At 51.2% G+C, this 121,936-nt stretch overlaps 6 protein-coding genes and 1 long non-coding RNA gene across 11 annotated transcripts; 1 reads left to right on the top strand and 6 right to left on the bottom strand.

Annotated features, from left to right (window-relative positions):
* The first annotated feature begins 22,852 nt into the window (after positions 1 to 22,852).
* SLC6A9 (solute carrier family 6 member 9) lies at positions 22,853 to 59,092 on the top strand. Of its 4 annotated transcripts, none has more exons than XM_049774750.1 (14): positions 22,853 to 23,078; positions 32,827 to 32,940; positions 46,655 to 46,811; positions 47,286 to 47,417; positions 47,779 to 48,049; positions 53,243 to 53,375; positions 53,542 to 53,676; positions 53,759 to 53,862; positions 54,339 to 54,576; positions 54,653 to 54,787; positions 54,868 to 54,967; positions 55,099 to 55,199; positions 57,612 to 57,782; positions 57,874 to 59,092. In XM_049774750.1, exons 2-14 carry the CDS (start codon positions 32,911 to 32,913, stop codon positions 58,066 to 58,068), a joined length of 1,902 nt encoding a protein of 633 aa, XP_049630707.1. In that variant the 5' UTR covers positions 22,853 to 23,078; positions 32,827 to 32,910; the 3' UTR covers positions 58,069 to 59,092. The 4 variants fall into 4 exon arrangements, with proteins under 4 accessions (XP_049630707.1, XP_049630708.1, XP_049630705.1 ...); XM_049774751.1 differs by lacking the exon at positions 22,853 to 23,078 and adding an exon at positions 23,324 to 23,349; XM_049774748.1 differs by lacking the exons at positions 22,853 to 23,078; positions 32,827 to 32,940 and adding an exon at positions 40,039 to 40,175.
* On the bottom strand, positions 59,053 to 62,512 carry CCDC24 (coiled-coil domain containing 24). The gene is made up of 8 exons (XM_049775503.1): positions 62,221 to 62,512; positions 61,663 to 61,838; positions 61,437 to 61,553; positions 60,781 to 60,858; positions 60,216 to 60,335; positions 59,835 to 60,088; positions 59,663 to 59,741; positions 59,053 to 59,583 (listed from the first exon to the last, which is right to left on the bottom strand). The coding sequence occupies exons 1-8, from the start codon at positions 62,344 to 62,346 to the stop codon at positions 59,349 to 59,351; spliced, it is 1,185 nt and encodes a 394-aa protein (XP_049631460.1). The 5' UTR covers positions 62,347 to 62,512; the 3' UTR covers positions 59,053 to 59,348.
* A 750-nt stretch (positions 62,513 to 63,262) lies between these two features.
* B4GALT2 (beta-1,4-galactosyltransferase 2) lies at positions 63,263 to 75,800 on the bottom strand. Its single transcript, XM_049774911.1, has 7 exons — positions 75,751 to 75,800; positions 73,612 to 73,967; positions 73,051 to 73,286; positions 67,579 to 67,769; positions 67,318 to 67,440; positions 67,107 to 67,211; positions 63,263 to 64,139 (listed from the first exon to the last, which is right to left on the bottom strand). The coding sequence occupies exons 2-7, from the start codon at positions 73,913 to 73,915 to the stop codon at positions 63,989 to 63,991; spliced, it is 1,110 nt and encodes a 369-aa protein (XP_049630868.1). The 5' UTR covers positions 73,916 to 73,967; positions 75,751 to 75,800; the 3' UTR covers positions 63,263 to 63,988.
* A 1,223-nt stretch (positions 75,801 to 77,023) lies between these two features.
* ATP6V0B (ATPase H+ transporting V0 subunit b) lies at positions 77,024 to 80,167 on the bottom strand. The gene is made up of 8 exons (XM_049775017.1): positions 80,003 to 80,167; positions 79,262 to 79,310; positions 78,893 to 78,976; positions 78,691 to 78,768; positions 78,491 to 78,560; positions 78,322 to 78,373; positions 77,922 to 78,112; positions 77,024 to 77,318 (listed from the first exon to the last, which is right to left on the bottom strand). The coding sequence occupies exons 1-8, from the start codon at positions 80,067 to 80,069 to the stop codon at positions 77,292 to 77,294; spliced, it is 618 nt and encodes a 205-aa protein (XP_049630974.1). The 5' UTR covers positions 80,070 to 80,167; the 3' UTR covers positions 77,024 to 77,291.
* A 3,005-nt stretch (positions 80,168 to 83,172) lies between these two features.
* On the bottom strand, positions 83,173 to 86,567 carry DPH2 (diphthamide biosynthesis 2). Its single transcript, XM_049774872.1, has 6 exons — positions 86,348 to 86,567; positions 86,043 to 86,155; positions 85,550 to 85,773; positions 84,353 to 85,036; positions 84,095 to 84,271; positions 83,173 to 84,014 (listed from the first exon to the last, which is right to left on the bottom strand). The coding sequence occupies exons 1-6, from the start codon at positions 86,492 to 86,494 to the stop codon at positions 83,887 to 83,889; spliced, it is 1,473 nt and encodes a 490-aa protein (XP_049630829.1). The 5' UTR covers positions 86,495 to 86,567; the 3' UTR covers positions 83,173 to 83,886.
* Positions 86,568 to 88,057: 1,490 nt separating this feature from the next.
* IPO13 (importin 13) lies at positions 88,058 to 113,887 on the bottom strand. 2 transcript variants are annotated; one of them, XM_049774668.1, is made up of 20 exons: positions 113,604 to 113,887; positions 110,892 to 111,628; positions 101,026 to 101,166; positions 100,779 to 100,920; positions 100,503 to 100,669; positions 99,989 to 100,109; positions 99,758 to 99,905; positions 99,198 to 99,379; positions 99,091 to 99,117; positions 98,780 to 98,914; positions 98,522 to 98,665; positions 96,528 to 96,608; positions 94,984 to 95,121; positions 94,712 to 94,808; positions 91,311 to 91,363; positions 89,167 to 89,233; positions 89,020 to 89,078; positions 88,820 to 88,909; positions 88,349 to 88,530; positions 88,058 to 88,228 (listed from the first exon to the last, which is right to left on the bottom strand). In XM_049774668.1, exons 1-20 carry the CDS (start codon positions 113,685 to 113,687, stop codon positions 88,132 to 88,134), a joined length of 2,892 nt encoding a protein of 963 aa, XP_049630625.1. In that variant the 5' UTR covers positions 113,688 to 113,887; the 3' UTR covers positions 88,058 to 88,131. The 2 variants fall into 2 exon arrangements, 1 of the variants encoding a protein (XP_049630625.1); XR_007496745.1 differs by lacking the exons at positions 88,058 to 88,228; positions 88,349 to 88,530; positions 91,311 to 91,363 and having other exon boundaries at positions 88,830 to 88,909.
* On the bottom strand, positions 89,895 to 91,289 carry LOC126011450 (uncharacterized). Its single transcript, XR_007496762.1, has 2 exons — positions 90,621 to 91,289; positions 89,895 to 90,094 (listed from the first exon to the last, which is right to left on the bottom strand). It is a non-coding gene; the product is annotated as an uncharacterized LOC126011450 (long non-coding RNA).
* Positions 113,888 to 121,936: the final 8,049 nt, after the last annotated feature.

Genomic DNA, 121,936 nt, shown 5'->3' on the forward strand with positions numbered 1-121,936 from the left:
AGGAGGAAGATCAGATTGGAAATGAAATGACAGCTGCAATGAGAATCATGACTAACTCCAAAGAAGGCTTCACTGAAGGAAGCATTTTAAGATTAATGAGAAGAGCTTGTCAGAAGATCCCAGAAAAGTTTTTTCATTAGCAGTTAAAGCTATTCATTCTGAGACCAGAGTGATAGCTCAGTAGTAAGGCATTTGCCTTGCAGATGGATGACCCAGTACTGACCTAACTTCAATCCCCAGCACCCCATATGGTTCCCCAAAGCCAGGAGCTATTTCTGAATGCATACCTAGGAGTACTCCCTGAACATCACCAGGTGTGGCCCAAAAATAAACAAACAAACAAAAATGCTATTCATGCAGAAGTATATACAACAGAGCACTGCTCTTTTTTATTTTGTTTGCACTTTCTGGCCTGGAATATAGGATTTAAATGGACATAGTCTGTACCAGCTTCATTAAAATAAACAAAATATTTGTAAAAAAAAAAAATTAAAGTTTAGAACCAGAGAGATAGCACAGCTGTAGGGCGTTTGCCTTGCATGCTGAAGGATGGTGGTTCGAATCTCGGCATCCCATATGGTCCCCCGAGCTGCCGGGGGAGATTTCTGAGTGTAGAGCCAGGAGTGGATCCGGAGCTCTGCCGGGTGTGACAAAAAAAAAAAATTAAAGTTTAATGAAACATATATGTGTGTGAAACATATATAGAGATCCATGAAACATATATATATGGATCCATGAAACATATATATAGATATAGATATAGATATAGATATAGATATAGATATAACTGCATTATTTAGAACTCAGCGGTGTCTTTGGGAAAGACACAATAAACAAAAATAGGGCCAGAGTGATTTCACAGAAGGTAGGGCATTTGCCTTGCATATGGCCAACCTAAGTTCTATCCCCCTGGCGTCCCATATGGTCCCCCAAGTAAGGAGCAATTTCTGAGCACATAGCCAGAAGTAACTCTTAAGCATCACTGGATGTGGCCCAAACACCAAAAAAATAAAATAAAGAAAGAAAGGAAGAAATAAAAAGTAGGGGCCAGAGAGATAGAATGGAGGTAAGATGTTTGCCTATCATGCAGAAGGTCATTGGTTTGAATCCCAGCATCCCATATGATCCCCCAAGCCTGCCAAGAGAGATTTCTGAGCATGGATCCAAGAGTTATCCCTGAGTGCTGCCAGGTGTGACCCAAAACCAAAAAACAAAGTTAAAAATAAATAAAAAGTAGAACTACGTCAAACTAAAAAGGGTTTGAATAGCAAAAGAAGCACAAATTAAAATGAGACTCCCTACTGAATGAGAGAAAACAGTTGCACAATATAAATCAGATAAAGGTTTAATTATCCAATATACCAAAAGTACTCACAAAACTCAACAACAACAATAAATGTTAACCACATCAAAAGATGGGAACAGCAGAGCAGAGTGATAGCACAGCAGTAGGGGATTTGCCTTGCACTCAGCTGACCCAGACTTGATGCCTGGCACCACTTATGATCTCCCCAAGTTCTGCCAGGAGTGATCCCTGTGTACGCTGGATACGCTCCCCACAACAGTGAAATAAAACAAACACACACATATAAAGAGGCTAGAGAGATAGCACAGTGGTAGGGCATTTGCCTTGCACAAGGCAGACCCGGACAGCCCCAGTCTCTATCCTCCAGCATCTCATATGGTCCCCTGAGCCTGCCAGGAGCAATTTCTGAGTGCAGAGACATGAGTAATTCCTGAGCACTTTCTGGTGTAACCCAAAAACAAACAAAACAAAACAACAAAAATGTATAGAGTTTAGAGCGTCCATATAAGCCAGTGATCCCAGTTCTTGGCATCGATCCCAAGAACACAAAAACATTAATTTGAAAAGATATAAGCATACCTATCTTCATTGCAGCATTAATTACAATAGTCAGAATATAGAGACAACTGAAATGCCCAATGACAGGTGAAGAGAAAGAAATTGCTATATATAGACACAAAAGAACATTTCAGAATTCTAAGAAAGGGTGGAAATTCTGCAGCTTACTGAAACTTAAGTGTTTTACTAAGTGAAATAAATCCAAGAGAGAAATAAGAATAACAGATAATCTCAGTCATTCACAGTACATGGGAGAAGAAACCAAGGATCAAACAAATAAAAGGAAATAATGTTTGGTCTTTGATTGCAAAACTAAGTACCAAGTAGTGGAGAAAGGGACAAGGGAAGAGAGAGCTGGACTAGAGATGCCATAAGAACAGGTAGAAAGTCTTGGGCACTTTGATGGTGGTGTAGATGCCATTGTGCTACCTAAACTGCAATTTAAAAATAGGGACCAGAGCAATGGCACAGCAGTAGGACATTTGTCTTGCACGTGGTTGACCCAGGACAGACTGTGGTTCGATCTCCTGCGTCCCATTTGGTCCCCCAAGCCAGGAGCAATTTCTGAGCACAGAGCCAGGAGTAACCCTGAGCGTCGCTGGGTGTGGCCCAAAATCCTAAATAAATAAAATAAAATAAAAGCCTACAACAGAAAAACAACTAATTTAGGGCAAGGGGGATGGCTCAAAGAGTTAGAGCACAATACGCAGGATCCCTGGGTTTACTTCTCAGCACCACTTGATCCCCTTGCATGACCAGACGTAGTCCAGAGCACTGTTCTAGGAGAAATACCCTTCAGCAATGCTGGATGTGGCCTAAAAACCAATCAAGAAATAAGTGCTAAGTCTCTAATTCACCTCCTCTTATCCCTCCTTTTCTCAAATGCTTTTAACACCCTACTCTGATCCCCCTGTGGGTATGAAGGCCTCTTGTTCTGGGTAAATAGAAGAATCCAGGGAATCAAAATTTCTAGCTCAAGAGGACATGCAGAATCCTCTGGGCAAGCATCCAGGTCTGCTGGGAAAGTTACAGCCATGCCTTCTTTTCTGATGTAAATCCCTGAATTTAGCCTTCAAGAGGGAGACAGTTCTTATCTCCAGACCCCTTGCTCCCTTGCTTCCCTCTCTGTCTCTCTCTTTCTATCCCCCTCCCTTTTTCTTTCCCTTCCCCAGCTCAGGGATTATTCCTGCCTCTGTGATCAGGGATCACTTCTGGCAGTGTTCAGGGGACCATATGTGATGCATGTGATCCAAATCCTGTTTGCTGTGTGAAAGGCAAGACCCTTAACCTCTGTACTCTCTTGACCACATTTTAACCTCTCTTGACCACATTTTTACAAAATCTTTGTACCATTGACATCATTTCCTCCTATATTTTGCCTTTTTTTTTTTTTTTTGGTTTTTGGACCACACCCGGTGGTGCTCAGAGGTTACTCCTGGCTGTCTGCTCAGAAATAGATCCTGGCAGGCACGGGGGACCACATGGGACACTGGGATTCGAACCAACCACCTTAGGTCCTGGATCGGCTGCTTGCAAGGCAAACGCCGCTGTGCTATCTCTCCAGGCCCTATATATATATATATATATATATATATATATATATATATATATATATATATATATATATATATTTTATAATTTTTTATTATGAATTATGAGAACAAAAGATGCAAAGAAAGAGGATATGGTAAAGTTACAGTGGAAGGACAATCACCCATAACATAATTATCAGAAGAAGTCCCCTTGCTGATATCTTAACTTTGAACTTTCACCAAAGAAAGTTAAAATAAATAAAACAGAATCCATGTGCAGTTACTTTGTCCCTCAAGTCCCCAGATTGTAGCACATTATAATATTTCTTAACAGCACACAAGGCAATCTAAAGCCATCAAACTTACGTAACTCCTTAAACATTAGAGGCATAGTATTTTTTTACATTTCCATGTACATGCATATTAGCTTAAGTTAACCTCAAATTTTAAGTGGGTGCGTTTTAAGGATTAGAGTCAAAGGAGCACAGTAAAAACGGTGTTAGAGTGGCAATTGTTGTTTGCATAGGCCCACCAAAATATGAGAGGCATGGAAAGGAATAACCTTGGCCTAAATACAAAGAGATCCTACCCCTGAAGTTTCCTGGCATAAGACCAGCTCTAGGCCTCAGGAAAGTTATTGTTCGCTCCAAGACATTGTCCGTAGCGCCAACACACTTATCACACAGTCTCTGTTGTTGGTCTCATGTTTCTGTATTAAAGATTCTGGAATCTGCATGTCCTACATTGAAGTCATGATGTGGAGTGCCTTCTCGTTTCACCTCACCATGAAAGGGCAATGCAGGAAGCCCTGTCCTGTAAGCAGGTTGTTGTTGTTAAGTCTTCTCAGTGTTAAGGGAAGTCTCTTTTGAGCAGGACGATGTCTGAGCAGTGGTAGGGTCTTCCGTGGTAGAGGATTGCTTCCAGGTGATGTTATAGACAAACCTCACCATAAAGGGGCAATACAGCAAGCCCTGTCCAGTAAGCAGGTCATTGTTCTTGTTGTCTTCTCAGTGTTAAGGGGTGTCTCTTTTGAGTAGATTGATGTCAGAGCAGCTGTAGGATCGTCCCTGGTACAGGAATGGCTCCGGGTGATGTTATATACAACCTTGGATGTTTTGTAAATGTCTTCTGTAGATCAAGGGGTAAATGGAGAATGCCCATTCTTCTGAGGCCTGTGCCAGGACTTTATGTCAATGTTCAGGGTATAAGGTCTCATTGCACTACAAGATTTGTGTGTTCCCATTTCTATTAGATAAGAATTTATTGGTATGTATAGTATTTTCCCATGTTAGTGTGCCTACGCAAACAAGATATAAAGCCACGTGGTGCTATCAGATATATGGGGGCATAAGAACATTTCCAACAAGACCCATGACTTGGTTCAAACATAAGTATTAAACTGAGGGATTCTTTCACACCAAATTCCATATTGAGCAGTTCACAAAGAGAAGATAAAAAACATGGGGGGGGATCATCACTGTATAAGAAAGTATTTAGTAAAAGTTATAGCCGTCAAAGAAAACACCCATAAAATGTTGAAAAGATATGTGTCCTTTTTGTGCCTTTTAAAATAGTTGGGTGGGTGTTAACTCTAGGGCACCACTTTGGTCTGTGACTTAGGACTCAACAGTACTTAAGTTAGAAAGGGTAAAAAAGGAGTAATGATGATAGGAGTTAAAGAAGTTAAAGAGAAATATGAACTTATGAAGGGGTATGCAAAAGGGCAGAGTACAAAATGGACATTCTGCATACATAAAAACATAATTCAATGATAGTGAGTACTATTAATGTTTCTTGTGAGAGTACGATTAATGTTTCTTGAGAGAGTACTATTAATGTTTCTTTTTGAAAATGTAGACTGGACAGAGATTACCAGTGCCAGCCAAAACTCCTCCTGCTAGACTCCCGGCTCCCAGGAAGGAGAGATCCTTCAAGAAGCTGGGAGACCAGAAGTTCAGAGCCCCGCCCAGACCCTCCCTAAGGAGCTGCATGGATAGTGGGGGAAGGCCTAGGGTACCTTCAAGCTCCACAAGGGACCCAACTCACTGGCTTGCCCAGGCGTGTGGCCCGGGGAAGCCCTGGAGATCTGGAGCAAGGCGGCAGAGGGGTGCTGGGGTTACCCAAGTCCCGCACCCCCACTAGGCCTGGCCAAGCAGGCCTCCGGCATGGCGGGGTAGGCCCTATATTTTGCTTTTATAACCATTTCCATGACTTTTGTATGGAGAAGTTAAAAGAAGCCTCATAACTGTCTTAATGGCCTTCTATCCAAAAGTTCTGGAAGATATTGCTGGGCCAAATAGTTTTACTTTTGGTGGATCCAGCCTGCCTTACACTGCCATACCCAGAAGCTGAGATTGGTGCTTTATATTGTGTCACAGTAGGCAGGAGGTCAAGATTGTGATCCCTGGTATCACCCCACATTGCTAAATGCAAATCAATCCTCATGCCCCATAGTTGGATCCTCAGCACCACAACTAAATGTGGGAATTCCAATGCACTGTGATCAAGTGTTGTGAACTTTGTAATTAAAAGCGTGAGACTTAATTGAGATAGTATGAGGGCTAGTACTCTGGGTAGAATGCTTACATTGAATACAGTCACCAAGGCTTGATCACCAGCACCTCACCAGCCCAGTTGTCCGATAATTACTGGTGGGTGTCTTTTGACCCCTCTGGCATTTACTTGGAGGCCTCCCTGAAATATTGCTGTATGAGAGCATCACAACCAAGTGTGTGTAACAAACAACTCACCCACACCCCAATCTATTCCAACAAGGGATGCCTGATTGTGGCGTAAATTTCAGGAGTGTCCACTAGAGGGCACTACAACCCCACTTCTGATCACATTTGGGTCCTGAGCATGGTCTGAGGATTCCTTAGGGGAATCTGCTTCCTACTTGACCTATCCAGTTTCCATCTAGTTATTCCATAATAACATAATAACATCTAGTTATTCCATAATAACATAATAAGCTCCTAGGAAGAAACGAGGTAACCAGAAGATAGAAGAAAGTATCCCTTCTACTTCCTAGCTCCTAACTGAGAGACTAGTCATCCCTCTAATCTCTCAAGCGAGCCTGGTCTCAGAGCAGGGCACTCGCAGTCCCAGCATTCTTTTCTTCAAGATGTCTGTGACATAAGGCAGATGTGGCGTCAATGAGTGGCTTTGACTTGCTGGATCCCTGCCAATGAGCCAGGAAACTTCAAAGGGTTAGTTGAGGCTTGGGTCATCATCCAAATAGATTTGTCAACCATGTTAGAAGCAGGCATGTTCTTTTCTAGACCTGCTCTTGGTAGCCACCATCTCTTCCCCCTTCCCTTTCTCTACCCCCAGAGATAACCTCTCCCTCTGTCTCTCTATCTCTGTGAGCCTCTTTGTCTATCTTTGTCTCTCTCCCTCCCTCTCTCCCTCTTCTCCTCATCTCTACTCTTTCTTCCCACACCCAAGTACTATATCAAAAGTCAGGACCAATCTATCATTAGCCCTCTCAGAGGGGTAGTGGAGTAATACTATCTTCTCTTATATCTTCAAACTACAAAAATGCAAGCCAGAGCAATAGTACAGAGGGTCGGGGCACTTGCCTTGCACACTGCCAACCTAAGTTCTATCTCTGGCAACCCATATGTTCCTCTGAACCTGCCAGGAGTAATTCCTGAGTGCAGCGTCAGGAGCAAGCCATAAGTACCACTGAGTATGGCTTAAAATGCAAAAATGAATGCTGAGAGGTAGTACAAGGGCAAGGGGTTGCCTTGCATGGAACCAACCCAAGTTCCATTCCTGGCACCACATGGTTCTTCAAACACTGCCAGGAATAGCTCCTGAGCACTGTTGGTATGGCCTAAACTCCCTCCCCTAAAAGAGAAATCTTTCATATTAAAAGCATTTTTATAGTGAGTCTAGCTGGATAATAAAACATTAATTCTCATTGGACACTTTATTATTTTAACTTTATTGATTGATTGATTGATTGATTGGTTGTTGGGTCACACTCAGTGGTGCTCAGGGGTGACTCCTGGATCTGCACTCAGAAATCGCCCCTGGCAGAATGGGGAATCATATGGGTGCCAGGAATCGAACCAGGGCCCTCCCAGGTCAACTGCATGCAGGGCAAAGGCCCTACTGCTGTGCTATCTCTCGGCCCCTCATTGGACACTTTAAATAGAACTGTATGGTGACCACTGGGGACAAGAGAGATAGTACAGGGGTTAAGGCGCTTGCTAGTCAACACTATTTTGATCCTCAGCACCACTGATTGTCCCCCAAGCATCACCAGAAGTGACAGGCCTGTGTGTGTGTGTGTGTGTGTGTGTGTGTGTGTGTGTGTGTGTGTGTGTGTGTGTGTGTAGTGGCTACCAAGAGGCCTGTTTGTAAGCCAGGGAGACTTAGGCAAATTATCCAATCTCTGTACTTTTACATTTTAGCTCTTCAAAGAAAAAAGCAAGCGTATCCATTCCATCATGCTGTGATGAGGAGCTGGTATTCATTCACAGTATGCTGACAAAGGATTTAGGCCCGAGCTGGTACCGGAACACTCTCTGTGAATGCTCATCTCTTTCATCCTTCCCTAAACCTTGTAGAAATACCACGCCCACATCCACAAGTTTATTTCAGCTTTTTCCTTTGCTTATATTTCAAGCGCAAGAGTGGTTGTATGTTGCTGACAACAGTGCATGGCCAATACATGGTCTGGATAGAACAGGTTCAGAGTGAGAGCACTGTTAGGAGGGCAATAGACTGATGCTGGTCAGAGCTAAGGACTTGCAGGACATAGGTTGGAGGTGAGAGGTCTGGGAGAATCTGTTTTCTTGCAATAGTGTTGGACAGCAGCAGGGTGCATAGCTCACACAGGGCCCTGCCAGGAAATATCTGGTTTGCAGCAGCTCCTTATTCTATCAGGAGTCTAAGAGAGGAGTAATTGCTCACATTACACAAGAGATGGACAAACATAACCATCCTCATCCAATTGCCATACACTGCCTCATCCACCAACAAGCACTGTGTTGTAAATCACTGAAGTGGGACTCTATTATGAAAATTATGGTATCTTGTGTTAATTACATTAGAACTCATGCACTAAACCACAGACAATTTCAGGAATTTCTATCTGAGGTAAATGTTGCCCATGAAGATGTTCTGTACCACACAGAAGTCCATTGGCTGAGTAGAGGGAGAGTTTTGAAACGTTTCTATGACTTACTTCCGCAGATTACAGCTTTTCTACTTTCAAAAAACCAAGAAGTACCAGAGCTCAATGATGCAGAATGGAAATGGCACCTTGCCTTTCTGACAGATATAACACAGCTACTCAACAGTTTCAATCTGCAACTTCAAGGCAAGGGGAAGCTCATCTGTGATATGGCATTGCATGTGAAAGCATTTGAAATAAAATTAGGCCTTCTCATCAAACAAGTACAGGAGGAAAACTTCAGTCATCTCCCAACAGCTCAAAACCTGTCAGCGGACAAACCATTGGTTGCATTCCCAAAGGAAACATGTCTGGCTTCACTAGAATTGTTGCAAAAGGAGTTTCAATTTAGAGTCAAAGAGCTTCATCTCCATGAACAGGACATACAGCTTTTTCGTAACCCATTTTCTGTTGAGATTGAAAATGTCCTTACAATTTACCAAATGGAACTGGCTGAACTGCAGAATTGTGACTCTCTGAAAGACGCATTTAAGTCAAGTAACCTTTTGAATTTCTATGCATCTCTCCCCTCTGAGACATATCCAAATATCAGGAACCATGCACTCAAAATGGTAACCATCTCTGGTAGCACTTATGCCTGTGAACAGACTTTTTCAAGAATGAAACATCTGAAATCTCCAACCAGATCAAGATTAACTGATGCCCACTTGCATCACTTGTTACGGCTGGCAGTGACAAATATGGAACCGGACATTGACCATCTCATTAGCCAAAAGCAGGCCCACAGTTCCCATTGAAATACTGGTGCGTGATCTGTTTATTTATAAATGGTTTTCATTTTATTTATATAAGATATGTGCAGTGTGAGTAGGAATTAGTAGCTCATATAGTCCGGCCCTCCAGCTCTCTAAGGGACCGTAATCCGGCCCCCACTTTAAAAAGTTTGAAGACCCCTGCCTTAACTGATGAAGTTTCACATTCTCTAGGAGATTGGTTAAGGTTTGATGCCCACCGAGCTCCCAGACAGGAAAGGCAGTTCCCATTCCCCTGTCTGATTAGGTCAGGGAGACAGTTCCAGTTGTAGAGATTCACAGAAAATAATTCACACAGTGAAAAAGTACAAGAATGGATTCACAAAATCCAGTGATCAAGCAAGGAATTCAAACCACAAAAGCTTTCTGCTCCTAAGATGAAGTGCAGCTCAGTGGAAGAAGACTGAAGAATGAGGGGCCAGAGAGATGGCATGGAGGTAGGGCATTTGCCTTGCATGCAGAAGGTCGGTGGTTCAAATCCCTGCATCCCATATAGTCCCCCGAGCCTGCCAGGAGCGATTTCTGAGCATAGAGCTAGGAGTAACTCCTGAGCGCTGCCAGGTGTGACCCCCCCCCAAAAAAAAGGACCGAATAATGAACCCCAGCCTTTCTCAGACCCTAGCTTTTATTGGCAAGAATCAGGTACCACCCTCGGGTGGGGGCAGAATACCAAGTAAGGAATAATCCAATATACTATCACCAGGTCACACCCTAGGGTGGGGTACAATAATTGATTAGGGTAGGATCAGTAACCCAACAACTATGTGTGAATTATTTCCTGCATCACCATTTGCTTTTAGACCTGCGTCTCTCCAATGCCCTGAACTTGGGCCATGAAGCTTCTGCTATCAGAATCTTCCATATGGGCCATTTTGGGCCACCAAGATGCATAGCACACTGCTGAAAAAGTGACTGGAGGAAAGCACAAATGTGTGGGATTGGGTCCAGGCACCTTCCACATTTCCAGGCTGGGCAGGAGAGAAGGTTGCTAAGGACATAGAGACACTGCTGCCAGAGGAGGAGGAAGCCATGGAGACATGGTAGGAAGAGGTGGCAGGTGGCAAAGTTGAAGGTTTCTGGTGTGTTTATTCATTTTGTTTGGGGACCACACCCAGCAATGCTCAGGCCATTTATTCTCCAGAGGGCCCCATCACTGCATTTCCAGGAGTCAGAGCAGCAGAGTTCTTCCCAAGAGCTTGGGTGCTTGCAGGTGCTTGGGATAAGGGCATACACCTGCATAAAAGTTATGGGGAGGAGCAGACACCCACAGAGCAGAGACAGTAAAACCCAAGCCCCCAGGCCACACCTGGCTATGCCAAACATAACTAAGCAGATCTCAGGTGCCCACCCGAAGGGTGACCAGCTGCCTCTAGACTGTCCCCCACCTGGGATTAGAGTGTGGATTGAGGGAGAGGTAAGGCGCTTAGGCTGACCTGGTCTATGATCATTAGGCCTCTCTCAGGTCACCTCGGCCCTTGCAATTCCTCCTTTATTCCTCATTGGGTGTTCCAACGACAAAGCTCCTGAGAGCTCAGCTCCCAGCAACAGGGGGAGAGATATTTCTGGGGTGCATGTGGGCGTGGGATACAGAGCACAGAGCCTCAGTTTCCTAGGATGTTGCATCTGAAGAAGGGCAGAGAGACATCCCCTCTATTATTTGGGAAACGGAATATCTCGGCCTCTGGAAGCTCGCACACCCACAGAGTATCCCCTGGGCTTTCCCAAGGTAAGAGGAGTTACAGGCCCATAGTTGGGGCAATAAGATTTGGAGCTCCCCATCGCTGCTGGCCTGGTCTGGTTGCCACGGTGATGCCCCAGTTGCCCCAGAGGTGGCTGCAGGATTCTTGAAGCGGGGGCAGTGATTCCGAGCTGAGGCGGTTGAGAGGTCAGTGGGGTCTGGGAACATTTCAGATGGCATCTAGGGCTGAGTCTGAGGCTCCTGCATCTCTCAGCTCACACCCTGCATTCTCACACTCACCCTAACCTCTGCTTTGAGGGGCCGACTCCGATCTGTCTCAGTCCACTGGGCCTTCTGTGGCTCGAGGTGGGGGCGCATCTGTGAACTCAGGTATGTGGGCTCAGGTGAGGGACTCAGTATGTGCCCCAAGTAAGGCCTTGCTGACATGCACTGTGAGCTGGGAGAAATAAGAGGCCAAAGGGGTGGAAGTTGAAATATTGGCATCAAGGTTCTATGGAAAAGGGGCCAGAGCGATCATAGGGCAGGTAGATGCTTGCCTTGCAGGTGACAGATTCCCCACCTGGTCTCCCATATAATCCCCCAAACTCACCAGAAGTTAGCCCTAAATACAGAGCCAGGACTAAGCCCTGAGCACCACCAAGTGTGGCCCCAGAACAAGACCATTTTCACCAGGATTGCATGCCTCAATACAACCTGGGTTTCAGTGGGGAACTCTGAGAATAAAGACCTACATGTGAGGTTCAGGTAAGGCCATGTGGTATATTCCATTAGGGTGATTTGTACTTGACTTGAATTGCACAACTCCTACAATGTACAAATCATCAGGGGCTTTGAGCCAGTAATATTCCTCCAAGTTTCTTCTCCTCTAAGGAGGAACTTTCTTGTCTATAAAATGAGGTGAAGAATAGCATCAAGCTTGTAAAGGCATTGAGAATAAAGTGAGAAAAAAAAAGATAAAAGTTCTTAACACAAGGGTCTCAATAAACAAAAGCTTTTAAAAGGGAAAGAGGGAGGAAAGTGCTTAGAAACAGAAGAGATGAGGGTGAGTGAGCAAGGGGTGATGGGCCGAGGCTGTGGCTGGACCTAATAGGTCCTGGAGGCAGAAACTGTTGACTTGCGGTGTCCTCTCCCTAGGAAAGAGCTAGCTGCTGTGACATGGGAACTAACCACCAAGACAGGGAAGGCTAGCCAGCATTCGGGGAACAGGTTGAAAAACCTGTAACTCTCTGAATTATAATAGCAGAAGCCAATGAAGCCGCTTATTCAATAATGCACAAATATTAACAAAGGTCTAGGTAGGACAACAAAACAAGGCCAATTTGTTTGGCCACGCCTGTAGGTACTGGGAAGGGGCCAGCAGTACTTGGATCCAAAAGGTTCCTTCCTGCATTTGTTCTACTCTTTGAGCTAGCAGATCTACCCACAAGGCTTTCTTTCTTTCTTTTTCTTTCTTTCTTTCTTTCTTTCTTTCTTTCTTTCTTTCTTTCTTTCTTTCTCTTTCTTTCTTTCTTTTTTCTTTTTTCTTCCTTTCTTCCTTCCTTCCTTTTTTCCTTTCTTTCTCCTTTCTTTTTTCCCACAGGCTTTCTTTTCTTTTCTTTCTTTTTTCTCTTTCTTCCTTTTTTCTTCTTTCTTTTCTTCTTTCTGTCTTTTCTTCTTTCTTTTTATTTTCTTTTATTTTGGGGGTGAAGAGGGTTATACTCAGGACCCACTTAAGGTGATGCTCAAAGAATCATATGCAATGCTGGGAATTGAACCAGACTGACCATGTGAAAGGCAAGTACCTTAACCCTTGAAATAACTCTCCGACTCTCAGAAAGTCTATGTTGTTGTTTATTGTTTGGGGGCCCACAAGCAGCAGTGCTTAGGGCTTATTCACAATTCTGTTCTCAGACTTACTCCCAATAGTGCTCAGGGGAGTATTCCATGCATGGGATTAAACCTGAGTCAACTGCAGAGTCAAGTAGGGGCAAGTGCCCTAACCTCTGTACTATCACTCCAGCTCCAGGAATAAAAAAATGTTTTTTTTTTAAATAACTGAATCCTAATTAATGTACAACATCATATAGCATTAACATGAACACGTTTTTTTGGCAACAGGAACACTTTTATATTGCAATATATCTGTCATTGTAACCTCAGCTGACACCTAGATTTTATCATCACATATTTATCATTCCTTCTTCTTCTTCTTCTTCTTCTTCTTCTTCTTCTTCTTCTTCTTCTTCTTCTTCTTCTTCTTCTTTTTGTTTTTTTTGGGTCACACCCAACAGTGCTCAGGAGTTACTTCTGGCTCTACGCTCAGAAATCGTTACTGGCAGGCTCTGGGGACCATATGGGATGCCAGGATTCGAACCACCATCTTTCTGCATGCAAGGCAAAGGCCTTACCTCCATGCTATCTTTCTGGCCCTTATCATTTCTTCTTGTGGTAGAAACCATTTGAATCTAGCCTCTTATTAATTTTAATAGCTATATATGCCATCTGTTTCCTTTACAAATAAAACTTTTTTTTGTTTGTTTTTTGTTTTTTGTTTTTTGTTGGTTTTTTTTTTTTTTTTTTTTTTTTTTTGTTTTTGTTTTTGGGCCACACTCGGCAATGCTCAGGGGTTACTCCTGGCTGTCTGCTCAGAAGTAGTTCCTGGCAGGCACGGGGGACCATATGGGACACGGGGATTCGAACCAACCACCTTTGGTCCTGGATCGGCTGCTTGCAAGGCAAACGTCGCTGTGCTATCTCTCCGGGCCCTACAAATAAAACTTTTATTTTGTTTTGTTGGGGTCCTTGGTTGTTGGTCTTCTGTTTGAGACAACCCCAGATGTGCTCAGGGCTACTCCTGGGTTTGATATCTTTGGGTCCTCCCTGTAGAGCTCAAAGACACAGCAGATCTGTGGATCACATTGAGAACCTCACACAGGAAGCAAGTGCCCAATCACTGAGTCTCTCTCATTCCAGCGTCTAAATAAAACAAGAGCTGGAGAGACAGCACAGCAGATAGGTCCAGCCCTGGTCCAATCTGATACTGCCACTAAGCCTCCCAAGAAGAGACCCTTGAGCACAGAACTAAGAATAAACAAACAAACAAACAAACAAAATCCTAAGCAAACAAAAAAGAAGAAACTCTTCATTCAAATGTTCTGATTTCTCTTTTAGCATCTCTTTATATTCTTAAAAATAATTAAGGAAGCAGTAGGGCATTTGCCTTTGCAAGCAGCCAATCCAGGATGGACAATGGTTCAAATCCCAGCATCATATAGGGACCCCCAAGCCTTCCAGGAGTAACTTCTGAGCGCAGAGCCAGGAGTTACACCTGAGCACTGCTGGGTGTAAAAAACCCTGCAAAAAAAAAAAAATTAAATATCCAGTGCTTTAAGTTGGTTTCAAATGTTTATGTTAATTATATATTTAATGTTTATGTTAATTATATATTTGGTTTTGGGGTCACATTCATTGTTTGATGGGGGCTTGAGGGTTAGTCATTGTTTGGTGCCTTAGGAAGTTTTCAAACTCACAGTAGCAAATAGAAGTTTTCTAAATTCTAGTTTTCACTTAAAAGTCTTACATTTTCGCCAGAGAGATAGCACAGCGGTGTTTGCCTTGCAAGCAGCCAACCCAGGACCTAAGGTGGTTGGTTCGAATTCCGGTGTCCCATATGGTCCCCCGTGCCTGCCAGGAGCTATTTCTGAGCAGACAGCCAGGAGTAGCCCCTGAGCAATGCTGGGTGTGGCCCGAAAACCAAACCAAAAAAAAAAAAAAAGAAAGAAAAAAGAAATTCAACATCTTGGGCCTGGAGAGATAGCATAGCGGCGTTTGCCTTGCAAGTAGCCGATCCAGGACCTAAGGTGGTTGGTTCGAATCCCGGTGTCCCATATGGTCCCCCGTGCCTGCCAGGAGCTATTTCCGAGCAGACAGCCAGGAGTAACCCCTGAGCACCGCTGGGTGTGCCCTCCCCCCAAAAAAAAGTCTTACATTTTCAAAAAAAAAAAAATGTCTTACATTTTCTAGGCTGGAAGGAGTATGGGGGAGCTCCCAAATAGTTCTCTGGGATGTCTAGGGGAAAATCCTGATGATGTCAGACAACTGAGCCAAGTGATTCATAAGTGGTGTCTAGAGATATGGTGTTCCTTGGGCCTCGTGATGCTGGGGAACACCAGGGTCACCCCCCAAATGGTGCCTTAGATCATGCAGAACTAGAGATCAAACTCAAGGTCTGTTCATGCAAGACCCACTCTCTGGCCCTTTGAGCTATTATCCAAGCCCTAAAAGTTCTAATTTTATCATTATCAACAAACACTAAAAGATGGGTGGGGAACTGGGAAACTCTCGAGCAGTTTAGGGGTTCTGGGGTTACTCCCACTGAGACTGAGCCAACCAGGCCAGATGATTCAATGTCCCTGCTTGAGACCAGCATTGCTGGATAGTTCTTGTGAAGGAGGATGGAGGGGGGGAGCATGAAGCCACAAAGATCAAACTCTGAGCTCTGAGCAAGCAAGTGAGCTTTCCAAGCTCTCTTCTTCTTAGTCCCTGAATGATTTCCCCTGATGCAATAGGCTCCTTTCATTCACTTTTGAGGAAATGTGTGTCAAATACCTAAGTCTGAAATTTTATTTTTGGGTCATTTGTTCTTTTAAGTGAAATTCGTGTTCAGGAACCATGTGATAGCTCCAAAGAGTTGGGCACGTATGGAACATGACCCAGGCCCTGATTTCCAGTCCTGCATAGCCCCTAAGCATCCATGGATATGTCTTCGGGGCCCCAGTATCATTGGAAAGTTTCCCCATTGAAGACCAAAAGACCAGCGAGTGGCCAATGAGAAAAGGGACTTTTAGCTCAAGACTCTCAACAGAGCTTTTCCTTGAGACGTCCCTCTTCCAGTAAGCAGCAGGCATTCTGAAAGAAATTTCCACATGTGGTCACAAAAATATTGAAAAGACTCACTCAAGGACTGAATTAATAAAATTGATCATTTGACGGCTTTGTGGAGAACATCTGAAAAGGAAATTGGCCCTTTTCTGTTTTGCTGTGCAGGCATCACAGCTGTGAAGAATACAGATTGTTAACACAGTTGGGAGCTCCACGAGGATCCATTTGGAGTTTTTACCCACTGCCACTCTGGCCACATCTGCACCAACAGCAACAAAGTGAAACCAGAAAATAACAATTTAGTGTTTCTGTGAACATTGTTTTGTTGTTGCTTTTCTCAAATGAATCGCCCTAAGGTACACAGTTATAAAGTAGTTGATGGTAGTTGATGGTTGAGTTTCAGTCATACAATGTTCCGGCACCCTGCCTCTTTTCTATCTTCTCTGTCCCGTCCCCCCCTCATTTTCTCTGCCCTCTTTTTCCCTTTTAGGTACTGTGGTTTTCAGTACTGTTACTGACAGGGTATCCTGCTTTTCACTTTATTTCCTTTCAGCACCCATGAATATTGTTTTAGCCTCCTCGATCATTCAGAAATCTGCAAACACTGCAAACACAGACTGGAGAATGGAGGAAAACATATTCAAAGTCCAATCAAAGTATTTGCGTGCTCATATTATATCTGTGTGTATGTGTGGCAATGGGTGATGATGAAGATGGAACCTATGTACTATATAGGAAAAGTGACGCTATAGAGCTGAGCCACTCCCCATACCCTTTTTAAAAAAAATAGGGGTGGGGCAAAGCAATAGCACATCGATGGAGCATTTGCCTTGCACACAGCTGACCCAGGATGGACCTGGGTTCTAACCCCGGCATCCCATATGGTCCCCTAAGCCAGGAGCAATTTCTGAGCGCAGAGGCAAGATTAACCTCTGAGCGTCACCGGGTGTGACCCATAAAAAAAGGTAAACAAAAACACTACTTGGGGGGATGGAATAATAACACAGAAACTAGTGCTGGCCTTGCACAAGACTGACCCAGTTTGATCCTCGGCACTCCATAGGATCCCCGAACACAGAACCAGGAGTATGCCCTGTGCACCCCTGAAAATAAAGTAATAAAATTATGCTTATGGTGTTATTTTTTATTAATAATTTTTATTTTGACCAAAGTGGATTACAAATCTTTCACAGTAGTATTTTAAGTACATAGCGACATTGAATCAGGGGCATTCCTACCACCAATGTTGTCTTCCCTCCACCCCTGTTCCCAGAATGCATCCCATATCACCCCTCCTTTGCCCCCCGGGCTGCTAGTATAAGTGGTCCCTTCTATGTCGAGTTTGTTGTTGATTGGATATCGATTCTGTTGTAGTTGGCTTTGGATCTGGTGTTTAAGTCTGATCATTTTTTATTTCCACTCAATGTTCATACGACTGCTTGGTCTTGGTACCCTCCATTATTTCCCCCTCAATTTGTGAGGCACAACAAGACGGTTCAAGTTATGTGGTTCTGTTTGAAGGTAAGAAAAAAAGAAAAGAAAAAAAGGGGGGGGGACAAAAATTCAAACAAGCAAAAAATGGGAGGAGTCCTTCTAGAGACTATAAAAATAAATTTAAGAAAAGAAAGGGGAAAAGGAAGGGAAACATAAAAATAATACAAAAAAAATCAGACCCCCACAAAAAATTACTTAAAGTTCTATAACATGCTTTCACAAAATCTGCATGAACAAAAATAAATACAACTCTGTGGCCCTGTTCATTCTACTTCCTGAAAAGGAGGAGGAAGGACCAGAATGGGAGTAGGAGGGGCCTGAGATTGGCCTGGGAGTGGCCCAGCACCAGTGTCATGGGGACAAACAGTGCTGGACCAGAAGAAAGAATGCTGTGGATTCAAGCCCCTCATTCCTCTCCTCATAAAGTCTTTCTAGCCCCACCCTCCACATTACAACCATAATCCTCCACACCTCCTGCCACATCATGTGACATGGTGACTTTCCACAACCCACTTGACATGCCTTGTCCTTGTCACACAGAACCAACATGTCATCATACCAAAGATCCAGCTCCCAAATACTGCTTAGAATTGACATTGGAGAGTCCCAATAGCCAGAGACACAATCATAGATACGCTCAGATCTCTTTATGGTGCAGGAACCTGTGCTTTGATTGGATCACTGGGCCACAGGCTCAGCCCTCTATGGCCTGTGCGATGAGATTGTGGGACTCAGAGTCAGGCCCATCTGGGTTCAAGTTCAAGTTCTCCCACTAATGAGGTCTATCAGCCTTGGGTAAATTGTTTGACCTTGTTCAACCTTTTTTCTAGGAAGCCAATGTCATTTCTATGTTGTGAAGGAGACATGAGGGTGGTGAGATGTTTACCAGCTCAGTAAGGGTCCCTTGTCTGGCCATATGTGGAAAGCTTTTGTCACTAGAGGGCACTAGGGATCAGACTAGAGGTGTCTGTGGGGTCTGTTCAAGGACCCCCATTGGAAGGCTGGGAATCCTGGGGAGTCTGGAGGTGAGGGCTCACTGGGAAAATCTGGGACTGTTCAGGGCTGCCAAGCACCCAGGAATCCCAGCCAGGCCTACTGCTGGGGACAGAGGAGACCCAGATCTCATCAGGAAGAGGCCCTCCCATGCCATCTACACTCATGCACTCTGCTGCTATCAAGGAGGGTCTCCGTTGCCCCACTAGTGAGAAGCAGGCCTGGAGCAGGCATGTGGATGGTCAGGCCTCAGAGCCCCCTAATCTCTACCCCGCATTGCTCTCCCACACCCCCAACTCCCTCCTGGAGCAAAATGACCACGGATGTCTTCCCTGAAACTCAGCCAGCCCAGCTGACGCCCCTTCTGCAATCTGCTCCTGGCCAGCGCCCTCAGCAGGCCCCTGGAAAGAGACTAATCAGACATGTGGAGGGCATAGATAACACAGGGACCCCCCAGCAACAGCCTTATCCAGCCCTGCCTTCTGTAGCTGCTGGGAGCCCTGGGGAGCTGCCAGCAGATGAAGCCCCACCCGCCCCACAGCTGTACCCCACCCAAATCCAGCACCTGTGATGTCATGACCCTGTGACATCACCACTTGCAGGGTGCATCTCAGCTCTGTCCGTCCATCGAGGTTGCAGGATTTCTCCACTTAGTGCAGACGTGCAGACAGGCAGGAGCCCTCCCCTGAGGTTCCAGGGCAGCAAACGGGCGAGCGGGCTGGACTGGGGGGGGGGGGGTGTTACTGGACTCTCCCCAGGGTGAGAGCTATTTTTGGTGCCGGCTGCTCCACTTATAGCCACCCCTCTTCCTGTCTTCCCCGTCCAAAGAGGCCCTTGGTTCAGTGGGGCAGGACAGTGCCAGGACTCTCCACTCAGGGGGGCCTTTGGGAGAAGCCCCTACTACCCACAGTGAGGCCTGATCTTCAACATGGGAGCAACTGAGGGAGGAGGGCACTGGCTGCCACCCTCTGGAAGGGCAGTGAGGAGGGGAGGAAGTAACAGCAGCCAGATCCAAAGCCACATGGACTGGGTCACTTGGCCTGTCAGTGCCGCATCAACCCCTGTGGTGACCTACCACTGATCATCCATCATCCAGGTCAGGGGTGGTCCTTCCCCCAAACACATCGGACTGTGGGTTCAGGCCTCAGGGCAGGCCTGGGAAGGCAGAGAGATGGGCACAGGTCCAGGCACATGAAGAGGGACAGGCAGGCTGGCAGGCAGATCAAGAAGCAGTGCTGGAAAGGGGCATGGGAAAAACCTGCTCTCCTCTACGGGGCTTCTCTCTGTGACCCCAGGTGGAAACATCCAGAAAGAAAATCTTCTACCCAGTTTTCCCCCACTTTATCCAGGAAAAAGAACCAGCCTCAGCAGCACTGGGGTCTCCAGATGCTTTGCCACTGGGAATTGAACACTGGGGGCTCTGGAAACTAGGCATTTTGATTTTGGGGTTCTATATGCTCTGGGCAGCTCTGGAAGCCCTGAGCTGTGATTCTGGACTTTGGAAGCACGAAGATATGGAGGAGACTGGGTGCTGAATGTCCTGTACATACGTGCTGTTCCCTCTGTGGTGCATTGTACCTGGGGTCACTGTGGGACAGCCTGGAGCCCTGCTTGGCATTTCATGGTTAGTTCCTTCTGCCCTCTGGACTTGTGGCCAGAGAAAGCCCAACAGAAATGGTTCAAGAGACACATGGAACCTCTAAATCAATTGTTGGAGCCGAAACCAATCACACTGGATCCTTTGCCTGGAGCAAAGCAGGGAGGGTGCTGGCACCTACAGCTGGCCTCAAGCTCAAGGGAGGTACATACAGCCTCACCAGCAATCCCCAGAATGCTCCTGGGCTCTTGAGACAGCTCCGAGGAAGTGAGACCACTGGCCAGTCCAGACCACAAAGCCACGGCCACCCTCCCCCAGTTTTTTGGCAGGGCCTCTCAGCACCCTGGTGCTCAGGGCTCTTACAACCTCCTTCAGACGTGGCGTGAATTTGGCCTTGCCCACATGGCCAGCAGACACAAGCACACCTAACCTGACTGCCTCGCAGAGAGGCTTTGATCCTGAAGGCTGGGAACAGCAAAGGAGGAAGCTCTGCTCGCACTGGGGGTTCAGCCCTCTCAGGAAACAGCCCTGTAACTGGAGGCTCCTGAGACCCGCCCTCGTCCACGGGTGGGTGGGGCCGCTGGCAGCCTGCCCTCCGCTGCCCTGCTCCAGGAAGAGGCAGAACGCAGTGGGGATGCCTGACCCCGAGGTCCTCTTGTCTGTCCCCACACCTGACCCTCCTCCGGCTCTCACAGCGACCTGACCAGACTGGCCATGCCCTTTTCCTGCCAGGAGCTAGCTGCCTAGGACCAGGCGCTCCCTGCCAGCTACGAAGGCCATTGCCCACGTTGACCTGGGCTAGGCCCAGACCTGTCTCCCTTGGGGCTTCATTCTGGCTGGAAAAGAGCAGCTGCTTCAGTTCAGAGTCTTTCTCCTGGTTCCTCCTCAGATCCGGCTGGCTGTGACTCAATTTGGAAGGTGGGTAAGGCATGCCCTCCATACTTTGGCTCCCTGCACAAAACAGACCATGCTGGCAAACCCCATCCGGATGTCTCTTCATCCCAGGTGAAATCTATGGGCTACAGGGCTCGGCTACCTTTGCACCCCCAGGCTAGTCCCAAACTCTCTTCCTGGTAGGATCTCAAAGGGTGAAGAAGCCTGAGCATCCTTCCCACTTTTGGAAACCCTGCCCCTACCTCCATCCCTAAGGCCTCAGCTAGCCTCCTTCCAAAAGACTGAATCTACTGGAAGGCAGGGAGCCCCACTTTCTGGGCCATGACAGTTCTCAGTTGTCCCCTCACACCCAATACCCTCTTCTCATCTACTGCTTCAAGACTAAGGAGGCTGGGATTCCACCCTCTCTCCCCCACATAACCTCCCCGCTTGGCCTCCTGCCATCCCAGCTGGTGGTCCTGTATGGTGGATAGGGGAGAAGGGGGAGGAGGACAGATCAGGCCTCCAGGCCTGAGAGGAAAGGTGGGCTGGGACAGTCATGTTGGTCTCCTCACTCACAGCGCAATACACACATACAATCACACACACAGACAAACACACATAAACGCACACTTACATACATACACTCACATCCACACACACCGACACATGCAACATAATACACACTTAAACTCACACCCACACATTCACAAATCACTCACCACTCACACTCACATCCACCCACACTCACATCCCCACACATTCACACAGCCTGCAGTTTGTTCATGGGAAACATGCGGAAGCAAAGTGAAAGGCCAATGGACTTGCCTATATAACCACGGTGTCTTCCCAGACCCAGGCCCCTCCCTCGGGTCACAATCTGTGGTCCGGTCCTGAGACAAGTTTCTGGGATGTGAGGGAGGGCCGGCCGGCCAGTGGTGTGCAGCCACATGCTCTTCTGAGAGTGAGAAGTGTGGTGCCTCGGATGGTAGATTGTGGACAGCAGAGGTGAAACGGCACGTGCTTCAGCTCGGGGAGGCTAGCTGTCATCAAGGACAAATCACACTGGTTTCCTGTCCAGACTACAGCAGCAGCAGCAGCAGCAGAGAGGAAAGGACTTGGGTGCAGAGGCCAGGAGCACTCTTCCCAGGAGAACCTTCCACTCAGGGTAGGGCCACCAGGTTTCCCTGACGGGCATGGGGGTCTCCTTGAAAAGGGGCTGCTCTCGCATGGGGAGCACAAGTGAGCTGCACTTTCCCTGGAGGCTGTCTGGAGCACTATAGCTGCCCCCCACCCCACTGGAGGAGGCTCAATATTCATTGCTTCTTCCATCGCCTCTCCTTCAGTGGAATGGGATCCCAGGTCTGTCTCCCAAAGAGGAGACCGGGCCCAGCCTCTGAAATCTAGGGCCTGTGGTCACCAGGCTAGTGGTCAAAGACGGACCCCTGAGAAAGCCTCTCCCCTGTCCTCCAGCTGGGAGGTATAGAACCCAGGCCTTGGCCAGCTGTGCCCACAGTCAGTCCCTCACGGTGCAGCTCCGATGGGAATGGAATTTGCTCTGACTGCTCTCCAGGGGGAAAAGGGGGAACGCAGGCGCAGAAAGAAGGCCGGGGGCTTGGCGGGCTAGCTTCAGCCCCAGCCCCTCAAAGTGTCCCCCTCCACCCCACCCCCTGCCTGCTGGCTCCAATCCAGCTCAGCCAGCCCAAAGGGACCTGGATCTGCTTTCTTCGAGACCCCAGCTGGAGAGCTGGAAGGAGGGGGACGAAGAAAGGGGGTGTCTTTTGTGGAGCCCACTCCCAGGGGTTCTCGGGGATCCATCATCCGAAAGCTGGAGCGACTTGTAATTTTATTCCCTGGGAGGAGGAGGAGGAGCCAGAGAAGTCGGCCAGCGGGGTGGGGATGAGACGACGGGGAAAGAGGGGAGGAGGGTGGCCGGCCTGGGGGAGCAGCGCGGGGAGGGGAGAGGAGGGACTTGGCGAGGACTCCCGGAGCCGTCTCCACTCTCCAAAACTTTCACCAAACTCTGGCCCCCGCCTCCCCGAAACCAAAACACCACCGGCTCCGGCGGAGCGGCGAGAGGCGCGGCGGGGCGGGCGGCTTCTGCGCGGCGGGGAGCCTCGGGAGGCTGATGCAACTCGCCCTTTAAGAGAGCCACCTGGGCGCACCGCGGTGCGGACCCCGCACGCCCGGGCCGGGGGCTGCAGCATGGTAAGGGGAGGGGGGACGACTGGCCGCTTGTGGGGAAAGGAGGCGCCGCGGCCCACGCGGGTTTGTCTGTCCTGCCGTCCGTCGGTCTGTCCGCCCGCCCGGTGGCTCGGCGGCTCCGTGGGGCTGAGCCCCGGGACCGGCGTGCGTGCGTGTGTTGTGCGTGTGTGAGTGTGTGTGTGTGTGTGGATGCGATCGCGCATGCATGCGGGCATCGGTGGGGAAAGAGTGTGGGTGCCCGCACCGGGATGCCCGTCTCGCCGCGAAGGTCGGGGTAAGGTGCGCGCGTCTGGGGGGCGGGGGATCGCATCTGTCACCCGGGAACTGCAGCGGGCTGTGAGGTGAGACACTCTTGCAGGGGGGTGTGCGGAGGTCTTGCAGAGGGGTGTGCAGAGGTTCTGCGTGCAGCAAGCTAGCTCGATCGGGGGCGGGTGGCCCCGACACCTCAGCGTGCCACGGTCCGTCTGGGTCGCCCGTGGGTCTGGATGCTTTTTTTTTGGGGGGGGGGCCTGCAGAGGCCGGGAGCTGCCGGCTTGGCTGGCAGCGTCTGCGCTCCATCGCCTCGCTCCTCCGCTCGGCCTGGCCGCCTATCTGGCCCCGACAGCCGGCGGCCTCCCCATATCTGGCTGCCCAGGAGCGGGTTCCCGCGCGTCCGGGAGTCCCGGGGAGCCGCGCCGGGGAGTCCCCGGAGCTTGGGGGGGCTCTCTTTGTCCGCGCGCGAGGGCCCCTTTGCCTCTGGTTTTGGGATGCGGGAAGGGGGGCTCTTTTTTTTTGGGGGGGTGCTGCAACCCCGGGAAGAATTTTCTCCCTCCCGGGAAAGCTTTCATTCCTGGTGGCCGCAGGTGAGGGCAAGAGGCCTAACACCCCGCAGCCTGCGCCCCGCACCCCGCAGCCACAGCGGGGCCGGGGCCCGGGCTGCCGGGCGGCCGGGAGGGGGCTTACCCGGAGGCCGGGAGGGGCCGGAGCCGAACCGGGGGCGGGGCAAGGAGGCGGGGTCCCTGGCACCCCGGTACTTTTCCACCGCAGGGGCCCGGGGGCGGGCCCGCCGCCTCCACACCAGCTGAGAGGCCCACACGTGGCGGCTGATGTAACGCCCGTCGCCCTCCCCGCACACACGCACACACACACACACACACACACACATAACGCACCCCCGATGAAAGCGGACGCGCCCCGCTCCAAAGAATCGGGGTGCTCGGGGCGGTGCCCCTGCCCGCCCGCCCGATCTCCAAGGCCTCCTCGCTCCTTCTTAAAGCAACCGCGCCTCCCTTTCGGGCCTGCTCCCCGCAATCCACGCCCCTAGCCGGGCACTCTTAAAGGAGCCTCCTTCCCAGCTCTCTTGACAGCTCTCTCTTAAAGGTGGGGTGGGGGCTCCTATGCCTTTGCAGAAATATCTGATGCTAAGGACGCTGGAGGTGAAGGAGGAGGAGAAAGGACACACACACGAGAGGTTCAAGACCTTGTCTAGACTCCCTAAGTCCTCATGAGAGAAGAGGAGGAGAGGTGCTAGCCTAGCGGATGAAGGGATTGATTGGTTCTTAGAAGCAGCTAGGGGGGCTACGCAGAGCATGCCCAAATGTTTACAGGCACCGCAGAGAAAAAACGCCCTCTTTTACTCGGCCTCCACGGAGACTGCGGTGGTAACCCCTCAGTGCCCAGCTGCAGAAAACTGAACAATCACCCCTCTGGCTCCAAGAGCTTGCCAGCCAGCGGGTGGGGAGCCAGACACAAGTAGCCTTGCCGCAGTGCTACATGTGAGGAGCGTGCTAACTAGCTGGCCACTGGATGCTTCAGGGGTTCCATAGAAAAAGATTGATGGCAACTGGGCTGGCATCTTCAAGGACGGTGTCTTGAAGATAACGGCTTCAGGACAAGATTTGAAGATGGGTAGGGTAGAAGCAAGTGGAAATGAGGACAAAATTTCTCAAGGTACAGAGAATCAAAGCTCTGAGCAAAGACATGAAGACAGAACCCTCTGGGCATGCTGAATAGTCCCTTAAAACTACAGGGGGCCACAGGTGGCCATAGAAGGCCACAGGTGGCTGCAGGTAGCCACAGGTAGTCCACCTGATTTTCAGGCTGAGCTAAGGACCGTCCCCTCCTCCCATAGTGTCCGGTGTGAAGAAACTGTACTCTTTCCTCGACCTCTACTGAATTATGGGGACTTTGAAGGTAGAAAAAGAACCTGTCACTCCATTCCCAGGGATCAGCACCCCAAGACTTAGTCCCTGATGAACCTGGGCCAGAGATAGTACAGGGACTAAAGTAACTATCTTGCATTAGCTGACCTGTGTTCAATCCCCAGCACCACAGTGTCCCCCTCAACACTATCAGTTTTGGCCCACTCACCCCTATCCTACTCTCCTAAAAAAGATTGGTCTGACAATCCCATTTAGGGGCAAAGAAAAACAAAAATAAGACTATCCTATGGGGATTTACAGACAACTTCCTCCACTCATTTCTTCCACTCCAGATCTGTAGCAGCCCCAACTTTCTAGGCTCTGGATCTGAGAGACCTCCACCCTCATCTCCCATCCGTCTAGTCCAGTATATCACCCAGTGCTGCCAGCATTGCCTTTCATGTTATCCTCACATCTGTGTGCCTCTCTGGTCTGGTCCAAGCTTTCACATTTCTGACTGCTCTATCAGAATCCATGTCCTTTCTTCTACCCGCACTCAATCTGGTCCTTTCTTCACACTCAGAATAAAGAAAACCACAATCAGGCTTGGGAGGTTTTTGTGCCTAGCACCATGTAGTCCCCTGGGCAACAAGCTGGGAGTAGCCCTTATCACCATATGATGAGTGTTTCCTGCACTACTTCTGGTTGTGTCTCCTAAACAAAACACAGCCAACCTTAAGGTTCCAAAGGTTCCAACCCTGCTTGTTCTCACCCCCTTAGACTCCAACCACTCTCAATGGCTAGAGCTTAGGTTGGGGTCTTGACTTAGGATTTTATTTATTTATTTATTTATTTATTTATTTATTTTTGGTTTTTGGGTCACACCCAGCAGTGCTTAGGGGTTACTCCTGGCTCTAAGCTCAAAAATCGCTCCTGGCAGGCTCAGGGGGCCATATGGGATGCCGAGATTCGAACCACCATCCTTCTGCATGCAGGGCAAGCAGCTTACCTCTATGCTATCTCTCTGGCACCAACTTAGGGTTTTATTGATGTGAACCTCTCCCTGCTGTTGCCATGCAGACTGATGAACTCCCAGAAACCCGAAGCTCCTGTCTCAGAGATGTCCTCCTGATTGCCCAGGCAAGGGTGTGGGGCTGCAGGAGAATTTCCTCCCTTGCACATTAGTTCTAGCTTAATGATGAGTAGTGTTTTTTTTTTCGTTTGCTTTTTGTTTTTTGGGTCACACCCGGCAGCACTCAGGGGTTACTCCTGGCTCTAGCCTCAGAAATTGCCCCCAGGGGCCAAAGAGATAACTTGGAGGTAAGGCGTTTGCCTTTCATGAAGGACAGTGGTTCGAATCCCAGCATCCCCTATGGTCCCCTGTACCTGCCAGGGGCGATTTCTGAGCATAGAGCCAGGAGTAACCCCTGAGCACTGCTGGGTGTAACCCAAAAACCAAAATAAGTAAATAAATAAATAAAAATAAAAAGAAATTGCCCTCAGCAGGCTGGGGGCACCATTGGGATGCCAGGATTCGAACCAACGTTCTTCTGCATGCAAGGCAAACACCTTACTGCTATACTATCTCTCTGGCCCCACGATGAGCAATCTTTACTCTTTAACTCAGTATACAAGCTTTACGGAACAGAGCCCCATGTGTTCTAGGTGTCTCACATGGATCTGACACAGAGTAAGACAACAATAAATATTTGTAGAATAAATGAATAGACTTGGGCCATTCTTACCTGCCTGCTAAGCAAGTTAGATCTTATCCTGTTGGCTGTGGAGAATCAATTTTTTATTATTTGGGTTTGGTTTTGTTTTCTTTCCTTTGATGTGTTTTGGTTTTGTTTTGTTTTGTTTTTGCGGTGCTAGGGACTGAACCTAAGGCCTCGCCCATGCCCATCAAGCCCTGCCTTAGGGCTCTAGGCAAATTAATGCACTGGAGGGCAGGAAAATGTGGTAGACTTGTAGAGTTGAAAATAAAGCAGAGGGCCAGAGAGATAGCAATGAGGTACTGCATTTGCCTTGCATGCAGAAGGACAGTGGTTCGAATTCTGGCATCCCATATGGTCCCCCGAGCCTGCCAGGAATGATTTCTGAGTGTAGAGCCAGGAGTAACCCCTGAGCGCTGCCAGGTGTGATCCAAAAACCAAAAGAAAAAAATAGCAGTTGTAGGTAATATCTTCCTCCCGGAAGCCATTCTCTGCTTTTTTATCTACTCGGGAGATCTCTCTCTCTCTCTCTCTCTCTCTCTCTCTCTCTCTCTCTCTCTCTCTCTCTCTTTCTTCTTCTTCTTCTTCTTCTTCTTCTTCTTCTTCTTCTTCTTCTTCTTCTTCTTCTTCTCCCCCCCATGTGAGTATGTGTATGTGATTCTTCATTTCTAGAAATAAATTTCTTTCTTTTTTTTTTTTTTTTGGTTTTTTTTCGGGCCACACCCATTAGATGCTCAGGGGTTACTCCTGGCTAAGAGCTCAGAAATTGCCCCTGGCTTGGGGGGACCATATGGGATGCCGGGGGATCAAACCGCGGTCCTTCCTTGGCTAGCACTTGCAAGGTAGACACCTTACCTCTAGCACCACCTCGCCGGCTCCAAATAAATTTATTTCAATAAAACTATGTTTCAGGGCTGGAGTGCTAGTACAGCAGGTAGGGCATTTGCCCGCCAATTCAGGTTTGATTCCCAGCATCCTATATGTTCCCCCAAGCCTGCTAGGAGTGATTTCTGAGCGAAAAGCCAGGAGTAACTCAAGTGCCACTGAGTGTGGCCAAAAACAAAAACTAAGGAATAAAACTATATTTCAGGGTTGGAGAGATAGTACAACAGATAGGACACTTACTTTACACCAGTTTCTACCCAGATTCTATCTCTGGAACCTCATATAGGGGGAAGGAGTGATAGCACAGCAGTAGGGCCTTTGCATTGTACCCTACCGACCCGGTACCAACCCAAGTTCAATCCCTGGCATCCCATATGGTCCCCGGAGCCCACCAGGAGTGATTTCTGATTGAAGAGCCAGGAATAACACCTGAGCACCACCAGGTGTGCCCACTGCAAAAAAAAAAACAAAAAACTGGGGCCGGGCGGTGGCGCTAGAGGTAAGGTGCCTGCCTTGCCAGCGCTAGCCTTGGACGGACCGCGGTTCGATCCCCCGGTGTCCCATATGGTCCCCCAAGCCAGGAGTGACTTCTGAGCGCATAGCCAGGAGTAACCCCTGAGCATCACTGGGTGTGGCCCAAAAACCAAAAACCAAAAAAAAAAAAACAACAAAAAACAAAAAACAAAAAACAACTACCAACATTCCACCAGGAGTATTCCCTGAGCTCAGTACCAGGAGTAAAACCTGAGAATATCTGGGTGTAGCCCCTCAAAAAAGAAACTTTTGTATCACTTAAAAAAAATCAAATAAGGGGCCGGAGAGATAGCACAGTAGTAGGGTGTTTGCCTTGCACACAGCCAACCCGGGATAGACCCAGGTTCGATTCCCAGCACCCCATATGGTCCCCCGAGCCTGTCAGGAGTGATTCTTAGTGCAGAGCTGGGAGTAACTCCTGAATGCTGCCAGGTGTGCCCCCCCCCAAAATAGAAAAATCAAATAAGCAGAAGATCAGGGCTCAAAGGGCTAAAGCACATACTTAGTTAAGTTTGATCCCAGGCTCCACCACAGTAGCCCCAGATCAAAGCCAATGCAGATACCTCCAAGAGGAGTTAATGATAGTACTTAGTGATAGAGAATATGTTTCTGAATTTGATTCTTAGTACACACACACACACACACACACACACACACACCTTAAAAACACACTAATAGGGCGGGAGAGAGCACAGTGGTAGGGCGTTTGCCTTGCATGCAGCCGATCCAGGACAGACAGTGGTTCGAATCCCGGCATCCCATATGGTCCCCCATGCCTCCCAGGAGCAATTTCTGAGCACAGAGCAGGAATAAACTCTAAGTGCCTGCTGAGTGTGACCCCAAAACAAAACAAACAAAACACATCAATAAAATTGGAATTCTGGAATTTCAGAACCAATAAAAGAAGTATTCTTAATCCCATTTTCCAGGATGAGAAAACCAAGGCTCAAAGAGATTAACTCATCTCCTTGAATCACACATGTGGTGACAGAATCAAAGTCCTGGCCCAGCCCAAGATCTCAGGGCCCAAGCTCAACCCCACATGCTGACCTATTTGTCAACACTCATGCATGTTCCGGGGCCCATCTGATGCCTGATGACGTGGATCCCAGCACTTTAAAGAGGGCCTGACGTCTTGTAGATATTCAGTAGCTCCTTTTTTTTTTTAATTTATTTACCTTTCACCCAGTTCTGTAGACACACTTCTGTAATCAAGTTTTGTTGCCTTTGGCCATTTTTTGTTCCCTTCTTATGTTTTTTTAAGTAGCTCCTCTTTTTATTTTTATTTATTTATTTATTTATTTTTGGTTTTTAGTTTTTGGGTCACACTCAGCTGGCACTCAGGGGTTACTCCTGTCTCTGCGCTCAAAAATTGCTCCTATGGGGCCGGAGAGATAGCATGGAGATAAGGCATTTGCCTTGTATGCAGAAGGATGGTGGTTCGAATTCTGGCATCCCATATGGTCCCCTAAGTCTGCCAGGAGCGATTTCTGAGTGTAGAGCTAGGTGTAAGCCTTGAAAGCTGCCAGGTGTGACCCAAAAACCAGAAGAAGAAAAAAAGAAAAGAAAAAAAAATTGTTCCTGGCAGGTACAGGGGACCATATGGGATGCCAGGATCCAAACCACCATCCATCCTGAATCGGCTGCTTGCAAGGCAAACACCTAACTGCTATGCTATCTCTCCGGACCAAATAGCTCCTTTTTTGAAAGGAACCACTCAACAGAAATGGCTGAGGCTGCAAGGAGATCTTAGAGGGCAAGGGCATATGCTTTGCATGTGGGAGGCTTGGGTTTAGCACCCTCTGTACTGCATAGTCCCCTGAGCATCTCTGGGGAGCAACCTCTTAATACTAAACCAGAAGTAGCACTGTCAGCACTACTGAGGGTAGTCCCCAAACCAAGTAAGTATCTAGCAAATATATACTTCCCAATAGTGGGGCACGTCCCCCAGGGGGGCACTAGGCTCCATAAAGGGGGGCGTGTTTGACCTCAGCAAACACTGTCGTAACAAGCTAAGTCCTGTGTTTATGTCTCTGTATATCTCTGGAGCTGAGTTGCTGTGTCCCGCTTGAAACCCCGCTTCGGAAAACTATGCATTGCAAAACGTGCTCTTTGTAGCCATTAATCCAGACATCACCTCTGATTAAAAAATCAGCTCAAATTATTTTATATATTTTTGTTTTGCAGGTTAAGGTTTTTTAAATAAAGATACTATTTACAGTCGCGTGGGGGAGCACAGAAAATGTTTTCTTCTTCCTAGGGAGGTATGACCGAAAATAATTGAGAAGCACTAGTAAATAGAAATGGTAAGGCAGAAGAAGTGGCTGAGCTAGCTCTTCTGTCTCCTTTAAGCTTCTGTATAGTCTTTGCCCCACCCTACAATCTCCCTGAAGGCAAGGACTGATTTTCACTGGGTGTTTACCTGGCAGGAGCATCCTGAAGCAAAGATTTCTGAACTTCCCACACTTGGTTTACTTGTCTGGACCATTTGCCTATTGTTTTCCATCTCAATGCCCTGCAGTAATGCCCTCATCCTCCTCTGACTGTCTTAAGTGAGTAAGATCAAATTGGAGTTCATAGCTCAGAGGGAGAGGTGCAATGAGTGAAGGGTATTATTACCTTCCTAGGGAGCACAGTCCCTCTCTGGCTGCCCCCCAGAAGACCAAAACCAGGATCAGAGTGCTCATTCCAAGGACATTCAGGGGCAGAGAGGCTATAGGGTGATAGGCAAAGGGAAATGGTTCTAAGTCCCTACCCAGCAAAGAGTACCCTACCAGAGGCCAGGGGGCCTGGGCAAAGGCCTGCAGAAGTCAGAATGATTTGCATAAACCAGGTGTTCCCTTCTAGACTTCCAGTGATCAGCTTCCTGGACCTGTGGTTGAGAGGTGACCCATGATGGTGGCTGTGGATGACACGGAACAGACTTTGAAATGGTTGGCTCCTTGGGAGGGAAGGACAGCTGAAGTAGAGTTGAATCCTTCCTGGTTGCATAGCCCCCAACCCTTGGCGCTGTCTCTTTCCAAGAGAATTCCCTGAGATTCCCTGAAGCTTGATTTCTTCCCTGCATACCCCTCAGGAGAAACCCCTATCAGGAAGGCATTTTTGCACTGGGTAAACCTTACCGGCTACGCTCTGCATGTGCCCACTTGATGAGTCCCCCAAATGCAAGAAATGCTACATCCTTTGTGACTGTGATGGGTGCTTAAAGGGAAAAAATACAGGGGATTGGGGAAGTAATACACTGGATACAGTTTGATTCCCCCACCCCTTATGGTTCCCAAATGCCAGATGTAGCTTTGAAATTTTCCCACCTCCATCCCAGCACTTCTGGGCAGGCAGCCCTGCTGGGTCAAAGCCACCTGGGGCATGCATTCAGCCACCAGCCCATACAGGGTTGCAGAATCTCACCAGAATGTCCCCCATGCCCACTGAGCACTGCCTGGGAGGCCACAAAAAAAAAAAAAAAAGAGAGATGAAATAAAACAAACAAACAAAAAGCCTACAAAGGGCCAGTTACCCATGTGAAGTTCTTGGTTTAGACCCCACACTGCAAAAATAAAAGTCCCCATTTCCCTTTGACATGAACCCACAGAGCCCAGCATGGCTCTGTGAGAGGCTCCACTCTCAGTTCAGCACACTAGCCCCACACTGTATCTTAGCTTTTCCTACCATATTTCAGCCTGGCCTGGCCTCTGAAATGGTGGGTTTCTCTCTACCTACCCACCCATGTTTCTTCCATTCAGTTCAGCACACAATCTTGTCATAGGGTTCTGCTGAGCCAGAGGGTTGAGGCACACAGACCCAAGGCTGAAGGTGTTCATTGGCAACTGGTAGACAGTTTCCATGGAACTGAGAAGATTTCAGGAGCTATGCAAACCAGGAGAAAGCCCTGGTCCTTTCTGGTGAAAGACCCTGAGAAAAGGTGATGACACATAAGTGACACATAGACTCAGCCCAAGGCTTTCCACTTGGGACCAGAAGGAGGTGCTATGGCTGGCAAGGGCAAGAAGCTGCCTGCACCAGTGTCCAGGGCCGAAGCTCTCTGGACCACTTCTTGGAGCCCAATTGAGTAGCACTAGGATGAGGGAGGCAGTTGGGGAGCCCAGCTTGAGGCAAACTGACAGGCCTTGAGGGGAAAGGTTGAAGTCATTCACCCAGGCACTGAAGGAGGCAGACCCTGTCCCAGTTCTGGGCTTATGTTTTTATTTTATTTTCTTTGTATAGAATTGGGCATCTGAAGAGTCAAAAATAGGCCTTTGCCCATGGGGACAGGAAGCCTGGAGCCCCAGGGATGCTGGGGAAGGGTTGGGAGAGTTGCTAGGGAAGAGCATCAAAGAGGTCACTCTGAAAGCAGCAAGTTGGGGAAAGGGCTGAGGAGTGGGGGAAGGGGTATGACAGAGCTTGCAGCCCTCCCCCATTCTGGACTGCCTGTGGGAAGGCATGTTCCCACATATCCCACTTCCAGGGCCTCACTTCATCACTCTGTTCTCTCCTCAGCCCTTGAAGTCTGTGGTCTAGAAGGTGCCAGAAGCCAAGGCTGTGTGAGTGCTCCCAGACTCCAGAGCTCACCTCACTGCCGCCATGGTCGGAAAAGGTGCCAAAGGGATGCTGGTAAGTAATGGGTAGGTTGGAGAAGACAGGAGGCTGCTCCCTTAGAGTCTTCGCCACTTCTGGTAGATCTGGGAGGCTCCTCTCACTGGTAGTGCTGAGGGTGACCCCTAAGCTCCCAGTGAGGCAGATCCTGCCTGAACCTACAGGGCCCATCTGAGGCAAAAGCCCATCCCTAGAGAAAAAGAAACTGAGTCTCAAATTCCCAAAGTTATCCTTGCAGCTGGCTGGGAACACCCTCACCCCCATCCCACTTCTATCTGAACATGAGAGGAGAGGGCTTAGACCCTGGTTTTTTGCCTTCCAAGTCTTTTTCACTCTGAAAGGTGACTCAGAAAGAACCTAACTTGTGGCATCTCCCTTGAGGTTTCTGAGAAAGTCTCCCTTTCCCCTTGGTCATCTCTGGCCCGGAGGTGTGGTGGTGGGCACCCTGAGAAGCTGAGGCAAAAGCAGGGCCTGGGCAGGGCTGGCAGGAAGAGCTCCTATTGGGGGACTGAGCAGCTTGGCAATGGAAAACCTGGAACCAGGAGATGAAGACCAGACTTTTTTTTTTTTTTTTTGGGCCATACCCGGTGATGCTTAGGGGTTACTCCTGGCTATGCACTCAGAAGTCCCTCCTGGCTTGGGGGATCATAAGGGACACCGGGGGATCGAACCGCGGTCCGCCCAAGGGTAGCGCAGGCAAGGCAGGCACCTTACTTCTAGCGCCACTGCCCAGCCCCCCTTTTTTTTTCCTTAAGGTGGTTAGGGCACTTGCCTTGCATGAGGCTAACCTGGGTTCAATCCCTGTCACTCCATATGGTGCCCCAGACCTGCCATGAGTCCTCAGCGCAGAGCCAGGAGTAAACCCCTGAGCACTTCTAGGTGTGGTTCAAAAACAATTTTTTTATATTTGTTCATTGTGAATCTATATAAATACCTTGTAATTTTATATGTCTATTATGTATTCCATAATCTTGAAGTCACTTATTAGTTTTGGGTGATCTTTTAATAAGTCCCAGGAAAATTTCTAGGCATACAAGTATATCACCTGTAAATATACTTTTATTTCTTTTATATTTATTAGTATGATTTTTTAAAAAGACCAGACCTTTAAGGCAGCGATTGTGCTTCTTTTGGTTATTGCCTGAAGGACATGCCCACTGAGGTGATTCTGGGGAGGAAACCAGTGACTGAATGGAGCTTTCCTTCTCTTCCAACCCCTGTATGTTACACTTTGTCATTCATTGATGTTCTGTTCTGGTGGCTCTGTTTCTTACCAACACTTTTCTGGTCTTGAGGGACCTGCTCCAAAAGCATGGTTTGGGGAGACAAGGTGGTTCTGCTCCAGTGGCCAAGACCCTCCCTCAGTGTCCCCTCAGTGCCCCACCTCTGGTCTGGCCCCTCTGGGTAGGAACAAGTCCACATGAAAGAAGTTTCTGGGGGCCGGAGAGATAGCATGGAGGTAAGGTGTTTGCCTTGCATGCAGAAGGTCAGTGGTTTGAGTCTGGCATCCCATATGGTCCCCTGAGCCTGACAGGAGCGATTTCTAAGCGTAAGCCAGAAGTAACCCTTGAGCACTGCCGGGTGTGACCCAAAAACAAAAAACAAAAAAACAAAAAAAAAGGAAAAAGAAAGAAGTTTCTGAAAGTCCCACCTGCACTCTGGGGGTTCAGCTGCAGGGATGACATCTAGAACACTTTCTGAAGGGTGGTCTGGGGGGTACTGGGATAATATAGAATATGGGTTCACTCTCCTGGGGGGAAGTCTTGGCATTGGCACAGGACTGAAGTGGAGAAGGTGGCTCTGTCCCTAGAAACCTAAAGAATGTATCTGCAGTCTCTTTCTTGGGAACCATCCTGAAAGCTGAAAGGCCTGTGTGGGGGCAGGCGAGGCCATGGCCACCTCATGGGCATGTGGAGAGCCTCACAGTCTTCAGACCCTGATGGAAAAGAGCATTCCTGCCCTTGGGTACTGCAGGACCAGAGAAGGGGAGGAAGGAGCCTGGGGACCCCCGTTCCCAGCACCAGGATGTGCCTAAAGATAGCTGGGGCTCCGTTTCTCCGAGCCCTCTGCCCTTCGGTCCTGACCTCCACAGCCGCTGCGTTTGAGGCTCATAGCATTTGTCCCCTGGGCACCCCCAGTGGCTGCTGGAGATTCTATTCCTGCCTCTTTTCCAGTTCGACTGTTGACCTTGGGCTACTCTATTCACGGGCCCAGTTTGGAACTGAAACTGCCTCCATTCAGCGCTGGTCTCTAGGATACGGCCCGAGGAGCCCCATCTCTCTGCCAGCCAGAGCAGCAAAACCACCCCTTGACTGGGTGCGGTGTCCTCTCTGGGCCGATGACTGAGGACTCTTCTTATGTATACATTAGGGTGGGGCAGGAAAGGGGGTGTTGAGAGCCACACATGCCAACCAGTGACCCTCCAATCATCCCAGGTCTGTAGTTCTGATGCCACTTGGATCTTGAGACATGCCACAAGCATGCAGCCCCTGCCATGGAGTCCTCATGCCCAAGCCCCTTCACCCCAAGAATGGGTACAAGGATATGGACAGATAGTCTCCCCAGACAGGCAGTATTGTCCTGCACGTGCCCAGGCCCACATGCCTGCCACACATGTCTCTTCCCCCCATCCCTGCCCAGATGGTCTCTGCCAGGCTCAGCTGTCTCACTCATGCCTCAATGCCTCCTAGAACAGAGTCTTGTAAGAGCCCAGCTGGCCAGGGCATGGGGAGCAGCTGGGACGCTTAGGGGCATGGTGGGGTCCACTAAGCAACAGCAGCACTGCCTGGGGCTTTGAGATCAGGGAGCTGGAGGAGGGGAGCTAGGACAGGGAGCAAGAGAGTCCCATGGCTCAACTTTAGCTCTATGGCCTTGAGCTAAGTGCCCAGGTCAGCTCATTCAGCCCCCTGCACTGTGTCCACACTCCCCTCTCAGAGTTCTTCAGGTACCCTCTTCTGGGTACTTCCATACCCAGAAATCTGCTGGAATAAGAGGAGTCAGCAAGTCAGTGACCTGATGCAGAGCATCTCCATCATCCCACAAGGCTTTGTGTAAGCCCCAGGCCACACAGTCACTCCACCCCTATCCCTTTGGTTGGCTTATGCAGGAGGGCTTGGCCTCTTCTTATCTGGTCCATTCATCTCAGGACCTATCTGGCACATAGTAGGTACTTTCCCACCCCAGTCCTGACTTGTGGAAAATGCCTAACACGTATAGGCTTGGCTTACATTGGCCCCTCACCAAGCACGGGCCTGGCCCACGTGGGACACTCCCTTGTAGAGCCTACTCATCACTCACCTGGTGATGAGTCCCAGCATGTGGCCACACTCCCTGATGGATATCAGCACAGGTCAACACTCAGGGGGCATAGCCCACTTAGGGCTGGTATGCATGGGCTCCACCCAGGGCTAGCAGACATCAGCATCCCTGAGGAATTCACAAGAGCAGAGTCACACTCTGCAGAGTCTTGCTGGCCTGAGCTGACATCTTTAGGAGCTTCTTTTTTGTTGTTGTTTGTTGTTTGTTTTTTCGGCCACACTCAGTGACACTCAGGGGTTACTCCTTGCTATGTGCTCAGAAATTGCTTCTGGCTTGGGGGGACCATATGAGACACCGCGGATCAAACCGTAATCTGTCCTAGGTTAACATGTGAAAGGCAAATGCCTTACCTCTAGCACTAACACTCGGCTCCTTTAGGAGCTTCTTATTTGTTTTTTGATTTAGTTGTTTTTTTTCTTGATTGACTCAGGCCAACTGTGTCTAAGACAAGTTCCTCTGTAGTATCTCTTTGGCCTTTGGTGAGAACTTCTTTGTAGGGATGGGATTTGGAGACCACACCCAGAAGTACTGAAAGGTTACTTCTGGCTCTGCACTCAAGAATTACTCCTGGGGCTGGAGAGATGGCACAGAGGTAAGGCATTTGCCTTTCATGCAGAAGGACGGTGGTTCGAATCCCAGCATCCCATATGATCCCCTGTGCCTGCCAGGAGCGATTTCTGAGTAGAGAGCCAGGAGAACCCTTGAGTGCTGCCGGTTATGACCCCAAAACCAAAAACCAAAAAAAAAAAAAAAAGAATTACTCCTGGGTTGCTCAGGAGACCATATTACTGGGAATCAAACCCAGGTCAGCTACATGCAAGACAAGAACTCAACCCACTGTAGTGTATCTCCAGGCACTAGTGGGAACATCTTAACTCAGGTCCTAGCATCCAGTGAGAATCCTTGGCATAGTTCCTCATGCCTAGGAGTCACTTGGGGTGCGAGACAGCCAGCTATGCTTAGGGGTGGTTCCTGGCTCTGCACTCAGAAATTACTCCTGGCAGTGCTCTAGGGACTATATGAGTTACTGGGTAGGGATCAAACCTGAGTGGGTCATGTAGAAGACAGTTACCCTACCCAATACTATCTTTCTGGCTTTCTGGGAGACATTTTCTAACCCAGGACTGGACACATACTTGGTACTTTCTTGACTCAGGCACAGTCACACAGGGCCATTCTCTGTACCAAAGGCCTCACACCCATGAGTGTTCTCACCAAGACAGCTCAACTCCTCAGTTTCTGTGGTTTTGGGTTTGGGGGGGGGGGTCACACCTGGCTGAGCTCAGGGGTTACTCCTGGCTCTGCGCTCAGAGATTGCTCCTGGCAGGCACAGGGGATGCCGGGGTTCAAACTACCATCCATCCTGGATCCGCTGCATGCAAGGCAAATGCCCTACTACTGTGCTATCTCTTTGGCCCCATCCATCCTGGATCCGCTGCATGCAAGGCAAATGCCCTACTACTGTGCTATCTCTTTGGCCCTAGCTCCTCAGTTTCTGACCCAGAGGCTCCACTGAATGATCTTGGGTCCCCCTAACTGTCCCTGGACCCCAAGCAAAGTAGATCTCTAGAGCCAGAGGAAAGGCCCCTTCGTCAGGCTTCCTCTCAGCATGTCCTCCCTTGTTTAGGTCACCCCCTCAGCTCATGTTCATGGAGCCCATGAACACTAGGCTGAGCCCACCCCTCCATGCACATCCTTCCCTGCAGCACCTCCCCCAGCTCTTCTCAGCCCCAGAACCCACACAGACCCTCGACTCCTTGCCCCTCTGGAAGCACGCCTGCACCTATTAAGGGAAGTCAGAGCTGGGGCCGGGGGAGTCGGTCTCCCTAAGTGGGGCCCGAGCAGCTGGATCCCACTAATGAGGCCTCATTACGGCCAGGGCCCAGCTGGGCTGCTGCCGCCTCCCGTCCCTGCAGCCAGAGCCAGAGAAAGCCTCCAGCCAGGGCTGCCTGTTCTGGGCACCCGGCCCAGGCCAGGGCAGCCAGAGCCCAGAGCCCACCCTGGGTGGAAGGGAGCCCTTAGCCATCATGGGTGACTGGACCTTCCTGGAGCCAGAGTCTGGCCGAGCCTCGGTCCTTAGTCTGTGCCCGCAGGAAGTCAGCAGAGTGAGTCTGGGAACTCAAAGGCATGTCCCACCCAGTGAGCCTGAGTTGTCAGCCTCTGGGGCCCTTGTGAGGTGACTTGTCTGAGGCCCTTCATCAAGGGGCTTTTGGGAGAATTTGATGAGTGCACACCCGCACACAGCAGCAGCACACATACACGCATGCACACACATAATCCATGCACATCACCTAGCCACAGGAAGGTATTTTGTTGTTTTTTGTTTGTTTGTTGTGGGTGCACATCAGTGATGCTCAGAGGTTACTCCTGGCTCTGCACTAAGGAATAACTCCTAATGGTGCTCAGGGGACCATATGGGATGCTGAGGATTGAGTCCAGGTCAAATACTTGCAGGGCTAGCTCCCTCCTTGATGTACTATCACGTTCTGGTTCTATGTGATGGTCTTTGGACAGTATCCATTTCTCAGGCTTCCTCATTACCAGAAGTACTTAGCACTATTCTCTCTAAGTCTCCACAGTCTCCCTTCCCTGGGTTCAGAGGTAGGCAAGAAGGATTCTCCCCCTTGTAGATACCTGGGAAACTGGCTGAAGCTGGATGTGGTGAGATCTGCCTGTCTGAGTGGGGTTTGCACTCATACCGCTTGGCTCTACAACCTGTACATTTTGGTCAAAGCCAAGTCTCCCCACTTGGCTTCCTGTGGGCTTATCAGCCACCTATGGGACAGTCACTTTTATACCATGGTCATGACCCCTTCCACCCTGTAAATCCTCCAGCAACTTCCCAGCTGTTGCTGGGGGCCTCAGTATCCTCAGGAGTTTAGTCAGAGAAGGGGCATCAGAGAGGCAAGCCGAGGGAGACACTGGCTAGAGTGAACTCAGGTCCTTGGGCTCCCTGGGGAAGCCCTTCAGTGCTGGAAAGTATGGTAGGTCCCCACTGGATTTTGTCTGTACTCTGTGGACTCTTTCCTTAGTAAAGTGGACACATAGGCCACAGACCAGTGAGCTGTCTTGCAGTCACTTCTACTATTACTATGAGACACCCAGTAGGTTGGCTGACTGTGTCCCTCCACCTGGGGAGGACAGACCCAAGGCGAAACATTCCCTGACCACTCCACTCAAGCAATGCAAGAGGCTGAAGTAATGCTGAGTGGACTATATCCCCTGCCCCATACTAGTTTCCAATGATGCCCGTGCCCCACCTGCCCCTCTCTTTTTTTTTGGGGGGGGGGGCCCACACCTGGTGGTGCTAGGGGTTATTCCTATCTGCTCAGAAATAGCTCCTGGCAGGCACAGGGGACCATATGGGACACCGGGATTCGAACCAACCACCTTAGGTCCTGGATCAGCTGCTTGCAAGGGCAACACTGCTGTGCTGTCTCTCCAGCCCCAACACCTGCCCCTCTCTAATGTCCAATGACACCTGTGTTCTTCCTCCCTCTCTAATGCCCAGTGGGATCCTGAGGCCCCTCTGTCCATCCTTGGGAGGAAGGAAATATCACCCGCTCTCCTGCACTCCTGTCGCCTCATTCAATGTCTGTAAACGAGTATATGCATGTTTGGTTCCAACAACTTGCTGGGAACAAGGAAAAGTCATGAGCAGCCCATGCCTCACTCTGGACCCCGAGCAGGCAGCATGGGCACCCGCCGGAGGGGCAGGGCCAGGGAGGGGAGGCCGAGCCTCGGGAGGAGATGAGGTGAAAGTAATCGCGCTGGCCAGCGGGCACCGGGAGACGCAGGGGATGGTCAGTGCTGCCTGGAGCTGGCAGAGGTGTGAATGAGCAGCGGGGACACGCGGGTGCCCCGGCTCCCCTCCGAGTGCCCACCCTGGGATGGCTGTAGCTTGTGGACCAGCAGCCCCCGCCTCCCCAGAGCAGGTCAGTCACTTTCCAGAGGTCAAGCCCCCTCCTGGGGTCTGGCAGGCTGGGAGGTTGGGCTGGGGGTGGGGAGAGGACCTAGAGCTTGGTCTGTGCCAGCGAGCGAGACAGACACCAGCAAAAGTGACCCAGAAAGTTGTTGTAACTGTGCAAAGGAGTGCAGGAAGAGCTGGTGGGGGGGTGAGGGGTAAATGAGATGGTGGGGGTAGGGGCCCCCCAGCCTAAGGACCTGATGAGAATCTGCTCTGTGTATCAAAGCTGCATTGTCCTGGCTCCCGGGGAGACGGGCCGGAGGTGCCCAGGAATTGTACTGATCAATACAGCCCCATTGTCTATGCCACGGCAGCTACTCCTATGGGGAGAGGGGGTGAGGGGGCAGTGGTACAGGGGCTCACGGCAAGGGTGGGGGATATAGACAGAGAGAAGCAAGGGGGCCGATGCCCGTGTACCCTCACCCCAGCAAGGACTGGAGGAAGAAAGTGAGGGGACCTGGAAAGCCATGCTCCTCGGACCCTGAGGTGTCTGACCTGGTGTTTAGAAGTGAGAGAACCAGTCCCCAGAGTTGGGTTTGGGAGAAGTGGGGAGGGGGTTTCCCCTCAAATTTTAGGCCACAGCCTCTTTCCAGAGAACAGCTCGCTGCCCACCATCTAGAGCAGAGACTACCAGGCAGTGCAGTGCTAGGCAGGGATCCTGGGCATCTCCAGGGCAGAGGCAGGGCCCCGTCAGGCCCCCGTCCTATTGCCCCAGTTTGTCTGCTTGCTGCACGTCCTGCCATCTGCAGACCCTGCCTTCCCCCACTCTTAAGGCTGTATTCCCAAGCACCTAAAGATGGGAGCATCAGCCAATGTCCCGCTGGAACCTGGGGCCATTTCCGCACTCCTGCCCCTCCAGCTCTGGCCCAAGTCCAGTTGGGCACAGTCAGAGGAAGGACAGTGGCTCTGTCTGGGTGGGACAGGTGGTCCCTGTGGGCAGCCGGGCCGATGGGAGAGAACTTGTGGGGACAATTCTGGGGGATGTGGCGGGGGCGTGGGATCTCCTGGGGCAGTGACTGCCTGAATCCCCCTCTGGGGCTCACAGAAAGTCAGCATCGTCATCCGGGTTTGGCTGCAGATCAGTCTGGGAGGTAGGTCTCAGGCTTCTCCAGAAAGTTTGTCTTGGACGGAACCCCAGCCCATGAGTAAACCCCAGGGCTGATGCGTCCCAGGGGGCCCTGCCCGCCCACTCCACTCAGGACTCCTCACTGTGCGCCAGGGCTCCGACCTCACCAAAATAGCCAGGAGATGTGACTGTAGGCAGACAGGAGGCAGGCGCAGGGCAGTTAGAGGTGGGGTGGAAATAGAAGTCAGGGGGATTAGGACCAAAGAGGAGGGAGAAGTTCAGCCCCGGCAGGCTGGTTGCTGCTGCTGTGGACTCTCCAGCCATGGCCGCTGTCCCGAGTTGCTGTCCTTTCCATGCCTGTGATAAATTCCTGCTGCTTTGTAATCAGGGGAGGGAGGATGCAAGAACATTTTTCAAAGGTAACATAGAAATCTTAGGAAATCATGGGAAGAAAGGGTCAGAACTAGCTTCGTTCAGGCACCTGGTTCCAACAGAGGCACTGGAGTGTGCTTGGTGGATCACTCTGGGGTGATCTAGTTTGTTCATCTGTTAGGGATTTCTGATCTGTTTCTAATTTCAGAGATTAGGAGACTGAGCAGTGAGTGGGTGAGCAATGACCTGCCCAGTCGCTGGAGCTGGGGCTTTGCAATCCCATGCACCGGGTCTCACCTGCCAATCCAGGGCCTGGGGCAGCACCCATGGAGCTGAACAGTCGTAATTCTGGGAGTTACTGTGAAGCAGTGACTAAGCCAGCAGATCCCTGGAAAGGATTTATGGACAGTGCCTGCTCCATGGGGCGCACCCAACTAGCAGAGAGCGTGAAGGGGGGAGATAGTTAACCTAGAAAGGTCACCAGTCCTCTTGAACAGGGTGTGCTCTATTGACTCAGCAGTTGCTTCTCGGGAGAGGGGTGTCAGCTGAGGGTTTGTGAAAGGTTGGGGTCATAGGGAGGCTCAAGAGGCCCCCTGAATTCAATCCTGGAAGATGACTCTTCATCCTCCATGCAGCTAGCCTGGGGACTTCCTGCCATGTTGCTAATGAGGGGGTCTGAGGAGAGAGTGGGGCCATCCAAGCAACCAGGGCTGAGTGAAAACCCCAGAAAGGCACCAGGCCACATGGTCAGCACCAAGGACTGTGAAGGACGAAGAGCAGGGAGGGACCAATGGTAGGCAAAGAGCAAGGGAAGTCCAGAGCCCTAATCAGGGGTCAGTAAGGGAAAACTGCCCTTAGTTTGAGTTAAACCATGACTACAAAAGGGTTCCTTTGTTGGATACTGCAGCAACTTCCTACTAATGAATAGCATATTAAGAAAATGAAAGCAGGGCCCGGAGAGATAGCACAGCGGCGTTTGCCTTGCAAGCAGCCGCTCCAGGACCAAAGGTGGTTGGTTCGAATCCCGGTGTCCCATATGGTCCCCCGTGCCTGCCAGGAGCTATTTCTGAGCAGACAGCCAGGAGTGACCCCTGAGCATCGCCGGGTGTGGCCCAAAAACCAAAAAAAAAAAAAAAAAAAAAAAGAAAATGAAAGCAGGGTCTGGAGAGATAGCACAGTGATAGGGCGTTTGCCTTGCACGCAGCTAATCGAACAGATGGTGATTTGAATCCCAGTATCCCATATGGTCTCCCGTGCCTGCCAGGAGTGGCTTCTGAGCACAGAGCCAGGAGTAACCCCTGAGCATCACCGATAGGTGTAACCCGAAAAGCAAAAACAAAAAAAAAAAAAGAAAATGAAAGAGGGTAGGGGGCAGAGTTATAATACAGTTTGTTTCTTTTCTTTCTTTCTTTTTTTTTTTTGTTTGGTTTTGGGCCACACCCATTTGACTCTCAGGGTCAAATGCACTCAGAAATCACTCCTGGCTTGGGGGGACCATATGGGACGCCGGGGATCGAACCGCAGTCCATCCTATGCTAGCGCTTGCAAGGCAGACACCTTACCTCTAGTGCCACCTTCCCGGCCCCGATAACACAATTTGTAAAGCACTTGCCTTGCACTCAGCCAAACCAGGTTCTATTCCTGGCACCCCATATGGTCCCCCAAGCACTGCCAGGTGTTGATCCCTGTGTACAGAATCAGGAGCAGTCTCTGAGCATTGTGGGGTGTGGTCCATAAAAGCAACATTAGGAAAAGAAATAGAAAGAGAGAAGGAAGGAAGGAAGGAAGGAAGGAAGGAAGGAAGGAAGGAAGGAAGGAAGGAAGGAAGGAAGGAAGGAAGGAAGGAAGGAAGGAAGGAAGGAAGGAAGGAAGGAAGGAAGGAAGGAAAGAGAGGGGGGCTAGGCTGGATCATTTGATTTGTGATGGAGCCCCCAGGGCCAATGGTATGACTCAGTAGTAAAGCAAAGGTATGCTCTACATGTACAGGGCCATAAAGTAGGAAAGATATTTTTTTTGGTTTTGGGGCCACACCCAGCAATGCTCAGGGGTTACTCCTGGCTCTGCACTCAGAAATTACTCCTGGCAGGCTCCAGGGACCACATGGAATTTTGAGGATCAAACCCAGGTGGGTCAAGTGCAAAGCCAATACCCTCCCCACTGTGCTCTCACTCCAGCCCCAAGCAGGGAAGATTTTGCAAGGAAGGAAAGTGGCCACATGATATTGAAAGAGACTCAGCTACTGAAAAGTTAGTGGAGGGGAAGCTCCAGCTTCTTCCCATGGAGATGGGAGAGAAGCAGACCCCAAGCCCGCACAGAGATTCTCCCTGTCCTTGAGAAAGTGGGTTTGCTTACCAGCCACGTTGTCAACACAGCTCACCAAATGCCCAGGAATCATCTTGTCACCACTCCATCAGCCAGGAGCAAGTGCATAGCCTCCTAATCTGCAGTCACTGGGCCCAGCCTTGGGCTTGCTTTAGAAGCTGGGACCTCCTTGCTGCCACCTGAATGGCTGAACTGCCCAATGTTGATTACTCATGATTGGAGCCAGAGGTTGGCTGCCTTTGGCATGTGGAGGGTATCACCTATCTCTGCCTGCTTTGTGCCAGGGAAGGGGCAGACCCCAGAAGTCTGGGGGTAGGGGAATACTGCTGCTCTGTTGGGAATCTGGGCATAGGATTCACACTGGAGCAGAGAGAGACTCAAGCCAGAATGGAAAGCATGGTTCTATGTTTGATGGTGGGCAATAGACAGGGGAGCCCAGAGTGGCTGATCAGGGTTCACTGCGGGAATCAGAGACATTCTCAAGCCAGAGAAAGACTTGGGGACCTTGGTCTCTGCAAGATGCCTAGCCTGGTCCATCCTGGACCCTTTGTCATCCCTTTTTGCATTTCTAACCACTGCCATGTGCCCCTACCCACATTCCATGCGGCTACACAATCCCCCATTGTGCCCCTAAGTAAACAAGCCTGGGGCAGAATAAAACTGCTATTGTGGCCGGACATATAGGAGCCCTCTTTGGCGGAGATTTGTTTGGGAATGGATAAACTCCTAAAGCAGGCCTTCTGCCTTGGGAAAACACCCCCCTGGCCCACAGGGTCCCTGTCCATCCAGCAGACAGGACAGGGGTAGGGGTGCTAAGGGAGGTGTTGGGGATGATACAATGGCACCCTCAGGCTGTTAGCTCAGGGAACTTTCAAGGCCCTTCACCAGCGAGACCCTCCCAGACCTCACCCATTCCCATCCCTACTGCTGTCTTTACTGTCATCCTAAAGATATTTTAGGGCTTCATAGTGTCTGTGTGGTTGGTGGCTTATGTCTCCACTAGGCTTCTAGCTCCTGGGGCAGGCAGGGCTGTCTGCTCTCCTGATATCCCCCTGTGGACAGGCTGTGGGACAGTGGGTGAGACAGTGAATGAATGAACCCCATTTCTTAGGTCTGCCAGTTTGCTCCAGATGCTGTTTGAATAGGGGTGGGGGAGCCCTTACAGTTCCAATTGCTGTGGCCCCCAAGTCTCCTCTTTCAGGTGCTTCTGGGCAAAGGTTGTGTGGATATAGGGTGCAGCGTGATTGTTTTGTGGGAGGTTAATATTCAGCTGCCTCCCATATACTGGCCTCATGGAGGCAAAAAGGGTACCTATAGGGACCTAACGTACATAGCTGGGGCCTCTGCCAGACGCTGAGGCCTCCTGTGTCTTCATTCTCAAATCTGTCCTTCAGTAAAGTTGCTGGTGCTGTCACAGATCTGGCTGCCCTATGTCCTGGCCAGCATTGCTGCTGTCCTTGAGTCTTGTCTCCTCTGTGCCAGCTCGCATCACCATGTGTGTCCTTCAGCCTGTGAGGTGACCCTGGGTGCCCTCAGTACAGCTGTCCAGCTCTCCCCAAACACCCCCAAGGCCATTTCTGCACCATACACCCCAGTTTGTTGCAGGGAGACTCTGAGGGTGTTGCTATCCCACTAAAATCTTGCTGACACCATGCTCTCACTGACTTGGTCCCCTGCTCATTCAGGATGGACAGAAAGGACAGGGACACTTTCTAAAGAGTTGATGAGGGGCCAGAAAAATAGCTCACTGCCTTGTACACAGCCCACACCAGTTCCATTCTGGGCACTACATGATCTTCTGAGCACCTCAGGCTATCCCTGAGCATAGAGCCAGGGATACCCCTGAGCACTGCTGGGTGGGGCCCAACCACCCCCCTGCCAAACAGAAGCTTGCTGAACCAGTATCATCTGTAGACTGGAGGTGTGGCAGCCCCACTGCAACCTCAAGCTCCCTAACTGACCCTGCTCTCCTCCCTTGGGTCAGTCAAGAGCCTCTCTTGCCAGTGCTGATAGCTTGGGCTCTCCCCAGCTCACGGCTGCCCCCTCAAGTCCAGGTGGCCTGTCCCAGACAGAGCAGCAGAGATGGTTCCCTGGAGCCCTTCCACACTGGCCCTGCCCTGTGGCTCCCCACTTCCTCTACCCATCCTGTGCCCCCAGGAAGGAGCCTTGGGCTGGGGGAGAGGTCCAGCTCCCCTCCCCCACACTGCCTGCCCGCAGGCCGCCGCCGTGCTCAGCCTGGCGATGCGGTAGGCGGCGGGTGGGGGGACGGCCTGGACACAGGCCCCTTTGTGCCCAGCCTGACTTGGCTGCCTGGTATGAGTCTCAGCTGCTCCCAGATCTCACCCAGAGGGAAGAGGAGAATCTCTAGAGGGGCTGGGGGCTCTCGATTCTGTCTCCCTGGGCATGTCCCACCTCTGGGAGGCTGACGGTCATGCTGCAGGTGGGCTGATGGCCCTGGCATAGGATGCTGGGGGAATGGGTGCTGGTAGGACCCTCCTTGGTGGCTACTGGCAGCCACCTTCGCCTTCCCCTCCCCGTGGCCTACCCGCAGCCCCTGCCAGCTGAGGGGAGACCCAAGGGAAGGAGGGAGTCTCAGCCACCCCATGGTGATCCTCCTGAGGGAGATGCCAGGGTCCCACGAGAGCACGAGTGCCTCGCTGATGGCCACTTTTCTCTTGTCCCCACAGAATGGTGCTGTGCCCAGCGAGGCCACCAAGAGAGACCAGAACCTCAAACGGGGCAACTGGGGCAACCAGATCGAGTTTGTACTGACGAGCGTGGGCTATGCCGTGGGCCTGGGCAATGTCTGGCGCTTCCCATACCTCTGCTATCGCAACGGGGGAGGTACCCAGTGGGCAGTGGGCAGGGGCCACCCCCTCCCTGTCATATACCCCATTCTAGATAGGCTGACCTCAGCCTGAGCCCCCTGGGCCTGGCCTGATTCACAGACTGTGGCCTTGGTGGCCGTAGCAGCCCATTTGTTTGTGATGAGGAGAGGGTGGAAGCACTCCATCTCTTGAACTTCCACACCTTGTCCCCCAATGTGTCAGTCCCACCCTAGTGTTTTAGAGACACTGGAGGATCCCAGTGGCTTTGGTGTCTGAAGGGGCTCAATGTAACCTTCAAGTCCCATCCAAAAAATGATTGTGGATCAGAGCTCCCCAGGACAGGCTGTGGGTGGATGCCTCAGACCAGGCTCCTGCTCCGTGCATGGCACGTCCCTCGGGTCGTTGCACAGGTCTTGCTGTTGGGTTCTGAGCATAGAAAGGGTGGGGCTCCCTAGCCTGCCCCTCAGCCAGACCCCTCTCTGCCTGCCAGGAGCCTTCATGTTCCCCTACTTCATCATGCTAATATTCTGTGGGATCCCCCTCTTCTTCATGGAACTCTCCTTCGGCCAGTTTGCAAGCCAGGGCTGTCTGGGTGTGTGGAGGATCAGCCCCATGTTCAAAGGTGAGGAGGCCTGCGAGAGATGCATGAACACACACACACACACACACACACACACACACACACTCACTGTCAGACTCACATCTGCACAAACACAGCTCACCCCTGGGGCACCCTGGTGCTGACCCCCCACCCAACATCAATGGCCGAAGCCTTGGGACACACGCTGGGACCTATGTTTACTCACTCTCCTCCTGCCCCCATTCCCACCCACCACGTGTTGACACAAATGCCTTTTGCTCCCCAGCTTGGTCCTGAGCAAAGAAAACCTTGACTGGTTTCTTCTATGGGTATTCCCAGGGCCCAAGGGGGTTACATTCCCCTCCTTGGACCAGATGTGTGAGGTTGTGCCCCTGCTCCTCAGGTGTGGGTTATGGCATGATGGTGGTGTCCACCTACATTGGCATCTACTACAACGTGGTCATCTGCATTGCCTTCTACTACTTCTTCTCGTCCATGACACACGTGCTGCCCTGGGCATACTGCAACAACCCCTGGAATACGCCCGACTGTGCCAGCGTGTTGGACGCCTCCAACCACACCAATGGCTCCCAGACTGCCGGCCTGCCCGGTAACCTCTCCCATCTACTCAACCACACGCTGCAGAGGACAAGCCCCAGCGAGGAATATTGGAGGTGAGCATGGAGAGGGGAGATGGGCATGAGGAGATTAAGTGAGGCACAGCCTGGTTCTGGAAAAGAGGTGGCTACCCTCTATCCAGAACTGGGGAGACTGGATTTTGAGTTGGGAAAGTCCCTCAATAGTCTCTATTGGTCTTCTTGCTTCCATAGGAAATCAGACAGGGCTGGGGTGCCTGGAAGATGGCCCTAGGCCTAGAGGTGGGGCCAGGACAGAGAGAAAACCTGTGCGGTTGGGAGGAACAGGCATGGAGATGCTTATGGGACACAAAGGAGATAGTACCAGAACTTGATCTAGACTCCTGCCACAGTGCTCAGAAGACCTGGAAGCTTTCTGCACTGTCAGCCTCCAGCTGTGCTAGAAACCATTCTAGTCTCAAATGGGTAGATTCAGGACTGGCCGAATCCTGGAGGCCATCTGGGCACATTTTGTCAGCTCTGTCAGGCTCCAGAGCCTAGGAAGAAAACAGAACTCATCTGAGAGGCAAGAGCCTGTGTGCAGGGCCTGTGTTCAAGGAAGGGGAACAGCAGGGGTGCTTCTGAGAGGAGCTACAGAAAAAGAGAGAGGGAAAGTGTGAGCTCATGGCCAGTCAGTGGCCTTCATGCTGCGTCCCAGGACGCACCCCTGCAGGGCAGCTTCCGTGAGCCAGCTCCCCTGCAAGATGAGGTGTGGACTCTCCCCTGAGGGCCCATGGGTAGACATGGAGCTGCTGCTTCAGTGAGGAATATGTCAGGTGACCTCAGGGTTCCAGGCTCTGTACTCACAGGAAAGTGGCAATGGGAACTGGGTACCAGACATTGCCCATACACCACCTCCCAGGGCTCTTATTCAAAGCTCACAAGGGCTCAGATAGAATTTTGCCATATTCATGGGCCAGAGAGAATACAGTGGGCAGGATGCTTGCCTTGCATGCAGCTAACCCAGGTTCATTCTTTGGTACCACATAGTCCCCCAAGCTCAGCCAACAGTGATCCCTGAGTGCAGAGCCAGAAATAAGCCCTGAGAACAACTGGGTGTGGCCCCAAAACAATAACAAACAACAAAAATAATTTTGCATTCCTTACATAATGTGCATTGAGTAACTGGACCTCTTAGGTATGTACCTTCCTATAAGCTCCCAGCATCCAGCACCACCTTACCCCATAACCCTCCACTACCACAACCAATTTTCAGGAAGCTGCTTCTTCTGAGCTTGTTTTATTCAATGCTGCTTGATGAAGCAGCCCTCAAAGAAGACTGGCCATGGGTGAAGGTAGCCAGTCCAATAACTCATTCAGAGGTCTGTCACCAGTGCTGGTCCAGACCTGATGTTGCAGATGGCTCCCTGCTGCCCCCTACTGGAGAGCTTGGGAAATGACCTAGAGAAGACTTCATCAAGGAAGCGCCCTTCCCCCCAGGCACCTAATGAGTTTGGCATGTTATCTTATATATTCATCTTTCTAGCTTTATGACTTAGGACCTGAGTTTCAGTCCTTAGGAATAAGACAGCAATTCTGTATAAACGAGACCTATGAAAATCTTGGTGTTCTCGCACTACCATTTTTTACTGTCACTTTGGAAAGTTCACGAACTTGTCTGAGCTTGCAACAGCCCTATTGATTAGCTTTTGGGGAGATAAGAAAAAGCTTTGTAAAGCTTGAGCTTTACAAAAGAAGGGAGAGGTCAAAAGCTTGGTGGAGTGATTCCTTGAATGAACGAGCACCGAGGGTAGATGTTCATCCCAATGGGGCCTGCAGCATCTTCTCGCATTCCCCTTGGCAATCCTCTTTTATAGCCTCTATGTGTTCCTCCATTCCTGTCAGGGATTCAGGGCTCAGGGCTGTGTCCCCTTACTTCTTATTTCCGTGGGGTACCTAACGCCCCTGAATACGTGGTACTGGTCTCTCAGAATCCTCATGGCAGAGCCTCTGAGTCAATTAGACCTCACTTACCTCCTGGCTGCGCCACTGAGCAGCTGTGGGCCCTTGAGGACCCCAAGCCTCTCCCAGATACATTAGGAGAGGGAATTACCACCCATTATTGTTACTGAGATGAAATGAAATAATGCAGCATAAATCTGCAGGGCCCTTGGTGCCACTCCCTCCACTGACAGGCAGATTAGGGTAACCTGTTCCCAAGAAATTCACCCTCTGATTGGGGGAGTTTAAAACATAATACAAAATAGAAGGCTGGAGTGATAGCACAGCAGTAGGGTGTTTGTCTTGCACGCTGCCAACCTGGGATGGACCTGGGTTCCATCCCCGGTATCCCATAAGGTCCTCTGAGCCTACCAGGAGTGATTTATGAGCACAGAGCCAGAAGTAACCCCTGAGTGCCACAGGGTGTGGCCAAAAAAATTTGGGTGGAAAAACAATACAAAATAATTCCAGAGTGGGGGCCGGCGAGGTGGCGCTAGAGGTAAGGTGTCTGCCTTGCAAGCGCTAGCCAAGGAAAGGACCACGGTTCGATCCCCTGGCGTCCCATATGGTCCCCCCAAGCCAGGGGCAATTTCTGAGCGGGTAGCCAGGAGTAACCCCTGAGCATCTAATGGGTGTGGCCCGAAAAAAAAATAATTCCAGAGAAAGTATGTGTCAATAATGAACTTGTAAATATGTTGGGTTCCAAAAATTCTCTAGTTGTTTGATCTCCAAAGCTCATGGTCCATGGATTCAGAGCGATAGCATAGCAGGTAGCATTTGCCTGTACATGGCTAACCCAGGTTCGATCCCCAGAATCCCATATGGTTCCTCAAGTCAGGATAACCCCTGAGCACCTCTGGGTATGACCCCAAAACAAAAACAAAACCAAAAAGCTTATGGTCCAAAACCACACCAAAAGGACGAGGTAAATATGACACCATAAAAAGAGAAAAAGGGGCAAGTTCTTTATTTGGTGGCCAGACAGACCTTCTCCACTTGAATCCTGATGTCCTTGAGCTGTAGCCTCATAGGGAAAAATCCACCTAAGACAATACTATCTGACATACAGATTTAATCACAATGTTAAAGAAGATTTGGCCAGAGATGAATTAGGATTAAGGTACATGCCTTCCTTGCACATAGCAATCCTAAGCACTACATACGGTAGGTATCCTGAGCCCCATCAGGAGTGATCCCTATAAAGAATTCCAGACAGAGGTCATATGTGGGCATGTTTCAAAAACCACAGGATGGGGGCTGGAGAGATAGCATAGAGGTAGGGCATTTGCTTTGCATGTAGGAGGACAGTGGTTCGAACCTCGACATCCCATATGGTCCCCCAAGCCTGCCAGGAACAATTTCTGAGTGTAGAGCCAGGAGTAACCCCTGAGTGCTGCCAGGTGTGACCCAGAAACCAAAAAAAAAAAAAAAAAAAGTGCAGGAAGGGCCAGAAGATAGCACTGCAGATAGGATGCTTGCATTGCACGCAAAGAACCTGGGTTTAATCCTCAGTATACCATATGGTCCCCTGAGCATGGCAAAAGTAATTCCTGAGTGCAGTGCCAGGAATAATCTTAAGCATTACTGGGTGTACCCCCCAAAAAAAAGTCACAAGGAACCCAGGGCAGCAGGACGGATAAGTAAGTGAAAGAGACAGAGAGGCCATTGAGAGATGGTGCAGAGGAACATAATCCCCTTAGGGCCTTCTAGACTTCCTAGATGAGTGGTGGAAAGTTTGGGAGTTCATAGAGCTACCTGTAAGACTGATCCAACACTGAGCTCATGTGGGAGACCAGGTTCTATTCCCTTGAGGATAGCCTGGAGAAACAAACCCCCTAATTCTGGACCTGGAGTAGTACCTGAGCATTACTGTGAGTATAGCTCCAAAACAACTATCGGATGAAAAGCCAAGTGTCTGCCTCTAGTTCCATTTACTCTGCTGTTCCTCTTTCTCTCCTATCTCTTTCTGCCTGCCCTTCTGAGTTGCCCAGTGGACCTGCTGCCACCATCTCCTCCTCCTCCTTTAGCCTCAGTATGGGTTCTCCTCTTCCAGTCCTGTGTTTCCTGCCAGACAGAGCTTTTTGTACCAAACTCAGGTCTATTCACCCAGCACCCATGAGGGCCTAGCACACAAATGTCCAACTGTTTGTAAAAAACATTGCTAACAGGGAATTGGAGGCATGTGCACAGGTGCATGTATATGCAGGAGGAATTCTGGGTCAGACCTTCTATCTTTCCAAAGTACCCCTCTCTCTCCTCAGGTTCTTTAAAGAAGGGACTAGTGCAGGGCTGGCGAACAAGTTTGACACAAAAGAGCCAAAATTTTAAACTGTGAGAGTCAGAGAGCCACACCACGCAGTGACCTGCCAAAATAGACAAACGCTCATACAAAAGCATCTAATTTTTTTTTTTTTTGGTTTATGGATCACACCTGGCAGTGCTCAGGGGTTTCTCCTGGCTCCATGTTCAGAAATCGCTCCTGGCAGGCTCGGGGACCATATGAGATGCCAGGATTCGAACCACTGTCCTTCTGCATGAAAGGCAAACACCTTACCTCCATGCTATCTCTCCTGCCCCAAAAGCATCTAATTTTAACAATAATATATTAAACAAATATTGCATTTTGCCATTTTGAGTAAGGGTAAAAATCCTGCGGTGATGGTGAGGGTGTGCTGCGTCCTCCACACTAAGAACAAACGGCAAGATGTGACTCAACATGTGACACATGGGTCCCCCGCTCAGTGGCCCGTGCAGTTGTTTCTAAGGGATGGGAGATGGGACTACATGCTCGGAGATCTCTCCTCAGAGGTCCCTCCTCAGAAGCAGCAGAACAAAATTCAAACTTGGCAAAGAGCCACAGTACACAAAATAATGATAAGAGGCAAAGAGCCACATTCATTTTGGTCAGGAGCCGCATGTGGCTCGAGAGCCGTGTGTTCGCCACCCCTGGACTAGTGTGATGAAAATCTCACAGATGTCTTGGAGAAGGGGACACTTGATGATCTGTGTCCAGTGGTGGGGCAAGGGTTTCTCACAAGGAGAAATATATCAGCCTTAGCAGGGACTAGGAGACCTCCTCCTTCCAGAGAGTATGACCTCCAAATGTCCTTGAAGGTCTTGGGAGAGGCAGGGCAGCAAACAGTGGGCTTCTGGGGTACAGTAGCACAGAGAAGTCCACAGAGGAGACCCCTTATTCAAGTCAGTGGGGGGGGGTGCTAAGATCTAATAAGAGAAAAGGAAGTTGTCAATACTTTGCTCCTAGCTAAGAGGTCTTGGCTCTTTCCTCACCAGACTCTACGTGCTAAAGCTATCAGATGACATCGGGAACTTCGGGGAAGTGAGGCTGCCCCTACTTGGCTGTCTTGGAGTCTCCTGGGTGGTCGTCTTCCTCTGCCTCATCCGAGGGGTCAAGTCTTCAGGAAAAGTAAGACCCCCACCCTTGGTAGAATTTGTGCCCACCCAGAAAGAGCCTGTCTACCCTGGGGGTGGTTCGAGGGAAGGTGAGACCAGAGGGCCAGTGTTGGCCAAGGGTCCCACAAAATGGCACCCAAGAGACCCAGAGGCTCAGTTGGCCACTGCCCCCCCCCCAGGTGGTGTACTTCACGGCCACCTTTCCCTACGTGGTGCTCACCATCCTTTTCATCCGTGGCGTGAGCCTGGACGGCGCCTTCACAGGCATCATGTACTACCTGACCCCGCAGTGGGATAAAATCCTGGAGGCCAAGGTAGGATATGGGGGCTGCTGGCAGGGATGAGGATGGGAAAAGAAGTGGTTTCTCTGACCCTGCTCCTCACTGTGCCCCACAGGTGTGGGGTGATGCTGCCTCCCAGATCTTCTACTCATTGGGTTGTGCTTGGGGTGGCCTCATCACCATGGCCTCCTACAACAAGTTCCATAATAACTGCTACCGGTGAGCCTTTCCCTACTGCCCACACCCTATCCTGGGCTCTCCCAGCCTGCTATCACTTCTTTGCCAGACTAGGGGTCTTGGGGGATCCCTCACAGCCTTGAGATCCTGGCTCTGGATGGAGTCTTTAGAGAAGGGGAGATACTTTGGCAGCAGAGAGAAGAGGGGTGTGCCAGAGAGTAAAGTCTCAGGAGCCTGAGATTCTCTTCTCAAAGTCCAGTATACCAAGAAAAGAATCAGGGGCACCTCAGAATCTAGAGCACACTCGTCCTGTCTGCTCTAGGCTCAGACTGAGAGGGGAAAGTGTTCAAAGGGCTGAGCCTGAGTTTTTGCCTGCAGGAGCCCAGAGTTCAAATCCCCACTTTTGCATGATCCCTTAACACCAGCAGAAATGATCCCAACACAAGCAAATGAATCAGAATCAGCCAAGGCAGGCATTTGCACACCCTGACCCTTGCCTCTCTCTTCGACCCCTTCAGGGACAGTGTCATCATCAGTATCACTAACTGTGCCACCAGCGTGTACGCGGGCTTCGTCATCTTCTCCATCCTTGGCTTCATGGCCAAGCACTTGGGTGTGGACGTGTCCCGGGTGGCAGACCATGGCCCTGGCCTGGCCTTTGTGGCTTACCCCGAGGCCCTCACTCTGCTGCCCATCTCCCCAGTCTGGTCGCTGCTCTTCTTCTTCATGCTCATCCTGCTGGGGCTGGGCACTCAGGTAGGAGCTCTGGGCTGAGAAGCCCTGGTTTGAGAGGGAAGTGGCTGGGCAGGGCTCTGATGGCCATCCCCTGCAGTTCTGCCTCCTGGAGACGCTGGTCACAGCCATCGTGGACGAGGTGGGGAATGAGTGGATCCTGCAGAAGAAGACCTATGTGACCCTGGGCGTGGCAGTGGCTGGCTTCCTGCTGGGCATCCCCCTCACCAGCCAGGTAAGCTCCTATGGAAAGATGGGGTGCGGTGGGGAGCCTCACCTGGTGGGACCCTGACTCAGTCGACTGCTGACCTGTAGGCAGGCATCTACTGGCTGTTGCTGATGGATAACTATGCCGCCAGCTTCTCCCTGGTGGTCATTTCGTGTATCATGTGTGTATCCATCATGTACATCTACGGTGAGTGCCCCACTCTCTGCTCTGAAGCCCCAACTTTATGCTTAAGCCACGCCCGTGCCCCTAAGCCATGCCCACTCTTCTGCTCCCTCTCCCTGGCTTGTTTGATTCCCAGCTAAACTTCTTTTCTCCAGGGCACCGCAGCTACTTTCAGGACATTCAGATGATGCTGGGGTTCCCACCGCCCCTCTTCTTCCAGATCTGCTGGCGCTTTGTCTCCCCAGCAATCATCTTCGTGAGTTCCTTGGCAGGCCCTTTCCCTGGTTGCTCCACACAAACTCACACACCCCTCTTTCCTCCTGTTGGAAACTCATGGGGGAGGGTTGAGCAAGAATTCCCCATTTGGCCAGAGTTCCCAGGTCCCCTCCTCATGCACTGCTCTGGCCTGCAGGGTGTTGCAGGATTTGAGGTATTTAGAGACACCTGCCTAACCTCCTCTAAGCTAGTGACACTGAGCTGCCTTTATATCCTTAAAGTCTGGAGTGTGATACTAGGGGGTTTTCATGAGGGGGACCTAAGGTTAGTTCTGGGGCAACAAGCTTTAGAAACCACGAGCCTAGAGTGGTCCACTTGCTGCCCACTAGCTCGTGACATTGGGGGTCTCCATCAAGGTGCTGATCTGGGGGTACCCCCACAACAATAAATCAGATGTATTCACCCTACTTTCCAGAGAGGGAAACTGAGGCTTATACAAGTTAGGTCAGCAGCAGAGACCTTCACTGTGTGCATAGAAAGTGGCCACAGATCAGACTCTGGCTTTGCTCCTCTGCATCAGTGTAAAGTGCTGGAGGAATTGTGTCCTATTCCCAGAGGAGGACCATAGTCACCTTGGTAGGACAGCAGACTACACAGCTGCAGGGTCACTCCAAGACCCTGAAAGTCCAGTCCTGTCCTGAATGCTACTTTACTTGTTTCTGGAAAAGAGATTCCTGAGGGCTGAGGTTCCCAACACATGGGATGTGGGATTTTCCTGAGTTTGGCATAGCCTAGCCACAGAGTTGACCACTGGCTTGGCTTTGATTCAGGAGTAGCAGAAGTTGCAGGAGACACTCTGAAGTGTCACTGCACCCCATCCCTCACCTGGGAGAGTCAGGGGGAAAGGAGGCAAGCCTGGGGCAGGAGACTGGGATGAGTGGGGGTCAGCAGATAACCAGGGTGGTGTTCCAGGAGGTTGGGGCAGAGCAGCAAGACCTGCTGTGCACCCAGAAAGCCTGAAGTAGGGATCTGGGCTCTCTGTGGGCACCACTTCCTGGGTGATTATGTTTTGGGTTTTTATTATTATTATTTTGATATTTATTTCACACTCATTAGTGCTCAGGGTCTATTCTAGTTCAGTGCTAAGGAGTCCCTCCTAGTGATGCTTGAGGAACCATGAGGGGCTGAGGGTTGAACCCAGACTTCCTACAGGCAAGATATGTTGGAGCCAGATAATTTAGCAGGTAGGCATTTGCCTTATACATGGCTGACCCAGGTTTGATCCCTGGCACCCATATGGTTCTCCCAAACTCCTCAAGGAGAGATTCATGAGCACAGGTAAAGACTTGAACACCACCTGGGATAATACAAGAAGAACAAACAAAAGGGACATGAGCTATCTCCCCAGCCTTTCTTTCTGTTTCCTGACATATTACATATGTTTTACTATATTTTGTTTTTACAAAAAAAAAATTAGAGAATAACCCCAGCATTGCTCAGCTGTTATTCTCTGGTTCTGCACTCAGGAATTACTCCTGGAGGCTTGGGGGACCATACAGGGTGCCGGGGATCAAACCTGATCAGCCACTTGCAAGGCAAAGATCCTGCCTGCTGTACTATTACTCTATCCTCACTCTATTTTTTTGTTACATGTTTCTCTTTCCAAAAAGCTCTTCTGACAAAGCCATCATTCTTCTAGCTCTAGAAGGGTTTGTCTGAGCAGCGAGCAGACCCTAACTCCATTCATGAAGCTTGTAATAAGCTCCCCACTCAGCATTGTATACCAATATGTGTATCTTGCTCTCCAGGAGTGGGTCAGCAGGCAGGTTGGAGGAGCCTGAGTTCAGGGATTCAGCTAATGGCTCCAAAGTGGCTCCTAACTTTTGTGACACAGAGAGTAAAGACCCTGAATAGCCCTTTGGGAGGAGATGCGCAATCTGGAGTGGTTTCTTGGAGGTGGTGACGTTTTTATAGCGTTTGACAGTATAAGAGGAGTTTCCAAAATAAATGAAGTGGGTAGGAAGTGCTGAGGTAGCTTAGCTGACTGGCAGGATGAATGTCACCAGAAAGGTAAGCTCAGGTGCCTGAATGCAGCAGTGAAAACCTCAGGACTTGGCCTTACTTACAGGGACAATGGAGAACCAGTGAAAGTCTTGGGGGTGGAACTAACTTCTGAAGGTGTCCAAGGAACAGTTCCTGTAGCTGTGCTGGATAAAGCAGGCATAGAAAGCAGACAGATGTGCCCTTCTACCATGCGTTGCAAGCATGCCCATCCAACCTGAACTTTCAAAGTACCACACACACACACACACACACACACACACACACACACACACACCCCAAATCCTCTCTAGAGTTGGGAAAATGGGGAGTAGGTCCTGCTAGCAGGGATAGCCTGATGCCTGGGCGAAGTTGGGTTGGTCTCACCCCATTTCCCACCCCACCTCTGCAGTTCATCCTCATCTTCACTGTGATCCAGTACCGGCCAATCACCTACAACCACTACCAATACCCAGGCTGGGCAGTGGCCATCGGCTTCCTCATGGCTCTGTCATCAGTCATCTGCATCCCCCTCTATGCCCTGTTCCAGCTCTGTCGCACAGATGGGGACACTCTCCTCCAGGTAAGAGCAGGGGGATAGGCCCTGATGCGGGGTTGGCTGGAACTAAGGGGCTCCCAGCTGATATGCCTCACCCACCCTTCCTTTCCTGCAGCGTTTGAAAAATGCCACAAGGCCAAGCAGAGACTGGGGTCCTGCACTCCTGGAGCACCGGACGGGGCGCTACGCCCCCACCATGCCACCTTCTCCCGACGACGGGCTTGAGGTGCAGCCACTGCACCCGGACAAGGCCCAGATCCCTGTCGTGGGCAGTCATGGCTCCGGTCGCCTGCAGGACTCCCGGATATGAGCCCTGCTGCCTGAGCACCACTGTGAGGTGCGCTCTGCCCCATGCTGTGCTCACACAGAGACTGGGGCGGCAGTGGACGGGCAGGGCGCTGCCACCCCTCAGTCACCACTGTTGGTGCGGCTGTTCGGGCTCGCGTCCCCAGTGTTTACAGGTCCTTTGGGTGCCAAGATGGCAGTTGTGGGGAGACAGGGAGGGAAGAGAAGGGTTCCTAAGGGGCCCAAAAGCACTTTGGAGGGGACTCTGGCCAGGTTTGCAGAGGGCTGAGGGGCTTGATATGGCCTCTGATGTCCCCATTCTGACCTGAGCTGAGGTCTGGGTGGTCCCCCACCTGTCCCCCTCTGTGGGCTTCCAGCCTCCTGACCAGTGTTGCTGCCCTTTGAGCACATCCCAGCCTCTGCCCAGGCCAGTTCACACTGTCCCCCTGGCCCAGAGAGTGCTGGGCGGCTGCAGTGTTACCGTTCAGGCTGTGTGGCCATCGGCCCTGTCTGTCTGTGTCCTCCTTTTTTGTCAAAGTTGTACTCTTTGTCGTTGCCACTCCTCTTCCCCAAACTCAGCCCAACCTGTCTTCCAAGCCTGCCTGCACCTTACTTCATGGCTCTGGGGTCTCTGCCCCTCATTTAAACCCTGCTGTCAGGCCCAGCCAGCCGAGGCCCTGGACCCAGGGACCTGCCCAAAGCACGACTTTCCGGGGGTCAGGGCCGGGGTGCTGCTCAGTGGGAGGTTTGCGTGCAGAGCCCTGGAGAAGGGGCTCCTGCACCACTCCCTGCCCTCCCTCCACCAGGCTAACAGCCCAGGTTTCCCCACCTGGGCTGCCCTGTTTATGTGCCAAATGGCCCCAGCCCACCTTCCCCTCCCTCCAACCCTGCAGTATCTGTTTGTCCATCCCTTATGCCGTTCTGTGCAGTGACAGCCTGACCAGCGTCTCTAACCCTCTGTAGCAATAACGGTGCACTGCCCAGCCCAGCCCACTGTGCGCCACTAGGATTTCAAAGTCCATAGATTTTAATGAAATTTCTATTCCTGACTCCGAGCTGCTGCTGTGCTTTGTCTGGGTCTCCTGGGGGAGCAGGAGTCAGGGCAGAGAGACCTCTAACAGAAGGGCTGGCTACAGAGTGAGGGGAGAAAAACCAAAGGCTTAGACCTAAGAGGGTGGGAGACACATACTGAGAGCTGGGGGGTCCTGGTTGTGAGGGCCCATCGGAGCCCAGATCTGCAGCTGAGATGCCACCAGGGTAGTTTCAGCAGAATTGAAAGTGGAACCCTGCTTTGTGGCCAGCCCTTCAGGTAGGAGCCTGGGGTGCTCTGTTGGACAATGTTGGGGGTGCTGGGTTAGTCCTGGGGTTATACTGAAGCTTCCGGCCCCAGCGGTAGATGAAGGCCAGGCCTTGAGGGTGGGGACAGCTCTCCAGAGGAGGAGCAGGGAGACAGCACTGCAGAGTCTGAGGCCAAACTCCAGCGATACCCGGGAGGCAAGACAAGGATGGAAAGACCTGGCTGGAATCAGAGGGCTGTTGCCTGGACAGGAAAAGAGTGGCTGTGAGGGAACTGCCCTTGGGCCATCCCAATGCAGCCTCTCCCCGAACCACTGCTTTACCAGGAACTGCAGGGGACACAGGAGGGTATGGGGGGTGTATGCAGCTCCCGCAGCATAGCCACCTTCTGCTCCTTCAGCTCTGGAAAGAGGCAGAGCAGAGACATAGTCCCTAGCTCTGCTAAGGGCTGTGCCATTGGGAATGGGGTGCTTGGAGCCTGCTCAGCCTCCTCACCTGTCAAGGTGAGGTCTGGGGTGGCCTTTGAAGATGGGGGTGGCCCTGCGTACTTCTCCTCCAGACATCGCTGCAAGGAGAGCTGGCTCACACAGCAGCCTGGCCCACTCCGAGCTGGGTGCCATGACTGATCCCTGAGACAGGGCCCATCCTCATGCTGCTCCCTCATCCAACCCACCTGAGCACCCCTGGCCAAGGGAAGACCAGTTCCCATAGCTCTAAAAATAAACTGAGCAAATCTGGCAGGGCGGTGGCTAGCCACGACCCAGATTCAGAGGAGGCGGCAGAAGATAGGTCAAACCAGCTGGTTCCCCTGGCTTGAGGGGTTCCACAAACATGAAGTGTGCACAAAAGAAAATGACCCTAAGGCATATAGTTTACCTCCCACGTCTACATATATCTGGGGGGGGGTGTCTCATTCCACGTGGGGCCGAGGCCTTGCTCACCTGCAGACGGCTGATCTCCTTCTCCAAGCTGCAACATTCCTCCTTCAGGAGGCCCCTGGGACACGAGTGTGTGAAGAAGCAGCACCCAAGGAAAGTCTCAGCAGAGCCTCTCCCCATGATCCCTCAAGCAACCCAACCTCCAGCCTCACCGCCAACACGCCCATGCTGTCTTCTGCTGCTGAGGGACCACCCCTCCCCCCTTGCACTACTGGCCTTGTTCTAGGCTGACATGGTAGTGGTTGCTCATGAGCACCCTGTCCTTCTCTGTATATTTTTTGGGGGGCCACACTCGGTGATGCTCAGGGGTTACTCCTGGCTATGCGCTCATAAATTGCTCCTGGCTTGGGACGCCAGGGAACAAACCACGATTAGTCCTAGGTTAGCCGTGTGCAAGCCAATTGCACCACTGCTCCCACACCCCCTTCTCTGTAGTTTTGAGGGTTTCCCTGACCAGCCCCCAACACACACATATATAAACACTGTGTTCTCAAGAGGCTCACCGCAGGTGTTGGGCAACCTGGTCAATGTTGGACACATTCAGCTGATCCTTAATGACACTGAGGTCCTTAGGCTGGCTGCTAGCAGACGGAGAAAATGTCATTCTCCCCATCCTCCTTCACCCCCGGGGGCCATCAGATCCACTTCTCTGAGAAAAGTCTGTGTGCCCTTTTCTGGGACAGTAGCAGATTTGCTGGGTTCGGAGTCTGGGCTGGATCTGGCCCCTGCGTCCCTACCCATGACCTTCTCAGTCAATAAATTCTACTTCTGCTGCTAAGGGAGCCCCTGCTGCAAAACGGGACAAAGACCCCTCCTCCGAGGAACCTTAAAAGCCACTGACATCCACCCAGGAGCTTGCTTTGCTCCCAGACCTCTGAGAAGTGCCCTCTCCCCGTAGTTCAGCCCTCCAGCAGGCTCTCTAGGCCAGAGGACTCACAGCTTCCTTCCCCATCCTTATCAGGCTCCTTCTTCCTGCAAAACTCTTGCATCTGCCCAGAATTCCTTTCTCCTATTCCAAGACACAGCTGGAGCCACTTTCTCCGGGACACCTCACCTGTCCCCCCCAGGTCAGAGATTAATCCCTACACAAGCAAATAAAGAAGCCTCCAGGCCAGACCAAAAGCAGACAGACCCCCCTTCTCTCCTGCTCTGGGGTTACCTGGCTTTACCAGTTCTCATCCCGGACACATGGTGTTCTGGCAGGTCACACTTGGGCTCCTCCAAGGCAAAGTGCAGGACCCTGGGGCTGTACTGGACCCATGCCTGGGTCTGGTCCCTGGAGCAGAGCCGGGAAGAAGAAACTCAGGTGCTCCTGGGAAGCGCAGGAAGTGACCCTGGCCCCTCATTAGGTGCAGAACCAGAACTGAGCAAGCCGAGGCTCCCACCTGCCCTCGCGGATGGCCTTCTGCCGGAGAGCCTGGAGCAGCTGCCGGAGCTCCTGTCGTAGGACGTCCCTTAGGAGGGGGGACGGTGCCAGGAGGGAAGAAGGGTCAGCGGCGGGGCGGGGGCCAGGAGCCGGGGTGGACGAAGCCTCGAGGAGCAGTGAGCGCAGCAGCACCATCTACAAGAACTGGGACACTTCGCGACAGGGGAGGCGGTGACGAGGAGCGGGAGCAGGAGACTCCACCAGAAAGAAAAAAAATAAACACGAACAGGGGCCAGAGCGGTGGCACAAGCGATAGAGGGTTTGCCTTGCACGCGCTAGCTTAGGACGGACCGCGGTTCGATTCCCCGGAGCGATTTCTGAGCGCAGAGCCAGGAGGAACCCCTGAGCGTCATCGGGTGTGGCCCAAATACCAAACCAAACCAAACAAACAAACAAAAAAAAAAAACCCACGCACACAAAAAAGAAACCACCCTCAAGTTACTGGGCAGGCCCAGGGACCCCGAAACCCTGCGAGTGTCGACAGACCCGGGGTGCGACGCCCCTTCCCGCTGCCCACCTCAGCCCGCAGCTCCAGGCTCAGCTCCACCATGGTCTCCCCCAGAATCCGCTTCACTTCGGGCCGCTCCGGGAGCGGAACATGCTCCTTCACCAGCTCCCACAAAGATGGGGGGACCAGGGGCATGGTTGGCACCGTCCCGCACCGCACCGCACCGCACCGATGGGCCCGGACCTGCGGGGCAGCGGGTCGCACCCGTCTCCCGGGGACCGCGCCCCGACTGCGACTCCCGGCCCTGCCTCTCGGGCGCTGGCTCCAGCGGGCCTGTCGGGCAGACGCCGGGGGCCCTCGGTTCCCGGTCTCGGCCGCCGGCAGCCCCGGCGGGAACTAGGGCCCCCACCCCACGCGACCGTTGCTGGGGAGACGCCGCCGCCAGGCCCGGCCCCTGCAGGCCGGGAGGGAGGACGCCCGGCTCGCGCGGAATCCCAACTATCTCAGCCCTGACCTCCGCACCTGGAGCGCGGCCCGGGGACCTTTTTCTTCGCGTTTCAGCTGAAGATTGAGTCCCCAGGAGTTAGGACTTCATTGCATTTTTTGGAGGGGGGGGGGGTTGGTGTTTGGACCACACCTGCCAGGGCTCAGGGGTTGCTCCAGGCTCTACGCTCAGAAATCATTCCTGGCAGGCTTGGGGAGACCCTACTGGAATCCAACCTGGTTAGGGGCATAAAAGTAAACAAACGCCCCCCCCAAGTGCTATCGCTCCAGCCCCTCCCCCTTTTATTGCCTTTTTAGTTCGAGAGCTATGGTATTAGAACTCTTTTTTTTTTTTGGTTTTTGGGCCACACCCGGCTGTGCTCAGGGGTTACTCCTGGCTGTCTGCTCAGAAATAGCTCCTGGCAGGCACGGGGGACCATATGGGACACCGGGATTCGAACCAACCACTTTTGGTCCTGGATCAGCTGCTTGCAAGGCAAACACCGCTGTGCTATCTCTCTGGGCCCCGGTATTAGAAATCTTGCCATGGGCAAGGCTGACACACACATACCCCCAACTGATCAAAGCGTTCTCCCATCACAAAGGTTCAAGGACCCAGAGCCCCATCCCCAGATCTGGAGGCCAGCTCCATTCACGTTTTTTACTAAAGCACCCACACAAGTTTCTGTGCAATGTACAAACACAAGCTGGGCCCTGGGGCTACTTACTGCCTTCTCGGAGCAGGGAGATGTAACCAGACTGACCAATCTCCAGATCCACACCCCGCAGGCTTCCCATGCAATGCCTAACCCCAAGATCCTAGGCAGTGACTCAGCACCCCCTCTGGTCCCCTCCTGGGCAGTAGGGGTGCACCAGTTTGCCCCCTACAATGTTGAATGGAAAAGGTTTCCCCTCCCCTGGGAGCACGGGGAACCCCCAGGCCTGAAAATCCCCCTAGACGAGACACTGCCCCTGGTCATACGTCCAGGCCCTCGGGGACTCAAGAAGGGTAGGGGGAACTGAGGCACAGAGAGGTGGAGTGACCTGGCCCGGCCACTCAGCGAGGCAGTGCAGGGGCTGGCCCGACCCTGACAGTCAGGGAGGCTGGGCTGGGAATGGAGGGGCACGAAGGATGGTCCACTCCAGAGAGGGCCACACTTGAGGGGCCTACCCAGGATGGAAGCCCCGCAAAGTAGGTTTGGAAACTTCCTGCTGCAGTGGGGTGACCCATTGAAGATCCTTGGGAAACAGAGCCCACAGTCTGAGTCCTGGGGGCCCCACGACAGTCACCACCAGGCCATAAGGCAGGCCTCTGGTGGGTAGTCCATGGCAACAGGAGCCTTTGTCCATTTGGTCAGCCCCATGGGGGCCTGGATGGGGGCCGCCCAATGTCCACTGTGATATTGGTGAAGAGAGGCTGCCGGGACACCTCCAGGACCCGGTACCGCACTGATGCAATGCCATCCTGCTTCATGGTCAACTTGGTGTTTTGGATCTTGGTAAACCTAGAGAAGAGAATTGGGTCCAGATCAGGGCTGGCCACAGGACCCAGCTCAGGATCTTTTGGGCTAAGCTTCCAGCCATCCCAGCTTTCTCCCAGGGGTGATTATGTGCTCTTGGACACTCCTTCACCTACCCAGACTGCTTTTATACTCTCTCCCTTGCCTTCCATCAAAGACCTCATCCTCGTCAGTACAAAAACAACCACATTTTCATGATCTTTCAGCTCAGACCTCCCTGTACTGCCTCAGACTAAGAGGGCACACCAAATACCACTGCCCATGTTAGGTGCATTGCCCATACCGACTGAACCTATCACCAACACCCATGCCTCAGCCTGGAGTTACTCCCTGAGCAGTCCCCAGGCTGGGCTTTATGCTTTAAGCACTAAAGATAAGCAGGAGCAGACAGTGAGGCTTGTCCTCCTGGGGCGAGTCTTCCCCTGAGGATGACCAAGACATCAACATTCTAAGGCATAACGAAGAGAGGAGCCAAGATGGCTACCTTGGAAAGAGAGGCTGGAGCCTCACAAGGATGGCAGGAGGGGGACCCTCCAGGTAGAGAGGGAAGGTCTTGATCTGGGAACTTCTTTGCACAGTAAGCAACCAAGAGCCTAATGTGCCAGGGCAGAAGATGCCCAGCCTGGACATTAGAGCATGTGCAGGCAGAGCTCTAAGTTTGAAGGAGAGTTCTTAGTTTAATCTTCTAGTGAAAAAAACACTGGGGAATTTCCTCATCTTGGGCAGAGGGAACAAACAGGGGGGAGCTGAGCTGTCACAGGGGAAGGGGAAGGATGCAGGGGAAACCCAGGTGATGTGACACAAAAGAGGCAGAGATAGGGGCTGGAGAGATAGCATGGAGGTAGGGCATTTGCTTTGCATGCAGAAGGACGGTGGTTCGAATCCCGGCATCCCATATAGTCCCCCAAGACTGCCAGGAGTGATTTCTGAGCGTAGAGCCAGGAGTAACCACTGAGCACTGCCATGTGACCCCAAAACAAAAACAAAACAAAAAAAGAGGCAGAGATAGAAAGTTAGATAGACTTCAATGTTTTGAGAGTGGCGAAAAAAGTACAAAGAGAGTATAGTGGGTAGGGCTCTTGTCTTGCATGTGACCGACCCAGATCTAATGCCCACTACCTCATATGATCCTCTAAATTCTGCCAGGGGTAAACCCTGAGTGCAGAGTAAGGAGTAAATCCTGAGCACTGCTGGGTGTGGCCCAAAAACAAACAAAAAAAAGGTAGGAACACAGAACTAGTTTTAAGTTTGGTTTAGTTTGGTTTGGGGGACACACATGGTGATGCTCAGGTGTTACTCCTGGCTCTGCATTTAGAAATCACTCCTGATGGTACATTGGGAATCATACGTTGTGTTGGGAATTAAAGCTAGGTTGGCTGCAATCAAGGCAAATGCCTTATCCACTCTACTACAACTCTGGTTCCAGAACTAGCTTCGAGGCAAAAGCAAGTAGATGGATGAATGACAGTTCACAGACAGCTCTTTCATGGCAAAGGTTTCTGGTTATCTTGCTACTTCCTGCAAGAAAGACAGACTTGACTTGTTGCTGATGGCTTCTAGATTCTGTCTTCCTCTCCTGGCCCTTGACTCTCCAGCATTTCTCCTTTTTTTCTTATTTTTGAGGGAGGGGTAGGGCCATACTTGGAAGTTCTCAGTGTTTCCTCCTGACTCTGCACTCGTAATTCCTAGTACTTGAGGGACTATGTGGAATGGCAGAGATAGAACCTAGGTCAACCTCATGAAAGGCAAGTATCCTGCACACTGTACTGTCTCTCTGGTCCTACATTTTCTTTTTCTTTTTTTTGGATTTTGGGTCACACCCAGCGGTGCTCAGGGGTTACTCCTGGCTCTATGCTCAGAAATCGCTCCTGGCAGGCTCAGGGGACCATAGGGATGCTGGGATTCAAACCACCATCCTTCTGCATGCAAGGCAAATGCTCTACCTCCATGCTATCTCTCCAGTACATTCTCTTTTATTTGTTGCTTGTTTGAGGGTAGGGAGTGCTAAACAGAAGCTGCTCATGTGGTGTTCTGAGGATGGGGAGACTATGCAGTTATAGGGATCAAATCTGGGGCTTCTGCAGGCTAAGTGTGAGTCGGTTCTATGAGCAACCTCCCAAGACACCAGAATTTCTCAAAAAACCTTTGCATCTCCTCTCTGGATGTTCATAGCTTGAGGCTTCTGTTGAGCATCAACCGACTTTTGTGCTGCAACCCCATCCGTTCACACCCTATGCAAAACAGGAAGCCTTTCCGTTCTTCTGTCCATGCTGTGGACAACATTGGATGCTGGGATTAAACCCAAGTTGACTGTGTGCAAAGTAAGTGCCTTACTGATTGTCCTATCTCTCCCACTAGCTTCCTCTGTTAGCCTGATGAACTCAGCTCTCTGCTCAAGAGGGTACGGGTCCCATATGTGTGGGCTGAGTAACTCTATGCACCTCATTCTCTTCTGGGAAACTTCTGGGGCCCATTCCCTCTTCCAACAGGGATATAGTTGCCTAGGTGCTCCACCGAAGTGCAGGAGCAGGATACCTGGGTGTCATTTCAGAAGCCCCTGGCACTGGCATGACTCAGAGAAAAACTGTCTACTCAGATCTCAGAGAAGTCAGCACTATATCCTCTCGCTGCCCTATTGTTTGGGCTACCAGATGGGAGTAGCCAGATGCAGAAGCTGTGCCAGCACCCGCTCTGTCCTCACTGACTTGGCATCAGTGAGGTCTGGGAACAACAATGAGAAGGTATCTGCACAGGCATGACTTGAGCCACACCCTTTGATTGCAGTCACCCTAGAATTTAGGAGAATTTTGGTTACCCAGAGTCCTTTCCAAAAGCAGGGATTAGGGGTCTTGGGACCATCTCTGTCTCTGAGGACCAGTGATCCTGAAAAGTCCCCTGGAAGGAATCAGGGGTCAGTAAGGGATCTTCGGGGTCAGGGGTGCTGAGGGTCACCTCTGAGGGTTGGGCTCGTTATGCTTGTCCCGGTCGTGCTTGATCATGCGGTAGCGGCCTATTCGGATGTCTGGGCGCGAGATCTTCATCCCAGTCAGGGAGATCCTGGGGGTGGGGACAGACGAACTGCAGCAGGCACCAGGGGGGCAAGGAACCCAACCAGTCTATGTCCCCCACACCCCTAGGACTCCGCCACTCCCGTCCTACTCACCGGTTGAAGATGTCGTCGTCCTCGCCACCCCAGCCCCAGTACTCATTGGGGAAGCCATTGATTCTCAGAAACTGGGATTTACTCAGGCCCGACACTCCTCCAAAGTAGCCGGCATAGGGCAGCCTAGGGTACGGAGGGTAGACATCCACGAGGGTCTGTGGGGGACCCCAGAGGGAGGACAGAGAAGTGCTGGGCAAAGGGTGAGGGCGGGGGTGCGGTGGGAGTGTGAGGCCCAGGTGCCCTTGAGAAGGGAGCCCTCACCTAAAGCCAAATTTGTCCATAGCTATGGCAAAGTGGCGGGGCTGGTCACCACAGCGGTACAGGTTCCGGTCATCCATTGGAACTAAGTCAACATCGCTGAAGATGAAGCAATTGTAGGCCTCGTCCTCCTTCAGCGCCTCGAGGAAGCCCACATTGAGCAGCTTGGCCCGGTTGAAGGTGTCCTCGCCATGCTAGGGGGCAGGGGTAGGTTTTGGCCTCCAGTCAGCAGATACAACCCTCCTCTGACCAACATCCACAGTAGTATCCAGGGTTTCTCCCACCCTGTCAGCATGCCTCCCGCCCTTCCTTATGTTTCCCTCAGATCCTCAAGACCAAATCCAAATGCTGACCCTGGACTCGCCTTTAGGTCTTCATGATCCTCAGAGCATGAGCTCAATCTCCACCCCAGTGGCTCCTTCTTGCCAGGTCCCTCATTGGCAGGAGCCCTACCTGGAACGCTTGTCACATCTGGCCCAATGCCCACTACAGCATGGTGCTTCCTTCCCTCCTGGTCCCTCCCAACTGGCATTCAGCATCAACTCACTTTCTCACATATACCAGCAGCGCTCTCCTTTACTGGTTCTCTTTCCTTTTTGGGGGTGGGGGTGGGGGTAGGTGGGCTTATTGGGACCTTCTTTTTTTTTTTTTTGGTTTTTGGTTTTTGGTTTTTGGGTCACACCCAGCGGTGCTCAGGGGTTACTCCTGGCTGTCTGCTCAGAAATAACTCCTGGCAGGCATGGAGGACCATATGGGACACCAGGATTCGAACCAACCACCTTAGGTCCTGCATCGGCTGCTTGCAAGGCAAACACCGCTGTGCTATCTCTCCGGGCCCATTATTGGGACCTTCTGCAGCTCAGATCCCTTCAGTTTATTCCCTCATTTTTTTTTTTAGAACCATAACCAGCTGTGCTCAGGGGTTGGTTATTCCTGGCTCTGTGCTCAGGAGACCATATGTGGTGCTAAGAACTAAACCTAGTTGTCATGTATATGTACATGTAAGGCTGCTGTACATACCTGCTGTACTCACTGCTCACTCTGGCTCAGGAGTCACTCCTGACTTGGAGAACCATATGCCATGCCAGGGTTAACTGCATGCAAGGCAAGCTCCCTATCTGTCATATCCCTATTTCTCTGTCCCCTTCAGAGTTTATTTACCCACAAGGTTAGCAAATTATATAAGAGAAAGTCTTCATGGCTAGCACTGCATGGGGAGACAAAAGAATGGAAGACAGGGGCCTGGAGAGATAGCACAGCGGTGTTTGCCTTGCAAGCAGCCGATCCAGGGCCAAAGGTGGTTGGTTCGAATCCTGGTGTCCCATATGGTCCCCCGTGCCTGCCAGGAGCTATTTCTGAGCAGACAGCCAGGAGTAACCCCTGAGCACTGCCGGGTGTGACCCAAAAACCAAAAACCAAAAAAAAAAAAAAAAAGAATGGAAGACAGGGCCAGAGAGATAGCATGGAAGTAGGTCATTTGCCTTGCATGCAGAAGGATGGTGGTTCAAATTTCGACATCCCATATGGTCCCCTGAGCCTGCCAGGAGTGATTTCTGAGCATAGAGCCAGGAGTAACCCCTGAGCACTGCTGGATGTGGCCCAAAAACAAAAACAAACAAACAAACAAAAAAAGAAGACAGATACTATTGCTGCTCTTAGTGCATGGTGCAGACACTTCTAAAGTGCCCTTTATTTCTGAGTCAGAGAGACAGTACAGCAGGTAAGGTGCTTGCATTGCACGTGGCTGACCCAGGTTTAATTCCTGGCACACCATATGATCCCTGACTCCATATGATCACTGATTATAGAGCCAGGAGTAAGCCCTGAGTACAGCCGGTTATGGCCAAAAAAAAAAACCCAAACATAAATAAATAGTCTTCAGCTTCATAAAAAATGTCCTAGTTTCTGTGTTATCAGCTAGAATCTAAGGATAGGAAAAGCAGGTGACACGTAGTATGTCATGTTACCTTTGCTTTTTTCTAGAGAAAATAATCTTTAGTTCTTTGAGTTTGTAGGTGCACTAGGGAACAAGCCTATCAACCCACACATTAGGGGCATGCATGCTGCCACTGAGTCACATCCCTGACCCCCATCTAATACACATTTCGGGGGGTTATGGGCCATACCCAGTGACACTCAGGGGTTACTCCTGGCTATGCACTCAGAAATCGCTCCTGGCTTGGGGGGCCATATGGGATGCCAGGGGATCGAACCATAGTTCGTCCTAGGTCAGCACATGCAAGGCAAATGTCCTACCACTTGTACCACCGCTCTGGCCCCTGTGCCACTGCTCCAGCCCCCGCGATACACACACACACACACACACACACACACACACACACATATATATATATATATTTTGGTTTTTGGGTCACACCTGGCAGTGCTCAGGGGTTATTCCTGGCTCCAGGCTCAGAAATTGCTCCTGGCAAGCACGGGGGACCATATGGGGCACCGGGATTTGAACCAATGACCTCCTGCATGAAAGGCAAATGCCTTACCTCCATGCTATCTCTCTGGCTCCTATACACATATTTTTTAAATTTTAATTTTAATAAAGTGGGGCCACAGTGGTAGTCCTGAGTACTACTCACTGGGTATAGCCCAAAAAGAAAATTTTTTTAATAAAGAGGGCTATACTAGTATTAATACTAATGTCCTTAACCTGCATTGTTACTGTTCCACAGACACCTCCAAAGGGCCAATATCCTCCACCCATCCCTAGGTCCCTGCTAGGAATCATCTTTGTCCCAATGGGAACCCTGGAGATGAGCAGCCTCAGTCACTCTCCAACTGAGCAGTCATAGAGCTAAACATCCAGGAACTACAGCACACAGAATATGTGCAGAAGGGTCCGGAGCGGTGGCACAGAGCATAAGGTGTCTGCCTTGTGCACACTAGCCTAGGATGAACTGTGGTTCGAACCCCCAGCATCCCATATGGTCCCCCAAGCCAGGAGCAATTTCTGAGTACATAGCCAAGAGTAACCCCCGAGCGTCACAGGGTGTGGCCAAAAAATATGTGCAGAAGCCACAGGGACCCCAGACCCCTCTCCCAGCAGCCTGGACACCAGGATAGGATCAAGCTAGATTCACTGTGTTCCTCACAAAATGACAAGCATAGGGTATTGCAGCTCCTTCTGGTCTGCAGGGTCAGAGCTCTTCAGAAATGGAATGGGATGGGACAACCCCCTGGAAGGAGCTTCCTGTGAGACCTTACCCCAAGCTCTCCAGACCTGATTGGGAGTTCCTGGAAAAGGGTCATTTTACGAAGGCCATGTGGAAGAAGAGGAACACCTCTGAACTGCTTCCTTCCTTTCCCTCCTTCCCCCACACCTGCCCTTAGAGACTGCTTGGCTCTCCCTCTTTAGCCAGACCCGCTGTTTGCCCACAAACTCAGGCACATCCTCATCTCTTTCCATTAAAACTCCCTCTTATGGCCACCGCCCTACCTTTAGTCTTCCCTATTCAGCCTAGTTTGTTTTTTTTTAAGTTGTCTCCAATTGGTTATTTGCATTTTGACAAATCTGATTCCTTCTCCAACCCACTGCAATCTGCTTCCACCCCCGGCCTGCCCCTGAAATGGCTCTCACTGAGCCCACCTTGTTGCTAAATCCACTGGACGCTCCTTGATCCATGTCTTCCTTCCACCACCACCCCCCCATCCCACTCCCCACAGTGCTGCAGCTGTTGAGCTTCCTTCTAAAAGCTTCCTCCTGGGCCTCTGGGCCCAGCATGCTCTCGGCCCTCCCACCTCTCTGGTCCCACTGGGCTGTCTCCAGCTCTCTCCACTGGGCCCCGTGTGTGGTTTTCTCCTCTAAGGCCCTGCATTTCTGGGAAGGGCAGCGGTTCTAGGAATCATCTTTGGAGTTAGAATGCTAGCACAGCTGGTAGGGAGCTTGCCTTTCACGCGGCCCACACAGGTTCAATCCTTGGCATCCCATATGGTCCCTCGAGCCTGCCAGGAGTGATTCCTGAGTGTATAGACAGGAGTAACCCCTGAACATTGCTGAGTGTGGCCTCCAAACTAAAGCAAATAGGAATCATCTCCCTACTATAGGTGGTACCCAGGTTGTTCTCTCCCCATGGCAGTTCTCAGTCCCAGACCCACACATTTATTCATGCGTCTGTGAAAGATTCTCTCTCACTGCCCCCAGACTTGTGAAGTGCATAAAAGAATGCAGTCACTGGCCCCCAGCCCTGGCCCAGTTTCCTTCTTCCACCTCACTCAGAGGTGTGGCTATCCACACTGCCAGCAACCAAGACTACCCCTCCCACCGTTCTCCACTGCTCTGCCACATGTCTCTGCACCCCATGACTGCTCCACTCAAATGTACCTTCACCATCTGTTTTAAGGTTCTCTTTCATGCCCTTCTAAGAAATAAATCTACAGGAGAGACAGTATAGCATGTAGAATGCTTGTCTTGCATATGGCTGACCCAGGTTTGAGCTCCAGCACCCTCCATCAGGAATGATACCTGATCACTGAGCACAGGAGTAAGTCCTGAGCACTACCAGGTGTGGACCTTCCCCAGAAAAAAAGAAGTAAAGCTACATGTTTCTCTTCACTTGAAGGAGGGATTGGGAGGGGAACCAGAACAATGACACAGCGGTAGAGCATTTGCCTTGCACTCGGCCAACCTGGGTTCAATTCCCAGCATCCCATATGGTTCCTGAGTATTGCCAGGAATGACCCTTAAGCTCAGAGCCAGGAGGAACCCCTGAGCACTGCCAATTATGGCCCCCAAACACAAAATAAATAATTACATAAATAAATAAAGTCAAAATTAAAAAGTTCAAAGGAGGGCTGGGGAATGTCCTGCAATGAAATCATGGGGTCCATGATGGGACTAACACCTAAGCTTCTGGGGGTCTGCAAGTAGCCTGTCTGCCTATGCCATGTGGCCTAATGTAATATGAATCCAAATGGCCCTAGGCAGATAAAAGGTCCCTCTCCTGCCTTAAAGTCTCAGTAAACATGCCCCATTTCTGGCTGGAATTCACACCTCCAGACTCAAACCTCTTTCAAGATCCCTCCAAGGTGGCTTCACCAACTGCTTCAGCCTCACCTTAGCTATTTCACCAGGTGCTGGACTCACACTTCAACCAACAGTTCCTGACCACATGAGACCTGTCCTCACTGGAGTCCCAGATCCCCATCTTAAAAGAATGCTTATGCTCAGGTGCCATCTCTGGCAGGGCTGACCCAGGTACAGGAGAACACTCTCAGGAAGATCTGAGCCTCAGTCTGGGTAGAGCTCACGTGCATGCAATGCTGCATGCTGGGGCCTCAGCTGAGGCCAGTCACTGGCCATCAGGGTGACTTTATCCCTGGAAATCTCCTTCCTTATGAGGCTCCTCCCAGAAGCTCTACATACTTCTGCCAACTGCCAATGCTCATATAAGGCACAGGCTCCTTGGCAAACTCACACCTTCCCAGCATGCACACACACACACATAGATAGATGCAGCAAACCTGGTTGATAACATAGATGCCGTAGCGCAGTCGCTGGCGCCTTAGGATGGGGTGCAGGTAGTGAAGCCAGTAGCGGAGGTGGTGCTCCCGGTGTCGGAAAGGGATGATGACCGCCACCGTCTGGGCTGGGATGCAGTCGGGGGGTGTGTAGCGGCCACCCAACTGCACACCTGGGTTCTCCCTCTGTACCCGCTCCAGTGGCATGGGGGAGGTGAACTCGATCAGCAGGCGGCCAACTGCAGGGGACAGCAGCAAGCATCAGACTTGACTGAATTCCAGGGACATGAGCCCACCCACTCTTCAACCTCGGGGTGCAAGGATGCCCCCAAAATCCCACTGGTGATGGCTTCATTTCAGGATAGAAGGATTCGGTCATTTGCCTTGCATGTGGCTGACCCTGATTCCATCCCTGGCACCACCATGTGTGATCTCCGAGTAGCACCAGATATAGGTCAAACCTCCCTTCCTCCACAAAAGTCTGTACCCTGTCTTACCCTCTCCCCCAATTAGACTGGGAAGCTCTACCCACCCCTAGAGGGAGGCCCAATACTGCAGGCTCACCTAGTCCAGGCGGCAAGTCAGTACAGGGTGGCAGGGCAGGGACTGTGGGGCCCGGCCAGGCACTGGGGGCCCCAGGGAGCCTGGAGCTGGGGGCAGTGCTGTTGGGCCGAGAGCAGTTGGGGCTGATGCTGGCAGCTGGGTGAAGGCCGCGAGCAGGGCTGCGGGTGCTGAAGCGGCTGAAGAAGGCCAGGTGCTGGGCGTAGACGTCAAAGTAGAGGATGACAGCCACCACGAAGTGCAGCAGGCAGAGGAGCAGCACCGCCTTGCAGACCCGCTCCAGCGTGCCCCCCAGCAGTCTGCTCATCCCGCAGGCGGCCGCCGGCCTGCCCGATGGGCCCGGGCATCCGGCTGCCGGCCTGGGTGGGGTGGAGAAGAGAGAAAAGAGCCTGCAGGTCAGAGCTGGCTACCTGCCCATCTCCTGCACTAAAATTCATGGATTCTCACACTCAGGGCTCCTGCCCCTTTACGTTCCTCCTCCCAGGACACATATTTTACCTACAGACACAGTTCCGGGAAACTCTCTACCCACATACCCGAGCTCTAATGTCCTCATCCTGGACATGTTCATGCATGGCTTGCCCTCACACTCGGGATCACGGCTGGCTGAGCCTTGGTAACACTTGTTTCTTCTTAAACAAGCAAACATCTCTGGTATAGTTTCTCTTTAACCAAGCAACAATATTACCTGACAAACCCTGGAGTCCAGGTGCCCCAGAACAGGGCAGCACTCCCCAGAGGGGTTTGCCAAGGAAGCCCATTGCTGAACCCCTATTATGTGGGAGCTGCTGATGTGTGTGTGTGGGGAAAGCTTACACTTAAGCTTTCAAGTAAGTTCTCTTACTTAGGAGGGGCCAGAGTGACAGTATAGTAGGGAGGAGTCTGTCTACACATAGCTAACCTGGGTTCGATCTCTGGCATGCCATAGAGCCCTGAGCAGCGCCAGGAGTGATTGATTCCTGAGTGCACAGCCAGGAGTAACTCCTGAGCATCGATGGGTGTGCCCCCACCCCCATCCAAAATAAGAAGGCTTCTCAGAAGTGCCAGCTGGGACCAGGTGGCAAGTGGTGCTTCACATATCTGGCTGGCCCAGATATAGGCCAGAAGTTTGGCGGCTCCCTTCCTTTCCTCTGGAGCAAAAATTCAAAATATAGGGTGGGGCGAGGAACAGCGCTCTTGTAAGACCTGAAGGACTAGCATCAACATCCTGGGGGTTTACTCAGCCCTGTTGGTGTTCTCAAAGGGATCTCTTGGCCTGGAAAGTCAGGCCCGGATCTTAGTTCTGGCAGAGGTTGCAAGAGCAGCCACCCCCATCTCTCTCTGTCTCTCTCTGTTTCTCTCTCTCTGTCTCTCTCTGTTTCTCTCTCTCTCTGTCTCTCTCTCTTGTTCTCTCTCTCTCTCTCTCTCTCTCTCTCTCTCTCTCTCTCTCTCTCTCTCTCTCTCTCTCTCTCTCTCTCTCTCTCTCTCTCTCTCTCTCTCTGGGGGCACCCCGCAGCGAATGTCCCTCACAGCCGCACAGCAGCACACTGTCCCTGCACCTCCGGGCCAGTCACAGTCACAGACACACCAGGGTCTGGGGCACAGCACACACTCACAAAGCCAGAGGTGGGGGGGCCCTGGACTTGCACGGGCCGTGTCCACGGGCTCCGGGGCAGCGCAGCATAGCTCGACCCACGTGCAAACAAACCCTAGCTCGGGGCAGGGGTTCTGGGTCGGTCAGCCGATGGCCAGGCTGGGGCGGGGCTGCAAGAAGCCTTAACACGTGTCACCCCTTTAAAGGGGGGAGGATGCACAGTGTGTGTGTGTGTGTGTGTGTGTGTGTGTGTGTGTGTGTGTGTGTGCGTGTGTGTGGACCCTGGGGTGGGGCGTGGATTTGGGGGAGTGTGGAGAGGGGCCACAGGGCTCAGAGCCTGGGAGGAAAGGAGGGGAGCGCCTCGGCCCGCGCCACGCGGCTGGGGCGAGCGAGGACAATGAGGGGGGCGGGCAGAGGAGCCGGGTGGGGGTGCGCGAGGGGGAGGGGAGGGGCCGGGCAGGCAGGGAGGGGGGTCCCGGGCGGGGATCGGGGGTCGCGCGGCGGCCCGGGGCTGGAACGTCGGGGCCCAGGGCCGGGGGGCCGCCCGCCCGCCCGCGCCCCCTTCTCACCCAGTCAATCCTCGGGGCTCAGCGGGAGGCGCCGCTCCGGGTCGGGCCGGGCTCCGGGCTCCGGCGGCGGCGGCTGCGGACAGCGGCTCCGTCCCCCATGGCCCGCCCCGCCGCCTCCCGCCGCCCGGTCGGTCAGCGGGCCCCTCGGCCCCCGGGCCGCCTGCCGCCGCCGCCGCCTCCGCCGGCCATGGAGCCGAGCCGCCCCGGGAGTGGGCAGGGCAGGGCAGGGCAGGGCAGGGCGGGGCGGGCCCGGGCGGCCGGGCAGGCAGACCCCAGGCAGGCAGGACCCACCCGCGGACCTACGGACCAGCGCGGCCGCCTCCCTCGATCCCTCCTTCCTTCCCTGCCTCCCTCCCGCGCTACGGCGCCTCGGAGGGGCAGGCCCGGCCCGCGCGCCCGCCCGCCCGCCCGCCAGCGCGCACCCGCGGCCCCCGCCTCCAGCGCGCCCACGCCCGACGCGCGCCACGGACGCGCGCGCCCGCCGGAGCCAGGCAGGGGACCCGAAAGCCCGGGCGGCAGCGAGCGGTGGATGGATTGCGCCCAGGGTTCAATGAACTCTGGGTGCCTTCGAGGTCCGGACTGAGGCTGTGGGTGGGCCGGGCGCAGGAGCGGGGTCTGGACTGCAGGGGAAACCCAGCCAGGGAAAGGGCTTGGACCTTGGGCTGGCCGGGATTCATCAATTCATTCATTCATTCATTGCAACATCATTCAGAGCAGCAGCCCGCGCAGAGAGGGTTTGGTCGGACACTTAGAGGTTTAGGAGCAGCAAGGCCCTGAAGCTTAGGAGCATTTACAGGCGCAAGGAACAGGGCCCTGAAGGTGGCTAGAGCTATGGCCACTGCAGGCTACACAGGAGGGGCGAGGGGTCTGAGCGGAACTAGTTAGTCACCGTGAATACCTTGAGAAGAGTTTCTGGGAGGGATCTAGTGGAAGCAAGTGAATCGACTTAAAACCCCAGGACAAATGAGGGGCTACCTAAAGGCTGGGCCTGGTATGCCACTGGGGCTAACTGGTGCTTAGCAGAATCAGCCCTGAGAACTTAGGGTGAGGAGGATTTACTGTCCACCTCTCTCTAGGCAGCAACTGGGTCCACAGCCCCAGACTCCCTTGTTGTTTTCAGCAGACTCAACGCTAGTCAGCCCAGGACCTCCCCACCGCAGAGCCAGCTCTGTTCAGAGCATGGATAGTACTACCAGACTGTCCACATGGGCACGAGATTGACCCCATGTGGGCCTCTTGTGGAAGGGGCAAAAAGGCAACAGAAGGGGCACGGTCCAGACAAATACCATGTTTATTTCACAAACACTGGGAAGACAAGATGGGGGTGGAACCTGGGGCGCAGCTGCACCCAGTCATCAGTGACCCACTCCCCATAACAAGGATCCAGCCAGGCAGTGCCCCAAGTCAGCAGGCAGCAAGAATGAGTGCAGGGAGGTCCCCTGAACACCAAGCTTCCTGAAAGGCTAAGAGACATATTGCCAGCTATTCCAGGAAAACCACAAATAAATAAGAGGGGGGCACGGCCCACCCACACAGACGATCTAGTCACCCATCTTCACTTTGGAAGTCTGCAAAAGAAAAACAGGAGAAATCAGGTAAGGAGAGAGGAACCCATAAATTATAGAGAATTACGTAAGACCAGACTTCCAAACCCACAGTAGGAGGAAAACACCCAAACAGATGGGGACTGGACAAGGTGGACATGCTATGATAGACCCCAACAGGGACACTCCCAGAATATGGTTCTGTGGACAGATAGAAAGAAGAGTACTAATACCCGAGGCAACCCAGCAAAGCACCCCCAGTCACCTAGACCCTCAGAAAATACTTTGGGGCACACACACACAACATGTTGTCTTATGCAGAAACCACCAGACACACCAACACAGACAGCTAAAGGTAAACAAGGATCCCCACTGAGAGACAAAGTAAGAGACTGAACTGGCAGGAAGAGACTACATGAAAGATGTAGAGACCTAAAGTAACAGAGAGAAAAATAGAACAGTTCTCAGTGATAACAGATTGGAGACAAAAATAAAACTTCAGAAAATAATCAGAAGATGAAATAAGGTGGTGGAAGCTATCAGGGACTTCTGGGTGAATAGGGAGGGGTAAGGGAGTGGGGGGTAAGACTGGGCAAGACTCAAAGCTCCCCCAGGTAGGCTCAGCACCTGAAGGATTGCCACGATGACACCAAAGAGGCCAATGGCACTGCCAAAAATCTCCACGATGAGAATCTTAACAAAGAGGCTCGGGTTCTGTGCATCGGCCAGTGCGGCTCCGCTGCCCACGATGCCCACACAGACTCCACAGAAGAGGTTGGACAGGCCCACTGTGAGGCCAGCCCCAAACATGGAATAACCTGTGGGATAGAAAGGGAGGAGGCCAAGCTAAAACACAGAGAGGCAAAGAGGGGCACAATTTGGACCAGAGGGAGCAATCACCACTCTTATACTGCCACAAAGGCCAAGAGATGAGAAAGTATCAAAATGAAAAGGCTAAACTGGGGTCAGTGAGGGTGCAGCCAGTGTGAAACCTTAGCTCAGCTACTTGGTCTTCACACAAACGTACCTGCATGGTAGTTTCGGTGCCCAATGTCTTGGGGTCTAGTGGCACTGAAAGGCTGAGAAAGGCAGAAAAGGCATTACCTCTAAGCCTGGTACCTGTCCATTATCACCATCAATAAGCAATACATGAAGTACATTGGAACTCCTGCCTACCCCCACCTGGTCCTCCATACCTCAGCCATGTTGCTAATGACAATAGCCATGATGATGCCGTAGATTGCCACAGCCTCGCAAAAGATGATGCTGGCGGAGGCAGACAACGGGAACACAGACAAGAGAAGTGAGAAAACAGCCTTCACCCAGAGTATTCCAGCCCACAAGGTGGCATTTCCCATGCAGCATTTTCCCACCACAGCCAGGGACCCTCCCTTACCTGACCAGGTTCTTGGTCTTGATCCTGGGGGCCTTCACCCCTCCTCCAATGATAGAAGAGCCGGTAATATAGATGCCCCTGGTGAAGGTTAAGTTACAGAATGCAGGGTCAAAGCTCGACAGTGGCCCCAGAATGACTAAAAACCCAGTGACACCTACTGTGACTCAACTCCTCCCCTGGGCCGCCACACTCCAATACTCACCATGCTGCCCCCACCACGGACAGGGAGATAGCAAGGCCAATGCCCAGATTCGACCACATGAAGGGGGAAATTTCAGTTAGAAACCTGGTATGGAGACAGGGAGGAAAGCAGTTCAGACCTGGTGGGGAAGAAGGCATACAACCCATTCCCTGAACTCTCCTAAGCCATGCTCAGGAGTCCACTCAACATTTCAGTACTCCTGCGAGAGGTCACACCGGGGTCGTGGTCAGGAAACTGAGCCATCATGCATGCGTGGGGATAAAACCAGAGGTCTCTGCATGCAAAAGCATGTGCTCCAGCCCTCTGAGCTCTTTCCCCAGCCCCACTCCCAGCCCTGAACATGGAAATAAGTCTTCCTATCTCCCTTACCATGCCACATCAAAGCGGAAGCCCAAGTCAAAAATGGTGTAACAGATTCCTGCAGCAGTAAGAGAAAAGGGTGGGGGGATTACAGGGGATTGGTTAGGAGTCCTTCCCTAGAGAAAAGTTGGCAAACTGGTCAATTTGCTCCCCAAAGGTCTTGCCTACACACACCAAGTTCCAGGGTGAGTCTTCAGACTTTCCACAGCGCCTCCATTTTAGGCCACTCCCATTCTAACACCCCTCCCTCAATGATATCCTCCTAGCCCCAGTCCAGACCAGCAACTGTCACAGGGCCTGGGGGAAGGAGAGAGCAAGGGCTCTGGCCAGACCCCACCAGATCCCGCCTGTCAGATCCTGTGAGCACCGCTGTTTACTCAACAAGATGGGAGAAGTGAAGAGGGGGGGGCGGCGTGCAGGAAAAGGGAACTGGAGCAGCCAGCCGGCTGGTCAAGCAAGCAACCTCCGGAGAGGGACGACAGCAAGGAGACGGGGAGGGGAGGCCGGACTTTTCTATGGGCCTGGGGCTGCTAACCGGAACCCGCCCGCGGCCCTCCTCATGCGGCTGGAGATCTAGATCTCCTCTCCGTCGGACCCAGGACCGGCCCGACAGGCGTGAAGCCCCGGAGCCTGGGCTGCAGAGCCCGCGCTGGGAATCTGTCATCCCAGGGCCTCTGCCCCACTGGGCCCATCCGGCCCGGCTAGTTAGAACCCGGACTACGGCCCCCGCCCGCTAGGGCCCAGCCTCACCCACAACCACCATGCAGGCCCAGAAGGCCACGAAGACCCCGGAGTAGAGCAGCACTAGCCCCGCCATGGCTGCAGAGACGGCAGGGATCGGATCGGTGGGCCAGAAAACCGCGTCCCTGCGTCCACCGTCCGCCCCGCAGTCCAGCCGCCCGCCCCGCAGCGTCACCTGACCCCTCACGTGACGCGAAGTTCCCATGTGACCTTGCGCGCGGGCGCAGAGGATTGTGGTCGTTGTAGTCTCGGTTTCGGAAGAGGGAAGAGGCTTTGTAAGGACACCTCTGATGCCACCTTGGGATGCCGGCCTGCTCGGCCTGCTCCTTGGCTTATAGCCCACAAGCGCGCAGCTCCCCGCCAGCCCGGTGGGTCCGTACAGTCCTGCCCAGCCTCTGCTCTGCCTGAAGCACCTTTTCCCCTCCGCCCCACTGACCTGCTAACCTCTACAAAACCCCCTAGGGCTCTTCCAAAAAACCTCCCTACCTCAGAGACAGGGTGCTAGGCCCTCTGCCTGGTGAGCTTTCCTTAAGATCATGTCCTTTCTCTCTTTTTTGTTGGGGGGGGGGGTCACACCCGGCAGCATTCAGGGTTTACTCCTGGCTCTGTGCTCAGAAATTGCTCCTGGCAGGCTCGGGGGACCATATGGGATGCCAGGATTCGAACCACCGTCCTTCTGCATGCAAGGCAAACGCTCTACCGCCATGCTATCTATCCAGCCCCGTGTCCTTTCTCTCTAACAACCAGGTGGCCCCCCTTTGGGGGAGAGAAGGCCAGCAAACTGTTTTAGGGGCTTCACTTGGCAGTGCTGCCTCTCCTTCAGTGACATCCTAGTCATGCCCATACCCAGCAATTGTTTGGAGGCCGTCAGGGTCACCACCACCACCACCACCACCACCACTTCCCCTGTGAGGTAAAAGGGATATAACTCAGTGGCAAGTCCAAGCTCTTCTGCAGGAATCAAAGACTTTTTGCTTGATTGTTTTATTTGTTTTGTTTTGGGGCCATACCCAATGATGCTCAGGGATCACTTTAGGCATGCTTGGGGGACCATATGTGGGTGCGTGATTTTGAATGTAGGTCAGCTGCTTTTTGGGGGGAAGGTTGGGCCACACCCAGTGATGATCAGGGATTGCTCCTGGCTATGTGCTCAGAAATCACTCCTGGCTTGGGGGACCATATGGGACACTGGGGGGGTCGAACCGCAGTCTGTCCTAGGCTAGCACTGGCAAGGCAGACAGTACACCTTGTACCACTGCTCTGGCCCCAAGCCAGCTGCTTTTAAGTGAAGTGTCCTATCTTCTGAACTATCTCTGGTCTCAAAGTATACTTTTTTTTTTTTTTTTTGGTTTTTGGGTCACACCCGGCTGTGCTCAGGGGTTACTCCTGGCTATCTGCTCAGAAATAGCTCCTGGCAGGCAAGGGGGACCATATGGGACACCGGGATTCGAACCAACCACCTTTGATCCTGGGTTGGCTGCTTGCAAGGCAAACGCCGCTGTGCTATCTCTCCGGGCCCTCAAAGTATACTTTTAGTGGCCTGCTAGGCCTCCATTGATGTGACTCCCTAACTCCTTACCTGAATTTGCCTCCTAACACCTCCATTCTTTTCAGTGGTCTCTGCTATTTAGGAAGAGGGGAAGAGGGAAGGAGTTGGAGAAGACATACCACATCCTGTAGTGATACAGGAGCAATTTCCTTCTGACTTCCCAGAGTGGAGGCTCTCTCAGTTGGCACAATGGGCTGCTAGGACTCCCTGGGTCTCTGCATACTAAGCACTCCAGTCATTTGAATTCTCTTCTTGCTGTTTCTTTTTTCTTTTTTTTATTAATAATTTTTATTTTGACCAAAGTGGATTACAAATCACTCACAGTAGTATTTTAGGTTCTTCCTGCTATTTCTTGAACATTCTAGCCCACGTACTACCCTTCTCTTATCCATTTGGCACCCCCTAATTTCCTTGTCATTTTTGCTCACCTTCAAAAAACTTCTTTTTGTTTTTGTTTTAGGGTCACATCCAGTAGCACTTAGGGTTACTCCTGGCTTTGCACTCAGAAATCACTCCTAGCAGGCTGGGGGTACAATATGGAGTGCTAGGGATTGAACCTGGGTCAGCAGCGTGCAAGGCAAAGATATTTTTTGTTTTGGGGTCACATCCAGCAGTGCTCAGGGGTTACTCCTGGCTCTACGCTCAGAAACTGCTCCTGGCAGGCTCGGGGAACCATATGGTATGCTGGGATTCGAACCACCGTGCTTCTACATGCAAGGCAAATGCCTTACCTCTATGCTATCTCTCCGGCCTCAAGGCAAAGATCTTATAGGTGGTGATATTGCTCCAGCCCCTTAAGATTATACTGATCACACTGTTTATTGTTGCCAGCTCCTCTTACACTCCTCCTCAGCTATATTTTGGCATACCAAGTACTTTGTGCATAACTTACTCCATATAAACACAATAATAATGTGTTAAGAACTGAAGCCATAGCACAACAGGCATTTGCTTAGGCATTTACTCAAGGCTCTGTACTCAGAAATTACTATAGGCACACTTGGGAGACCATATGGGATGATACGGATTGAACCTGGTCATCTGCATGCTAAGCAAGGGTCTTACTGTAGTATACTCTGACTCCAAGCAGAATTTTTTTTTTTTTGTGGTTTTTTTTTTGGGTCACACCCGGCAGTGCTCAGGGGTTATTCCTGGCTCCAGGCTCAGAAATTGCTCCTGGCAGGCACGGGAGACCATATGGGACGCCGGGATTCGAACCGATGACCTCCTGCATGAAAGGCAAATGCCTTACCTCCATGCTATCTCTCCGGCCCCTCCAAGCAGAATTTTAAGGAATACTAAAATGATGGTTTGTGAGAAATGGCAAAATAACAAATTAACTCCTGCTCATATCTGAGATCTCTGGTAACTCCATCCTCTCTCTTTTGTTCAGATACTGTTTTCTCCTGTTACTTTTTTCTCCAAGAACTAGTTTCATTGCCGTACTGCCATCAAAATCGCTGTATTCCAGAGGAAGATTCTCTGAGAAGGAACGGTTTCAGACGTGGCAACTACTTATGGAACATCACATCTCCCAGTGACACCATGAGGTCAAAAATTCAATTTAAATCTCCAACCACAGAACTTGTGCAGGCAACTACAGTGCTAGATAAATAAAAAGAAACCAAAGGAGAAAAGCATCTGATTTATTCAGATGTCTACACTTTCCCTCTTTGGGAAGAAGCCCGAGCTGGCGAAGTGCAGCAGTGTCCCAGGAGAACTTTCAGAGAAGCTCAGAGCTGTGTTGTACTCCCAGAGCACCTGAACATGACTGCTACCAGCATGACCAGGAAAGGTGTTCCCATCTGACTCATGTTTATATTCAAATAGCCACAATTGCTGAGTAACAGCGGCACTGGACAGAACAGGTCTGGCTCTCTGGTTCTCATCTAGGGGCATTTTTGTCCCCATAGGGGACATCTGTCAATGTCCAGAGACATTTTCAGCGTTTACGATTGGGGAAGGTGATTCCATTGGCATCTGATCAGAAACCAGAGATGATGCCAGGTATCCTGCAGTGCCCAGGGCAGCCTGCACAATAAAGAATGAGCTAGCTTCAATGGTTGTTGGACCAGGCCAAGAGTCAACAGTCCAGAACCAGTGCACAGGAACTGAGATGAACAAAGGTTGTGGGCTGCTCCCAAAACTAATGAACCCAAGAGGCTTTAGGCAAGTCCCAAATTAGCCCCCAGCTGTCAGGCACCTAGTAAGTCAATATGTGCTACACTATATGCCTGGATACAGCCTGCTCCATTCAGGCTCCTTAAGAACCAAAATGGTAGTGGTGAGAGAAATGGTACAGGTGTTGGTTGTGACTCTATTCGCCTGCAGCTCTGGCCCCACACTATCCGCTGCTCCCCTCATCCTCGTAGGCAATGGCGATCCCTCGTCTTCCACTCACGGCTCCTGTCACTGGAGTCTGGCCCAGGCGGGGCTGTAGGCCTTGCCAGCTCCGGGTGCTAAGGAAGGAAGCTGAAGAGGAACGGAGTAAGACTTTCTGGGCCGAATTCGGTCAGGGCTCAAAAGCCAAAAGTAAACCTGGGTGCATTTACCTGCAGGACTGCTCTCTGCCAGTTCCAGCTGCGGTCTTGGGATCAAGGCCGAGCCTACAGATTCATCTGATGGTTTCCACGAAGGTGGGGGTCGCAGCTCCCCAGTAATGAGTGACACATCTGGACTGCTCCACAGCTCTGAGTCAGGTGGTGGAAGGGGCACGTGGAAGGGAGATCCTAGGAGGGCAAGAAAAGATCCAAACTGGCTCGGGGACTCTGCCTCAAGATGTGTGAAGCTCACTAGGGGCAGTCACTTACCTGGCAGCAAATCAGCATAATGGGTAAGGTGCGGAGCCAGGCCTGGTGGGGGCCAGGCAGGGTTGCAAGCCGCCTCCAGCTCACACGGTGTCAATATGGGCCGGAAGTAGCTACCAGAAGGTTGGGGGGCTAGAGCTCCCAGAGGGCAGGCCAATAGCACAAACACATCCACCTCGGGGAAGTTGGCCAGTTTGGCAGGTGTGGGCCGCCCAAGAGCCAGTACATAGCTCCGCTTGCCAGCAGCCTGGGTGAGGTTCTTCAAGTGTCCCAGGGCCTCCCGGTGCCGGGCCACACCTAATGTGCCCGCCAACAGCCCCACCACACGGGCATCTCGCGCCCTCTCCACCAGATAGTGGCGACGGGCTTTAAGCCGCCTGGCACGGGCACCTTCGTCCTGAGTCCGGCCAGTCTCTGGGCAGCAGGTGAAGAAGGGCTGTCCCGAGGCCCAGCCCAACAGCAGGCGGCTCAGGTCTGGATCCAAGTCAGAGTTGGGGCTGGCCTCAGAGCTGCCCACATAGAAGGCACCATATTCTTCCAGACGCCTCCCCAGAGCCAGGGGGAAGCGGCGCCCAAAGCACTCCACTGGTAGGGACTCTGCCTGGAGGGAACTCTCTGGTACGGGAAGGGCAGGGCTGGAGACAAGAAGGTCTGAGTACTGTGGCCGCAGGAGAGCAGCCAAGGGCTCTGGAAGAAAGAGATAGTGTTAGGATTGGGGCCTGGCAAAAGAAACCCTTCTCCACCCCCTCATCAACAGAATATAATTCCCAAACAAAGGCCAAAACCAAACCTTTAATATAGGCCAGGGGTCCTCACACTATGACCCTCGGATTACATGCAGTCCACCAAGAACATATTTATCTGACCTGCTAGGTGTTTTTACCATCGCACCAGTCCTACTTAGCAGCCGACTTATCTGGGACCCGCAATGTGCATGCACTCTCCAACTTCCCTCCTTCTCTCTGTCTCTCTACTCTTCCTCTCAGTCTCAGGCAAGGGTCCTCAAACTACAGCTTGGGGGCCACTATTGTTCATAGTTTTTCTTTAAACTATAGTCCGGGCCTCCAATAGTCTGAGGGACTATGAAATGGACTCTTTACAAAGTTTGAGGACTCCTGATATAGGCCATGGGACACTATAGTGAACAGAGTCAGAGGTAGCCAATAGCTGCTACTCTTCCCTTTCAGCATCAAATCTCACCCAGGGCGTGGGCACAGGCTGGCTCACTCAACAGCACCACAGGTGAACTGCTCTCGAGCTTCAGGGCATGAAAGGCTTGAGCACAAAGTTCCAAGGCCACAGATCGCTGACCAAGAACAAAGGCCACGGGTAGTGGGCGGGATGGAGGGCTCAAGCAGGCAGGACCAAAATGAACCAGGGCCTGCACTCCGGCTTGCTCAGCACCCAGCACATCCACGCAGCAGCTGCAGGAGAGACACCATTAGTGAGTGGGCGCTCCTCAGAGGAACCTGTTATCCATGGCAAATAGGGTCAGAAAAAACACACTGTCATTTAGGGGAAGCCCATTATCAGGTGAGGAGTGAGGGAGTTAGCATGGGCGAGAAATAGCTACAGAGTTGGCGGGGGGGGGGGGGGGGGGGGGGAGGGCGTTGGCGGGAAACATGTTCACAGAGGGAACACCATTAGCACTGGCTTCCCTGGAAGGCCCCACCCTCCAGGCTTAAGTTCACACCTGCCATAGGCCGTGTCCCCCAGAATGAACATCTTGGACCCCGTGATCTCCTCTAGTTGTGCTGCTACGGCCCCAGCATCTCCCAAAAGCTGGTCAGGGAACTGGAGGGCCACCTGCAAGCAAGAGCCAAGAAGTCAGGTGAGCTTTTCCCCAAGCCCCACCCCCCCCCACCCTCACACCCCGGGCATCATCGTCAAAGCCCCTCTCGGGGAAGCCCTTCCCCAGCCTAATCCTCGAAAAATTCTCCCATGATGCGGATCCTTGGGGGGACCCATCCCAATAAGCCTTCCCTAGCCCGCCCTCACCCGCTGGCACCCCAGGTTGCGGATAAATCCAACGATTCGCTCCAGCTCGTACACTCGGCCCAGCTCCTCGAGAGGGGTTATCTGCCCCCCGGCGCCCGCCTCCCTTTGCAGCGCCGCCTCGGCGGGGCTGCTGAACGTAGACTCCATGAGGCACAGCTTAGTGATGGGGAGCAGAGCACACTTCTTCCAAAACCAGGTACCACGCTCCAAACAGGGAGACCAGGACACATGGGCCCCACAGTGATCACTTCCGGGGCATTAGGGCGGGGCTAAGTGCATTCTGACCAATCCTGAACCAGCGTAGCTTCCGCACTCCAGACCCCGCCTAGTGACCCCCAGCGAGCCAATGGGCGGCCTGAACCAGAGTCTAACGGGAAGCGGGCGCAGAGCCTTCTGGGTGTTGTAGTCCGTGGGCCTTTTCTCCGAACGCGGATACCAAGTTATTGCAGTGACGGCCGCTCCAGCCCACTGAACGCCGCTGAGCACTCGTGTGCATTCTACCAGCTAGGCAAAGTCGCTGAATCATTTTTCACTCTGCTGCTCAAGTGCCTGGGTTTGACGTCCTTGCTTAACACATTCGCTAAGAATGTGCAATCTTTGCCTCTTCTCCAGACCAGGGGCTGGGAACAGCAGCGCTCCCTAAGGGGGTTACAGTGTGAAACTAGATAGAAAACTTCCCAACCTGGCCTCTTTTAGGGCGCACTGACCTCCGGGAAGTCTGGGCAACCTGCCAAACACTGAGCTCGGGTGAGAAGAAACTGAAACGAGGATGACCTATGGGAGACCTCGAGTAATGCAAAGTTAGGAAAAATAAGGAAAAGGGGAGACTAGTGTTTCAGGAAACGGTTCTATGAGTTCCAGGGAGACTCGCGGGTCTGCACCAGACTTTATAGAGGGTCTGCTGAGGTACCTCAGAAGCAGCCCAATGGCAGTATGGCTATGGAACGAAGAGGGGAATTCTGCTAGAAGCAGCAGGGAGGAGCTGTCCGTGGTCCTGACCAGTCACTGCCCACCCACTACTGGTCAGTTTCCAGAACTGGAGTCTGGACATGCAGCTATAATCCTGCTTCTTCTCTGGTCTGTAACCCCTGTTGCCTAACACACACACACACACACACACACACACACACACACACACACACACACCTCTGTTGCCTGTAACCCCTGTTGTCTAACACACACACACATTCTGTACCTTTCTCCAACAGTGCTTGTCTAACCCCATACCAGGAACTCATCCTGAACTGAAAACTACACTCCATTTTTCCCTTCCTACTGGCCCCAGCCTCACTATACTTGCAGCTGAAGGTCCAAGTCCTCTCCCTAGAAATCAGTCATTCCCATCAGCAGTGATGCTTCTCCCATGAGTCTTTACGCACTGGTCCCATTTTCACTGCTTAGCATGAGAGGTATGGACTGGAGGCTCTGACAGAACAAGCAAGATGGGCTAAGAGTCCAAGGCCCAGCAGAGTACATGAATGCAGTTGTGGGTGCTGGGGCTGAATTAATGAGTGGGGTGGAGCAGGAGCAGTTGATACTATGGGCTCCTAGCCCATTACCGCAAAGGGCAGTGTCAGTATGCAGGATGTCTATGGCCTTTCCACCATAACTGTCTCCACCAATCCCTTCCAAGCAACCATTCCTCCTTCCCCCAGGCTTCAGGACCACCCACTTAGGTGGCAGCAACAGTGGATAAGCAGAAGACAACAGTGCAGTGAGAGTCTAGTTTATTCCAAGGAACCAGAAGGGGTGGAGAAGAGGCATGGGTGGGACAGGGGTGCCCCTCAGTAGTCAGCTGTGTAATCTGTGCCATGTAGCCCACGGCACAGCAGTGTGAATTCCTTCACCATCTCCTTCACCCGCCTCTTGTTCACTCGCTCACTGTAGGAGGGAAGGGAGAGCAGGTTAGCACCCTTTGATGCTCTCCTCCTCCCCTCTCCTCAGTGCTCTCCTCCCACCTCCTCATCATCCCCCCAGAGCCTGCCAGCCAGTGAAGTTCACCGGAGGATCTGCTGGCTGAAGGTGTCCTTCTGTTCAGGGCTGAGGCGGGCAGAGGGAAAGCCGGGTGGCTGCAGGGCCTCCTTGATCCACATGCTCAGGAGGCTGAAGCAGTGTTTGTTCAGGGCAAAGAGGATGTCAGCAAAGCAGTCCATGAGGCTGCGAGAGGCCTGGCCCCCGATGGCCTGATGGAGACAGGGTCTCAGCATACCAGAGCTCGCTTCAGCCCTTCCACAGGGGGTGCCCAGCCACACTGCACCCCTTCCTGGCAGCTCCTTAGCCAACTGCACATGTTTGCGCACTGCTGTCTGAGAGCCAGCTGATCTTCCTGGAGACCCTAACAACTTTTCAGCCAGTTGATTGAGGAAGACATTATCCAAGAGCTTGGGGATCCAAAGGCTCAGGTTCATCCAAAGGGCAGCTGCTTAGTGGGAAAGGTGCCCCATTCCCATCACCCACACCTGCTCAGCTCACCTCCAGCACTGCTATGAGCAGCATTCGGCCGTCCTCTTGCACCACCTTCCCCACCGGCTCTATTTCCCCACACCGTGGCAGAAGCTCTGTCTACAGAGGGTGGAGAGGCTGTCAGCCCTGTCTCTTCCCCAGGCTCCCAGGAGGCAAGACCTGGACCCCCGACTGTACCCTGGGCAGGGGTCAGGACAGCTAGAACTCACAAAGAAGCCACAGGAGGCCTTGACAGTAGGTGCTTCAGGGAACTTGAGGGCCAGCACAGCTGTGGAGAGGCAGATGTTGATCAGATGAGGCCTAAATATCCTCCTGGGGGAGGGGGGCAAATCCACCTGCTCATCTGCCCCACTTACCACACTGGAACAGAGCTTTGACATCCAGTCGTTCACACAGGAATAAATCTGGTTTCCGCTTCAGAGCCTGCAGGAGGTGGAGCTGGTAAGCCCAGCCCCACCCAACTCCAAAAAGCATCCTCCCACTCACCTGCCACCCCAGGCCCCAACTTCACACACCACAAGTAAAGACTGCCAAAATCACCTCCAGAGAGCCCAGAGTCCTCAAGGGTCAGGAGATCAGGAGAGGAGCAGCCAAGGGCTCTCAGGTCCATGCATGTGTATGTGAATGCATAGGTGTATTTGAGAAATTGGGAGTTTATAATGCATGAAGCTTGGGTCACCCCTCAGCAAACACTTTCATTAGGGTCAGACCTCCTGCAGGTTCTAGGCAGCCAGCAATAACTCTGCTTGGAACCCAAAGGCAGCTAGGGGTCCTGGTCTTGTGAATGGAGCAGCAGGGAGAGAGAAGACAGCTGGACATGGAGCCCAGTACAACAGCCTCCCTCCACAGACCATCTGTCTTCCTCAGATACCCTCTGGCTGAAGAAGAGGAAAATCAGGGAAGGAGCCATAGAACGCAGCCCCATCTGCCACCCAAGATTCCAGGCCTTTCTCAATGATACCCAGAGCAGGAGCCAGTGCTACCATAGTGGGAAATAGATGGAGTTCATGGACAGATGACCCACCCAAATGGTACCAGGACATGACTTGCAAATCCTTAGGTCACAGGAGATGCTTTGCACAGCCCCAGCAGTCATCAAACACTTCTGTTCCCCAGTAGTCCCCCAAACACATACTACATAGGCCCTTAACCCTCCAGCCCCTCACCTTCCACTCTGTATATTCATTCATGTCCAAACACCTCCACAGTAAGCCTCAATCACAGCTCGACCACACTCCTTACACACAGATTCCCCTGCATTTCCTCTCTGGCCCCTCCACTACACTTTTATTACATACACACCTTAGCATTCCCAAAGCATGGCCACATCCCCACACCCTCAACCTACCCCAATCCTCCTACACATGTGCTTCTCCAACATGCCTATCCACAAGGAAACACTCAAGTGCCCTCACCCCAAAAATATGCCTTCACACATACCCACACACACACATATTCATCCTGGCAAAGAACACACTCCCCACCCCAAACCTTCCGCACTCCATTCCCCACTACCACACACTTCCGGAGAGTAACAACTATGTGTGCTTTTGCTTACTAACATCTACTCAGCACCTGGCTGAGTAGCTGGCCTGTGCTACACACTTAAATATTTGTGAAGTAATTAAACAAAGACACATATCATTTACCTTAACCCATAGATGGGATCCCTTAGTATGATAGACCACCTCGATCTACTTACATGTTCCCAAAGTCTAACACATGTATCTTCCAAAACATACATACAAAATATACAGACATACTTACACCACAGCCTCTATTCCTGCCCTCTCTAATCTGCACCCTCCACATCAAATGCACAGTGCATCACTGTTTCATGCTCATCAACACACCATACACAGTCAACTTCAGCTTTACTGGATACACACACTGACAGCAGTCATGTGAACCCCAAACTTAGAACATGTCAAGTGAAGTCCAGCCCACGAATTCATCTCACACACATGCACACCTGACAGTCTCATGGTGGAGCCCCCATCCCCACTCCCAGCAGCGGTACAACCTGTCTAACAGCCAGTTTAAGGCTCCCAGCAACACAGTCACTTTCAGTCCCTCCCTCTGGAGCTCCTCCCATCCTACCTCTCAGGAGCAGGCTGGGGACACTGAGGCGGGCAGTTCCCGGCAGGAGCACGGGCACAATGAACCCCAGGCCCTTCAACTCCAGTCCTGCCCCGGAACTTCTCTAGTGCTTCGGCTGCACAAGGGCTGCTGGGCATAGTCCCCTCCCCTGGGCTTCCCCCCACTTTTGGACCAGCCTCTCCCTGGTCTTTGAAGAGGTCTGAGCTAGTTGAGGCAAAGGGGCACTAAAGGAGGATGTTGGGTTGTCAACTTCCACGGAAACAGATGAAGAAACTCTATTCAACTGAACAGAAAAAAAAAATTTGTCAACAGAAAGCTAAAAATAGGCTTAAATTGATTTCAACATAAGAGAAAGAGAAAGAGAGAGAACAGAACGTGAATGAATAAAACTAAAACACACCTGTGCCAGGAGTTGCATAAATGAATCAACAATATCAGGATGATCCCTGGGCCCTAAAATATAATAAAGATGGAACTTAAGAAAAAATTATACAAACAGCAACTCAACCTCATATAGTTATGTGGGACTGAGAGCCTGCAGGGAGACAGCGTGGGGGCACATGAGCAGCAGGAAGCAAGATAAAGAAACAAAACATACAAAAACCATGAACTGGGAGAACCCCAACAGAAAGAGACGGCGGAGTGAAGGACGGGCCTGCCCCAGCACCCCCCGGGGGGCCTCCACCTACACCCCACTCCTTCTCAGGCCAAGCCCCCCAGTGATCCTTTGGTGCTTGAGCAATGCTGCACTTCATGAGCTGGTGAGCACCCCCACACTCCCACTGTGGCCTCTAGCAGGCTGGGGGGACTTCGCGGTTTCCAAGCACATGCTTCCCATCATTCACGCTCCAAGAGAAGGGCCGGGCCAGTGGGAGGTTGGTCCTGGGTACCTACTTTGGAGGTTTGGCTCAAGGCCTTTGAAAGGCCAGGAGGCCTGAGTAGGTGGACCTCACTTGATGGCATTATGTGTAGCCCAGGAAAGGAGCCTATTAGGCTATAAAGTGAGCCTATTAGGCCCACTTCAAACAGAGTACTTCTTTCTGGGTAGGATGGGTCCAATGTCCCATTGGGATGGCTGGTCAAGCCCCAGTTAGGTCTTAGAGGAGGAAAATACAACTATGAGGCAAAAAATGGAAGCCCCCATCCCAGCAAAGCCTGTCCACATGGACACTATCTCAGCAGGGACCTGGGCTCAGGGTAAAGAACCATTTTCACCATCTGGACACAAATCAAGAGGAAAACAGCCCTCGGGTCACCCCATGGTGTAATGAGTGGAGGAAGAGGCAGAGCCCAGGGAGGGAGCCAGCAGAGCCACCCTGTGCAGAAAGGCATTCAACCAGTCCAACAAAAGACAGTGGACTCTCTTTGGCTACAGCTGTAATGCCTCCTACGGCAGGATGAGGCCTGTAGCCCCTGGCCAGATGGTTTCACTGTCAGGACATGGCACTGCAGGACCATCTACCTGAAATACCACTGAGGAGCTGTGTGATCTTGTGCAAGCCACAAACACTGTGTCCCCACTGGAAAGTAGGCACCAGTCTCTTCCTGGTTTCCTGTTTTAGGCAAGGATAGAGTCCAACACTTTCACAGTGGGCCCTAAGCTGCTTATTTTTGGCAATGGTAACCGGCCCCCAACCCCAACATAGTGCCTTATTTTAGGGATAGCCTGCAGGCAAGGGTTCATCTTAGTAGCTTCCCTGTGAGCAGGGCATGGAGAAAGGCAGAGTCTTTATTTCCTCTATAGTAGCTAGGGCTTGCTCTGTGTTGGCTTTCCTGGGGGCACTGAGCATGCAGAGACCTAAGCCTGCCATTGAAGGGCTCAGTCTGGGGAGAGACAGAGTCAATCACTGGTGCTATAATCAACCATGTGTAGTTTTACACAGTAGAAACTGAGGCCCCCTTTTTTTGCCCCTGAGAGGCATCTGAGAACTGATGAGGCATGAAGGGGTAAGAGCACACTTGGACAAGGATGCAGGATGCTCCAGTCAGAGGACCAAGGTACAGGGAAGCAGGAATAAAAAAACCAGAGTGGGGTCATGGAGAAGGCTTAAAGGGCTAGAGCGCATGCTTTGCATATAGGAAGCCCAGGTTTGATTCCCTGGAGCCACATGGTCTCCTGATCACTACAAGGAGTGACCTTAGCAACAAGTGTGGGTGGGCATATCTGTCCCAGTACCCCTGGAATATCCCAAAAACAAACAAACAAAAAATTATCAGCATGGGATAGGGAGATAACACAAAGGGCTATTATGCATGCTTTACATTAAGGAGGCCTGGGCTCAGTCTTGTCAGCACATGCTTCCCCAAGTACTGCCAGTAGTGACCACTGAGCAACATGCCATGAATAATGTGGGTGTGCCCCCCAAATGGGGGGCAGGGAGAAAGGCAGCATAGTTGTACAGAGTCAGAGGGACACTGGTGGGAGAGGCCACAGGGAGGGGTGTGGGAATATGTCGTGAGGGAGGGGATGATACTGAGAGCAATAGGGACCAATGGGAGGACTTTAAACCAGGGAGTCAAAGGGCTCACTTTGTCTGATAAAAAACATTCCAGCTGCAGGAGGCAGGATGGACTGACTGGCAAGCAGCACATGCCCGGCGAGCCCATGAGAAGACGGGCAGGTTCACGCAGATGACACTGTTCACAGACTCAGTGGCCATGGAGGGAGGGCATGAGTGAACACATAGAAGCAAAACCTGCAGCTGGCTGTCTCTCCCTACCTCAGACCTGCCTGGAGCAGGGGTCAGATGTAAGGGGTTCATCAGCAAATACTCTGGCCCCACTTGGGACCTCAGGGTGTCTCAAATCTGTGGCCACAATCCAGGAAAAATTTACGAGTACAATTTCATCTCCACATTAGAAGCCTGAGCTTAAGAGTAGGGACTTCTTGGGGCCAGAGCGGGAGCGCAAGTGGTAGGGCATTTGCCTTGCATGTGCTAATCTAGGACGGACCGTGGTTCGATCCCCTGGTGTCCCATATGGTTGGTCCCCCAAGCCAGGAGCGATTTCTGAGCACATAGCCAGGAGTGACCCTTGAGCATCACCACGTGTGGCCCAAAAAAAAAAAAAAAGAGTAGGGTATCCTGGAGCAAGGCACTGTGCCCAGCATCTTAGGTAGAGAAGAACCCCACAGAGAATGGGAAGCTGGAACCACTGCCAATAGCTTTTGGTCTAGAAAGGAATAAGCTTAAGTGTTGGGAAAGGAATCAACACTCACTGTCTATATTTAGTGTGCAAAAAAAGTTAAAAAATAAAAATAATAAAAATAAAAAGGCCCAAAAGATGCTCCTTTAATACCTAAAATAATCCTTTAATCCTTTGAAATATATGAAATCTCTAGTCTCACAGATATAGAAACAAAGGTTCTGCAAAGGTAAGTGACTTGCCAAGGTCACACAACTAGTTGGTGGTGATAAGTTTAGAATCTAGGTCTATCCGACTTCAACTCCAAGATCTTTTCATTCTATGTCAATAATAATAATAAAAACAATAATAAAGAAGCTAACCTGCTGCCCCCAGTCCCTTAGCACATCTGATCTCTCCTTCCCCCACCCCCAGACTGGCTTAGAGCCCAGAGGGCCAATAGAAGAGGACAGCTTTCATTCTCTTCCCCACTGCAGTCTGAGATGTCAGCTTTACATAAGGTGACAATTGTGTTTCACTTGATCCCATAAGTTTCCCACCAAGTTTCTTGTACAATCAGGGGACAGAGGAGGACAGAGTGGGTGGCTGGGAGCTCCCCAGTTGGGGAAGCAGAGGCAGTGGCAGCAGAGAGAGCAGCAGACTCTGGTTAGGACCTACCTTGCTGGAAGAGACTGAGTGTGACGGAGGTGACGAGCAGGAAGAGGGCCTCGATTGGAGGGAAGTGGGCAGGCTCATGAGCAAAAATGTGCACCAGCTACAACAAAATAGGGAGTGCTAGTTAGTTGCAGCTCTGTCTCCCCAGGCCAGGCCAGCAACCTGGGCAACGCAGGTGAAGAACCACAGTCAGGTCAGCCATCCACCCTCACCCCCTTCCCATCTCCTGGTCATACAGCTGACTAGGACAAACATCTGGAACCCAGAGGGCCCACCTGTCTAGTGAGATCAAGAGCAGACGCCTGGGGGATGGTGCTGTACATTCGGCCCAGCATCTCACACAGTTGTGGCACCATGGGGGCGAAGTCATCTAGCAGTGTCTTCACAGATTTCTCAAAGATAGCACACACAGCCTGGGGAAAAGAGCAAAGGGCTGTGAATCAGACCCAGACCCCAGGACGCTGTATTATCTAACCATTGCCCAGTTGACTCAGACACCAGCTCTTAGCTGTTCTAGCTACAAAAGAAAATGATGATTATGTGACATGAGAGACACTGACTATTGCTACAATAGCAAAAATTATATAACTATCAGATCAATATGCTAGATGTGTTACATGTATATAATAAGCCAAATATATTCCAATTTTAAAAGAAGGAAAAGAAAAAAAAAAAACAAAGAGGACCTAACCCGCAGGCCCCCACTGGCTGGCACATAAAGTAGGTGCTGCCTCCAGCAGGCCTAAGGAGGACTAGTCATCAGCTGTCGGCTTCATGTGCCTGTAATCAAGGAGCAGGACAAGTCTGACCTCACCCAGAAAGGCAGGTCACAAACCGGCCCTTCCCAGGGGCCTAGGACAAAGCTTTTTTTTTGTTTTGTTTTGTTTTGTTTTGTTTTTTTGAAACCACACCCGGCATTGCTCAGGGGTTCCTCCTGGCTGTCTGCTCAGAAATAGCTCCTGGCAGGCACAGGGGACCATATGGGACACCAGGATTCGAACCAACCACCTTTGGTTCTGGATCGGCTGCTTGCAAGGCAAATGCCGCTGTGCTATCTCTCCGGGCCCTAGGACAAAGCTTTGTAACCAAACTTCTGTTCCTCACATCTGTTTCTTTCAGAGAAGTGGTCATAGAGGTGATGGCCTTGAACAGAGACCAAAAGCAGATCTCTGTGCTAAAGGGGATCCCTGACTCTCATTCAGTCCCAACATATCAGAGTCTTTAGATACAGCACTTCATTTGGGGTGAATTGCTTATGGGAGGACATGCCCAGTCATACCCAGTGGGGTGCTCAAGCCTTACTACTGGCTTTATATTCAGGGATCACCCCTGACAGTACTTGGCCAACCATGCGGTATCAAGGATAGAAGTTGGGTAATCCACATGCAGGGCAGATGCTCTACCTGCTATACTATCTCTCCAGCTCAACAGCACTTCTTTATTTTGTTTATCTTTTCGGTTTTTGGTTTTGAATCCACACTTGGTGGTACTCAGGGGCTACTCCTAGCTTGGTGCTCAGAGATCGCTCCTGGCAGTGCTTGGAAGGTCATGTGGTAGTGGGGGTCAAACTCAAGCCTCTCAGATGCAAACATGTGATCAACTCACTGATCTCTCTCCCTGGCCATTGGTGGAGCACTTCTAGGATACCAGAAATTCTGAATGTCTCCACCCAACCCTCCAAATCCATTCTCATAAGGCAGAATTCTTGCTTCCTATAGCCTTGCTGACTGCCATAAGCTTCAGTGCAACAACACCATCCACATATTCTCTACCTCTGAGCAAAGGCATTACGGGGGCAAAAAGCTAGGGTCAAGCTCACCTCCACCACCTGGGCATCGTTCAACCATTTGCTCAGCACCTTCTGGATAAGCTGGAAGACTTGCTGCAGCACCACCACCACCTGAGGATGCACAGAGAAGTGAGGATCTCTCCTGCCACTGCCACTCACCCCAGCAACATTGAAAAGTTGGCCAGAGGCTCAAACATCTCAGCCCAGACTACACCCTGAGGACTCAGTGCCTGGGACCATGGAAGAGAATGACCTGTGGCTGTGCCCTCTGCATCTTGGGTTTGTCTCAGAAGCCTCAAATGAAAGCAGAGAAGTGCTTTGACTTACTGGAACTCTGTAACCTTTCAACAATTTACTACTTATCTCTTTCTAGCTCAGTAAAGTCCCTCTGGTCCCAAAATACATGGGCTTGTGAGGAAAATAAAATATTGGCGCTCCCAGGTCAGGCTGAAGCCAAAAATCCAAAGTATGCAGAGTGAATACACCAGGGTCCTGGGGAGTGAGAAGCCAGGACGATGACCATAAAGGAAAAGAGGCTCTAAGGGAACCCGGGCCTGGTCTGAATTCCAAAGGGTAAAAACTGAGGGTGGGAGCTGAGCAGAGGGACCAGGAGAATGTGGCTCCTGTCTTCAGGAAACACCTTGACTATTGGGTCTTTGAGGAGTTCTAGAAAAAATAATCAAAGCAGCCCCTCATACTTGGGACAGAAATTCACAGTATGCAAAACCCTTTCCCTCAAGTCAACATATGCTGTCCAATACAGTTCTATTTTTTTAACCTTTTTTTTTTGGGGGGGGGGGTAGGTTCACACCCAGCAGCACTCAGGGGTTATTCCTGGCTCTACACTCAGAAATCGCTCCTGGCAGCCTTGGGGGACCATATGCGTTGCCGGTTTCAAACCACCATCCTTCTGTTTGCAAGGCAAACGCCCTACCTCCATGCTATCTCTCTGGCCCCTACAATTCTATTAAATGATTAAACTAAATATTTACTGATTATGGGTTTGGTTTTTTTGGAGAGGCACAGAGTAAGGTAATCTCCCAAGCAGTGCAATACTCATGAGGCCCATGGACCCCTTCTGGTCACTTTTGTTCAACTGGGAAAATGGTTCAATGTGAAGGTGCTCTTTGGCTGCAAGTTAGGGATTACCCAGGCCATCCAGGCAGTGCTTGATTGTCCTCCTGGGTCACATCCAGTGATGCTCAGGGGACCATGTGGTGCTGAGGATCGAATGGGGATCAGAGCATTCAAGGCAAGTGCCTTAACCCTTGTACTATCTCTCTGACCCTATAATCATGGTTTTGAATGGGAAGTTGTGTCTTGCCCCAGATCAAACACCCTGGAAGTGGTCACCTCAAGGCCCAGTGCCCCAGCTCAGCACTGTAAATAACATACTGTCTGGGGCCAGAGCAATAGTATAGCAGGTAGAGCGATTGCCTTGCACGAGCCCAACCTGGATCCGAAAATTAGCATCCCCTGTGGTCGCTTGAGCCAAGGGTAGTTCCTGAATGCAGAGCCAGGAGTAACTCCTAAGCATCACCAGGTGTGGCTAAAATATATATAAAAAAAGGGGGGGGGGGCGTGGAGAGATAGCATGGAGGTAAGGCGTTTGCCTTTCATGCTGAAGGACTGTGGTTCGAATCCCGGCTTCCCATATGGTCCCCAGAGCCTGCCAGGAGCGATTTCTGAGCGTAAAGCCAAGAGTAACCCCTGAGCACTGCCAGATATAACCTGAAAAACCAAAAAAGAAAAAGAAAGAATACACTATCTATGATGATCTATTCTCCTCTAGTCTGGAAGCAACATTCTGAAGGAACAACCTCTACATGGGGAGTGTGTGGGCATCCTGAAAACGCTCTGGGGGCAGTGGGTGCTGAAAGCAGACAGCCCTGGAAGGTCCAAAGACATCATGCATCACTTTCCATTAGTCTAGTGAAACAATAATCTGATCCATGGAGTTGGGGGTGCCTAGGACATTTCCACAGGGATACAGGGGTGGGGAGGGGTGAGCAATGATCACCCACAGGGTTGGGTCCTTGAGGCACCGGCAGCTTTCGGAGTTCAGGGCCTTCATGATCATCCTCATGATGACTGACATCCAGTGTGGTGAAGAGGTTGGAAAGAAGCCCCAAGATGTGGACAATGGCCAGCTTGTTGGAGGGGTTGGGCTATGGGGAGAAGAACGTCAAACTCCAGCTCTCCCAACCCCTGCTCAGCTCCCAGGCTCCAGCCCCACTGCCCCTCCATGTTCTGCCCAACCACACACGGATACTCCAGCTTACTATTTCCTCTGCAAGCTTCTCCAGCTGCTGGATATAGGGCGAGATGAGTGAGTGCAAATTTTTAAGGATCTCCTCCACCTGCAGGGCTGACAGCAGGAAGCCCAGTGCCTGCATCAGCCACATGCACTGGCTCGTCTGTGGAGGAGAACAGGAGGGTCAGACCTCAATACATCTGAATGTGAGTGCAACAAATAAGCCTCTTGGGAAAGGTTTCCAGAAGAGAAACAGAGGAACAGGAAAAGAAGGCAAAAGGTGGGAATTTCACAGATTTCCACAACCACCATGGAGGCCCTAGAAATGTGTGAGCTCACCTTGTGGATCTGTTTCATCAGCACATCCTGGGGATGAAAGAAGGAATAGGCATCAGCACAAGGCCAAGTGTGCCTGAAGGCACAGCTCCAGCCAGGGCCCTGCGTACCTGAGAGACAGCCACGATGTTGGCAGCATAGGGCGGCAGGTCATACTTGCATTCTCGGCAGATCTTCTTGAGGGTGGATACAGAGGAGACAGAGAGCTCAGGGTTGCCTAGTGCATGCAGTACGAGGGGCAGAACGCTGTTGATCATGACAGGGTGGTCGGCCAACCATTCAGACAGAGCTCCTAGGGTAGGAGATGAAAAAAAAGGATAGTGGCTGGCCTTGCACCAGACCTGCCTGCAGGGTCAACTGCAGCCCGAGAGAGAGCACTGCTCATTTAGAGAACGGAACAGGCAGCCATGCATGCACCTACTCAAACAGGAGCCTTATAAGTGAGAAGCGGAAGTCACTCATGGGAGAACCAGGCCCACTAGTCTATCAAAGGAGAATTACAGCCTGGGACACTGTAGGAAGGCACCTGCTATGCCCAGGCAGTAGTGTGGTTGCAGCACTGAGTATATATGGGCACCTGTGTCACTCCCATTTTGGACAGAGTCCGGAGGTGGGCTGTGGTTGTGGGTGGAGGAGGCTCTGTGGTTTGTGGGAGAATGCCAAGTCTCACCAATGGTGAACATGACAGTGTCCGCCAACTGCACATTGCTGATGCTGATCCGTGGGATGAGGCCAATGAGCCCAGGTACCACATCAGAGTAGTTGACATCGATGGTCTCTGCGATGGATTGGAAGCCATAGAGCAGGGCCTCTGTGTGCTGGAGAAAGAGGGGGCACCTGGATTGACTGAGGAGGGTATGATGGGTCTGGGAGAGCAGAGGGAATCAGGCTTGGGAGGTACCTGCCAAGAGTAGGACTCCTCTGAGCTGGTGAGCAAGCGGCCCAGCTTGTCATAAAGATTGCTCAGTAGCTCAGCCCCCAGCATTTCATAGACGTACATGAGAGTGTCGGAGATGTCCACCCTGAGAAGCAGATTCAAACTTTTATTCATCACCTGATTCTTGCTAAGCCTGAGAGCCCACCCAGACACCTCCCAGCCCTGCAAAAAGTACCCAAAGAAGGGGCAGGAGAGATAGCATGGAGGTAAGGTGTTTGCCTTGCATGCAGAAGGATGGTGGTTCGAATTCCGGCATCTAGGAGTGATTTCTGAATGTAGAGCCAGGAGTAACCACTGAGTACTGCTGGGAGTGATCCCAACACCCCCCCCAAAAAAAAAGTACCCAAGAATGGAGAAGGGAGCCCGAGCCCCAGGATTCCCTAAGTCTAATAATGGATTCTCCCCAATCTCCTCATTCCCACTTGCTTTTATTATTTCAGGAGTCCAATTAGAACTGGAAGTGGCCACTACCATCTACCTGTAAATTCGGAACTGCTCCTTCTCATCTGAGGACCAGAATCCATATTCCTCATCAGAAGGGAACTGGGCCTTATGCAGAAGCACGTCCACCAGCTGGAAGTAGACTGGCCGGTACACCTGCTGGTACACAGCTTGCTTCTCTGCCTCAAAGGACAGGATGTCATCCTGAAAAACCCAGGGAAGAAAGTGAATGTCTTTTCCAGGAATCCCCATTAGCTCCCGGTCCATCTCTTTCCCTTCCAGGCCTGTTCTGCTGGTGGCCACACAGACATACCTGCAGCGTGTACCAGAAGGTGAGGGTGAGAGAACTCGTGGTCTCGTTGACAGGATAGTGGCCAGGGATGCCTGTGCAGAACATGATCATGTTGACGAGGGCCAGGAAGCTCTGCCAGTGTTCTACTTGGTCCAGCAAGGCCCTGGGAGAGGGACACAGTGTAAGGTTATTCCAGTTTCCCCAGAAGGCTCCCAACCCCACTTCTTCGAGGGTCCTTATAGTCTGCCCCAGGTGCCCCAATTCCTACCGAGAGTGGTTCTCGCCCAAGGCCACAGCGATGCGACAGATGCCATGGGATGTTTCCATGTCCCCATTCTGCACTGCCTGTCGAAGCTGATCCTGCAGTCCCAGTACCAGTGGGATGAGTTTCAGGAGTGTGTTCACATACCTGGAGGTGTGAGGGAAAGGCACCCATCAGTGTTGTCAGCCCACCACATCCTTCTTTAAGGAAAAGCCAGATTTCCTTACCCTTCATCAAAATGTTCCCTTTCCACTGAGACCAGGGTGATAGATCAATGGACTGAATGGGGCCGAAGAGATAGCACAGTGGTAGGGCATTTGCCTTGCACACGGCCAACCTGGAATGGACGGTGGTTCGATTCCCAGCATCCCATATGGTTCCCCAGGCCTGCCAGGAGCGACTTCTGAGCACAGAGCCAGGAGTAACTCCTGAGCGCTGCCAGGTGTGACTCCAAAACCAAAAAAAAAGAAAAAAAAAAAAAGATCAATAAACCGAAGCACAGGCACCCTGCTCCCATATTGAGTTGGGAATAGCCCCTGACACTTCTGAGTGTAGCCCCAAAAACAAAACAATAAAAACAAAATGAAAAAGTACTTCCCCCCATTTCAAATCCAAAAAAGGCAGGGCCTACATTGCAGGTCTGATGCTGCCCATGTTGGGAAGAGCCCTGGGTGAGAAACCTCCAGGAGGACTTGAAAGAGCAGGATGGTAAGGGTTATGAGTTAAACTATGTTCTCCACTGGACATAAGAGTTGATGTTGGGGGCCAGAGTGATAGTACAGCAGTAGAGCACTTTCCTTGTATGCAACTGACCTCAGTTTGATCTCCAGTATCCCATATGATCTCCTGAGCATGAGCACAGAGCCAAGAGTAACCCCTGAACACTGTTGGGTGTGGCCCAAAACAACAACAATAAAAAAGAGTTGATGCTGGAATAGATTAAGACTTTTGGGGATGTACCAATATGGGTTTAATCCCTGGCATCCTATATGGTCCCCTATGCTGGGCATGATTCCTGAGTACAGAGCCAGGCAGGAGTAAGCCTGGGCACAGCTGGTTGTGGTCAAAAAAAAAAAAAAAAAAAGAGGCTTTTGAGCAAATTGGGATGGGATTAATATATTTTCCAAGAGTAGAGAAGGTAAATTTGGGTCTGAGAGCAAAGTGATTAGGATTGAATTCTGTCTCCCCAACCCCCCAGTACTTAAAAAAAGGACCTTATTTTGGTTTTTTAATTTGTTTATTTACTTGCCCCCCCTTTTTTTTTTGGTTTGGTTTTTGGTTTTAGGGTCACACCCGGCAGCATTCAGAGGTTACTCCTGGCTCTGCGCTCAGAAATCACGCTTGGCAGGCTCGGGGGACCAAATGGGATGCCAGGACCGTCCTGGGTCTGCCACATGTAAAGCAAAGGCACTACCGCTGTGCTCTCTCTGCCTCCCCCTCCCCCAGCTTGTTTGCTTGCGGCCACATCTGGTGGTGCTCAGGGGTTACTCTTGGCTCTGTGCTCAGGAGTCCCTCCCAATAGTGCTCAGGAAACCATATGGGATGCGCATGCAAGGCAAACGCCCTACCCACTGTGCTATCGCTCCAGTCCCACGGACCTTATTTTGAAAAGGGCTATTGCAGATAAGATAAAAGAGCAGGAGAGGAAGACTAATACAATATTAATGCTAATCTAATACTGATACTGGTATAGTTAGAAGACATCCACAAAAAAAGACAGATATACAATGAGAGTGACATGCAATAAATGACAAAGGCAAAGAGAGGGAGACTGGAGTTATACAGCAGACAACCAAGGATTTCCAGCAGCTTAGAAAAGGTGAGGAAGGATTCCCCGACAGAGTTTGGAGAGAGCTCACACCTTGGTTTTGGACTCTGAACTCCACATCTGAGATAATACCTATTGTTTACAGTTACCACTTTAAGATTGTTACAGCAGATTTAGGAAACAGTCTTAGGCAGGGGGGTCCACAACCTTTAAGACATGAAGAGCCACTTGGACTGTTTCCAAAGGGGGAAAAAAAAAAAACCTGGGAGCCCTTGAAACATTGTGACATTTAAAACATAGCACTGCATACACTGTTTCTTGTCTTTTTGTTTTTGTTTTTTTAGGTCACACCCAGCAGTGCTCAGGCTAAGCTCAGAAATCGCTCCTGGCAGGCTTGGGGGACCATATGGGATGCTGGGATTCGAACCACCACCCTTCTGCATGTGAGGCAAACGCCCTACCTCCATGCCATCTCTCCAACCCAAACATTTTTGTTTGTTTGTTTGTTTGTTTTTGGGCCACATCCGGTGATGCTCAGGGGTCACTCCTGGCTATGTGCTCAGAAATTGCCCCTGGCTTGGGGTACCATATGGGATGTCGGGGGATCGAACCACGATCTGTCCTAGGTTAGCTCGCACACACAAGGCAGACGCCCGACTGGTTGCGCCACCTCTCTGGCCATGTTTTCTTGTCTTATTGCTATATACAGGATCGTGAAGTTAGCTGTTGACCTGAAGATAAAAAGAACTTTTTCACTTAACAATGTAAAATATATTCGTGCAAATTATTAAGTTAATTAAAATATTTAAGTGATACCGCTCATGGGTCCAGAGAGATAGCACAGCAGTAGGGTGTTTGCCTTGCAATCAGCTGACCCAGGACCAACGGTGGTTCAAATCCTAGCATCCCATATGGTCCCCTGTGCCTGCCAGGAGAGATTTCTGAGCACAGAATCAGAGTATCCCTGAGTGGCGATGGGTGTGATCCAAAATCCCCCCAAAACGTGATACTGCTCCCTGTCCCCCTGCTATAGACCATGCTGTCAGAGCCGTGGCAAAGCTTCAAAAGAACCACATGGGGCTCTGGAGCCCTGGGTTGCTGACCCCTGGCCTTAGGGACGCCTGAACAAGGATGGGAGACAGAAGACTTAATACAGGCTCAGTGGCTCTAAGGAAGGCAAAAACAGCTCCTGATAACATTGATCTCAGTTATTTCACTTCACCCCTGCCACCAAACCCTAACATTATGTGTTGAGGTGACTGTAGAAAAAGAAAGGTAAATAATTAACTCAGAGGACTAAGACAGCATGACAGTTGAATGAATCAGAGGATGGGACAGGTCAAAGACAACTTTCAGATCACCAGCGCAACAACCAAGCAGATGCTAGAGCTATTTACTGAGACTCGAAAAGAGGGCAGAGATGGGTAGTAACCAATGGATGGGAGGCTGGAGAATGGTGAAGTTGGGGTGAGGCACACTGGACTACAAGTGCCTTTTGAGATATATAGGTAGACATATTGGGGGAGTTGGATGTAAAATCCTGAAGCAGCAGAGAGATTAAAAGCAAGAGGCACCGTGGCGAACACAGGCAGGGTGGGGAGGAAGGCATTGGTGTGGGAATGTTGCACTGGTGAAGGGGGGTATTCTGTTTATGACTGAAACCCAACTACAAACATGCTTGTAATCATAGTACTTAAATATTGCATATATATAAATATATAGGTTTTAAATAAATAAATATTTATATATAAAATATATATTTTAAATATATATATGTACATATATAAAGGCAAGAGGCAGGGGTCAGAGGAGATAGGTTAGTACCCATGCTCTGCACATGAAAAGCTGGGCATGGGGGATTCCCTGTCACTGAGCAGCATGCACACATACGAACACACTCACAAAGAGCAAGTGACATAGATTTGGGAGTCATCTATGAACAGCCGGTAATTGCACTTGTGGGAGGAGATAATAGATGAGTGCTGCCTGAGAAATGCTGAATGAGAGGAAAGAAGAGGGTGCAGAGGAGAGCATTAAGCACTGATGGGAAGAGAAGAGCAAGTCCAGTCCAGAGATGGAGAGAAGGCCGGCTCCCACTGGGCCTGCTTGGAGATCAGACTACACAAGGGAGTGATATTTCAGGGGTGCCAGATGCTTGGGACCCCTGTTATCAATTATAGCATCACCATGAAAATCCTGAAGGGAGGGGGAACTGAGAGTTCAGAAGAGTTCTACTGGGACTGCAAATGACTAGGCAGGTGGCCTTCAGGAAGGATGAAAGGGACAGGAGGAGAGTAGTAGCTCAGGCCTCCTCCACATCCCCCCAAAATTGGCAGGACAAGCGTCCTTACCAGGATCCCACCAGTTCAGAGATGGCCCCAGAGGGTGCTGCCTGGAGACGGCTGGGATAATTTCAGTCCAATGACCCTGACACAGACTGCACCATGAGACAATGGGTACCTTCAGGCCAGACACTGGCACAAAGAGGAGAGAGCAGGGGCAGAGCCAAGGCATGGTCGGAGCTCGCCAGCAGCTGGGGTGGGGGCTGGAGGTGATGCCCTACCCCCCATAGCCTCTCTACTGTACTCCAAGACTCCTTTACACCTGCCAAAGCTTGTGGAAACAGTAGGCACTCAAAAAAGGGTCTATCACAGCCTCCCTATGAGAACAATCAAGGACAATATAGCCCTAAAGGGCTCAAGGTACAATTCAAGGTCATACCATGACTAAAGAGATAGACACCAGTGCCAGAGCAATTGCACAAAGGGTAGAGTATTTGCTTTACACGATACTGACCCATGTTTGTTCAATGGCATATATATATATATATATGGTGTTCAAGCCCACCAGGAATAATTCCTGAGTACAGAGCCAGGAGTAACCCCTGAGTGTCACTGGGTGTGATGCAAAAACAAATTACAAAACAAAACAAAAACAATAAAAGACAGACTCCAGGGCCTGAATAACAGTACTGTGGGATGGGCAATTGCCTAGCAAGCAGCTGACCTGGACTCAATCCCTGACACCACATATGGTTTCCCAAGCCCTCAAAGCTGATCCCTAAGTGCAGTCAGGAATAAGCCCTGAGTACTGATGCCTATGAACCTGTCCCCTCCTCACACACACCCCAAAAAGCTAGATTCCATCTTGGGATGCCCCTTATACCTCAATAGATCTGCTTTTATTTCAGGAATCAACCCAAATTGCCCAAAGTATCTCTGCAGATCTATGCTGATATCTCAGTTAACTAAGATACTGAGGGCAGTCCTCCACCAAGAACCTGTTGAATTAAATTTTCTTTCTCCCTCAACTTCCACTAGAAAACTTTTCCAGGATTGGGGCCGGAGAGATAGCCCAGTGGCGTTTGCCTTGCAAGCAGCCGATCCGGAACCTAAGGTGGTTGGTTCGAATCCCGGTGTCCCATATGGTTCCCCGTGCCTGCCAGGAGCTATTTCTGAGCAGATAGCCAGGAGTAACCCCTGAGTAACTGCCGGGTGTGGTGCAAAAACAAACAAAAAAAGAAAAGAAAAGAAAAGAAGACTTTTCCAGGATTAGAAAAAACTTCTAGGAATGTATTGATAGTGCAATGGGTAGGGTGCTTGCCTTGCATGTATCTGTCCTGGGTTCAATCCCCTGCATCCCAGATGGTCCCCCCACCCCCACCCCAGCATCAGCAATAGTGATTCCTGAGCACAGAGCCAGGAGTAAAACCTGAGCACCACTGGGTGTGGCACAAAAATAAATAAAAACAAACTTCAGAAAAATCCATATTCTTTTCCCCCAAAGAGTCAGGCAAACAGCAGCCGCTGCAGATGGGGAATGGGCAACCTACAAGGGCAAGCTCAGGCCAGGGAAAGACAGGTGACAGCATTCCTGATTGTCCGTGTTTGGTCTCACCACTGAAGGAACCTTCCTCAGGCCAAAGGCAGGATTCTAGACTAGACAGGAAGGGCTCAAAGTTACTCCAGTTAAGTTATCACCCCATGAGGGAAAGTTTTGGTATAGATCTCCTACCACCTGAGTGAACTGCCTGTGCCCTGTGAGTAGTCAGGAGGCCTCGGGTCTGCCCAGAGGTTTCTAATGGCAAGGGGAGTGAGAGAGCTGAGCCTGGGTTCAAGACAAATCTGGTTCTGATTGGTCAGCTTGAGCAGCCCATCTGAGGTGGGGCTGCCAGGACTCTCTGCCACTCACACTGAGCTCAACCCAGACCTGCAATTAGAGCTCTGGGAGCTGAGCTGAGAAAATAAGGAGAGTTGCTAGGCAACCAAGGGGGCTGCAGCCAATGGGCGCTCAGGAGGCTGTGGATTCCCTCACTGGCTCCTTGCTCACTCATTCGTACAGAGAAGTGGCATCAATTACCTGCCAAAGCCCTTGAGACTGGCTGGGTGGGTAACCCTGGGTATATCCAAGGATATCCCACATCATCTACACACCGGCACGGCCAATTCCTCTTGGTAACCACAAACTTCCCAGGTCGAACCAGCACTTGAGCCTCAGGGGACTGGAACAGGAGATGACCTGGGACTTGGTACCCTCAGTCTGCTGGAACTCCCGGGGAAAGGGCTCTCTTTTGGCAACTAGTTGTCAACACAGTAATAGCCAATATCTGCAACTGTTACTTAGAGAGAAAGGAACCAAGCTAAATCTTCCCAGATATTTTCTGATTAACTCTTCATACAAAAATATCATTTATATAATACCAGGGGCAAGCCCTATGCACAAAATCCTACTAAACCTTTACAACTCTGCTGGGTTGAAATATCACATCACATCCATTGTACTGAGAAAAGTGAGGTTTAAAAGTGTTTACTCAAGGGGGCTGGAGAGAAAGTAGAGAGGGAGGGGCACTTATTTAGTCCCTGACACCCTACACAGTCCCCTGAGTCTGCCAGGAGTGATTCCTGAGCACCACCAGAGGTGTTGTCTCTTGCAGAGCTTTATTTTTAACCTTGAACTTTCCCTTGGGTTTCCAAAGCCAAAATGTTAGAATGTTTGAAATGTTAGAGTCACCTCTGTAATCAGGACCTTCCCAATCTAATTTATACCAAATATCTCAAAATGTCCTTTTTTTTTTCTATCCAGGATCTTTAATTCTCTTGTGGTAAATAAGTATTTTATGCTTGGATGGCAGATCCTGTGTGATCTGGGCCCAGATCTCTACAGCTGACCTTCTCACTTGCTGGTTCACCATGATTCTATTAGATGCTCACCCTGGTGAATTATTACTTGGGCTATTTAATCTATCTGGAATGTTCTCTCTAAATGCATCACGTACATTTGGCCAACTCTTACAATCTTCATTTGGCCAACTCTTACAATCTTCAAGACAACCTGATGTCACCTTCTCTTAGGAGCCTTTCACAATTCTCAGACTGGGCTAAATGTGGGCCAGAGAGATAATAGTAGAGTGGGTGGGGTAGAGCTCTTGCCTTGCTTATGGCTGACCTCGTTTTTTATCCCTGGCACCCTATATGGTTCCTAGAGCACCACCAGATTAATTCCTGAGCGCAGAGCCAGGAGTAACCCCTGAGCATTGCCAGATGTGGCCCAAGAACCAACAAAATATAAATCAGACAGGTTCTCACAGCCCCCAGGTTTTTCCAAGAACGTTTATCATACTTGCCTATTTGTGTCTACACAAATATGGCATGGTATGAGCTCCTCACTTACAGAAGTCAACCTAGTCTTTTATTTATTTATTTATTTATTTATTTTTGGTTTTTGGGTCACACCCAGCAGCGCTCAGGGCCCACCCTGGCTCTGCGCTCAGAAATCACTCTTTTTTTTTGGGGGGGGGGTTGGGTTTTGGGTCACACCCGGCAGCGCTCAGGGGTTACTCTTGGCTCTATGCTCAGAAATCACTCCTGGCAGGCTCAGGGATTTGAACCACCGACCTTCCGCATGCAAGGCAAATGCCTTAACTCCATGCTATCTCTCTGGCCCCCAGAAATCACTCTTGGCAGGCACAGGGGACCATATGGGATGCCAGGATTCAAACCACCATCCATCCTGGGTCTGCTGCATGCAAGGCAAATGCCCTACCGCTGTGCTATCTCTCTGGCCCCAAAACCTAGTCATCTCTGCTCCATACAGAGTCTGACATACAAGCAAGTACTCGATGAACATAAAACAAAAATTCCATGAGACTTACCTTCTTTTGGATCCTTGATCCTTGACATGGCCACCACAGGCCTCTGCACTTGCACCCTTAATCCCTGAAATGACTTCTTTCTTTCCCACACCCCCATTTCCACCCTTCTCCACTCAGCATTTCTGGTCATCAAAAAGTACTGAATACTACCAAGTAACTGCTAGGCCTTATGTAAATAAACTACAATGTCCTGTCCTTACAGAACTGAGAAACTAACTGGGGAGACATACATTAATTTAAAATGAAACTGAGCTAGGGTTAAACAGGGAAAACACTGGAAGCTCTTGAGAGGACAATAATAGAGATCAGGGCCTAGAGCAATAGCTCAGCAGGTAGGGCATTTGCCTTGCACACAGCTTACCCGGGTTTGATTCCCACCAATGGTCCCCTGAACCTGCCATGAATGATTCCTGATTACAGAGCCAGGAGTAACTCCTGAGTACCACCAAATGTGGCCCCAAAACAAAAAAAGTTATTTAAAGTAATAGAGATCAAACTTAATTTTCAAGATCACAGGCCTTCCCAAAGGAAGAATAGGGTGCTTACCCTGCAAGCAATACAAATCAGTACAGAGGGCAGGATGCTTGCCTTGCAAATGGCCAATATGGGTTCATTTCCTGGCATCCCTGAGCACCACCAGTAATTCCTGACTGCAGAGCCAGGAGTAACCCCATCACCAGAAGTGGCCCCCAAACAAACAAAACCAAACCCAAATAACATAGAAAGTGAAACCGAAGCTCAGGCAGAGGTTATGTGTCAAGTATATGTGATGGTTTAGCGAGGCTGGAAGGAACATGAGACATTCAAGGAGCTGAATAAGAGCAAGAAAGCTAGATGCAAGGTATTCAGTGTGGTTGGAGATGCCATACTGTACACCTCTGTGAGAACAGTCTGTACCACTACAATCTGAGAAGATCACTGAAGAATTCTGAACAGAAGGGTTGGAGAGTGCAGTAAAATGGGGTTCAGGCTGAATTTACTCCTGGCTCTTAGGGATTACTCCTGGATGTGCTCAAATAAGAGTCAACTGCATGCAAGGCAAGCACCCAAACCCCTGTACAATCCCTAGATCTTCTTTTCTTTTATGTTTGTTTAGTTTGTTTTGAGCCACACGCAGCAGCATTCAAAGGTTATTTCAGGCTCTGCACTCAGGAATCACGACTAGCAGGCTCAGAGGACCATGAGATGCCAGCGATCAAACCCGAGTCAGCCACATGCACGGCAAACACCATCCTGCTGGGCTATCTCATTTCTTTCTTCCATTTTTTTGGGTTTTTTGATGTTCCAAACCCAGGGACTCATCTTTGCAAAGGCATGTGCTCTACCATTGAATTACCTTTTTGTTTGTTTGTTTTTGGTCATACCCGGCAGTGCTCAGGGGCTACTCCTGGCTCTACTCAAAACTCACTCCTGGCAGGCTCAGGAGACCATATGGGATGCTGGGATTCAAATCAGGGTCCATCCTGTGTTGCCTGTGTGCAAGGCAAATGCCTTACCGCTGTGCTATCGCTCAGGCCCCGTGAATTACTTTCTAAAGTCCACAGTGGCTGCTGGTTAAACAACAAAGAAACAAAGCCAGAGGATTGGTCAGAAGGCTCCGCAGTAATCTGGGGAGAGGATGACAGGTTGAATCTGGGTGGTGGCAGCGGAAATGAAAAGCTTAGATTGGCACTTTAGGAGCCAAACACCAGAATTTGATAATTGGCTAGTGGAGAGCACCAGAAGAGAGTCAAGTATTTTAATTGAATAATACTGCGTATAGTCATTTAATGTTGGTCTCTATACTCTACTGTAAGGACCAAAACTATATCTTGTTTGGTTCCTTGCTATGTCTCTCAGCACAGGGACAGGAGGCATGCATAAGGCACTCACTTAGTATTTTATTGAACAGATGAATGAATGTGTCGTTGGCTAAGAAGGCTGGCCCTCCGGGGGAAATGGGCACCCACTCACCTCTGGGCATCAGGCTGCGAGATGGCATTGACGATGGCCTCCACACTGCTGTCAAAGAGCTCTGAGTCCTGCAGAGCAGCGAAGGCAGCCTGAATGAGCGCCTCACAGTCCTTCAGTGGCACCTCCAGCTGTACCCAGCTGGAAAAGCACTTGAGCACCTTCTGACGCACACAGCTGGGTGAGCTGGGCTGCTGTAGCAGCTGCTCCAGCAAAGGGAAGACAGCCCCACACTCCACGGCTAGGCTGGCCCGCACCAGGCCTTTGCGATATTGGGGCAGGCGACTGGTCTGAAACTCCTCAGGCAGCACTGTAAGCAGCTCCAGCAAGGCCAGGCAGCGGCCCTGGCCATCCACTGGGGAGTCCTCAGCCTGGAAGAGCCGGACCATGTCTGCCACAGCACATGGCCATGCATCAGGCATCATGCTGAGGGCCAGGGAGGCCAGTGCCACACACAGTCGAGTCAGCACGATTTTGGAGCCACTGGCAAAGCGGGTGATCTGGGTGAAGAGCTGGGCCTTTAGGCTTTCATACTGGTCAGTGGGGATGTCACTCCAGTAGCGAGAGATCTTGATGTGCAGGGCACTGGCCCCAAAGTACTGTATCTCAGGGACCTTGTCGGGCTGCAGCAGCTGCCAGCTGAAGTGCCAGGCCTGTGGGGAGACCTGGGCCTGCATCAGCCACTTCTGAGCTAGGTTCTTGTTCTCGATGTTGGGATCGTAGTAGAGCTGATGCAGTGCCTGCAGGATAGCACAGAATTGAGCAGGAGCTGAAACTCGGGATTCCATCAAAGGCCAGAAGAGAGGGGGCAGCATGGTCCTTTAAGACCCCTCCCTTCTAACCAGGGAGCTGCTCAGAAAATAAGAGTTTAGGGCACTGTGGTGTTTCTCAGGCATGGTTCTGCTCTTATATGAGAGCCTGAATCTCACTTATATGCTATCGTATCCTCTCCTCTTTATATTAAGACACTGTGGGTTGGGGCCAGAGAGAAAGTTCAGTGGTTTCATTTGCCTTGTATCTAGCTGACCTGGGTTTGATCCCCAGCATCCCATATGGCTTCCCCAAGTCTGCCAGGAGTAATTCCTAAGCATAGAGCCAGTTGTAACCCGTGTAACACTGGAAGTATCTGAGAGAGAGAGAGAGAGAGAGAGAGAGAGAGAGAGAGAGAGAGAGAGAGAGAGAGAGAGAGGAGAGAGAGGGGGTGGAGGGAGGGAGGAGAAAGAGAGAAAGGAGAGAGAGAGGAGAAAGAAAGGAGAGAGAAAGAGAGAGAGAGCAAGAGAGAGAGAGAGAGAGAGCTCCCCAAAGGGGGTGAACTTGAAGTAAAAGGCAAAGCCCAAGCATAGGAATGGCGCCATTGGGATGAAACTAGACTGGAGAAGAGCATGAAATAGCCTCCCAGGCACAGCTACTCCCATCAGCTCCAACAGCTTCATTCAGCTCCCCTAGGACCATCCAGAGGTTGTTACAAAAGCTAGTGTGAAATCTGAGCATGTTACTAAGACTTTGCCAGGAAGCCCTGGGGCAGAGGCAGACTGGAGGGTAGGTGAGAATAGCCCCAGAAAGACCACGTGAGGGTCTCTGGACCCACAAAGATGGTCCAGAGAAGTTTTGGCCTGTGGCTAGGCATTCTTAAAAAATGCCTAGCCTGAAGTTTTCAACCAGCTAAATCCCCAAAGCCCCAATTCCACTGGGCTTCAAGTTAAGAAAACAGTGGTTCATCTCCCTGGTAGCCACCATGCCAACACTGCCTGGTCTCAGGAGGTGGAAGCGTAGGGCCAGCACTCTAACCCCCGAAGTGGGCTCCATGCGGATAGGCCTTTCCCTCTCTCTACACCTGATAGCCAGTGATAGCCACCATCCCTTAAGGGGTCACTCGGGGCTGCTGAGGAAGGCTGGAAACAGAAGCAGAAGAGCAGAAGAGATGCAGCCTCACAATTCGACATGATAAACAGACCTCAAAAATAACCAAGGTGTATCTGCAACTATTTCCTGTTTCCCAGCATGGAAGCCCCATCTCCCCATTCATTCAGAGTGGGGGTGCAGGAAGATAGGGGGAGCTTGCACTTCTGCATTTGAGAGAGAGAGAGAGAGAGAGAGAGAGAGAGAGAGAGAGAGAGAGAGAGAGAGAGAGAGAGAGAGAGAGAGAGAGAGAGAGAGAGAGAGAGAGAGAACGGAAGAAATACAGAGGAATTGTACATATAAGCTGGAAGGAGCAGAGACTGTGCAGTGAGATGCATGTTCAAGGGAGCAGGAATGGGTTATGGATGCCGGCAACCCCAGGCCCCCCTGCACCCCACAGATAACAAAGGGGGTCAGCTCTCCTTAGGCCTAGTCTAGACCATCAAGAAAGACCCTACTCCAAGGAAGTAGGAAACAGAGCCCAGAGTCTTTCTGGCTCCCATGCACTGGAGCAGAGCCAAGCTGGCAGGTCTGAGCCATCAGTCAGTACCCTAGAGGGACCTAGCCAAGCCCCGAGGATGTACCCACAGAGATCCCAAGTCTAAACAAGACCCAAAATAGCATCGGGCACAGCCACTCTTGGGTCCTGCCCGCAGAGAGAGAAAGACAGCCCATGCCAGGTGCTGGGGGGGGGGGGTGCACTGTCCCAGCAGGCAGCTAGCCCAGACCAGGTGCTGACGTCGTGGCTGCCAGTAGCCAGGACTTCTGCCCTGTCACCTGGGTACCCCAAACTCTGAACCCACCGCCGTGCCGTACCTTCTCCACGTTCTCCATCGTGAAGTCCAGGGCTGGTGTGGCTCCAGCCCCCGCAGCCCCGGGCTGCTCCTCCCGCCGCTCCATCTTTGCTCCCTCCCCAACGGGGAGGTGGCCCCCCACTTGACTCCTCCGGCCCCAGCCCCTCGGGCTGCAGGCTCCCTGCTAGACCCCGGCTGGGGTGTCCTGGGAATGGGAGTAGGAGCCGGGGCCCAGGGCGGGCATGGCTGCCGAGGCCTCCCCACCTCGGAGGGCGGTGGGGAGCTGGGGCAGAGAGCCAAAAGGGGGGTGCTCTCGGGAGAACCCACTGGAGAGCAGCACCCCAACCGTCCGTGGTCCCTCCCAGGGGTGGTGGTATAGGTCACAGCTCCGGGGCCAGAATCGGGGAGGAGAGACTCATAGGGCAGGGAGGCCGCGAAGGGACCCGAGGTCCTGCCCCGGAATGGGGGGGTCGCAGGGTCGAGGGCCTGAACCCACAAACCCTGGCCCGGCCAGGCGCTGTCTTGGCCTCTCAGAGGAGGTCACCGCGGTGGGGAGATCCAGGGGCAGGGAGCCTTTGGTGGTTGACGGGGGCGTCCAGCGACGGCCTCGAGAGTCCGGGGGCGCTAAGGGGCTCTGGCGGGGTCCCCTCCGCTCGGCCAGGCCCGCTCGCTCCTCTCGGCCCCAAGGCAGCCCCGCCAGCGCCGCTGCCTCCGCCCCAGTGACTGACAGCAGGCGGGCAGCGGCGAGCCGGCCCGGCCGGGACGGGGCGGGGGCCTCAGCGAGCCACGGGCTGCCCCCGACGCGCCTGTCCCCGACGCGGCCGACTCGGGCGGCCTCTCCGCCCCCTCGCCCGCCCTGACGGCCCGACCCGGCCCGGCCCAACACGGCCCAGCGGAACTGCGCGGAAGCTCATGGCGGGTCTCTGGTGCCGGATGGCCTCGCGCCAGCCTGCGCGGCCACGAGCAGGCAACGGGACGGACAGACCGCGCGAGGACCACCTCCTCCGCCCCGCCCAGCCGAGGACCCCGCCGCTGTGCATCCTGGGAAATGTAGTCCACATCGCGCCTTGCCGGACGGAGGGCGGCGCCAGGCGGCGGCGGAGGCCCGGAGCACGTGGGTTGGGGAGTTGGGAGGTTAGCCACCGAGCCTCCCATTTTAGTCTTTTTTTGCCCGAGGGTAAGGGGGCGTATGATGCGCCCCCACCCCTTGGGGCTGACTGTGGGGATCGCTGCAGGGCACTTCTCCAAGGACGTAGGGTCCCCAAAGGGCCGGTGGACAGAGGTGGATGGAGCTAAGGTGGAAGAAAAAAATGGGGGGGTGTGTCTGTCTGTCTGTCTATCTGTCTGTCTGTTTCTATGTGTGTATCTGTGTCTGTGTGTATGACTGTGTCTCTGTGTGTGTTAGGAGGGGCTAGGGCGGGGCTAGGAGACAGGTCACACTGGTGCCCCGCGAAGGACATTTCTTGTGGCCCTGGAAAGCCTTTTGGGAAGCCTTTTGGTTTCAGCACCACTTTGGCGGCATCTGGATGAAGAAAGAAAAAGACACCCCCCTATCATCCAGCAAGCAACCAGGAAACTGCATACCATGGACAGTGCTCAGAGAATTCCAAGAGTGTCTTGTGGCTCTTTTCAGTAATTAGAATGGGAAAGTGGTAGCGTGATTTGCTTGCCTTAAGTTCAGTTCTCTCTACTGTCAGGTGGGGTTTCTTATCACTAGTTGCAGAGGAAACCGAAACTGGTTTCTTGTTCCTTTTACCTGAACACCCACGGATAGCAAAAGCTGATCTGATCTCATCAAACCCTGCAGAAGTTTTGTCCACTTTGTAAGCGTGGCGATTAATACTTTGGCAACTGTCATTGCAGTTGCCACTTGAGGCTTAAGCAGTGGCTGAGAAGGCTTCCTGGAAGAGGAAAAAACTTGATCTGAACTTGAGGAGTAGAGACTGGGGGAGGAGGTACAATTTAACTAGCAAACAAAGTCCTGTGGGAATCTCGAGCAAATCTGTGTATATATATATATATTTTTTTTTAAATGTTTATGGGCCCGGAGAGATAGCACAGCGGTGTTTGCCTTGCAAGCAGCCGATCCAGGACCAAAGGTGGTTGGTTCGAATCCCGGTGTCCCATATGGTCCCCCGTGCCTGCCAGGAGCTATTTCTGAGCACACAGCCAGGAGTAACCCCTGAGCACCGCCGGGTGTGGCCCAAAAACCAAAAAAAAAAAAAAAAAAAAAAGTAAAATGTTTAGGGAGGCTGGAGCAGTGGCATAAGCGGTAGGGCATTTTGCCTTGCTCGAGGCTAACCTAGGATGGACCGCAGTTCGATCCCCTGGCGTCCCATATGGTCCTCCAAGCCACGAGCAATTTCTGAGCGCTTAGCCAGGAGTAACTCCTGAATGTCACCAGGTGTGGCCAAAAAGCAAAAAAAAAAAAAGTTTAGGAGGGCCAGAGTGCTAGCACAGAGGGTAGGGTGTTTGCCTTCCATGTGGCCAACCCAGGTTTGATACCCAACATTCCATAAGGTCCCTGATTACAGCCAGGAGTAATTCCTTAGAGCAGAGGCAAAAATAACCCTTGAGCATTGCCAGGTATAGCCCCCAAAACACAATAAAATTAAAAATTCCCAATAATTTTTTAAAAGCACTTGGGGGACTGGATAGTATGAGAGGTAATTGCATACAGCAGACTGGGGTTCAACCCCTGGCATTACAAGTGGTCCCCACGTACTGCCAGCAATACTGAGTACCACTCGGTGTGGGCCCCAAAACTCCCAAAATGTGTTGGGTTAAAGGCAGGGGTCGGCAACCTGCCACTTAAATATTTTAATTGACTATTGATTTGCACAAATATATGTTTTACATTGTTAAGGGAAAAAGTTCTTTTTTTCTTCAGATCGGCAGCTAACTTCACGATCCTGTATATAGCATTAAGATAAGCAACAAGGGGGCCTGGAGAGATAGCACAGCGGTGTTTGCCTTGCAAGCAGCCGATCCAGGACCAAAGGTGGTTGGTTTGAATCCCGGTGTCCCATATGGTCCCCCGTGCCTGCCAGGAGCTATTTCTGAGCAGACAGCCAGGAGTAACCCCTGAGCACCGCCGGGTGTGGCCCAAAAACAAACAAACAAAAAAAAGATAAGCAACAAGGACGGTGGTTCGAATCCTGGCATCCAATATGGTCCCCAGAGCCTGCCAGGAGCGATTTCTGAGTGTAGAGTCAGGAGTAACCCCTAAGCGCTGAGTGTGCCCCAAAAACCAAAAAAAAAAAAAAAGAAAAGAAAGAAAGAAAGAAACAATGTATGCAGTGCTATATTTGTTTTAAATGTTGCGAAATGTTGCGATGGTTTTGCGGCTCCTAGAATTTCTTTTTTTTTCTTTTCCTTTGGAAACAAGTTCAAGTGGCTCTTTGTCTTTTTTTTTTTGGGGGGGGGGTGTCTTTTTTTTTGCCTCTTTATGTCTTTTTTTTTTTTGTGCCACACCCGGCGGTGCTCAGGGGTGACTGCTCAGAAATAGCTCCTGGCAGGCACGGGGGACCATATGGGACACCGGGATTCAAACCAACCACCTTTGGTTCTGGATCGGCTGCTTGCAAGGCAAACGCCGCTGGGCTATCTCTCCGGGCCTGGCTCTTTATGTCTTAAAGGTTGCAGACCCCTGGGTTAAGGGGATAAATGTCTGGTGAGTGGAGCTAGAAAAATATTTATTTATTTTTTTATTTTTTTTGGTTTTTGGGTCACACCCAGCAAGCGCTTAGGGGATCCTCCTGGCTCTACGCTCAGAAATCGCTCCTGGCAGGCTCGGGGGACCATATGGGATGCCGGGACTCGAACCACTGTTCTTGTGCATGCAAGGCAAACGCCTTACCTCCATGCTATCTCTCTGGCCCAGCTAGAAGATATTTCAAAGGCTGGTCCACTCTCGATTCGCTACATGAGGCAGGTGTGTATCTCTGGCCACCCTCAGCATTCCTGGAGAGGCCTCCGTTTTCCCCCAAAAATCACATGTAATGAGAAAGTACCAGGAGGAGAAGAGTGACAGAGATGAGGCTGACAAGATAAGTGTTTGTTTTTAGACCATATCTGGCAATGCAGGGGTTACTCCTAGGTCTGCACTCAGGAATTGCTTTTGGGTGCCAGAGATCAAACCTGCATCTAATAAATGGAAGGCAGTCACCCTACCTGCTGCACTATCGCTCTGGCCCCTGACAAGACAAATTAGGAACCATAAATCCTTGAAGGAGTTGGACTTTTTCCGAAGTGCAATAAGAAACCATGATGGGATTGCTAGCATCACCTGTATTTGAGTTTGCATTTTATAAGAATCTGACACCAGTGTGTAAGATAACTTGAAGAGGGAAGAATGAGAAGAGAGATAGGGAATATTGGAAGGAAGAAACAGGAAGCCAAAATGATTCCAGTAATTGATTCCAGGCTGTGTGTAGGGGTATGAAATTCCTTGGCCCAATGCTGACTGGAGATTTCACAGAGGGAGGTTGGGTAGCGGGGAAAGTTTGAAATATGTCTCTGCTCCAGGACCCTGGCTTCACTGGGCTCTATACTCAATGTTTACATCTGGCTCCGGGGGTCCATATGAGGTGCCAGTGATCAAACCTGGGTCAGCCTCATGCAAAGCAAACTCTTTTTTGTTTTGTTTTGTTTTGTTTTGTTTTGTTTTTTTGTTTTTGGATCACACCAAAAGCACTCGGGTTACTCCTGGCTCGACGCTCAGAAATCACTCCTGGCAGCCTCAGGGGACCATATGGGATGCCGGGATTCGAATCATCGTCCTTCTGCATGCAAGGCAAATGCACTGCCTCCATGCTATCTCTCCGACCCCACAAGGCAAATTCTTTATCTGCTGTACTACCTCTCCTGTCCTTTAGGTCTTCACTAAATAAAAAATGAGAATGGGGACTGGAGAGATAGTACAGTGAGTAGGGCACTTGCCTTGCACACCACAAACCCAGGTTTAATCCCTGGCATCTCATATGGTTCTTTGAGCACACAATGAGGAGTAACTTCTGGTGCAAAACCAGAAGTTACCCCCTGAATATTATCAGGTATGGGCTAAAAATGAGGAGAGAGAGAGAGAGAGAGAGAGAGAGAGAGAGAGAGAGAGAGAGAGAGAGAGAGAGAGAGAGAGAGAACAGGGATATGGTAGGGGTCAATGAGTTAGGTTCCTGCTTTGCATGTGAAAGCTCCAGGTTCTGTATATCACACCATATGATGCCATGAGCACCACTGTGAGAGACCCCACCCCCAAACATGGAGTTGGAATTAGGTCCCAATCACTGATGGTTATAGCCCCCAAACAAACTAACAACAATAACAACAAAAATCCTAGAAGTCCTTTTTCTATTCTAGGAAAAAAAGATGGTTTCCAAATAGAGCTCCTCTGCATTTTCTTTCTGCTTCTAATCAAGGCCTTGTCTCATGCTGGGGTTGGGGTTGCCCAGCAGAGAAAGGAAACACATTTCTTAGTTCCCTGTGTACCTCCAGGACTAATCACTGAACTCACCAGTTGTGGCCCCAACCCTGTCTCAAATCCCCAAAAGAACCCAAGTTTCATCAAACAAATGACTCTGAATTTGCTTCACAAACTTCACCAAGGTCACACAGATTTAAGTAGGCCCTGAAGAGCATGGGGCATTTCTGGGTGTTAAGGGGACTCCCAAATGATGAGAATGGCAGTTGAGGGATGAGTCCTTGAGAGCTAAAGAGAGTTTTTCAGGGCTGGAAAATTAATACAGTGAGTAGGGCATTTGCCTTGCACACCCAGAACAAGGAGTATTCTCTGAGCACCATTTGGGATGGCCTCAAAATCAAACCAAAAAACGAGAAAGAAAAGAGAGGCTATCTTCTGAGAGACAGGATCAGAAATTTGGGTGGCAGAAGCTATGATTGAGGAGTCTAAGAGAGGAAGTGAAGGGGATCCAGTGGGTCATGTAAAAACCACCAAACAACTTTTATTGGGGGTGGGAGGTTGGGCCACACCTGGCAGCACTCAGGGGTAACTTCTGCACTCAAAAATCTCTCCTGGCAGGCTCTGGGACCATATGGGATGCCAGAAATCAAAACCCGGGTCTGTTCCAGGTCAGCAGTGCAAGGCAAATGCCCTACAGCTGTTTCATTTCATTGGCTTTTTGTTTTATGGCCAAAACCTGTCAGTGCTAAAAGCTTTTCCCAGCACACTGCCTGGGAGTGGTTCTGGGTGCTACTTGGGGGACCACAAGGTACCAGAAATCAAAATTGGGCCTCCTGCATTCACACTGTGTCCCAGGCTAACAACCCAAGACCCCTTAAGACACAGTCTGAAGTGGTTTATGTTGTTGCTCTTGGGCTACACTCGGTGGTGCTCAAAGATACTCCAGACTCTTGAATTTAGGCATAATCCCTAGCAGATTTGGGGAACCATATGGGATGACAGGTTCAATCCTGTCAAACTATGCAAAGCAGGTGCCCTACCCGCTTTAAGTTCCAGGATATAGTGAATATGGTCTGATAAGTTAGGCAAAAAGTGAAGAAGCTTTTAGTTAATCCAACATTGTTGTTTGGTGTGGGGGCATGTTTGGGCCATACTTTGTGGTTCTCAGGGGTCATTCTTGGCTCTGCGCAAAGAAGTCACCCCTGATGATGCTCAGGGATCATATGTGGTGGCAAGGATGAAACCAGAGTTGCAGCCTCCGCAGACATGGCCCCATAGTGCCTTCTTTCCTACACTCCCCTACCCACACACTTGTTTGTTTTCAGTTAACTCCTAATTCTCCTCAGCAACGGGTCCCCCTCCACTTCACAGCAATGTTCAAAGCAGGCAGTTTTCTCCATACAACCCTGGTTTGGGAGAGTGGGCAGAGGAGGGACAGTCTTCCTTGCAGCTCAGCCTTCAGTGTGGGCACAACCCTAAGTAGTCCTGGCCTGTTAAGACATTTTCCTCACCTGCCCAACATATGCACAGGGAGCTTCTCAAACCGAGGCGTGGTGAGGGGAAAGCCAGTTTTGGGGCTTTGCTCACCTTGCTAGCTTCCTCCCTGTTTTCATGTGCCTTTTTGTTTCATGGCATTGGGGTTTATCTGAGGGGGGGTTGGGGTCGCACCCAGCCGCTCAGGGGTTACTCCTGGCTCTGCACTCAGAAATCATTCCTGGCAGGCTCAGGGACCATATGGGATGCCAGGGGTCGAATTTGAATCCACCATGTGCAAGGCAAATGCTCTCCCCACTGTGCTAGTGCTCTGGCCCCTGGTTTTTGTTTTTTTAATTTTTTGTTTGTTTCTAGGCCACACCTGGAGATGCTCAGGGGTTAGTCCTGACTATGCGCTGAGAAATCTCTCCTAGCTTGGGGGACCATATGGGACGCTAGGGGATCGAACCACATCCATCCTAGTCTAGCGCGGGCAAGGCAGATGCCTTACCACTTGCGCTACCAGACAGGTCCGTTTTTTAATATTTAGGGCCACACCTGGTGGTGCTCAAGGCTTACTCCTAGTTCTTTGCTCAGGGATTATTCCTATCAGGGCTTGCAGGTCCATATGGTGTGCTGAGGACCAAACTTGGGTTGAACACAAGTAAGCAAGAAGAGCCTTATTTACTGTGTTAATTCATTAGCCTTCCAGACTTTTATTTTGGTTTTGGGGACACACCCGACAGCACTCAGGGGTTACTCCTGGTTGTGCTCAGAAATCATTCCTAGTAGGATCAAACTCAGGTCCATCCCAGGTCGGCAGCATGCAAGGCAAATGCCCTATCACTGTGTTATCACCCCACACACACCCAAACTTTTATTTTTATGTGACTTGATTTTTCTTTTTTTTTTTTTTTTTGGTTTTTGGGCCACACCCAGTGACGCTCAGGGGTTACTCCTGGCTATGCGCTCAGAAGTCGCTCCTGGCTTGGGGGACCATATGGGACGCCGGGGGATCGAACCTCGGTCTGTCCTAGGCTAGCGCAGGCAAGGCAGGCACCTTACCTCTAGTGCCACCGCCCGGCCCCTTTTTTTTTTTTTTTTTTTTTTTTTTGGTTTTTGGGTCACACCTGGCAGCACTCAGGGGCCACTCCTGGCTCTATGCTCAGAAATCACCCTCGGCAGGCTCAGGGAACCATATGGGATGCCGGGATTCGAACCACTGTCCTTCTGCATGTAAGGCAAATACCTTATCTCCATGCTATCTCTCCGACCCAGTGACTTATTTTTCTATTACATTTAATACTGCTGGCTACTCCTTCCTTCTCTTTTATTATTTTTTTTATTTATTTATTTTTTTTGTGGTTTTTGGGTCACACCCGGCAGTGCTCAGGGGTTACTCCTGGCTTCATGCTCAGAAATTGCTCCTGGCAGGCACGGGGGACCATATGGGACGCCGGGAT

Source organism: Suncus etruscus, chromosome 6 (genome assembly GCF_024139225.1).
Source record: "Suncus etruscus isolate mSunEtr1 chromosome 6, mSunEtr1.pri.cur, whole genome shotgun sequence".
Classification (NCBI taxonomy): Eukaryota; Metazoa; Chordata; class Mammalia; order Eulipotyphla; family Soricidae; genus Suncus; species Suncus etruscus.

Coding starts and splice junctions, on each gene's coding strand:
- B4GALT2 (XM_049774911.1), bottom strand. CDS start 73,915: ATGAGCAGACTGCTGGGGGGCACGCTGGAGCGGGTCTGCAAGGCGGTG. Junction 67,770..73,050: donor GCATCTATGTTATCAACCAG/GTTTGCTGCATC, acceptor CCTGCCCCCTAG/CATGGCGAGGACACCTTCAA. Junction 67,441..67,578: donor ATGGACAAATTTGGCTTTAG/GTGAGGGCTCCC, acceptor TCCGTACCCTAG/GCTGCCCTATGCCGGCTACT.
- CCDC24 (XM_049775503.1), bottom strand. CDS start 62,346: ATGCCCCTGGTCCCCCCATCTTTGTGGGAGCTGGTGAAGGAGCATGTT. Junction 60,336..60,780: donor CAGGTTGCCCAACACCTGCG/GTGAGCCTCTTG, acceptor CTCGTGTCCCAG/GGGCCTCCTGAAGGAGGAAT. Junction 60,089..60,215: donor GATATATGTAGACGTGGGAG/GTAAACTATATG, acceptor GGTCGTGGCTAG/CCACCGCCCTGCCAGATTTG.
- SLC6A9 (XM_049774748.1), top strand. CDS start 40,131: ATGGCTGTAGCTTGTGGACCAGCAGCCCCCGCCTCCCCAGAGCAG. Junction 53,677..53,758: donor ATAAAATCCTGGAGGCCAAG/GTAGGATATGGG, acceptor TGTGCCCCACAG/GTGTGGGGTGATGCTGCCTC. Junction 54,788..54,867: donor GCATCCCCCTCACCAGCCAG/GTAAGCTCCTAT, acceptor GCTGACCTGTAG/GCAGGCATCTACTGGCTGTT.
- DPH2 (XM_049774872.1), bottom strand. CDS start 86,494: ATGGAGTCTACGTTCAGCAGCCCCGCCGAGGCGGCGCTGCAAAGGGAG. Junction 86,156..86,347: donor GCAACCTGGGGTGCCAGCGG/GTGAGGGCGGGC, acceptor TCTTGCTTGCAG/GTGGCCCTCCAGTTCCCTGA. Junction 85,774..86,042: donor GGGGACACGGCCTATGGCAG/GTGTGAACTTAA, acceptor TCTCTCCTGCAG/CTGCTGCGTGGATGTGCTGG.
- ATP6V0B (XM_049775017.1), bottom strand. CDS start 80,069: ATGGCGGGGCTAGTGCTGCTCTACTCCGGGGTCTTCGTGGCCTTCTGG. Junction 79,311..80,002: donor GGCCTGCATGGTGGTTGTGG/GTGAGGCTGGGC, acceptor TTACTGCTGCAG/GAATCTGTTACACCATTTTT. Junction 78,561..78,690: donor AAGACCAAGAACCTGGTCAG/GTAAGGGAGGGT, acceptor TGCCTCCGCCAG/CATCATCTTTTGCGAGGCTG.
- IPO13 (XM_049774668.1), bottom strand. CDS start 113,687: ATGGAGCGGCGGGAGGAGCAGCCCGGGGCTGCGGGGGCTGGAGCCACA. Junction 99,380..99,757: donor CACTGTCATGTTCACCATTG/GTGAGACTTGGC, acceptor CTCCTACCCTAG/GAGCTCTGTCTGAATGGTTG. Junction 88,531..88,819: donor TGCTCATAGCAGTGCTGGAG/GTGAGCTGAGCA, acceptor TGTCTCCATCAG/GCCATCGGGGGCCAGGCCTC.